This window comes from Pelobates fuscus, chromosome 8, assembly GCF_036172605.1.
Source record: "Pelobates fuscus isolate aPelFus1 chromosome 8, aPelFus1.pri, whole genome shotgun sequence".
NCBI classification, from domain to species: domain Eukaryota; kingdom Metazoa; phylum Chordata; class Amphibia; order Anura; family Pelobatidae; genus Pelobates; species Pelobates fuscus.
The window spans coordinates 162,985,257-163,129,435 of record NC_086324.1 but is presented as its reverse complement, the minus strand read 5'-3'; the positions used below and the strand labels follow the sequence as shown (position 1 = coordinate 163,129,435).

Sequence of the window (144,179 nt, the reverse complement as noted above, 5' to 3'; positions counted from 1 at the left end):
CGGGAAGCAGGTTGTGGGTACCCGTATCAGATTCGGGATCTGGAATTGAAGAGAAAACTTGGGCATGTATTTTGTTCAAGACATTTGCAAGTTCAGTTACATAGTCTACTAAAACATCAGTTTGAAGCTGCAACTGTTGTGGGTAATAACAACCTAGTCTGGGTGCAGTCCCAAATAGAATCTCATATGGGGATAATGAGTGCTTCCCTCTAGGTGTGTGCCTAACGCTGAATAAAGCTATTGACAGGCTTTCTGGCCAGGGCATCTTTGTTTCCTGTGACATTTTTAGCATTCTGGCTTTTAGGGTGCCATTCATGCGTTCCACTTTGCCACTACTTTGTGGGTGGTAAGGGGTGTGAAAGGCTAGGGTCACCCCCAGAGCAGTCCAAATTTCTTTAGTCACTGTTGCTGTAAAGGCTGGGCCCTGGTCACTTTCAATGACTTCTGGAAGTCCAAATCTACATACAATATCTGTAAGTAGGCGTCTTGCAGTTGTTTTTGCAGTGATATTGGCCACTGGGTAGGCTTCTGGCCAGCCTGAGAACATGTCCACTATTACTATCATGAGGCCCACTCTTGGGCATTTGTATGTGATCAATCTGAATTCTCTGGAATGGGTACATGGGCTTAGCCAGGTGTTTCAAGGGCACCTTGGTTGGTTTTCCTGGGTTGCATTTTGCACAAATGACACAGGCCCTACAGAAGCTGTTGATCAATGTTGTGATTCCAGGTGCTTCATAATACTTTTGTATGAGGGCGGCCATTAAGTCCTTTGACAGGTGTGCAGGTCCATGTGCCCATTGTACAACTGCTGGATATAAATTCTTAGGAAGGCAGAATCTAAAGTTGTTGTAATATACTCCATCCTTTAGAACTGCTCCTTTCTTCTTCCATTTCTGTATTTCTTCGGGGGTAGTTGTAGCTTGCTGTTCCCGTAAGATTCTTAAGTCAGTAGGAAGAGTCTGCAAGGTAAAAATAGGAATTTCTTCGTGTCCGGACACTTCTTCATCCACTTCCTGCAATTTTCTTGCTGCTTGCTTAGCAGCCTGATCAGCCAAATGGTTGCCCCTTGCTTCATCTGTATCCAACTTCCCATGTGCCTTCACTTTCAAGATGGCCACTTCTTCAGGGAGTAGGAGGGCATCCATTAGTTCCTTGATTGCAGAGCTGTGTTTGACTGGCGTACCGGCAGTGGTAAGAAATCCTCTTGTTTTCCAAATTAGGCCGAAGTCATGTGCCACACCCAGAGCGTATCTTGAATCTGTGTAGATGTTGGCACGTTTTCCTTCGGAGATTTTGCATGCTGAAGTCAGGGCTTGCAATTCAGCTTCTTGTGCAGACATTGCTGGTGGTAAAGATAATGATTTGATAACTTCATCTGTTGTGGTTACGGCATATCCTGTGTGGTATTTTCCTTCTTCATCAGCATACCTTGAACCGTCCACAAACAGAGTGAAATCAGGATTTGTTAATGGATTCTCATGTACAGTTGGTAGGTGTATTGTCTCCATTTTCATCTGTTCAAAACAGTCATGGGGTGTCTCTGGGTCATAATCATTCACTATGACTAGATCTTGAAATTCATTCTCCAGAAAGTGGCGTGGCCATGCTTCAAGATGGTCAGTTGTTGGGTATTTGACAATGCCATTTTCCTGTAGCTGTGATTCATCCATGGTGGCCCATAATTTTGCCATGGGCCCAAGATCATTCCATGATTTTGTTTTCAACTTGGTGACAGGGACATGTGGAATGGCAGTATCCCAATGACGGTACAAGTATTTGAGTTCTGAAGGTAATTGAATCAAGGCCATGCTGTTGCCTTCAGAGTCACAGTAGAAGTCTTGGGCAGTGAGTTTCACCTCCACTAGGTGATAAAGCTCATCTTCGTAGCAAGGCTCAGGAGTGCTGTTTGGCTTATACCACATGGTACAGAAGGCATATCCTGGTCCCTCGCAGAGAGGAGCTTGTCCATCATGAAAGGATAAATCAGGATGCATTCTCTTGATTGTACCAGCAAGAAGGTAGATGTAGGTTTCATCCATGATAAACCCATAGTGGATACCCCCCTCAGGTAGTGGGAGAAGAGTGGACGGATTGAGAACTTGACATCTTTGTATGGTAATGTTGTCAGGTAACAGGAGATGACATTGGAGGCGTAGGTGTCTTGCAGGAGACACATGCTTGAGTTGTACTTGGTTGATGATGGCAGAAATATCATGAGGGGCCAAGACAACTAGAGGGTGGCCAAGGACCAGGTCTGCAGTTCTTTCAATGAGTTCTCTTGCTGCAAAAACGGCCCTAAGGCAAGAAGGGGTCCCTCTGGCCACGATATCCAGCTGGCAGGAGAAAAATCCAATAGGCCTTTGACGGCCTCTTAAGTCATTTGTTTGGGTAAGGACTCCTGTAGCACGGCCTTGTCTTTCAGAGACAAACAATTTGAAGGGTTTGGTATAGTCTGGTAGGCCTAGAGCAGGGGCAGATGCAATAGCACGTTTTAGAGTATTGAAATTATCCAGTGCTTCATTGGTCAGGCAGAATGGGTCTGACTTGAGTGCATCATAGAGTGGTTGCATGAGCAGAGAGGCTTCTGGGATCCATGCTCGGCAGTAGGAAATGAGGCCTAAGAAGGCATGTAGAGATTTTGAAGTCCTTGGAGGTGGAATATCCAGTACTGCTCTAACTCGGTCACGAGTGAGGTGTCTGGTGCCTTGAGAGAGACAATGTCCAAGGAAGATTACTGTAGGTTGACAGAATTGCAGCTTGAGAAGTGAAGCTTTGCATCCTTGTTCTGCCAAATAGCAAAGGAGACTAATTGAACATTCTTCAGTTATTGGTATGTCATCTCCACAGAGCAGTAAATCATCCACATACTGGAGCAGGACAACTTTTGGATGGTCTGCTTGCCATGGATCAAGGATAGAGCACATGGCCTTTGCAAATTGACTTGGAGAGTTTTGTGCCCCTTGGGGCATGACAGTCCATGTGTACTGTTGCATTTCATGTGTGAAAGCAAACAGGTATTGGCAAATTGGATCCAGTGGTACACTGAAGAAGGTATTGGCCAAATCAATGACTGTGAAGTATTTTGCAGAAGGTGGGACCCCAGAGAGCAGAGTGTGTGGGTTTGGCACAATAGGGGTGTCCAGGACTGTTGCTTCATTCACTGCACGGAGATCCTGAACCATTCTATACTTCTCTGGTTCACCTTTTGGAGTTTTCTTCTTCACAGGAAATAATGGGGTGTTGCATTTTGATTCACATTTCACAAGAGCACCCTTCTCCAAGAGTGCTTTGATTTGAATTGAATTAGCTGCAGCTTGAGCTGGTTTTAAAGGATATTGTGGTTTTCTTGGTAACTTTGCTCCTGGAATGAGCTTTACCACCACAGGTGGAACCTTTAGGTGACCTATGTCCTCTGGGCCTGAAGACCATAATTTTGCAGGTATCTTTGTCTTTAGTGCATCTGGAAAATTGGACCTCTGTTCCTTTGCTTCCCCACGGGGTTCTTCTAAATGCAGCATCAGAGGCAGGGAGCACAAGGCTGAGGTGTCTGATTCAGATAGAGGAGTAGACAGTTCTACTTGTCCATCTGGAGTGAAGATGATAGATGCCTGCAGGCGTGAGAGGACATCAGCGCCTAACAGGTTAATTGGGCATGTGGAGGATACCACAAAACGAGCAAGCAAGCTAGGGTAGTTGCCAACTCGTAATGGGGTTGTTAAAGGACTGTGTCTTGGTTGGCCATCCACTCCAACACAAGAGACATCAATATTTGACAGAAAAGATGGGTCTGGCAGGTCTTGTTCTCGTAGAACACTTCGGGCTGCACCTGTGTCAACAAGAAATGTGGTAGGTTGTCCTTCAATGGGTAGAGTCACAGTGGCAAGTGGCCCCCCCTTATCCCCTGAAGACACTGCCATGACAGGGGTTAATGACACAGGCTTGCCAATTTCCTAATCATCAGGTTCCTCAACTATTGGAACTGTTTTTGAGGCCTTGGGGCTAGGGGCAGGCTTGGACACCTTTTTTGGTTCAGGGCAGTCATTTTTGAAATGTCCTTTGGCTTTGCAATTGAAGCAATATCCATCCTCGGGTTTGGTGCCTTTAGGGACAGGTCCGGTGCGGGACACCATGAGAGGAGCTGAATTGGGCCTTCTAGGAGTCTGGGCAGATTCCAGACCCCTAGCAACTAAGAGTAAGGTATCCAGAGGGACTACCTTATATTCAGGGCGTGCAGCAATGATTCCCTTGCGTATGGAGTCTTTAACACCTTGGACAAATGCACCAGACAGCATTTGAGAATGGATCTTGTCTGTGAGATCAAATCCTAAATCTGTAAACATTTGAAACAGTCTTGCATGAAACCTTTCCACTGATTCTCCTTTGTCTTGTACAATATCAGTAAGGCCAGCAGCCTGATCTGCAAGTTTGTCCTTAGCCCATTCTTTGAGTTGGTTACAAAAAGTTACTCCGGGGGGGTAATCAATGTCACTTATAAGCAGATCTGTACTGAGGTGGCGGGCCATGCTGGGCCAGTATGCATCCCCGGCTTTAATAGCACAAATGCTCAGTAAATCACGCCATGCTGCAGAATAAGTCTTTTGAATCTGAACTATTCCTCGGTAAAAAGGCATAGGCTGTTTTTCTGGGTCAGGGAGTGATTTCATCAGGGCACTAGCCTGAGTAGGATTAAAAGCTACATATTTAGGAGGGGCACGATCCCCCCGGCTGTCCGAAAGGATCATCGAGGGAACGGCGGGGCGGGGGCCCGTGGCATCCTGTGAGCCCTGGGATCCCTCCTCAGACTCATCTTCATCTGTGACCTGGACCCCTCTGATTAATGCGGCCATTTGAGGTGTCAGAACCGGGGGAAATGAGGGAATCCCAGAAGCTGGAATGGCCAGTGGATTATGAGCTTGGGGTGAGTAATCACCGGGAAGTACCGGCATTAGGGGTGCTAGATGACTGGGGGCCGCCATATTGGAGGCGTGAAAGGAAGCTGCGTTAGGGTTAAGGGAAGAAGTGGCGGCCATGTTGGATGTGGGCACATCCGGGGCAGACTGTGCCGGACTGGGCATGACCGGGGTCTGGGGAGTGGCTTGGGAAAGGAAGTAGGCTTGGTTTGGATAGGGCAGGGCCAAGGGGTAAGGGAAGGGGTAGGGCCAAGACAACTGGGTAGGGTTTTGGGCGGAACCTGGGGAGGGTGGGTTAGTTGGGCAGGGATTAGGGGAGGAGGTGGGACATTCGAGATACGGATATGAAACTGAAGGGGTGGGAACCTGGGCTGTGGGAGGAGTGGGAAGGAGAGAGAGCGGAGAGGGATTAGCAGAAGCAGGTGTAGTAGGAGGAGTTGGAGCGGGTGTAGTAGGATTGACAGTAGCAAGAGGGGAGGGGTTAGTTAACTGGGTGGATGCAGAGGGGAGGGTAGGATTATTGACGGAGAGAGAGCGTAGAGAAGGAATGGCGGATGAAATGTTAGGATTAGGCAGAGAAGGTAGTGCAGGGATGGATGAGGATGATGGGAATGTTAGGGATGATGATGGGGAAAATAATGATCCATCAGAATTCAGGACCGGACAAACAGGGGAAATGACTGGATGGGTGTTGGGAGGATTGGGAGTGGGGAACATGGTCAGCTGGCTGTCACTTATTGCTGACTGAACCTTGGGGATGGACATCCCCTGGGCGCCATTTTGGGGCGCTGGCTGAGGGAATGCCCCAGCAACACAATTATTATGATACACAAACAATTTTACACCTTTGTGATCTATTTCTTCCTCAACCCAACCTTCCTGCTGAATAGCCTTCGCTAATCTGTACCATGCTTCAGCAGTACGCAATAAATCATTATCTGTAAGCTTGCCTTTCTTCTCTGTCAGTAATCTACGCCAGCTTTCTGGCTGCAATCTACCACATGAAGGCACAACAATTTTACACACCTTAGCAATCTTTTCAACCCCTTTAACCATTTCCTCACTGTTACAGGAACACTAGTTCGAATTATGTGCCTTTCAATTACTTGGGAACAGCATTGCAATAGTTGATCCGGCACTTCAAATAACGCCGAAGTGCCGGAACCGTCGAAATCCCTGAGGTAGTCGAAGCGGCCGCCATTACAGTCGAACACGTGGCGGCGGCCATTTTAAGGCAGTCGAATGCGGTCATCGGTAACCAGTGTCTCCTCCGACACTTCGACACGAGCCGAAGTACGTTCGAATATTCAAACCCCGGCTTCGGATGGAACTTTACCGATTTTCCGGCCGAACATAAACCGACCACACAGCCTGACTCTGTGGAACTGGTTCTGGACTTGCAAACAGGCGTGCGGTCGGTCCAACAAGGACTTTTTAATATCTTTTGAACTACTGGACGGATTCACACGAAATTTGAGTATGTTGTTCCCCACTGTATGTTGTTCACAAAAATACAAGTTTTATTAATGTGCTAGGTAAAATAAGAAAGTTATAAAAATGTATAAAAATGTATAAGTTTTAGCTTGGAGATAATTGAGTAGATACAGTAGGAAACTCAATTATCTCCCAAGCAGAGGGGAGGGCATCAGGGGGCTGTACTATGCTGTTATTGGTTATTTTATACCTCCCCCTGGGAGGGGTCTGTGTGTACCTGACTGTAATAAAAAGCAGGCTGGGTGTTCCAGACCTCAGTTCTTACTTGACCCTCAAATCGCTGCTTTGACTCGTTTTGGTGGCAGCGGTGGGATGATTCTGGATATCCTAGGAGAGGCACGGAACGGATGGAGAGCACCTACACGAAATTGAAACGTACAACCCTGAAAGATTTACTGGAAAACAGAGGAGGGCACACCAGCAACCGGCCAAAGAGGGAACTAATCGCAGAATTGACAAAACTGGATCAAAGCTCCACAATGGCGGAAACCCCAATCACGGATGATGATGCAAAGGCAAGGATTGTTCGGGGAAGGCTTCCCTTATACGGGCCAAACCCCTCTATAGAACTGATACAGCAATTGATGGTGGAGGCAGACGCAGATTTACAAAAGACCCGGGCCTACAACATTGAAATGGCCAATGCACAACGCAATGCTGAAACCCCGCAGGTAATCGTTCCTGTTGAAAATGCTGGGAAGCCTAAAATACCCTTTGCGGCATTCCGATCCTTCCTCGAGAGCGAGACAGAGATTGATGAGTACTTGGCGGACTTCGAAAGGCAATGCGCCCTGCACCAGATTCCCACCAGAGAGTGGCCCACGATCCTGTCCGGGAAACTATCCGGGCGAGCCCTGCAAGCTTTTCGTACCTTGGGTGCTGAGGAAGTGACACAGTATGAACGAGTTAAAGAGACTCTGCTAAGACGATACGCGGTAACTCCAGACACGTATCGCCGGCAGTTTCGGGACACGAAAAAGAAGCCTAACGATACACATATGGAATGGGCGCACCGAATGCGGAGAGCGGCAAATCACTGGATGAGCGGGAGTAAAGCGGTGACTGGTGAGGAAATTTTACAATTATTCCTCTTAGAACATTTTTATGATGGCCTGGAACAAACGGGGAAGGAGTGGCTGCGAGACAGGCGACCTCCCACCCTAGAAGAAGCGGCCAAATTAGCTGATGAACACTATGATTCACGTCTTCACGAGTCAACAAAATACCGGACTCCAGCACGGGTTGAGCCCAGAGAGGTTTACCGTGCACCTCCTCGTACGGAGTTCCGAGCCCCGGTACCCGCCGGGCCCCCCAGACACTCAGGGTCACCTAATAACAATTTTGATCGTTCCAGACCCACTTGCCACCGATGCAAGCAACCAGGGCATTTCATGGCTAACTGCCCTCTTAGCCCGCACCAGACGCCCAGGAATTACAATTACCCCTCTGGGCCATACCGTCCGGCCCGAGCCCTCTGTGTTAACCAGGAGGTCCCTATGGAGGAATATTTGGGGCCGCTTCACGAGGCAGACCCTGTATATGCGGCTTCGGATAACCGCCAGCACCATCGGCAGAAGGTATGGCTCGAAGGGCGATCTACCGAGGGGTTGAGAGACACAGGGGCTACCATAACACTGGTACAGAGTCATTTGGTGCCAGAACATAGGCGGTCAGGGCAGACCGTAGCCGTCAGAGTGGCGGGGGGGGGATGTGTACAAAGTTCCGACCGCTAAAGTACATCTTGATTGGGGAGCGGGGAAAGGGGCTGTGAACGTGGGTATAATGGACCATTTACCTGCTGAAGTACTACTGGGCAACGATTTGGGCCCCATGACTTCTGCCTATGCTCCAGCATATAACAACGAAGCGAACCCAGTGACTACCCGAGCACAAGCCCGGACGGACCGAGAGCCCTCACCAGTGCGGGAGACCCAGGTAAGACCAACCCAGACTTCTCTTGACCTGTTAGGCCCCATACCCTGGGACACCCCAGTTACTTTCGAGACCGAGTCTAGGACTGACCCGACGTTACAAAAATACCGGGAACGAGCAGAGACCGGGGGGAGCGGGGCAGATAACGAAACTTTTCTGTGGGAAAAAGGGAAACTATACCGCTTGACAGAGAAAAAGGGACAACGTAGGCGACAGCTGGTAGTACCCCACAAATACCGTCGGGAAATCCTCAAAATAGGACACGACATCCCCTTGGCAGGTCACTTAGCTATAACACGTACGCTACACCGCATTACCCACACATTCTTTTGGCCAGGAGTACACGCTGATGTTAAGAATTACTGTAATACTTGCGATGTATGTCAACGAGTAGGAAGGCGAGGCGATCACCCTAAAGCCCATCTAGTCAATATGCCCATTGTAGAGGAACCCTTCAGCAGGGTTGCTATTGACCTAGTAGGGCCACTGGCCACCCCTAGTCCCTCCGGTAAGCGCTACATCCTTACCGTAGTAGACTACGCTACCAGGTACCCCGAGGCAGTCGCCCTATCCAACATCCAAGCGGATACGGTGGCGAATGCACTAGTACAAGTGTTCTCCCGGGTAGGATTTCCAAAAGAAATTCTGTCTGACCGAGGCACCCAATTCACAGCAGAATTGACCCAACAACTCTCACAGGTTTGCAAAATTAAATCCCTCCTGAGCTCCCCCTATCACCCCCAAACGAACGGACTTTGTGAGAGGTTCAACGGAACCCTCAAACAAATGCTCAAAACGTTCACGCAGGAGTACCGAGATTGGGAACGTTTCCTGCCGCATCTCCTATTTGCGTATCGGGAGGTGCCCCAGGAAACGACAGGGTTCTCTCCCTTTGAGTTGCTCTACGGACGAAAGGTACGGGGCCCCCTAAACCTGATCCGGGAGCACTGGGAGGGAGAGACGGAAACGGACGGTGTCCCCATTGTGCCATACGTATTGGAACTCAGAGACCGCATGGAGCAGCTAGCCAAATCAGTGCAGGCTAACCTCCAGTCGGCCCAGAGAAGACAGAAGGTATGGTACGATAGGGGAGCCCGAAGGAGAATCTTTACCATAGGACAAAAGGTGTTAGTACTTAAGCCGGTGAAGACAGACAAATTACAAGCGTCATGGCAGGGCCCATACCAGATCGTAGAAAAAAGGGGCGACACCACTTATGTTATAGCCAGTTGTCACGACAACAACCTTAGGAAGACATTCCACGTAAACATGCTCAAAAAGTACTTGGAGCGACCCGAGAACGTGACCGCCGTATGTTGTCCTCCCCAGGAAGACCCCGACAGTCTACCCATTCCTGACCTACTAGAAAAGAGTCCACCCACAGGGGTAGTAACCCAGGTCCAGATAGGAGACCGACTTAGCCCCACTGAAAGGGAGCAGCTCAATACCCTCCTCCAGTCCAAGCACCTCACTTTCTCTCAGAAACCGGGGTACACCACCTTAACTACCCACCAGGTCGATACCCCCGGACAAACACCCTTACGCCAACCCCCGTATCGCATCCCCGAGGCAGTTAGAACCGGAATGAAGAAAGAGATAGATGAGATGCTCCAACTCAGGGTGATTGAGCCCTCCGATAGTCCCTGGGCCTCCCCGGTTGTCCTGGTACCCAAGAAAGATGGGACAACCCGGTTCTGAGTAGACTATCGGAGACTCAATGAAAAAACAGTGACAGACGCATACCCTATGCCCAGGGTAGACGAGCTACTCGATCGTATAGCTAGGGGAAATTACCTGACCACTATCGACCTCTGTAAGGGGTACTGGCAGATTCCCCTGGCCCCGGAGGCTATCCCCAAGTCGGCGTTCGTCACCCCATTCGGCTTATACCAGTTTAAGGTAATGCCGTTTGGGATGAAGAACGCCCTAGCTACCTTCCAGCGCTTGGTGGATAGACTCCTGGATGGCTTCCAGAGTTTTGCCTGTGCATACCTGGACGACATAGCGATTCACAGTGAGTCCTGGGAGGATCACTTAGCTCATGTAGGGATGGTTCTAGATCAGATCCGGGCGGCTGGCCTGACTCTGAAACCAGAAAAATGTCACTTTGGGATGGCCGAGGTACAGTACCTGGGTCATCGGGTGGGGTGCGGAAAACAGCGACCAGAGCCAGCCAAGATAGAAGCTGTTGCCAACTGGCCCACCCCCATCACTAAAACTCAGGTTTTAGCCTTTCTGGGCACGGCATGGTACTACAGACGATTTGTACCCGACTACAGCACACTTGCCAAACCCCTGACTGACTTGACCAAGAAAAACTTACCTCGACAGGTCCTGTGGTCTCCCCACTGTGAAACGGCTTTCCAGGCCCTCAAAAATGCTTTGGTTAATGCTCCTGTCTTGGCGGCCCCAGCCCTTAATAAACGTTTTATCGTCCATACAGACGCTTCCATGTTCGGGTTGGGAGCCGTCCTTAGCCAAGTAGGTGAAGATGGAGGGGAGCATCCAGTGGCCTACATCAGCCGGAAGCTCCTGCCCCGTGAAGTCAGTTATGCAGCGGTCGAAAAGGAGTGTTTGGCCTTGGTATGGGCATTAAAGAAATTGACTCCCTATTTATATGGACAAGAGTTCACTCTGGTCACCGACCATAACCCGTTGGTGTGGCTAAACCGGGTCTCTGGAGATAACGGCAGGTTATTACGTTGGAGCTTATCATTGCAACCCTTCAATTTCACCATTTCCTACCGACCCGGGAAACAGAATGGCAATGCGGACGGGTTGTCCAGACAAACGGACCTAAGCCCAGCATAACCCGCGGTCTGGACAGCCTTAGTCTGCCCCGAAAAGGGGTCAGACGGTGTCTGCCAGAGTGTTCCACAAAAAGGGAGCACTGTTACAGGAACACTAGTTCGAATTATGTGCCTTTCAATTACTTGGGAACAGCATTGCAATAGTTGATCCGGCACTTCAAATAACGCCGAAGTGCCGGAACCGTCGAAATCCCTGAGGTAGTCGAAGCGGCCGCCATTACAGTCGAACACGTGGCGGCGGCCATTTTAAGGCAGTCGAATGCGGTCATCGGTAACCAGTGTCTCCTCCGACACTTCGACACGAGCCGAAGTACGTTCGAATATTCAAACCCCGGCTTCGGATGGAACTTTACCGATTTTCCGGCCGAACATAAACCGACCACACAGCCTGACTCTGTGGAACTGGTTCTGGACTTGCAAACAGGCGTGCGGTCGGTCCAACAAGGACTTTTTAATATCTTTTGAACTACTGGACGGATTCACACGAAATTTGAGTATGTTGTTCCCCACTGTATGTTGTTCACAAAAATACAAGTTTTATTAATGTGCTAGGTAAACTAAGAAAGTTATAAAAATGTATAAAAATGTATAAGTTTTAGCTTGGAGATAATTGAGTAGATACAGTAGGAAACTCAATTATCTCCCAAGCAGAGGGGAGGGCATCAGGGGGCTGTACTATGCTGTTATTGGTTTTTTTATACCTCCCCCTGGGAGGGGTCTGTGTGTACCTGACTGTAATAAAAAGCAGGCTGGGTGTTCCAGACCTCAGTTCTTACTTGACCCTCAAATCGCTGCTTTGACTCGTTTTGTGGGCAGAAAGGTATCCTAGCTATGCTATAGCTAGTGGGATGATTCTACACTTACAGGACTCATATGGAATACTATGGAAATCGGCTCTCCCCCTCTTCAGCAACTAGGAATCCAGACGTCCAAACGGTCCAGCTCTCAGCAAGCCTAAGGGTAACCGTAACACTCACCCTCTCTATCTTCAACGAGATCGCACGCTAACCAGCCCTTACCGGGCTTACTCAATCCCTGTCCCATATCCCCCTATAAAAGGCGTCCCAGATATAGGGAAAGGAAAATGAAACAGAACGTCTACAATGCTCGACTGCCACTCAGGAAGGGTGGGTCCCTCCCAAGTGCGTCTTCCCAAAACGCAGACTAGTCACTAATCCCGCCTAGGAGCGAGGTGAGAAGTGTGTGACCAATCACTTCTCTCACAAGAGAAATAGGAGTGGATAGTGTAAATAATACAGGAAGTAGAGTAAAAGTAAAAGTAAAGTGAAATTTAGAGACAGACACAGGAGTTTGAATGACTCCCAATTAAACAAAAAAACAACAATTCAATTGAAATACAGTGCATGCATCACAGTTCAAATAAAATCAACAGTAATCCCTTTCCTTTACTCATGTGACCAAAGTCACCTCCCTCAACCTCGTAGTGTCCCCGCTCGGAGAATGACTTCCTCAAGTCTCACTACCAGCGGCCAAGGATAACAGCTAACACCGGTCCGAAATCCATATGCCTCCCTCGTTACAGCAGTCCACTAAGTGTGGCCACCACTATCCTCACCCTCGTAGCGCCCCTATGAACCCACTCATAAGTCTCACTACCCCGTGGTGATGGAGACAGCAATGCCTGCCCGAATCCACGCACCACAAATAAAAATTGGAATGCCACCAGCCTCAGCGCTCGAAGCTGGAGGGTACCACCTCTCTGCAAGCAGAGCTATGTGCACAATGAGGCTAGCTAGGCTATCAAAGTGACACCATGGGGAATCCCCAGGAAGCAATGAGTCTACACCCCCTCCACAGATTCCCCCAACCTCTTTTTCCTTACTGCTGCAGCTACCCAGCACCTAAAAGAGGTAAACAGGCAAAGAAGACCCCCAGGAAAACTTCCACAGGTCCACCCCCCTTTTTCCCTACAGCCACAGCCACGTGGCTCCTAAAAGGGGTAAACAGGCAACAGAGGACCCCCAGGCAAACACCACAGGTCCACCCCCCTTTATCCCAAAAGGGGCACACAGACAAACACTCCACCCGGGCACTTAAGCTAAACAAGCCAGTACAAACACTCCCAGGCAACAGACTAAATGCAGGTAAACAGGTGGGTAACAACAAGACACCGGGCAAGATATTACCTGTCTTTGATGTCCTCCCGGTAGCAGTCACAGACACGTGGACGGGTCAATCAAAGGGGCTGGAACATACCGGATAAACTCTGCAGTAGTCTCTACCGTGTACAGGGAGGTGATCAATCTCCTTTCCTTCCCCCCGGATTCCTCCGTCCAACAGCGTCTTCCTTAGGACGGCTTACCGGCCAGAGGCCATAGCCCGGTGCCCCACGTTCTGGGCGCCAAATTGATGTAGATTAATTTAGAAATAAACAAATATGTTTAAAAATCTATCTGTTCCTGTCCAAATCTGAGATGATTAAATTGCGTATACGCAGAAGTAAATTCACACTGACACACGGAGTTCAGGTTAAAATAACTTCGAGAGGGGGGCGGAGCCAAGCAGCCATGCTGAGCGGTCGCACAGGAGAAGAGCTCCGTGCAAAACTGCTCATATCCAGCCAGAATTGGGGCAAAACCCTGTAAAACGACGTTTGAAAGACATCGAGTATGTAGCCCTAGACTGCAGGATACAAAACATAGCTTCCTGACCGCGACCGGCGGCTCCCAACCGGGGATTGAACTGAGGCCTACCTGAGGCCTACTCAGCTACAGCGGGGGAGGCGGCCAATCCCTACGCTGTCTGCAGCCCACTAATCGGGAGGTCTCCCCAGTTCACTCTCCCCCCCCCCCCCCTGCCGGTGAGGGATATCCCGGTAACCGAAGCCTGCAACAAATAGCAAAGCGACAACAGTGCCTGTCCCACACTGCCAGCACAGCACTGACTGCCATGGAAGTCACCACGTGTAACCCGCTGCCGCCCCTTGAAGAAAGGCTGGATCGCCTATTTGCCGCCTTTTGGGCAAAAATATATCACCAGGGAAGCACCAACGAGGAGAACGCACCAGCAGTGACCCAAAGAGAGGACGTGCTGAGACCTGCGGCTCCCGACCGGGGCTCTGGTGAAGCTAAGAGGGAGGGAAGGAGGAAGCGGACGACCCGACGCAAACATGTCAACCACAGACCTAGACCAGTGGTGAGTCGTCCTGCCCCCGCTCAGAGCCTACCCCTTTGCAGCCCTGCATCCCTCAAGAAGGTCAACACTCCCCGGGCGGGGAAAACACACAAGAGACTCAAAGCGGAACCCCACCGACCGCCCACTGCGCCCCTGAGAGCTCATGCCCAAGAGACCGAACTGCCACACAAAACGACGCCCAAAGCGGACCCCAGTCAGGCGCTTTCTCCGGCCATTACTCCCTTGCAAGCAGGGAATTGGCTGAAACCGCCCCACCAGCGATGCACTGGCCCTCAACCATGAGGCACAGGCAGGTCGGAGGACTAGCACATAAGTTTCACAAATTTACATGTTGGGACTCTTACTTATCATTTATCGCATACTTAATATAAGCTAATTTGTTTCACAGTCAAGCTTAGCACTAACCACTAGCACTAACTACAACCATACTTGTATTACTCAAGTAGAAAAGCCTGTAACCTATCTAGCTGTGAATCTAGTATAATGTAATTTATGCCTACACTCATTAGGCGTGTGTTTAGACTACCTGCTCCCATTTCATCTTACTTAGCTTGATGCATTGGCCTAGCACATTCCGCGTTCTTTGACTCATGTGTTCCCTTACATTGTTAGCTTGCTATTTACTCATGTATCGCCAGATATCTGTCTATCCTAACTTAGCGAGTTTAAATCGATGCCTTAACTAACATTTCAACTACTAAAGCGATTACAGCAACGAGCCAACCGGAGTGTACCTACGTGTTTAGATTTATCTACCTTTCATGACCGGTCTAGCAACAACAAGCGCAGATGGGTTTTTCATTTGTTTTACTTTTGTTTAATTCATTTAAATCCTGATGATTCAATTGCTTAGTGTAAAATACCTTTATAACTGTTACTTTATGCGCTATTAATCTACTGCAAAGCTTGTTTAATTTAAAACATAAAATGAGGCTGTTATTCGAAGGAGATGTACTATTGTGTTAAAACGATCCCATCCTGTACAAACACTGTTTATCCCCTACTCTTTATTCTGTACCCTATTTAACTCCTGCCTCAATAAAAGAAAGATTGACAAAAAATAAATAAAAAATAACTTCGAGAAAATTTAATGGCATCTGAAGAAAAGCGGGCTCGCAGACCCTTATAAGAGCGAAATTACATCATCATTGATTATCGAGATATCAGTAAATAAACATCATTAATTGGATTAAATGTTAAGTGGCTATGTCAATGTCCACCCATCAATATTATTAATTGGCTCTAGAACTAAGTGGTTAGCTAGGTGTCCTCCCACCGGGAGGTGGTATTGTTCTGGACACGGGTGTGGACAGATGGCTCAAGCGCCATCTTACCCAGCACGAGGCTTACTCGGTGGGAAGGGGGGCTTGCGCGTCATTTTGGGTAGTTAGTGATGTCAGACTCGTGGTCAGGTGCAGGGTTCTTTTTATGAATAGAACATTTCATTAGGCCAGCTTCTCATGGCCTTGGCTATACTTTGTTGCATGTTACAGGAGATTCAATAATTCCGGGGTTAGTCATGTCTTTATAGAAAATACAGTCTCTATTCATTACACTAAATGCTGTTAGGAAATTCTGTCATGTAATGTAGTTTAAAATGGAGGATCTGCCTAGGGCAGCACAAAACCAGGATACACCACTGATTCTTATGTAAAGTCGCAATTCAAGTACTGGGGGTGTCTACTGTCTGACTTGGAATGGATGGAATGTTGGAATTGTACATGGTGAACTAGTGCCTTGGGCTTTAGGGACAGTGTCAGGTGTCTGAGCTATCACATAAAACAAAGTGAAAACACATATAATGCAGTGTATAAAACATACAAAATATACCACCCTGTAGATATAGGGTGCTGTAAAAAGCAAAATAGATTATATTGGGCATTATGTCTGAATAGATGGATATTTGGAAGGTGATTAGGTTAGGAAATAGAAACTCACATTTTCCTGAGCTTTACAATACTCTGAGGATCTGAGGAATCCTGTTCTTCTTGTTGGTTGGAGATCCCATGCAGTTCTACTTGAACCGTCATTGTAAGGTTTAAAGCTCACATTTTGAAATTGTTCACAACAGTGAAGACCATATTAGTGACTGTTACTGGAATTGGAGGACAGAGCTCCTTCTTTTATCAACCTTTCTAACCTCAGGTTTGTCCAGTCACCGTAAATCTGGTGGTGGTAGCATGATCTACTGGCAGGTTTCGGGGCTCCCCTTTTTATGTTGGAATCGTTCTTATTTATTATACATATAAATATAATGGTCATGAAGGAGAACTCTCACTGGACCTTTCAACCAAGTTAAAATGTTTATTGTTACTGTATTCACAATAAACATTTGAACTTGGTTGAAAAGTCCAGTGGGAGCTCTCCTTCATAATCATTGTTTACCTGAGGCTGGAGATTGCTCCTTGGCAAGTACTTCTGACAGGCTGGGGCAAGACCTTGGATTGTGTGTATATATACACCAAAATATATATCATAACAACTTCTTCAGAATTAAACAAAAAATACAATGGGGAACCAGAGCTTTCCCACATCTATCTGAATGCAGGGGTGCACAAAAGGTAGATACTGAGCTGAACAAACAGTCCCATGATGCTGACAATGTAAAGGGTGTCAAGGCATCATGGCAGTTGTAGTTCCACAATAGCTGGGGATCTGGCCCTCCTGATATTAATCTTTAACAGGACAAGCCCTGCTTCTCACTAGCGCTTTCTTTTTTTCTTCAATATATAATCTTTTATTATTTTTTTCCATAGTATTTTTCTTTTTTACAAACAAAAAATTAAAACAAAAAAAGAAAACAGGCATATACTTATAGAATATACATATCAGAGCACTTATTTTTGAACATATGTTAGTTACATATCATCATACATAGCATATACCATAAATAGCATGTATTCATATTGTAATATATCATATATTGCATAGTTCTTCATTTCACATTATCGACTAAATTGGAAAGTTTCTGTATAGCTGCTATATTGTACCACATAGGGCTCTACCTTTAATCCTTTTCCCTAATGTAATTTTAAAGGGGTATTAAAATCATCGCTCCTATTCGTTTGTATTTAGAGGGGAAAAGGCCTTTCTGCGGTTTTATACAATCTTTTATATATTCTCCATTCCTGTGTATTCTCCATGCTCCGAACACATATCCAAATGTCCTAATATACATCTTACTTAACAGCCCATAAAAAAAAGGGGGGGAGTGATTTTAACAAGAAAAAAGTTAATATGAATGGTATGGATTTGTATGGATTGGTGCCATAGTACTCTAAAAGTTACATTTTGAACCGTAATACTTCTTCCTATACTGTAACCATTTACACTATTTTGTTTATGTTTATCTTCCTTACCCTCTGATCTGTAGGCAAGTTTTTCATATTGACATACCTTATCCACTCTTTCTAATACATCTGTTATATCTGGGGGGATCGTTATTTTCCATTTGTAAGCAATGCTAGTTTTAGCAGCTAAAGGCAGCTGCACAATTGTTGTTTTACTTGGTATTGTATGCCAGTCCTGATAGATGTGTAATAGGTAAAATTCTATGCGCATAAGTGTGGATGTTCCCATTAAAATATTCATAATCTGTTTGACTGCCTTCCAAAACGGTTTTAAAACGGAACATTCCCAACAGAAATGTGAAAGGGTTCCTTTATTACATACAGTTGCAAGAAAAAGTATGTGAACCCTTTGGAATGATATGGATTTCTGCACAAATTGGTCATAAAATGTGATCTGATCATCATCTAAGTCACAACAATAGACAATCACAGTCTGCTCAAACTAATAACAACACACAAAGAATTAATGTTTTTATTGAACACACCATGTAAACATTCACAGTGCAGGTGGAAAAAGTATGTGAACCCTTGGATTTAATAACTGGTTGAACCTCCTTTTGGCAGCAATAACTTCAACCAAACATTTCCTGTAGTTGCAGATCAGACGTGCACAATGGTCAGGAGTAATTCTTGACCATTCCTCTTTACAGAACTGTTTCAGTTCAGCAATATTCTTGGGATGTCTGGTGTGAATTGCTTTCTTGAGGTCATGCCACAGCATCTCAATCGGGTTGAGGTCAGGACTCTGACTGGGCCACTTCAGAAGGCGTATTTTCTTCTGTTTAAGCCATTCTGTTGTTGATTTACTTCTATGCTTTGGGTCATTGTCCAGTTGCAACACCCATCTTCTGTTGAGCTTCAGCTGGTAGACAGATGGCCTTAAGTTCTCCTGCAAAATGTCTTGATAAACTTGGGAATTCATTTTTCCTTCGATGAAAGCAATCCGTCCAGGCCCTGACGCAGCAAAGCAGCCCCGAACCATGATGCCCCCACCACCATACTTCACAGGTGGGATGAGGTTTTGATGTTGGATTGCTGTGCCTCTTTTTCGCCACGCATAGTGTTGTGTGTTTCTTCCAAACAACTCAACTTTGGTTTAATCTGTCCACAGAATATTTTGTCAGTACTGCTGTGGAACATCCAGGTGCTCTTATGCAAACTGTAAACGTGCAGCAATGTTTTGTTTGGACAGCAGTGGCTTCCTCTGTGGTATCCTCCCATGAAATCCATTCCTTTTTTTTTTTTTTTGTCAATCTTTCTTTTATTAAGGCATGTGCAATGGGGTACAGAACAAAGAGAAGGGAAATGCAATAGTGGTATACAGGTTAGGGTTCGTACAGCGTTAATTACATTTCCTGCTAAACAATGCCTAATTTTTATTTTTATGTGTTGGTTAACGATAACATCTCGTTTAGTCGAGTATTATAGATTAACTGTCGGTCATATTGGCAGACTATGTAGGTAAGGTTAAGAAAAATGGTTTGATTGCTATCGCCTTACTGTCTAGTAATACCATGACACGATATAAGTAATTCAACATAGTAAAGCTGGTACTGCGCTTGTTAATAACATGGTTAAAACACGTAGAAAGAAATCACCTAGGGTCTGGTATAGCAATTGGTGAAAGGTTGCAGTATGTTAGGCTTCCTGTGGGGCCTGTCGAGTATTATGCAACTATAGATTAAATATAAGTAAATAAACTAAGAGGCTATGACTTCGCTTATGGTAATTTAAGGTACAATATATAGTCCACGTTGGGTGAGCTTAAAGCGAGCATGCTACCGGGATGTCTCAGACATAGTATTAATTGTGAGTAAGCTGTTATGCATTACGTGTGGTGTGGAGAAGATTCAGCTAGGCTGAAGTGGGATTTATAGTATGGTTAACGTCGACAAGTAAGCGAAACATAAAATAATATCAGCAGACTCAAGTTGGGTGCATGCTGGTCAGCAATAGTGAGTGTTTCAGTCGATTAGGTACAGTAGCTGAAAGGTAATATATGTGTTGGATGTCGTCGTTTTAACTTTAACCTCGGGCCCTAAGTGCAGTCTTACTGTTCAGACATAGGTAGTACATGTCGTGACACACGTTATACAGGCACTTTTTTAGTATGGTACAACAGTGTAGATTTACGTTTAACTTTCAATATTTTAGCCTAATGCACATGCCATAGAGATATAGGTAGAGGAGGGACAAAGGAGGAAACACCTGGCTCGTGCAGAAAACGTACTTAAGAGAATGAACTATGATGGGAAAGCTCAGGTAACAAAGAAAGCTCGCCTATTCCTCATTCCCCTCTCTATAACCAGTGCGTCGTCAGTAGCTAATGTGAGTTATGGTTAAGGCTATACTTGAGTGGCAAAACATGCAAACGTTTAAACATTTAAGACGTGAAATGCGTGGAGAGACTTAGAGGGTTATGTGTCCGCAAGCCAGTCTCAATCAGCCCATGCCCGTTCGGGGTAGGCAGACCTCAAGGGTACGTAGGCAGAGTAGGTCAAGGCATCGCCATGGGCTCAGTCTGTGTGGGCAGGCGGGTTCACCTGCGCCTCTGTGCTTGGATTCGGTTCCGTCGGTGGACTGTGGGGTGGACCTCTGTACATTGGTCCGGCCGGCAGTTGTGGCTGTATGGGACCTCTGTGGGCCGCGTTGGGTTCTGAATCTTGGGTCCGGTGAGGTGAGTGTACGTGGGACTCGTGTGGCACTCCTGTCCTTGCTTGTGTGGGAACGGGTGATTTTACCTGCCCGTCCATTAGTCGTGTCCCGCTTTTCTGGTTGATTGTAGTTACCCCGCAGGGTGGTTGCTCTTGGGGCCCTCGGTAGTGCGTCATAATGGCGGCGCCTGGTTGCTGGGCGCATCCATAGGGCCACTGCTTTCATTGCTTGGTAGTATGTCGCTCCACGGTTGTGGAGTACTGCACAGAAGTTTTTATATAGCCGGTCTAACGCCTCCATGGGCTGTGTCGGTCGCTTGGGGTATGTGCCTCTTGTTTGGGGACTGTGTTGGGCCGCCATCTTGGCTGTGCCTCTTCTGTTTTGTGTCTCTGTAGGCTGCGTGGCCCGGAGGTCCGACTGCGGTTTTACACCGATTGAGTCACTTACTAGTGTGTCGTGGACTTGTTTGGCAGTTTGTTGCTTGATGCTCATTCTGGATGCGCTTATGTCCGCCATCTTGGGTGCCCCAGCTCCCACCTTGCGTGATGGAGTGGCAGGCATACTCATGTGGTGTCGAGTATGGGGCTCCCCGCCCTGCGGGGACCGGGATCTCCCCCACCGGTCCATAGGGGGGGGGTAAGCACTCGTAGTCGCTTGCGGCTGTTTGCCTTTGGCGGGAAAGCGGCCGTCTTTCCCTGCCTCCTCTCGAGCTAGGCCCCACTCTGCCGTTGCGGTGCTCGGTCATCCCGGGCATCGGGTTTGGTATCGGTGTGTTCCGGTAGGCTTCCTCCGTGTCATGGGCAGGCCCGTCGCTACCTGACAGGCAAACCAAGTAACTGCTTGGGGCCCCGAGCTGGCCCAGGGCCCCAAGCAGAGCCGGCAGGGCCGCCATCAGGGCATGCGGTCCTGGGGGGCCCGGACTGCTCAGGTCGTCCGGGCCCCACATTCAGTGGGTACATACAGGGTCGCAGGGGGCCCTGCGACCCCAGTATGTACCCACTGGGCCAGCCTCTTCTCCTGGGGGGCCCAGCAGCCGGTCACCTCAGGGCCCCCCAGAGGCTGGCCCTGCTGACACCCGGCGGGCGCGCGAGGGAGCACTCTCTCTGGCTGAGTGCTTCCTCTTCAGCTCCCTCGCGCACCGTACTGATGCCGGAGCTTGAAGATGATGTCATCTTCCGGCTCCGGCATCAGTACGCGGCGCGCGAGGGAGCTGAAGAGGAAGCACTCAGCCAGAGAGAGTGCTCCCTCGTGCACCCGCCGGGTGTCAGGGACAGAGAGAAAATTTAAGTTAGTGGGGGTGGGGGGTGGGGGGTGGGGGGGAGGGAGGGAGAACATTTAAGTGAGTGGGGGTGGGGGGGTGGGGGGGAGGGAGAAAATTTAAGTGAGTGGCGGTGGGGGGCAGGGAGGGAGGGAGGGAGGGAGAAAATTTAAGTGAGTGGGGGTGGGGGGGAGGGAAGGAGAAAATTTAAGTGAGTGGGGGAGGGGGGAGGGAGAAAATTTAAGTGAGTGGGGGTGGGGGGGAGGGAGGGAGAAAATTTGAGTGAGTGGGTGGGGAGGGAGGGAGAAAATTTGAGTGAGTGGGGGGGAGAGGGAGGACATTTGAGTGGGAGGGGGGGAGAGGGAGGAAATTTGAGTGGGGGGGAGAGGGCGGAAACTTGAGTGGGTCGGGGAGAGGGAGGGAGGAAATTTGAGAAGTGGGGGGGAGAGGGAGGGAGGAAATTTGAGGGAGTGGGGGGGAGAGAGAGGGAGGAAATTTGGGGGGAGAGGAAGGGAGGAAATTTGAAGGGGGGAGAGGAAGGAAATTTGGGGGGGAGGAAGGGAGGGAATTTGAAGGGGGAGAGGAAGGAAATTTGGGGGGGAGAGGAAGGGAGGAAATTTGAAGGGGGGAGAGGAAGGAAATTTGAGGGAGGGGAGAGGAAGGGAGGAAATTTGAGGGAGAGGAAGGGAGGACATTTGAGGGAGGGGGAGAGGGAGAGGGAGGGGGGAGAGGAAGGGGAGAAATTTGAGGGGGGAGAGGAAGGGGGGAAATTTGAGGGGGGAGAGGAAGGAAATTGGAGGGGGGAAGGAAGGAAATGAGAGGGAGGGGGAGAAGAAGGAAATTGGAGGGGGAGAAGGCAATGAGAGGGAGGGGGAGAAGAAGGAAATTGGAGAGGGGGGGAGAAGAAGGAAATTGACGGGGGTAGGGGGAGAGATTGACATCCATCACACACACACACAATGCACCCCTTGCACACAGAAAAACACACAATGCATTACACACAGACACACATACACAAGCAATGCATCCCTTACACACAGCAACACACAATGCACCCCTTACACACACTCAGTGCATCCCTTACAGCAGTGTTTCCCAACCCAGTCCTCAAGGCACACCTACCAGTCCAGGATTTAGGGGTGACCCAGTTGTGTCTAAGGTGTTTTTTTCTTTTTTTTCTAAAAACACCTTAGACAAAACTGGGTAATCCTTAAATCCTGGACTGGTAGGTGTGCCTTGAGGACTGGGTTGGGAAACACTGCCTTACAGACACACACACTGCATCCCATACATACACAAACTCACCTTGCAGCCCTTACACATACAAACACAGATTCACACAATGCATTCCTTACACACATCAGGACATCCCCCCCCCCCCCCACACACACACACCCCTGTGAACAAACTCATTGGTGGAACATGAAGGTGGACCCTGGGACCCAGACCTTGAGCTGTGTAAATGGCCCTCAAAAAATTGAGCTGCTTCCCGTTGTCCCAGAACATTGATTTTTGTGACCACAGTTACAAACCGCCTCCAGAGAGCCTGTTCTACACCAGACCAGTGGAGCCAGACGGCAGCTGAAGCCCATCATCATCCTCATCTGGTTGTAAGTAGGCAATCTAGTATATTATTCGTGGCACTAATCTCACAATTTACCTCACATTAAAGGGACACTATAGTCCCCAGAACCACTGCAGCTTAATGTAGTGGTTCTGGTGTCTATAGCCTGTCCCTGCAGGCCTTTTATTGTAAACACGGCAGCACTGCAGCACTGTGTTAGTTAACATGGCAGATCATATGGGTGGGGCACTGTGATGTCACATGGGGGGCGGCAAACTTTACTTTTGCCTAGGGCGGCAAAAATCCTTGCACCGGCCCTGCAGACACTGCATCCCTGTGGGCGGACTCGGGGGGGGGGGGGAGGATCCGGGTGCAGGCGCCGGGGGGCCCAGACCTTGAGCGTGTATGTGGCGGGTGGGGTTGGAGTTTGGGGGGGCCTCCATGTCTGTTTTGCTTGGGGCCCCCAAATTCCTTCAAACGGCCCTGGTCATGGGCACACTGGTAGGAGGATTTGTGCCCTATAACTCGACAGGTGGGCATTAACAGCGCCCGTGTGGCAGGAGCTCCTGCTGCACACGTCTTGCCAGTTCGCTGGTTAGGCTCCGCCCCCGAAATCCATTCTTGTTTAGTGTTTTACGTATTGTAGATTCGCTAACAGGGATGTTAGCATTTGCCAGTGACTTTTGTAAGCCTTTAGCTTCTTCACCTCATTGAGCAGTCTGCGCTGTGCTCTTGCAGTCATCTTTACAGGACGGCCACTCCTAGGGAGAGTAGCAGCAGTGCTGAACTTTCTCCATTTATAGACAATTTGTCTTACCGTGGACTGATGAACAGCAAGGCTTTTGGAGATACTTTTATAACCCTTTCCAGCTTTATGCAAGTCAACAATTCTTAATCGTAGGTCTTCTGAGAGCTCTTTTGTGCGAGGCATCATTCACATCAGGCAATGCTTCTTGTGAAAAGCAAACCCAGAACTGGTGTGTGTTTTTTATAGGGCAGGGCAGCTGTAAGCAACACCTCCAATATCATCTCATTGATTGGACTCCAGTTGGCTGACATCGCACTCCAATTAGCTCTTGGAGATGTCATTAGTCTAGGGGTTCACATACTTTTTCCAGCTGCACTGTGAATGTTTACATGGTGTGTTCAATAAAAACATGGCAACATTTCATTCTCTGTGTGTTGTGGCATGACCTCAAGAATGCAATTCACACCAGACATCCCAAGAATATTGTTGAACTGAAACAGTTCTATAAAGAGGAATGGTCAAGAATTACTCCTGACCATTGTGCACATCTGATCTGCAACTACAGGAAATGTTTGGTTGAAGTTATTGCTGCCAAAAGGAGGTTCAACCAGTTATTAAATCCAAGGGTTCACATACTTTTTCCACCTGCACTGTGAATGTTTACATGGTGTGTTCAATAAAAACATTAATTCTTTGTGTGTTGTTATTAGTTTAAGCAGACTGTGATTGCCTATTGTTGTGACTTAGATGATGATCAGATCACATTTTATGACCAATTTGTGCAGAAATCCATATCATTCCAAAGGGTTCACATACTTTTCATTGCAACTGCAGGTCAGGAACATGTGCATACATACTTCAATAGAGAATGCGCCTGTCATGGTTGAATATATTTATTACGTGTTATGTATTACATTTATATACGTGTGTGTGTGTATATATATATATATATATAAAAATGTCCAAACTCTGGCACTCAACCTCCAATATTCACAATCAGCAACTTAACCCGGGTGCTTCCCAGCAATAAATAGACGAAAAAGGAGACAAGAGCACTCACTTGGATTTCCAAAAAAATATATTTCAATAAATCACCTCCACATCAACGTTTCGACCCTTCAGGGTCTTTATCAAGATAATAATAGTGTTCAACAATACCAATATATACAAAGCTAATAAATAGGTAACTTACCCCATCTGTGTAAAATGATTTCTATCCGATTCCGTGTTGGGTGTCAGTGCGCATGTGCAAAAACGTGATCCGGTGCGTGATGACATAATCATAGTGCGCCCAATAAACCCAGCGTGCTGACGTGATAACTGCGCGTCCCGAAAAAGAGAGAGTGCATCGTAACCATAGCAACACCCACACCTCCGTGAAAACTCTACAAGGAGAACACTTAATTGTTAAAAATAGAGTGATAGGACATGATATAATCCGCTATACAAAGCGGACCAACAGGACAGGATAGTATTGAAACAGTAATACTAGATTAACATAGATAATGCATCTGATGGTTACCCCATATGTCATATGAAAAAATGTATAAAAAGACTATATCTAAAGATGTGAAGTGCTAACTAAAAAAATAAAAATAAATATAAACATGGTTCCTAACACAAACGTGTAAATCCTAAAGGTAAAGAACTAACAGTGCTCATAAAAAAGAAACCAATGAATGGTTATGAAAAACGTGATGAAACATAGTGATGTGCAACCCTAGTGTATTCATCTATCTAACCTGCCACCTAACCCTACAACAATGTCTAATCCAAATATATACACTGCTCATCTGACATATAATCTACATGTGGTGATACAACACTGAAAAGAGGGAGTTCCATCCTATCAAAAATGTTCTAATAAACCTGTACTATGGTAACAAATATATCAATAAACTAACATCAAAAGATTTTTAAATAAAAGAATCTTTTATGAAAAAAAATGTTAACTACCAAAAAAGTTTTTTAAGAGTCCTACTCTATCCCAAAAACGTATGGACAGCAGACAACAACAGAAAAAGATTTTTCCTTAATAAAAAAGAGGCTGTCCCTACATCCATATATGCAGGCCAAACATAGCAGTTATAAATTATTACTAAACCATAAGAATATATACATATATACAATTGTCGGGTGTCTAGAAATGAGTCGAATGACATATACTCATTGAGACCTTTGGGTTGAATAGTGTCCAGTTGTTTGATCCAAAACGTTTCTCTCCGTAATAACAGTTGAGAGCGGTCTCCACCTCTGGGTAAGACCGTAATTCTGTCTATCGCAATGAATTTCAGTGTAGGCAACCTGTGATTAAATTGTAAAAAATGTTTAGCCACAGGTTTTTCTGTCTTCCCATCTCTAAATGCCGTTGTAATAGCCGATCTATGACCTCTGATCCTGTCTCTGAGGGTTAGGTCAGTCTTTCCAACATAAAATAAACCGCATGGACAAGAAATTAAATACACGACATGATCTGTTAGACATGATATATAATGGGAAATCTTGTATCGTTTGCCGGAATGTGGATGTACAAAGGATGTACCCGTTAGCATATGCCCACACGTCACACATATATATATATATATATTTGTATATTTTATTTTTGTAATATTGTATCATTGCAAAGTTTTGTGGACCCAGTACATACTTGAAAACGAGAGAAATCTCAATGTATCCACCCTGGTAAAATATTTTATACATAAATACTTGAAATCTTTGACGGGACCATATACCAGCGCATAAACAGCTTGCTATCAATTTCCATATGGGACAAGCAATGAGACGAGTTTTTCGTGTAATGTATAGCTTGTAACCAGAGTGTTAGAGAGAACGTTCCCCCCCAAATCTCTTTCCCATAAGATCATATATTGTAGCTTCTCATCTCTATCAAGGTCATTGAGTGAAGTATAACCTAAGGAAGGGGTATTATCAGCTATTTTAGGATTCAAACAGTATTTACCAAAGCATGGAAGTCATGCCATATTAGGTATTATGATGTTATTCGATAAAATGACATTTTTATTTCTCATATAGGTGAAAACTTCTGTTGATGGCAGAGAGTAATGTATCTGTAATGTGGAGTAAGGTTTAATCCCCTCTTCATCACATAACATGCACTTTATTATTTATTATAAAGGTTAATGTAATATCTAATGGGGCGAGGGATAACCGCTTTAAATCTCCAATTAATTCTGGTACCCAAGAGGACCAACATTGAAGCATTATTCCTGATAAAGGAAGCGCCTGTTTGTATTTTTGTGGTATTGGTACATTTACCCAAATAAGTTCTTTTACAGTGTATGGTTTTATTTTAACGTTTTCCAAATATAACCATACTGGTGAAAAAGTGCTGCCATGCTTTGGGCTCGCCCTGCTTCTTCATGGAGGAAAGTGGAGAAATTCCATCAGAGACCTGGACAATGGACTCAGTGAACCACATTGCATGGAATCCCTTTACTAATTATTGCTGTAATGTCCACTAGGCGGCGCTGTAAGTAGTTGTAGGCAGGTCTGTGTATACAGGGGATTGCTGGTAGCTGGTGAGGGATTCACTCTGGAGATCTGGTGAGAAGACAGACACATGCAGTGATGTAAGTAAAGGGATTTAGCATGGTTTCTGAGATTGTATCTCAGCAGTAACACACACTATCATTACAGTAATGCTGTATCTATCACACACACACACAGTGATACATTATAACTATAGTAATGCTGTATCTATCACACACACACACACACACAGAGTGATACATTATAACTACAGTAATGCTGTACCTATCACACACACACAGTGATACATTATAACTACAGTAATGCTGTATCTATCACACACACAATGATACATTATAACTACAGTAATGCTGTATCTATCACACACAGTGATACATTATAACTACAGTAATGCTGTATCTATCACACACAGTGATACATTATAACTACAGTAATGCTGTATCTATCACACACAGTGATACATTATAACTACAGTAATGCTGTATCTATCACACACAGTTATACATTATAACTACAGTAATGCTGTATCTATCACACACACACAATGATACATTATAACTACAGTAATGCTGTATCTATCACACACACAGTGATACATTATAACTATAGTAATGCTGTATCTATCACACACACAGTGATACATTATAACTATAGTAATGCTGTATCTATCACACACACAGTGATACATTATAACTATAGTAATGCTGTATCTATCACACACACAGTGATACATTATAACTACAGTAATGCTGTATCTATCACACACACACACACACACACACAGAGTGATACATTATAACTATAGTAATGCTGTATCTATCACACACACAGTGATACATTATAACTACAGTAATGCTGTACCTATCACACACACACAGTGATACATTATAACTATAGTAATGCTGTATCTATCACACACACAGTTATACATTATAACTACAGTAATGCTGTATCTATCACACACACAGTGATACATTATAACTACAGTAATGCTGTATCTATCACACACACAGTGATACATTATAGCTACAGTAATGCTGTATCTATCACACACACAATGATACATTATAGCTACAGTAATGCTGTATGTATAACACACACACAGTGATACATTATAACTACAGTAATGCTGTATCTATCACACACACACACAATGATACATTATAACTACAGTAATGCTGTATCTATCACACACACAGTGATACATTATAACTACAGTAATGCTGTATCTATCGCACACACACAGTGATACATTATAACTACAGTAATGCTGTATCTATCACACACACAATGATACATTATAACTATAGTAATGCTGTATCTATCACACACACAGTGATACATTATAACTACAGTAATGCTGTATCTATCACACACACACAGTGATACATTATAACTATAGTAATGCTGTATCTATCACACACACACAGTGATACATTATAACTATAGTAATGCTGTATCTATCACACACACACAGTGATACATTATAACTACAGTAATGCTGTATCTATCACACACACAGTGATACATTATAACTACAGTAATGCTGTATCTATCACACACACAGTGATACATTATAACTACAGTAATGCTGTATCTATCACACACAGTAATACATTATAACTACAGTAATGCTGTATGTAACGGACCGTTTCAGCATATGAGGATAAAACCCAGTTTAGGCGATAATCCCCTTTTCCATAGTCCAGCAGCTACTATAAGCACCAACTTCCCAAACTCCCAAACTGCACGAATTCACCAACTCTCGAACAGCAGACACACGAACCCTGGAAGCAGCCGAACAGGAAAAGCAATACGAACAGCTTACACTCCTGGCTGTCGGCATACAGTCCCCTTTCCCCCCAAGAAAGAGACACACTCCAGCTTCAGGGTTAAACAGCAACAACAACTGATTTATTCACACACAGGCTTATATGAGATTCTCCCATGCAAGGGAGGGATTTACAATACACCAATCCAGTCTAAGGTACAACCCACACATCTCCTCCCCCTAACTTATCTGTTTACACAATTAACATGGACATAGTTTTACCCAAGTTTTGGATGTACCCTAAATACTTGGGGTACATCCACAAATCCAATATCTCCAGATAGCCCTAGTCTGGAGGAACAACATATGTTAAAATCAGCCCATTCGGATAAAGCGTTCGGGAGTTATGGGCAGGCAAAGTTTTGACCGACCGCAGGGGTAAAGTATCCGAAAACAGTTCCATGCATTTTGGCCCTGCGGTCGGTCACAAACAAGTGAATGAAACAGACGAATTACTGGTGTTATAGAGACTAAGGGGAATTCGTATGAATCCCCTAGTTCGTACGTTTCTTTCTACCGAACGGCGAGCTGTTCGTTAGTTTCCCCACGAAATCCTGGAAGTCTGGAGGTCTCAGCGGTGTTTGCCTTGTCGAGTGTCCGATTTCAGTTCCAGACACTCGACGGCAAAACACCGCTGTTCGGTAGTTAAAGATGGCCGCCGCCACGTGTTTGTTTCCCGAATGGCGGCCACCCAGAGGACAAAGAATACATTACATGGATTGCCAATTACCTGTTTGCAACATTGTTGCAAACGGTAATTGGAGGCACACTTATTCCTGGGTGGTCTGGTTGTTCGGTAGTTTCACTCAATATAATGAATGGAGTGATTCTACCGAACAATCAGATGAATGCTGCATACATATCACCCCGGTTAAACTTAACACATGAATACATATACAATATTACAGGCAGTACACTAGAATATGCTTCACAGTCTTAAAGGGACAGTAGTCCCAAAAGTCCCAATCTGTTCATAGATGATTTTAAAGGGCTGGTAGCAGCAATATAAATTATTACATGCCCAAATAGAGTTTTTATAGAGCAATATGTCCAGGGGCCGTAGTCGCAGGGCAGGAGGCTAGCAACCAGGCTTCTCCAGTTCACAGTGGCGAAGTTGGTTTCGCCACAATTCTCCCCTTTACCAATTAGACTAACAGGGTACCTGACCTCCTGCCGGTCGGTGCCCTGGTTAGTCCAGCAACCCACCCACAAAACAGAAGTAGTAGAGCAGCCCACCCATAATAAACAGTTACTACCTCTGGGTGAGGGAGAATCTTGTCCGGGTTCAGGTGCCTCACCACGGCTGTGAGGGGGACTGGTAGGCTGCCTTGGTGGGTTGCTGAGGGGGCAGAGACCAGCGGTACTCTGTCCTGTTGCCAGCACTACCACGGGAGTAGTCTGGTGGGAGCCTGGTTGCTGGAGACCGACTGCCTCCCCTTTAGATATATCGCTCTGTGGCTGGGGGACAGGACCGACCGTCCCCACCCCTGGTGCTGTAAGTGCAGAGACTACGGTCCCATCTGCACAGATGTGGGGCTTAACATCTCCCCTTGGTGGGTTAGGCTGCCGCTGGAGAGAGGGTGTAACAAGCTCCTCTCTCTGGACGGTAAACTGCTGCTGGGGAGAGGGGTTAGCAGGCTCCTCTCCCTGCCACTCTCTCTGCTGGTGGAAAGGGGGACCAGCTGTCTCCCCTTCATTCTCTTGTCCGGCTGCTGGGGTGGATGGACGACACCATCAGCTCCCTGGGGTACACACTGCCGCTGGGGAGGAAGGACGGCACCTTCTGCTCCCTGGGACACACACTGCTGCTGGGGAGGATGGACGACACCATCAGCTCCCTGGGGTACACACTGCCGCTGGGGAGGGAGGACGCTGCTCTCCTCTCCCTTCACTTCACACTGCCTTCTTGGCATATCACTTTGCTGCTGGGGGGCAGGAACAACTACCTCTGCCCTCTGTAACTCAGCCTGCCGCTGGGGAGGAAGGACTGCACCTTCGGCTCCCTGGGTTACACACTGCCGCCGGGGAGGATGGACGACACCATCAGCTCCCTGGGGTACACACTGCCGCTGGGGAGGAAGGACTGCACCTTCTGCTCCCTGGGTTACACACTGCCGCCGGGGAGGATGGACGACACCATCAGCTCCCTGGGGTACACACTGCCGCTGGGGAGGAAGGACTGCACCTTCTGCTCCCTGGGGCACACACTGCCGCTGGGGAGGATGGACGACACCATCAGCTCCCTGGGGTACACCCTGCCGCTGGGGAGGAAGGACTGCACCTTCTGCTCCCTGGGACACACCTTTGAGTCCCCGAAACGCACTCTGCCGCCGGATAGGGCGACCGATACCCTTGGCTGGATCTGCCATGAATCGCAGGTACTCGTCTGCCTGGCTCCTTACGAACTGTACGTATTTCTCCTCTGGGTTGGGACCAAAGTACGCCAGCCGCATGGCAACCTCTCTGTCAAACTCCTCCTGAGCGTAGCTGGGTGCCATGCTTGCTCTGCTGCAGTTGGTTCCTTGTAGATAGGGGCGCTGTACGGGTACTGGCGTTGCCCTCACTTTGTAATCCAGGAATGGTGTTGTCTGTAGCTGTCCCTCTGGTTGTAGGAACGATCCCACCGCTGCCACCAATTGTAACGGACCGTTTCAGCATATGAGGATAAAACCCAGTTTAGGCGATAATCCCCTTTTCCATAGTCCAGCAGCTACTATAAGCACCAACTTCCCGAACTCCCAAACTGCACGAATTCACCAACTCTCGAACAGCAGACACACGAACCCTGGAAGCAGCCGAACAGGAAAAGCAATACGAACAGCTTACACTCCTGGCAGTCGGCATACAGTCCCCTTTCCCCCCAAGAAAGAGACACACTCCAGCTTCAGGGTTAAACAGCAACAACAACTGATTTATTCACACACAGGCTTATATGAGATTCTCCCATACAAGGGAGGGATTTACAATACACCAATCCAGTCTAAGGTACAACCCACACATCTCCTCCCCCTAACTTATCTGTTAACACAATTAACATGGACATAGTTTTACCCAAGTTTTGGATGTACCCTAAATACTTGGGGTACATCCACAAATCCAATATCTCCAGATAGCCCTAGTCTGGAGGAACAACATATGTTAAAATCAGCCCATTCGGATAAAGCGTTCGGGAGTTATGGGCAGGCAAAGTTTTGACCGACCGCAGGGGTAAAGTATCCGAAAACAGTTCCATGCATTTTGGCCCTGCGGTCAGTCACAAACAAGTGAATGAAACAGACGAATTACTGGTGTTATAGAGACTAAGGGGAATTCGTATGGATCCCCTAGTTCGTACGTTTCTTTCTACCGAACGGCGGGCTGTTCGGTAGTTTCCCCACGAAATCCTGGAAGTCTGGAGGTCTCAGCGGTGTTTGCCTTGTCGAGTGTCCGATTTCAGTTCCAGACACTCGACGGCAAAACACCGCTGTTCGGTAGTTAAAGATGGCCGCCGCCACGTGTTTGTTTCCCGAATGGCGGCCACCCAGAGGACAAAGAATACATTACATGGATTGCCAATTACCTGTTTGCAACATTGTTGCAAACGGTAATTGGAGGCACACTTATTCCTGGGTGGTCTGGTTGTTCGGTAGTTTCACTCAATATAATGAATGGAGTGATTCTACCGAACAATCAGATGAATGCTGCATACATATCACCCCGGTTAAACTTAACACATGAATACAAATAAAATATTACAGGCAGTACACTAGAATGTGCTTCACAGTCTTAAAGGGACAGTAGTCCCAAAAGTCCCAATCTGTTCATAGATGATTTTAAAGGGCCGGTAGCAGCAATATAAATTATTACATGCCCAAATAGAGTTTTTATAGAGCAATATGTCCAGGGGCCGTAGTCGCAGGGCAGGAGGCTGGGAACCAGGCTTCTCCAGTTCACAGTGGCGAAGTTGGTTTCGCCACACTGTATCTATCACACACACAGCGATACATTATAACTATAGTAATGCTGTATCTATCACAAACACAGTGATACATTATAACTATAGTAATGCTGTATCTATCACACACAGTGACACATTATAACTACAGTAATGCTGTATCTATCACACACACACAGTGATACATTATAACTACAGTAATGCTGTATCTACCACACACAGTGATACATTATAACTACAGTAATGCTGTATCTATCACACACACACAGTGATACATTATAACTATAGTAATGCTGTATCTATCACAAACACAGTGATACATTATAACTACAGTAATGCTGTATCTATCACACACACAGTGATTCATTATAACTATAGTAATGCTGTATCTATCACACACACACAATTATACATTATAACTACAGTAATGCTGTATCTATCACACACACAATGATACATTATAACTATAGTAATGCTGTATCTATCACAAACACAGTGATACATTATAACTATAGTAATGCTGTATCTATCACACACACAGTGATTCATTATAACTATAGTAATGCTGTATCTATCACACACACACAATGATACATTATAACTACAGTAATGCTGTATCTATCACACACACGATGATACATTATAACTATAGTAATGCTGTATCTATCACATACACACAATGATACATTATAACTACAGTAATGCTGTATCTATCACACACACAGTGATACATTATAACTATAGTAATGCTGTATCTGTCACACACAGTGATACATTATAACTATAGTAATGCTGTATCTATCACACACACACAATGATACATTATAACTACAGTAATGCTGTATCTATCACACACACAATGATACATTCTAACTATAGTAATGCTGTATCTATCACACACAGTGATACATTATAACTATAGCAATGCTGTATCTGTCACACACAGTGATACATTATAACTATAGAAATGCTGTATCTATCACACACACCCAATGATACATTATAACTACAGTAATGCTGTATCTATCACACACACAATGATACATTATAACTATAGTAATGCTGTATCTATCACACACACACAATGATACATTATAACTATAGTAATGCTGTATCTATCACACACACACAATGATACATTATAACTACAGTAATGCTGTATCGATCACACACACAGTGATACATTATAACTATAGTAATGCTGTATCTGTCACACACAGTGATACATTATAACTATAGTAATGCTGTATCTATCACACACACACAATGATACATTATAACTACAGTAATGCTGTATCTATCACACACACAATGATACATTATAACTATAGTAATGCTGTATCTATTACACACACACAATGATACATTATAACTACAGTAATGCTGTATCTATCACACACACAATGATACATTATAACTACAGTAATGCTGTATCTATCACACACACAGTGATACATTATAACTATAGTAATGCTGTATCTGTCACACACAGTGATACATTATAACTATAGTAATGCTGTATCTATCACACACAGTGATACATTATAACTACAGTTATGCTGTATCTATCACACACACACAATGATACATTATAACTACAGTAATGCTGTATCTATCACACACACAATGATACATTATAACTACAGTAATGCTTTATCTATCACACACACAATGATACATTATAACTACAGTAATGCTGTATCTATCACACACACACAATGATACATTATAACTACAGTAATGCTGTATCTATCACACACACAATGATACATTATAACTACAGTAATGCTGTATCTATCACACACACAATGATACATTATAGCTACAGTAATGCTGTATCTATCACACACACACACAATGATACATTATAACTATAGTAATGCTGTATATATCACACACACACAATGATACATTATAACTACAGTAATGCTGTATCTATCACACACACACAATGATACATTATAACTACAGTAATGCTGTATCTATCACACACACAATGATACATTATAACTACAGTAATGCTGTATCTATCACACACACAGTGATACATTATAACTACAGTAATGCTGTATCTATCACACACACAATGATACATTATAACTATAGTAATGCTGTATCTATCACACACACACAATGATACATTATAACTATAGTAATGCTGTATCTATCACACACACACAATGGTACATTATAACTACAGTAATGCTGTATCTATCACACACATAGTGATACATTATAACTACAGTAATGCTGTATCTATCGCACACACACAGTGATACATTATAACTATAGTAATGCTGTATCTGTCACACACAGTGATACATTATAACTATAGAAATGCTGTGTAACGGAATGCAGTGTAACAGCATACGATATCCGTTGGTACATCTAGGAAATCCACAGTCAGAGTAGAAAGCAAGGCAATGTTCCCAATCCTCCCAATAACCGGACGAAACACAGTTTGGGAGTCAACTAACTCGGTTTATTCACAGGCAGCATATTTATACAGTTCCCCATGCAAGGGGTTTCCAGACAGTAATTCCAGGGGATTTCTCCCAACATGCACTGTGACTTTCCCAACAGGCCTTGCTGCACGAGAAAGATACTCCCACTAAAATGGACGCTTAAGTGGATTATCTCCTCATGCAGCAAAACCGACAATTGACATTAAAATACACAATTCACACAATATTCGGTACTTTATAATAATTGAGCGTTCGGTAGATAGCTGGGGTCGGAGCGCACACTTTGGGAGAATACCGCTCTGATCCCAGCTGAATTGACCGAACGCCGCACATAATACAGTAAAACATTAAAGAGGGTTTAAAAGTACCGAATAAGTACGGGACATATAATGTACCGAACGCGGGACTCCCGAACGCCCTGGAAGTCCAGCGGTGTTCAAATCATTGAGTAGCCGTTTTCCATTCCAGGCTCTCGACGACCGAACACCGCTGCAGAGACAAGGGATCCAAGATGGCCGACCGCCGCATGGTCGGTCGTCGAACGACGGCCACCTAGGAGAGCCCTTAATTACCGATTGCAACAATGTTGCAATCGGTTAATTGGTGCCACACGACCTGTGAATGTGTGGTCTACCTGGGGAGTCCACATTCGTACGGCGAACGGCCAGGATAGCCGTGTTTCGTCGTATGAATGCTTTGTATGCTGGCAGCATACGGCTGCCAGCATGCGAACGGCCATAGAGCAATACACATACATTTAACGTTATACATTATATTTTCAGCCTACGGACAACCGGTACTGTATGTAGTTCAGAAGTGGCTAGTTTTGCCACAATGCTCCCCCAGAACCAAGCCGGCATACACAGTCTGATCCCAACGGATCGGCTTGGGGATGTCCGGGAGAGTACTCACAGATCACTTCTCGAGTTCAGTCTGTCTGGATAACCCGTCAGCGTTACCGTTTTGTTTTCCTGGCCGGTAATGGATAGTAAAGTCAAAGGGCTGCAGCGCCAAGCTCCAGCGCAGCAGCCTGGCATTGTCTCCAGACACACGGTTTAGCCACACTAACGGGTTGTGATCTGTGAGTAAGGAAAAAGGTTGTCCGTACAAATATGGCTGTAACTTTTTAAGGGCCCACACCACGGCCAGGCATTCTTTCTCGATGGCGGCGTAGCTCACTTCACGAGGCAGCAACTTGCGGCTTAAATAGGCTACGGGGTGTTCTCCGCCATCGGCTCCCACTTGGCTCAGTACTGCCCCCAATCCAAACATTGAAGCGTCTGTGTGAACAAGAAATCTTTTAGTTGGATCAGGAGCAGTTAACACAGGAGCATTAGTGAGAGCAGTCTTGAGTTGTTGGAATGCCTGCTCACACTCTGGGGCCCAGACAACCAGTCGGGGAAGGTTCTTCTTCGTCAGGTCGGTTAGGGGTTTGGCCAGGGTGCTATAGTCAGGGACAAACTTTCTGTAATAGCCGGCTGTTCCTAAGAACGCCAACACCTGGGTCTTAGTCCTGGGGGTAGGCCACTTGGCTACGGCCTCAATCTTGGCTGGCTCGGGCCTCTGCTGCCCACACCCTACCCGGTGGCCCAGATACTGCACCTCGGCCATACCTATGTGGCACTTGCTAGGTTTTAGCGTTAACCCGGCCTCCCCAATGCGATCTAGTATCGCCCCTATGTGGTGTAGGTGGTCTTCCCAGGTCTGGCTAAAAACGGCTATATCGTCTAGATAGGCACAGGCATACTCCTGAAAACCGTCCAGTAGTCGATCTACCATCCGCTGAAAGGTAGCCGGAGCGTTTTTCATCCCGAAAGGCATGACCTTGAACTGGTACAGGCCAAACGGGGTGACAAACGCCGACTTGGGGATGGCGTCATCGGCTAGAGGGATCTGCCAGTACCCCTTACACAAATCAATGGTAGTGAGATACTGGCCCCGTGCCATCTTATCCAACAGCTCGTCTATCCGGGGCATCGGGTAGGCATCAGACACCGTTTTGTCATTTAGCCTCCGGTAGTCAACACAGAATCGGGTGGTGCCATCCTTTTTAGGTACCAGGACTACCGGCGATGCCCAGGGGCTATCGGAGGGTTCGATAACCCCTAGCTTCAACATTTCGTCTAGTTCGGCTTTCATATGGGTACGGACAGATTCCGGAACCCTATATGGAGCCTGGCGCATAGGTAGCTGCCCCGGGGTCTCCACTCGGTGGGTGGCTAGCGGAGTGTACCCAGGTAAATTGGAGAAGGTAGTCCCCTTTGCTACAATCAGCGCCTGTACCTGGGCACGCTCCTGGGGGCTTAGCCGCTCCCCCAGCTGAACTCCCCGGGAGGGCTCTATCTGTTCCTCGGGTTCTAGTAGGTCGGGTAAGGGTAGATTTTCCTGATCCTCTACGGAGGAGGCACATATTGCCGTCACATCCTCTATCCTCTCATGGTAGGGCTTGAGCATGTTCACGTGGAGCATGCGTCTCTTCCCTACCCCTGAGCAGGGGCCGATCACATAGGTAGTGTCGCATCGTTGCTCCACTACCTGGTATGGGCCTTGCCAGATGGCCTGCAGCTTATCTGTGCGGACGGGCTTTAAGATCAAAACCTTCTGTCCCACCTGAAAGCTGCGGTCCCTGGCTCCTCTATCGTACCAGCGGCGTTGGCGTTGCTGGGCCGCCTGGAGGTTGGTGTGTACAGCTTGAGTCAGCGCCTCCAGACGGTCCCTGAACTCCAGGACGTATGACACGATAGGGGTTTCGTTAGGGGTACTCTCTCCCTCCCAGTGTTCCCTAATCAAGTTTAAGGGTCCTCGCACCCTCCTCCCAAACAGTAGCTCAAACGGGGAGAATCCTGTCGACTCCTGGGGGACCTCTCTATAGGCAAAGAGTAGGTGAGGTAGAAACCTCTCCCAGTCTTTGTGGGTCTCCCCGAACGTCCGAAGCATCTGCTTCAGCGTCCCGTTGAACCTCTCACATAGCCCGTTGGACTGGGGGTGGTAGGCGGAATTAACTATTGGCTTAATGCCACACACCTTCCACATATGTTGGGTAACTTCGGCCGTAAACTGGGTACCTCGATCCGAGATTATCTCTTGGGGAAACCCTACTCGGGAAAATACCTTCATTAATGCTTCTGCTACGGTCTCCGCGTGGATATTAGAGAGGGCCACGGCTTCGGGGTATCGGGTGGCGTAGTCCACTATAGTTAGGATATATCTTTTGCCAGAGGGACTGGGTTTTGGCAGGGGACCTACGATATCCACTGCTACTCGGCTGAAGGGTTCTGCTATGATGGGCAGGGGGCATAACCTGGCTTTGTGGCGATCCCCTCGTTTACCTACACGTTGGCAGACGTCGCAGGAGGTGCAATATTGGCGCACATCCTGAGAGATCCCGGGCCAGAAGAAGGCATGGGTCAAACGGTATCGGGTACGGGTCATCCCTAGGTGTCCTGACAAGGGGATGTCCTGAGAAATTCGCAGCAGCTCCTGTCTATACTTCTGGGGTACCACTAGCTGTTTATTAGTTAAGGTGACAGACCCCTCCACATCTTTTGCCGTGACACGGTATAGCAACTCTCTTTCCCAGATGAACCGCTCCCCCTCTAACCCTGCTTGGTCGGTTTGTGCCCGGTCCCTATATACTTGGAGAGTGGGATCGGTCTGGACTTCAGTCGCAAAGGTAGTCGGGGTATCCCAGGACATGGGGGTCAGTTGGGGAACCTGGTCTCTTACCTGAGCCTCAGAGTGCATCGGTGTAGCCGTGGTGCGAGCCTGTTGCTGGGTGGTTACGGGAAGGGCTTCCTGGTACGGAGCCTGGGGAATAAAAGCGGAAGTCATTTGGCCCAAGTCATTCCCCAGTACAACATCGGCAGGTAAATTCTGCATCAGCCCCACTTCTACGGTCCCCTCTCCCACACCCCAATCCAAATGAACTTTGGCAGTAGGTAACCGGTATACTGCTCCCCCGGCCACCCGTACTGCCACGGAGCCGCCAGTGTGGGTTGCGCCTGTTACCAAATGGGGTGCAACCAAAGTTAAAGTGGCTCCCGAATCCCGGAGCCCTTGCACCTCCTTCCCCTCCAGGGTCACTAGCTGCCGATGATGTTGTCGGTTGTCGGTGGCTCGGACTGACATTACCTCGTGCAGCACCCCAAGAGGCTCCTCAATTTGAGCGCTCAGCAATTCTTGGGTGGCGGGTGCTACCTGGTAATGGTGCGCAGCAGCCCTGGGTGCCAAATTTTGTCGCACCTGGTTCCAAGCTTGTCGGCTCCGGTTTTGGGTGCACTCACGAGAAATGTGCCCCCACTGCTTGCAGGTGTGACACTGAATGTTAGCCCGGCCGTTGTATCGGGAGGGGGTTGGTGGAGTATTCAGTGCCGGCCTGTGTAGGGGTGCGGTGGGGCCGGTAGGGATAAAATTATTGGGTGGCCCGGTAATCCGAGGGAGAGTCTTATTTTGGGCACCGTGATGCCTCCTGGCATCAAAATGCTGATCCGCCAATTTAGCGGCTTCGGGTAGGGTGAGTGGTTATCGGTCTCTCACCCATTCTTGTGCTTCTGGGGACAAACCATTAAAAAACTGTTCCAGCAGCATTAACTGCCTCAACTCCTCCATGTTAGTAGCGTTGCTGGCCTGTATCCAGCCTAGTGATGCTTGGTCCAGCTTGTGCGCCCATTCTGCATGAGAATCTTTCTCAGGCTTGCGCAGGCCCCGGAATTTCCGCCGGTATGCCTCTGGGGTAATAGCATACCTCTCTAAGATCGCCCTCTTTACTTTAGGGTAATCCTTACTGTCCTCTCGGGGTACAGCACGGTAGGCTTCAGCCGCCCTACCCGATAATTTGCCTGCCAGCAGCGGCACCCATGTTGCGGGTTCCAAATCGTGCAAATCGCACAGCCGCTCAAAGTCCTGCAAATACCCATCGATTTCGTCCTTTTCTTCACAAAACGCTTTAAATGCGTGATGTGGGACTTTGGGTTTTACCTGTCCGTATGTGGAGGCCGTAACAGACTCTGCCCTAGGCGGGGTCGCTGGTGTGCTGGTCGCCATCAGATAATCCTGTACATCCGATACCATCACGGTCAGTATTTCCAGCGGTACTGGTTGCGGTAAGAACTCCAACCTGGTTCGTAGCTCTTTTTGGAATGGGGTCTCTTCCTTGGCTGGTGGGGGTGTAGCGCTGCGGGCTCTGTCTTCCTCCATCAGTTCAGCGATCAGCACAGCCTTAGATTTGTTGCTGGCTATCTTACCCCTGGCTTCCAGTAGCTCTTTTAGAGTTTGTCGTTTTAGTATGGTATAATCAATCTCCATACGAATTGCCCTTGCTTTCCTTGTTCGGTAGTTCCAGTTTACACGAACGCTGCTTTTTCGGCTGTAAGGTTCGGATCCCGTCGCTTGCCACCAATTGTAACGGAATGCAGTGTAACAGCATACGATATCCGTTGGTACATCTAGGAAATCCACAGTCAGAGTAGAAAGCAAGGCAATGTTCCCAATCCTCCCAATAACCGGACGAAACACAGTTTGGGAGTCAACTAACTCGGTTTATTCACAGGCAGAATATTTATACAGTTCCCCATGCAAGGGGTTTCCAGACAGTAATTCCAGGGGATTTCTCCCAACATGCACTGTGACTTTCCCAACAGGCCTTGCTGCACGAGAAAGATACTCCCACTAAAATGGACGCTTAAGTGGATTATCTCCTCGTGCAGCAAAACCGACAATTGACATTAAAATACACAATTCACACAATATTCGGTACTTTATAATAATTGAGCGTTCGGTAGATAGCTGGGGTCGGAGCGCACACTTTGGGAGAATACCGCTCTGATCCCAGCTGAATTGACCGAACGCCGCACATAATACAGTAAAACATTAAAGAGGGTTTAAAAGTACCGAATAAGTACGGGACATATAATGTACCGAACGCTGGACTCCCGAACGCCCTGGAAGTCCAGCGGTGTTCAAATCATTGAGTAGCCGTTTTCCATTCCAGGCTCTCGACGACCGAACACCGCTGCAGAGACAAGGGATCCAAGATGGCCGACCGCCACATGGTCGGTAGTCGAACGACGGCCACCTAGGAGAGCCCTTAATTACCGATTGCAACAATGTTGCAATCGGTTAATTGGTGCCACACGACCTGTGAATGTGTGGTCTACCTGGGGAGTCCACATTCGTACGGCGAACGGCCAGGATAGCCGTGTTTCGTCGTATGAATGCTTTGTATGCTGGCAGCATACGGCTGCCAGCATGCGAACGGCCATAGAGCAATACACATACATTTAACGTTATACATTATATTTTCAGCCTACGGACAACCGGTACTGTATGTAGTTCAGAAGTGGCTAGTTTTGCCACATGCTGTATCTATCACACACACACAATGATACATTATAACTACAGTAATGCTGTATCTATCACACACACAATGATACATTATAACTATAGTAATGCTGTATCTATCACACACACACACACACACAATGATACATTATAACTATAGTAATGCTGTATCTATCACACACACACAATGATACATTATAACTACAGTAATGCTGTATCTATCACACACACAGTGATACATTATAACTATAGTAATGCTGTATCTGTCACACACAGTGATACATTATAACTATAGTAATGCTGTATCTATCACACACACACAATGATACATTATAACTACAGTAATGCTGTATCTATCACACACACAATGATACATTATAACTATAGTAATGCTGTATCTATCACACACACACAATGATACATTATAACTACAGTAATGCTGTATCTATCACACACACAATGATACATTATAACTACAGTAATGCTGTATCTATCACACACACACAATGATACATTATAACTACAGTAATGCTGTATCTATCACACACACAATGATACATTTTAACTACAGTAATGCTGTATCTATCACACACACAATGATACATTATAGCTACAGTAATGCTGTATCTATCACACACACACAATGATACATTATAACTACAGTAATGCTGTATCTATCACACACACACAATGATACATTATAACTACAGTAATGCTGTATCTATCACACACACACAATGAAACATTATAACTACAGTAATGCTGTATCTATCACACACACAATGATACATTATAACTACAGTAATGCTGTATCTATCACACACACAGTGATACATTATAACTACAGTAATGCTGTATCTATCACACACACAATGATACATTATAACTATAGTAATGCTGTATCTATCACACACACACAATGATACATTATAACTATAGTAATGCTGTATCTATCACACACACACAATGATACATTATAACTACAGTAATGCTGTATCTATCACACACATAGTGATACATTATAACTACAGTAATGCTGTATCTATCGCACACACACAGTGATACATTATAACTACAGTAATGCTGTATCTATCACACACACAGTGATACATTATAACTACAGTAATGCTGTATATGTCACACACACAATGATACATTATAACTACAGAAATGCTGTATCTATGACACACACAATGATACATTATAACTATAGTAATGCTGTATCTATCACACACACACAGTGATACATTATAACTATAGTAATGCTGTATCTATCACACACACAATGATACATTATAACTATAGTAATGCTGTATCTATCACACACACAATGATACATAATAACTATAGTAATGCTGTATCTATCACACACACACAATGATACATTATAACTATAGTAATGCTGTATCTATCACACACACACACACACAATGATACATTATAACTACAGTAATGCTGTATCTATCACACACATAGTGATACATTATAACTACAGTAATGCTGTATCTATCGCACACACAGTGATACATTATAACTACAGTAATGCTGTATCTATCGCACACACAGTGATACATTATAACTACAGTAATGCTGTATCTATCACACACAATGATACATTATAACTACAGTAATGCTGTATCTATCACACACACACAATGATACATTATAACTATAGTAATGCTTTATCTATCACACACACACAATGATACATTATAACTACAGTAATGCTGTATCTATCACACACACACAATGATACATTATAGCTACAGTAATGCTGTATCTATCACACACACAGTGATACATTATAACTACAGTAATACTGTATCTATCACACACACAGTGATACATTATAACTACAGTAATGCTGTATCTATCACACACACAGTGATACATTATAACTACAGTAATGCTGTATCTATCACACACACAGTGATACATTATAACTACAGTAATGCTGTATCTATCACACACACACAGTGATACATTATAACTACAGTAATGCTGTATCTATCACACACACACAGTGATACATTATAACTACAGTAATGCTGTATCTATCACACACACAATGATACATTATAACTACAGTAATGCTGTATCTATCACACACAGTGATACATTATAACTATAGTAATGCTGTATCTATCACACACACAGTGATACATTATAACTACAGTAATGCTGTATCTATCACACACACAGTGATACATTATAACTACAGTAATGCTGTATCTATCACACACACAGTGATACATTATAACTACAGTAATGCTGTATCTATCACACACACAGTGATACATTATAACTACAGTAATGCTGTATCTATCACACACACACAGTGATACATTATAACTACAGTAATGCTGTATCTATCACACACACAGTGATACATTATAACTACAGTAATGCTGTATCTATCACACACAGTGATACATTATAACTACAGTAATGCTGTATCTATCACACACAGTAATACATTATAACTACAGTAATGCTGTATCTATCACACACACAGTGATACATTATAACTATAGTAATGCTGTATCTATCACAAACACAGTGATACATTATAACTATAGTAATGCTGTATCTATCACACACACAGTGATACATTATAACTATGGTAATGCTGTATCTATCACAAACACAGTGATACATTATAACTACAGTAATGCTGTATCACACACACAGTGATACATTATAACTACAGTAATGCTGTATCTATCACACACACACAGTGATACATTATAACTACAGTAATGCTGTATCTATCACACACACAGTGATACATTAAAACTATAGTAATGCTGTATCTATCACACACACAGTGATACATTATAACTATAGTAATGCTGTATCTATCACACACACAATGATACATTATAACTACAGTAATGCTGTATCTATCACACACACAGTGATACATTATAACTACAGTAATGCTGTATCTATCACACACAGTTATACATTATAACTACAGTTGTAACGGACCGTTTCAGCATAAAAGGGGAAAAATCCGTTTAGGCGATAATCCCCTTTTCTGGATACAGGCACAGCTACTGCAGAACACCAAACTCCCGATCTGGATACGAAATAACACTCCGAACTGGAACAGCTGAACAAGAAAAGCATACAATCCGCTTACACTCTTGGCAGTCAGCTTACAATCCAATTCCCCCCAAGAACGAGACGACACTTCATTTTGAGGGTTAAGCAGGAACTCTCGACTGGGACACCCAGCCTGGCTTTTATTACAACCAAGTACATACAGGACACTCCCAGGGGGAGGATGAATTTAAACAATCACAGGGATGTACCTCCCACACATTTCCTCCCCTCAGATTAACACTTAACACAATTATACTGTACACCTTTTTCCCCAATTCCTGGATGTACCCCAAATACATATGCTACACCTCCAAAACAGGTATCCCCTGATAGCCCTTATTCAGGGGGACAACATATGCAAGAATCAGCCCATTCGGATAAATGGTTCAGGAGTTATGGGACTTTAAAGTATTGACCGACCGCATGGGTAAAGTATCCGAAATCAGTTCCATGCATTTTGGCCCTGCGGTCGGTCACAAACAAGGGAATGAAAACAGACGAATTGCCTGTGTTATAGAGCCTGGAGAGGGTTTGAATGAATTCCCTTGTTTGTGGGGTTCTTTCTACCGAACGGGGGTCATTCGGTAGTTTCCATACGAATTTCTGGAAGTATGGAGGTCTCAGCGGTGTTTGCCTAGTCAAGTGTCCGATTTCAGTTCCAGACACTCGACGGCAAAACACCGCTGTTCGGTATTTAAAGATGGCCGCCGCCACGTGTTTGTTTCCCGAATGGCGGCCACCCAGAGGACAAAGACCACACTGCACTGATTGCCAATTACCCGTTTGCAACATTGTTGCAAACGGTAATTGGAGGCACACTCAGTCCTGGGTGGTCTGGTTGTTCGGTAGTTTCCTCCATACAATGAATGGAGTGATTCTACCGAACAATCAGACGAATACTGCATATATATATAACCCAGGTTAACTGCATACATAAATACATACATGACATTAAAGTATTAAAGGCAGGATTACTGTAATACGCTCCACAGTCTTAAAGGTACAGTATCCCAAAAGTCACCATAGATCCACGGATGGCCCTTAAAGGCCCAGTAGCAGTAATATACATTATTACCTGCCCAAATATGGTCTTTAAAGTGCAATATGTCCAGGGGCCATAGTCAGCGGGCAGGAGGCTAGCAGCCAGGCTTCTCCAGCCCACAGTGGCGAAGTTGGTTTCGCCACAACAGTAATGCTGTATCTATCACACACACAGTGATACATTATAACTATAGTAATGCTGTATCTATCACAAACACAGTGATACATTATAACTATAGTAATGCTGTATCTATCACACACACAGTGATACATTATAACTATAGTAATGCTTATCTATCACAAACACAGTGATACATTATAACTACAGTAATGCTGTATCACACACACAGTGATACATTATAACTACAGTAATGCTGTATCTATCACACACACACAGTGATACATTATAACTACAGCAATGCTGTATATATCACACACACAGTGATACATTATAACTATAGTAATGCTGTATCTATCACACACACAGTGATACATTATAACTATAGTAATGCTGTATCTATCACACACACAATGATACATTATAACTACAGTAATGCTGTATCTATCACACACACAGTGATACATTATAACTACAGTAATGCTGTATCTATCACACACAGTTATACATTATAACTACAGTAATGCTGTATCTATCACACACACAGTGATACATTATAACTACAGTAATGCTGTATCTATCACACACACAGTGATACATTATAACTACAGTAATGCTGTATCTATCACACACACACAATGATACATTATAGCTACAGTAATGCTGTATCTATCACACACAGTGATACATTATAACTATAGTAATGCTGTATCTATCACACACACAGTGATACATTATAACTACAGTAATGCTTTATCTATCACACACACAATGATACATTATAACTACAGTAATGCTGTATCTATCACACACACAGTGATACATTATAACTACAGTAATGCTGTATCTATCACACACACAATGATACATTATAACTACAGTAATGCTGTATCTATCACACACACAATGATACATTATAACTACAGTAATGCTGTATCTATCACACACACAGTGATACATTATAACTATAGTAATGCTGTATCTATCACACACACACACAATGATACATTATAACTACAGTAATGCTGTATCTATCACACACAGTGATACATTATAACTACAGTAATGCTGTATCTATCACACACACAATGATACATTATAACTATAGTAATGCTGTATCTATCACACACACAATGATACATTATAACTACAGTAATGCTGTATCTATCACACACAGTGATACATTATACCTACAGTAATGCTGTATCTATCACACACAGTGATACATTATAACTACAGTAATGCTGTATCTATCACACACACAATGATACATTATAACTATAGTAATGCTGTATCTATCACACACACAATGATACATTATAACTACAGTAATGCTGTATCTACCACACACAGTGATACATTATACCTACAGTAATGCTGTATCTATCACACACAGTGATACATTATAACTACAGTAATGCTGTATCTATCACACACACAATGATACATTATAACTATAGTAATGCTGTATCTCACACACACACACAATGATACATTATAACTACAGTAATGTTGTATCTATCACACACACACAGTGATACATTATAACTATAGTAATGCTGTATCTATCACACACACAATGATACATTATAACCACAGTAATGCTGTATCTATCACACACACAGTGATACATTATAACTACAGTAATGCTGTATCTATCACACACAGTGACACATTATAACTACAGTAATGCTGTATCTATCACACACACACAGTGATACATTATAACTACAGTAATGCTGTATCTACCACACACAGTGATACATTATAACTACAGTAATGCTGTATCTATCACACACACACAGTGATACATTAGAACTATAGTAATGCTGTATCTATCACACACAGTGATACATTATAACTACAGTAATGCTGTATCTATCACACACACAGTGATACATTATAACTACAGTAATGCTGTATCTATCACACACACAGTGATACATTATAACTATAGTAATGCTGTATCTATCACAAACACAGTGATACATTATAACTATAGTGATGCTGTATCTATCACACACACAGTGATACATTATAACTATAGTAATGCTGTATCTATCACAAACACAGTGATACATTATAACTACAGTAATGCTGTATCTATCACACAAACAGTGATACATTATAACTATAGTAATGCTGTCTCTATCACACACACAGTGATACATTATAACTACAGTAATGCTGTATCTATCACACACACAGTGATACATTATAACTACAGTAGTGCTGTATCTATTACACACACACAGTGATACATTATAACTACAGTAATGCTGTATCTATCACACACACAGAGATACATTATAACTACAGTAATGCTGTATCTATCACACACACAGAGATACATTATAACTACAGTAATGCGGTATCTATCACACACACACAGTGATACATTATAACTACAGTAATGCTGTATCTATCACACACACAGTGATACATTATAACTACAGTAATGCTGTATCTATCACACACACAGAGATACATTATAACTACAGTAATGCGGTATCTATCACACACACACACAATGATACATTATAACTAAAGTAATGCTGTATCTATCACACACAGTGATACATTATAACTATAGTAATGCTGTATCTATCACACACACAGTGATACATTATAACTACAGTAATGCTGTATCTATCACACACACAGTGATACATTATAACTACAGTAATGCTGTATCTATTACACACACAGTGATACATTATAACTACAGTAATGCTGTATCTATCACACACACAGTGATACATTATAACTACAGTAATGCTGTATCTATCACACACACAGAGATACATTATAACTACAGTAATGCGGTATCTATCACACACACACACAGTGATACATTATAACTACAGTAATGCTGTATCTATCACACACACAGTGATACATTATAACTACAGTAATGCTGTATCTATCACACACACAGAGATACATTATAACTACAGTAATGCGGTATCTATCACACACACACACAATGATACATTATAACTAAAGTAATGCTGTATCTATCACACACAGTGATACATTATAACTATAGTAATGCTGTATCTATCACACACACAGTGATACATTATAACTACAGTAATGCTGTATCTATCACACACACAGTGATACATTATAACTACAGTAATGCTGTATCTATTACACACACAGTGATACATTATAACTACAGTAATGCTGTATCTATCACACACACACACAATGATACATTATAACTAAAGTAATGCTGTATCTATCACACACAGTGATACATTATAACTACAGTAATGCTGTATCTATCACACACACAGTGATACATTATAACTACAGTAATGCTGTATCTATCACACACACAGTGATACATTATAACTACAGTAATGCTGTATCTATCACACACACACACAATGATACATTATAACTAAAGTAATGCTGTATCTATCACACACAGTGATACATTATAACTATAGTAATGCTGTATCTATCACACACACAGTGATACATTATAACTACAGTAATGCGGTATCTATCACACACACACACAGTGATACATTATAACTACAGTAATGCGGTATCTATCACACACACAGAGATACATTATAACTACAGTAATGCGGTATCTATCACACACACACACAGTGATACATTATAACTACAGTAATGCTGTATCTATCACACACAGTGATACATTATAACTACAGTAATGCTGTATCTATCACACACAGTGATACATTACAACTACAGTAATGCTGTATCTATCACACACACAGAGATACATTATAACTACAGTAATGCTGTATCTATCACACACACAGAGATACATTATAACTACAGTAATGCGGTATCTATCACACACACACACAATGATACATTATAACTAAAGTAATGCTGTATCTATCACACACAGTGATACATTATAACTATAGTAATGCTGTATCTATCACACACACAGTGATACATTATAACTACAGTAATGCTGTATCTATCACACACACAGTGATACATTATAACTACAGTAATGCTGTATCTATTACACACACAGTGATACATTATAACTACAGTAATGCTGTATCTATCACACACACAGTGATACATTATAACTACAGTAATGCTGTATCTATCACACACACAGAGATACAATATAACTACAGTAATGCGGTATCTATCACACACACACACAGTGATACATTATAACTACAGTAATGCTGTATCTATCACACACACAGTGATACATTATAACTACAGTAATGCTGTATCTATCACACACACAGAGATACATTATAACTACAGTAATGCGGTATCTATCACACACACACACAATGATACATTATAACTAAAGTAATGCTGTATCTATCACACACAGTGATACATTATAACTATAGTAATGCTGTATCTATCACACACACAGTGATACATTATAACTACAGTAATGCTGTATCTATCACACACACAGTGATACATTATAACTACAGTAATGCTGTATCTATTACACACACAGTGATACATTATAACTACAGTAATGCTGTATCTATCACACACACAGTGATACATTATAACTACAGTAATGCTGTATCTATCACACACACACACAATGATACATTATAACTAAAGTAATGCTGTATCTATCACACACAGTGATACATTATAACTATAGTAATGCTGTATCTATCACACACACAGAGATACATTATAACTACAGTAATGCGGTATCTATCACACACACACACAATGATACATTATAACTAAAGTAATGCTGTATCTATCACACACAGTGATACATTATAACTATAGTAATGCTGTATCTATCACACACACAGTGATACATTATAACTACAGTAATGCTGTATCTATCACACACACAGAGATACATTATAACTACAGTAATGCGGTATCTATCACACACACACACAGTGATACATTATAACTACAGTAATGCTGTATCTATCACACACACAGTGATACATTATAACTACAGTAATGCTGTATCTATCACACACACAGAGATACATTATAACTACAGTAATGCGGTATCTATCACACACACACACAATGATACATTATAACTAAAGTAATGCTGTATCTATCACACACAGTGATACATTATAACTATAGTAATGCTGTATCTATCACACACACAGTGATACATTATAACTACAGTAATGCTGTATCTATCACACACACAGTGATACATTATAACTACAGTAATGCTGTATCTATTACACACACAGTGATACATTATAACTACAGTAATGCTGTATCTATCACACACACACACAATGATACATTATAACTAAAGTAATGCTGTATCTATCACACACAGTGATACATTATAACTACAGTAATGCTGTATCTATCACACACACAGTGATACATTATAACTACAGTAATGCTGTATCTATCACACACACAGTGATACATTATAACTACAGTAATGCTGTATCTATCACACACACACACAATGATACATTATAACTAAAGTAATGCTGTATCTATCACACACAGTGATACATTATAACTATAGTAATGCTGTATCTATCACACACACAGTGATACATTATAACTACAGTAATGCGGTATCTATCACACACACACACAGTGATACATTATAACTACAGTAATGCGGTATCTATCACACACACAGAGATACATTATAACTACAGTAATGCGGTATCTATCACACACACACACAGTGATACATTATAACTACAGTAATGCTGTATCTATCACACACAGTGATACATTATAACTACAGTAATGCTGTATCTATCACACACAGTGATACATTACAACTACAGTAATGCTGTATCTATCACACACACAGAGATACATTATAACTACAGTAATGCTGTATCTATCACACACACAGAGATACATTATAACTACAGTAATGCGGTATCTATCACACACACACACAATGATACATTATAACTAAAGTAATGCTGTATCTATCACACACAGTGATACATTATAACTATAGTAATGCTGTATCTATCACACACACAGTGATACATTATAACTACAGTAATGCTGTATCTATCACACACACAGTGATACATTATAACTACAGTAATGCTGTATCTATTACACACACAGTGATACATTATAACTACAGTAATGCTGTATCTATCACACACACAGTGATACATTATAACTACAGTAATGCTGTATCTATCACACACACAGAGATACATTATAACTACAGTAATGCGGTATCTATCACACACACACACAGTGATACATTATAACTACAGTAATGCTGTATCTATCACACACACAGTGATACATTATAACTACAGTAATGCTGTATCTATCACACACACAGAGATACATTATAACTACAGTAATGCGGTATCTATCACACACACACACAATGATACATTATAACTAAAGTAATGCTGTATCTATCACACACAGTGATACATTATAACTATAGTAATGCTGTATCTATCACACACACAGTGATACATTATAACTACAGTAATGCTGTATCTATCACACACACAGTGATACATTATAACTACAGTAATGCTGTATCTATTACACACACAGTGATACATTATAACTACAGTAATGCTGTATCTATCACACACACAGTGATACATTATAACTACAGTAATGCTGTATCTATCACACACACACACACACAATGATACATTATAACTAAAGTAATGCTGTATCTATCACACACAGTGATACATTATAACTATAGTAATGCTGTATCTATCACACACACAGTGATACATTATAACTACAGTAATGCTGTATCTATCACACACACAATGATACATTATAACTACAGTAATGCTGTATCTATCACACACAGTGATACATTATACCTACAGTAATGCTGTATCTATCACACACAGTGATACATTATAACTACAGTAATGCTGTATCTATCACACACACAATGATACATTATAACTATAGTAATGCTGTATCTCACACACACAATGATACATTATAACTATAGTAATGCTGTATCTATCACACACACAATGATACATTATAACCACAGTAATGCTGTATCTATCACACACACAGTGATACATTATAACTACAGTAATGCTGTATCTATCACACACAGTGACACATTATAACTACAGTAATGCTGTATCTATCACACACACACAGTGATACATTATAACTACAGTAATGCTGTATCTACCACACACAGTGATACATTATAACTACAGTAATGCTGTATCTATCACACACACACAGTGATACATTAGAACTATAGTAATGCTGTATCTATCACACACAGTGATACATTATAACTACAGTAATGCTGTATCTATCACACACACAGTGATACATTATAACTACAGTAATGCTGTATCTATCACACACACAGTGATACATTATAACTATAGTAATGCTGTATCTATCACAAACACAGTGATACATTATAACTATAGTGATGCTGTATCTATCACACACACAGTGATACATTATAACTATAGTAATGCTGTATCTATCACAAACACAGTGATACATTATAACTACAGTAATGCTGTATCTATCACACAAACAGTGATACATTATAACTATAGTAATGCTGTATCTATCACACACACAGTGATACATTATAACTACAGTAATGCTGTATCTATCACACACACAGTGATACATTATAACTACAGTAGTGCTGTATCTATTACACACACAGTGATACATTATAACTACAGTAATGCTGTATGATCTATCACACACACAGAGATACATTATAGCTACAGTAATGCTGTATCTATCACACACACAGAGATACATTATAACTACAGTAATGCGGTATCTATCACACACACACAGTGATACATTATAACTACAGTAATGCTGTATCTATCACACACACAGTGATACATTATAACTACAGTAATGCTGTATCTATCACACACACAGAGATACATTATAACTACAGTAATGCGGTATCTATCACACACACACACAATGATACATTATAACTAAAGTAATGCTGTATCTATCACACACAGTGATACATTATAACTATAGTAATGCTGTATCTATCACACACACAGTGATACATTATAACTACAGTAATGCTGTATCTATCACACACACAGTGATACATTATAACTACAGTAATGCTGTATCTATTACACACACAGTGATACATTATAACTACAGTAATGCTGTATCTATCACACACACAGTGATACATTATAACTACAGTAATGCTGTATCTATCACACACACAGAGATACATTATAACTACAGTAATGCGGTATCTATCACACACACACACAGTGATACATTATAACTACAGTAATGCTGTATCTATCACACACACAGTGATACATTATAACTACAGTAATGCTGTATCTATCACACACACAGAGATACATTATAACTACAGTAATGCGGTATCTATCACACACACACACAATGATACATTATAACTAAAGTAATGCTGTATCTATCACACACAGTGATACATTATAACTATAGTAATGCTGTATCTATCACACACACAGTGATACATTATAACTACAGTAATGCTGTATCTATCACACACACAGTGATACATTATAACTACAGTAATGCTGTATCTATTACACACACAGTGATACATTATAACTACAGTAATGCTGTATCTATCACACACACACACAATGATACATTATAACTAAAGTAATGCTGTATCTATCACACACAGTGATACATTATAACTACAGTAATGCTGTATCTATCACACACACAGTGATACATTATAACTACAGTAATGCTGTATCTATCACACACACAGTGATACATTATAACTACAGTAATGCTGTATCTATCACACACACACACAATGATACATTATAACTAAAGTAATGCTGTATCTATCACACACAGTGATACATTATAACTATAGTAATGCTGTATCTATCACACACACAGTGATACATTATAACTACAGTAATGCGGTATCTATCACACACACACACAGTGATACATTATAACTACAGTAATGCGGTATCTATCACACACACAGAGATACATTATAACTACAGTAATGCGGTATCTATCACACACACACACAGTGATACATTATAACTACAGTAATGCTGTATCTATCACACACAGTGATACATTATAACTACAGTAATGCTGTATCTATCACACACAGTGATACATTACAACTACAGTAATGCTGTATCTATCACACACACAGTGATACATTATAACTACAGTAATGCTGTATCTATCACACACACAGAGATACATTATAACTACAGTAATGCTGTATCTATCACACACACAGAGATACATTGTAACTACAGTAATGCGGTATCTATCACACACACACACAATGATACATTATAACTAAAGTAATGCTGTATCTATCACACACAGTGATACATTATAACTATAGTAATGCTGTATCTATCACACACACAGTGATACATTATAACTACAGTAATGCTGTATCTATCACACACACAGTGATACATTATAACTACAGTAATGCTGTATCTATTACACACACAGTGATACATTATAACTACAGTAATGCTGTATCTATCACACACACAGTGATACATTATAACTACAGTAATGCTGTATCTATCACACACACAGAGATACATTATAACTACAGTAATGCGGTATCTATCACACACACACACAGTGATACATTATAACTACAGTAATGCTGTATCTATCACACACACAGTGATACATTATAACTACAGTAATGCTGTATCTATCACACACACAGAGATACATTATAACTACAGTAATGCGGTATCTATCACACACACACACAATGATACATTATAACTAAAGTAATGCTGTATCTATCACACACAGTGATACATTATAACTATAGTAATGCTGTATCTATCACACACACAGTGATACATTATAACTACAGTAATGCTGTATCTATCACACACACAGTGATACATTATAACTACAGTAATGCTGTATCTATTACACACACAGTGATACATTATAACTACAGTAATGCTGTATCTATCACACACACAGTGATACATTATAACTACAGTAATGCTGTATCTATCACACACACACACAATGATACATTATAACTAAAGTAATGCTGTATCTATCACACACAGTGATACATTATAACTATAGTAATGCTGTATCTATCACACACACAGTGATACATTATAACTACAGTAATGCGGTATCTATCACACACACACACAGTGATACATTATAACTACAGTAATGCGGTATCTATCACACACACAGAGATACATTATAACTACAGTAATGCGGTATCTATCACACACACACACAGTGATACATTATAACTACAGTAATGCTGTATCTATCACACACAGTGATACATTATAACTACAGTAATGCTGTATCTATCACACACAGTGATACATTATAACTACAGTAATGCTGTATCTATCACACACACAGAGATACATTATAACTACAGTAATGCTGTATCTATCACACACACAGAGATACATTATAACTACAGTAATGCGGTATCTATCACACACACACACAATGATACATTATAACTAAAGTAATGCTGTATCTATCACACACAGTGATACATTATAACTATAGTAATGCTGTATCTATCACACACACAATGATCCATTATAACTACAGTAATGCTGTATCTACCACACACTCATTCTTACTTTGTATCTGTTTGTGCAGTATAATTGTAGTTTATCCACCTGTATAATTTTTATATTGATGAATGAAAGTAATTACTATTTAATAGCTACGGTGTGCCTGAAATCTAGCTATATACAGAGACTTTCTTTTTGGGCATTATATGACACATAGTGATTGAATTCATGACTGCGTGTTTGCAATACATTTGTTGATTAGTGTATAGTGGAATCATTGTGTAAGACTGTGATATAGCCATTTCAAGGGACACTTTTGTCACCAAAGCGTAATGAAGCGTTTTTTGTGTATAGATAGTTTTTCTGAAGTCTCACTGTTCAATTCTCTCCCATTTAAGGGTTAAACCACTTTTGTTTCTGCTTATGCAAGCTCAACCACAACTCCCCTAACTGTGATTGACACAGCATCCATGAAAACAAAATGGTTTCACTTTCAGATAGATAGTATCTTAGGTTAAAAGGTTTTATCTCCTGCTCTTTAAATTGAACTTTTATCACACACAGGAGACTCTGACAGGGTCTAGCAATCTATTACCAGAGCAGGAGATAAGACATTTAAAATTAAACAGAATTTACAATAAAGGAAGTGTAAACATTAGATGACTCTTTACAGGAAGTGTTCAGGAAGGCTGTGCAAGTCATATGCAGGGAGGTGTGACTAGGGCTGCATAAACAAAGTGATTTAACTCCTAAATGGCAGAGAATTGAGCAGTAAGACTGCAGGAACATGATCTATACACTAAAATTGCTTCATTAAACTAAAGTTAATTTGGTGACTGTAACAGAGCTCCCTGTACCCCTAGCTGGGTACCTCCGCCAAGGACCGCTTCCTAGCTGGAACAGGAGACAAACCGCAGCATTTCTGCCCACAGTCGCCGGGGACGACACTCAGTACTGGGAGTTCTAGTCCTTACAAGGACTTTCCCAGTTGAATCCTCCACGCTGGAACAAGCTGGAACAGTGATTAGTCCTTTCCCCTCCCAGTAACCAGACGGCACATAGTTCTGGGAGTACAAGCTGGAATTAATTTAATGGCAGCCACAACTGGCCTTATATGCATGTTCCCAATCAAGGGATACTCCCCCCTGGAACTGAGAGTAAACCACAGTAGGAAAAAAAAAACACCATTACATTGGCTCTCAGATCCAGTACACTCCCATACATTATCAGATAATCCCTCCTCTGTGCCTGGGAGATAATTGGATCAGGAACTGTACACATCTAATCCAATTATCTCCAAGCACAGAAAAAAATATACCTTTTCCCAAACACTCCAAAAGTACCCTAAAATACATAAACACCCCACAAATGGGGTGTTTATGTTTCCTTTGATAGCCCTGATCTGGGTGACCAATATATCTAAAAATCACCCAGATCAGTTCAGGGGTTCAGGAATTTGGTTGACCGACCACACGCATGGTTCCATGCCCAAAACAGTTCCAGAGAATCAGGGCTTTCGGTCAGTCTAGTTTGGTAGTTTAAAAACGAACAAACTACCGAATATAGGCAATAGTCTTATCCTTGAGCCTTTTCCCCTTGTTCGTGGGAATGTATCCATCGAACAGTGTCCAGCGGTGTTCAGCAGTTTCTGTGTCGCTTTTTAGTTCCATGAGATTCATGCCCAAACACAACTGCCTGCTTTCATGCGAACAAGATGGTCGTCCATAGGAATTGCAGCCACCCATACGAACACTTAGAAAACTGAGGTGGAAATTGTTACAAAGTAGCAATTAGGCTTAACAAGCTCCAGGGTGGTCTCCGGTTCGTGCGGCTGTTCGGTTCCCGAACCATATAGTCCAAATACGTGAACGGAGACTTATATATAGAGTCCATAGTCTGTGGGCAGGAGGCTGGCAAGCAGGCTCCTCCAGGAACTCGTGGCAAACTCACTTGAAAAGGGGAGTTTGTCACAGTGACTATAGTGTCCCTTTAAGTTATGTCACCCTCGCCTTAGTGCAGATGTGATAAAGCTTAGACTCAGGAGCGGGACCTGGCAGCCAACTTAGTATGTCACACATGGCTGAGACTCCTCAGATTTAGCTTGCAATACAGGTGATATACCTGTAAAGTTACCCTCTCTTTAACTTGATAAAACTCTAACTACTAGAGGAATACCTGCTGTGTACCTGGCTCAGGTTTTGACAGTTCATGCAAGTGCTGACCGTGCCGGACTGTCTTGAGGCCTACGAGGCATACTGAAAGCGGAAGACGCGGCGGATCCTTAGCCGAATTGTGATTACAGTCTCACTTGGACACCTCCCCCTTTTGGACCGGCGTGGGTTATCTTAGTCCCCACTGATGTGCTCCTTGACCCACTCACACAGACTTTTTTCAACTATACGCATGCTAGAAGTCTGAGGCCTACTCAACAAGATGGCCGACATCGTGTGGAGTGCTCGACACATACATACCTGATGATACCTGCGCGAGTGGATCTGCTAATGCTTGAGTTTGAACACCCGTGCGCCAGGCTCTGGGATAAAATAAGCAACAGAGCTGTAAAATACCCTACCTGAGGGTCTGAGCATAACAGCCCGGAACACGGTGCATGGCGGCGGGAGTCTGGCAGAGGGTCCACAAGCGCTTTCAAGCACAACGCAGGCAGTAAAGTGGAGAAAAGAGGGTGTGGCAAATCTAGCCACTTCTGGACTATATGCAGTATAGGTTGTCCGTAGGCTGACTGTATGATGTGTTCCGTTAAATGTGTATGTATTGTGCTATGGCCGTTCGCACGCTGGCAGCCGTACGCTGCCAGCGTACCAGCATTCCTACGACGAAAACACGGCTATCCTGGCCATTCGCCGTACGAATACGGGCTCCCCAGGTCGACCACCCACTCCCAAGTCGGGTGGTACCAAGTAGCCGATTGCAACCTTGTTGCAATCGGTAATTAAGGGCTCTCCTAGGTGGCCGTCGATCCACTACCGACCATGCGGCGGTCGGCCATCTTGGATCCTTTGTCTCTGCAGCGGTGTTCGGTCGTCGAGAGCCTGGACTTGAAAACGGCTACTCGATGATCCGAGCCCCGCTGGGTTTCCAGAGCGTTCGGGAGTTCCGCGTTCGGTACATTATATGTCCCGTACTTATTCGGTACTTTTAAACCAACTTTCATGTTTAAATGTATTATGTGCGGCGTTCGGTCAATTCAGCTGGGATCAGCGCGGTATTCTCACAAAGTGTGCGCTCCGACCCCAGCTATCTACCGAACGTTCGATTATTCCAAAGTACCGAATATTATGTGAATTATGGATTTTAGAGTCAATTGTCGGTTTTGCTACACGAGGGGATAATCCACTTAATCGTCCATTTTAGTGGGAGTATCCCTCTCGTGTCGCAATGCCTGTTGGGAAAGTCACAATGCATGTTGGGAGAAATCCCCTGGATGATCTGTGTGGAAACCCCTTGCATGGGGAACTGTATAAATACGCTGCTTGTGAATAAACCGAGTTAGTTGACTCCCAAACTGTGTTTCGTCCGGTTATTGGGAGGATTGGGAATATTGCCTTGCTTCCTACTCTGACTGTGGATTTCCTGAAGATACCAACGGATGTCGTGGACGGTTATACCACATACCGTTACAATTGGTGGCAAGCGACGGAACCTTACAGCCGAAAAAGCAGCGTTCGTGTAAACTGGAACTACCGAACAAGGAAAGCAAGGGCAATTCGTATGGAGATTGACTACACCATACTGAAACGACAGACTTTAAAAGAGCTACTGGAAGCCAGGGGCAAGATAGCCAGCAACAAATCTAAGGCTGTGCTGATCGCTGAACTAATGGAGGGAGACAGAGCCCGCAGCGCTACACCTCCACCAGCCAAGGAAGAGACCCCATTCCAAAAAGAGCTACGAACCAGGTTGGAGTTTCTGCCGCAACCAGTATCGTTGGAAATGCTGACCGTGATGATATCGGATGTACAGGACTATCTGCTGGCAACCAATCCACCAGCAACCCCACCTAGGGCAGAGTCTGTTACTGCCTCCACCTATGGACAAATAAAGCCCAAAGTCCCACATCACGCCTTTAAAGCGTTTTGTGAAGAAAAGGACGAAATCGATGGGTACTTACAGGATTTTGAGCGGCTGTGCGATTTGCACGATCTGGAACCCGCAGTATGGGTACCGCTGCTGGCCGGTAAATTATCGGGTAGGGCAGCTGAAGCCTACCGTGCTGTACCTCGAGAGGACAGCAAAGATTACCCTAAAGTAAAGAGGGCGATCTTGGAGAGGTATGCTATTACCCCAGAAGCATACCGGCGCAAGTTCAGGGGCTTGCGCAAACCGGAGAAAGATTCTCACGCAGAGTGGGCACACAAGCTGGATCAAGCATCGCAAGGATGGATACAGGCCAGCAACGCCACTAATATGGAGGAGTTACGACAGCTTATGCTACTGGAGCAGTTTTTTAATGGCTTGTCCCCAGACGCACAAGAATGGGTGAGAGACCGTAAACCCCTCACCCTACCCGAAGCCGCTAGATTGGCGGATCAGCATTTTGATGCCCGGAGGCATCACGGATCACAGAATAAGGCCCTCCCTCGGATTACCGGGCCACCCCATAATTTTACTCCTACCGGCCCCACCGTACCCCTGCACAGGCCAGCACTGAATACTCCACCACCCCCCTCCCGATACAACGGCCGGGCTAACATTCAGTGTCACACCTGCAAGCAGTGGGGACACATTTCTCGGGAGTGCACCCAAAACCGGAGCCGGCAGGCTTGGAATCAGGTGCGACAAAATTTGGCACCAAGGGCTGCTGCACACCATTACCAGGTAGCCCCCGTCACCCAAGAATTGCTGAGCGCTCAAGTTGAGGAGCCGCTAGGGGTGCTCCACGAAGTAATGTCGGTCCGAGCCACCGACAACCGACAACATCATCGGCAGCTAGTAACCCTAGAGGGCAAGGAGGTACAAGGGCTCAGGGATTCGGGAGCCACTTTGACTTTGGTTGCACCACATTTGGTCCCGGGAGCAACCCACACTGGCGGGTCAGTGGCAGTACGGGTGGCCGGGGGAGCAGTATACCGGCTACCGACTGCCAAAGTACACTTGGATTGGGGTGTGGGAGAGGGGACTGTGGAAGTAGGGCTTATGCAAAATTTACCTGCAGATGTTGTGCTGGGGAATGACTTAGGCCAAATGACTTCCGCTTTTATTCCCCAGACTCACTATCAGGAGGCACACCCCGTAACCACCCGGCAACAGGCTCGCACCACGGCTACACCGATACACTCTGAGGCTCAGGTAAGAGACCATGCTCCCCAACCGACCCCCATGTCCTGGGATACCCCGACTGCCTTTGCGACCGAAGTCCAGACCGATCCCACCCTCCAAGTATATAGGGACCGGGCACAAACAGACCAAACCGGGCTAGAGGGGGAGCGGTACATCTGGGAGAAGGAGTTGTTATACCGTGTCACGACTAAAGATGTGGGGGGGTCTGTCACCCTGACTAACAAGCAGCTAGTGGTACCGCAAAAGTATAGACAGGAGCTGCTTAGAATTGCTCATGACATTCCCTTGTCAGGACACCTAGGGATGACCCGTACCCGGTACCGCTTAACGCATGCCTTCTTCTGGCCCGGCATCTCGCAGGATGTGCGCCAGTATTGCACCTCTTGCGACGTATGTCAGAGAGTCGGTAAACGAGGGGATCGCCACAAGGCCAAGCTATGTCCCCTACCCATTATCGCAGAGCCCTTCAGCCGCGTAGCGGTAGATATCGTAGGGCCCCTGCCAAAACCCAGTCCCTCTGGCAAAAGGTACATTCTGACCGTAGTGGATTACGCCACCAGGTACCCCGAAGCTGTGGCCCTCACTAATATACATGCCGAGACCGTAGCGGAGGCATTAATGAAAGTGTTTTCCCGGGTAGGGTTTCCCCAAGAGATAATCTCGGACCGAGGTACCCAGTTTACGGCCGAAGTTACTCAACATATGTGGAAGGTATGTGGCATTAAGCCAATAGTTAATTCCGCCTACCACCCCCAGTCCAATGGGTTATGTGAGAGGTTCAACGGGACCCTGAAGCAGATGCTTCGAACGTTCGGGGAGACCCACAAAGACTGGGAGAGGTTTCTACCTCACCTACTCTTTGCTTATAGAGAGGTTCCCCAGGAGTCGACCGGATTCTCCCCGTTTGAATTACTATTTGGGAGGAGGGTGCGGGGACCCTTGAACTTAATTAGGGAACATTGGGAGGGAGAGAGTACTACCAACGAGACCCCTATCATATCATACGTCCTGGAATTCAGGGACCGTCTGGAGGCGCTCACTCAGGCTGTACACACCAACCTCCAGACGGCCCAGCAACGACAGCGACGCTGGTACGATAGAGGAGCCCGAGACCGCAGCTTTCAGGTGGGACAGAAGGTTTTAATTTTAAAACCTGTCCGCACAGACAAGCTGCAGGCCATCTGGCAAGGCCCATACCAGGTAGTGGAGCAGCGATGCGACACTACCTATGTGATCGGCCCCTGCTCAGGGGTAGGGAAGAGACGCATGCTCCACGTGAACCTGCTCAAACCCTACCATGAGAGGATCGAGGATGTGACGGCCATCTGCGCCTCCTCCTTAGAGGATCAGGAGAACCTACCCTTACCTGACCTACTAGAACCCGAGGCACCGATAGAGCCCTCCCAGGGAGTTCAGCTGGGGGAGCGGCTAAGCGCCCATGAGCGTGCCCAGGTACAAGCGCTGATCGAAGCCAAAGGGGCTACCTTCTCCAATTTACCTGGTTACACTCCGCTAGCCACTCACCGAGTAGACACCCTGGGACAGCTACCTATGAGACAGGCTCCATATAGGGTTCCGGAATCCGTCCGTACCCATATGAAAGCCGAGCTAGATGAGATGTTACAGCTAGGGGTTATCGAACCCTCCGATAGCCCCTGGGCATCGCCGGTAGTCCTAGTACCGAAAAAGGATGGCACCACTCGGTTCTGTGTCGACTACCGGAGGCTAAATGACAAAACGGTGTCTGATGCCTACCCGATGCCCCGGATAGACGAGCTGTTAGATAAGATGGCACGGGGCCAGTATCTCACTACCATTGATTTGTGTAAGGGATACTGGCAAATTCCACTAGCCGATGACGCCGTCCCCAAGTCGGCGTTTGTCACTCCGTTTGGCCTGTACCATTTCAAGGTCATGCCCTTCGGAATGAAAAACGCTCCGGCTACCTTTCAGCGGATGGTAGATCGGCTACTGGACGGGTTCCAAGAGTATGCCTGTGCCTATCTAGATGACATAGCCATCTTTAGCCAGACCTGGGAGGACCACCTACACCACATAGGGGCGATCCTAGATCGTATTGGGGAGGCTGGGTTAACGTTAAAGCCTAGCAAGTGCCACATAGGTATGGCTGAGGTGCAGTACCTGGGACACCGAGTAGGGTGTGGGCAGCAGAGACCCGAGCCAGCCAAGATTGAGGCAGTAGCAAAGTGGCCTACCCCCAGGACTAAGACTCAGGTGCTGGCGTTTTTAGGGACGGCCGGCTACTACCGGAAGTTTGTTCCAGACTATAGCACCCTGGCCAAACCCCTGACGGACTTGACTAAAAAGAACCTTCCCCGACAGGTTGTCTGGGCCCCAGAGTGTGAGCAGGCATTCCAGCAACTCAAAACGGCTCTAACTAATGCCCCTGTTTTGACTGCTCCTGATCCAACTAAAAGATTTCTTGTTCACACAGACGCTTCAATGTTTGGATTGGGAGCAGTACTGAGCCAAGTGGGAGCCGATGGCGGAGAACACCCCGTAGCTTACCTAAGCCGCAAGTTACTACCGCGTGAAGTGAGCTACGCTGCCATCGAGAAAGAATGCCTGGCCGTGGTGTGGGCCCTCAAAAAGTTACAGCCATATTTGTACGGACAACCTTTTTCCTTACTCACAGATCACAACCCGTTAGTGTGGCTGAACCGTGTATCTGGGGACAATGCCCGGCTGCTGCGCTGGAGTTTGGCGCTGCAGCCCTTTGACTTTACCATTCACTATCGGCCCGGAAAACAAAACGGTAACGCTGACGGGTTATCCAGACAGACTGAACTCGAAAAGTGATCTGTGAGTACTCTCCCGGACATCCCCAAGCCGATCCGTTGGGATCAGACTGTGTATGCCGGCTTGGTTCTGGGGGAGCATTGTGGCAAATCTAGCCACTTCTGGACTATATGCAGTATAGGTTGTCCGTAGGCTGACTGTATGATGTGTTCCGTTAAATGTGTATGTATTGTGCTATGGCCGTTCGCACGCTGGCAGCCGTACGCTGCCAGCGTACCAGCATTCCTACGACGAAAACACGGCTATCCTGGCCATTCGCCGTACGAATACGGGCTCCCCAGGTCGACCACCCACTCCCAAGTCGGGTGGTACCAAGTAGCCGATTGCAACCTTGTTGCAATCGGTAATTAAGGGCTCTCCTAGGTGGCCGTCGATCCACTACCGACCATGCGGCGGTCGGCCATCTTGGATCCTTTGTCTCTGCAGCGGTGTTCGGTCGTCGAGAGCCTGGACTTGAAAACGGCTACTCGATGATCCGAGCCCCGCTGGGTTTCCAGAGCGTTCGGGAGTTCCGCGTTCGGTACATTATATGTCCCGTACTTATTCGGTACTTTTAAACCAACTTTCATGTTTAAATGTATTATGTTCGGCGTTTGGTCAATTCAGCTGGGATCAGCGCGGTATTCTCACAAAGTGTGCGCTCCGACCCCAGCTATCTACCGAACGTTCGATTATTCCAAAGTACCGAATATTATGTGAATTATGGATTTTAGAGTCAATTGTCGGTTTTGCTACACGAGGGGATAATCCACTTAATCGTCCATTTTAGTGGGAGTATCCCTCTCGTGTCGCAATGCCTGTTGGGAAAGTCACAATGCATGTTGGGAGAAATCCCCTGGATGATCTGTGTGGAAACCCCTTGCATGGGGAACTGTATAAATACGCTGCTTGTGAATAAACCGAGTTAGTTGACTCCCAAACTGTGTTTCGTCCGGTTATTGGGAGGATTGGGAATATTGCCTTGCTTCCTACTCTGACTGTGGATTTCCTGAAGATACCAACGGATGTCGTGGACGGTTATACCACATACCGTTACAGAGGGGATGAAGCCTACACAGCGTTGCACTCAAACTACCAGCAGATCCCGCCGTTGTACCCACACTTGGCGCTCCAGAGGGGGCTATGTCTACTAGCGCATTCTGCACCTTCCGACGGTTCTGTTTAGCAGGGCCTAATGCAGGCAACAGGCGCCAGAAACTCGATCCCTAACAGCAAAACTCATGGAGGCGCAATGCAGAACCGCATCCGCGTTCGGAGCCCCTCCACTGCCAGATGAACTTCTGCTCCTGTGGGGTAAAGGCCTCCCATTCACAGGCATTGGCTGAAGTGGTTTGGGATAACACAGCAGATCGCTCATAGCTATGTGTCTTATTTCAGTTTATTTTCTGTTGTATATTTAATTATGCACTTGGCTATGCATATCTAGGGCTGTCCCTTATTTAAACACGCTTATCTAACGTGCTTTACTTGGGCCTCAGTCATAGTTTACTCTAATTTCCCATGGGTATCTTTTTCATGTTAATAACTACAGTTCTATGATAGAGTGTATATAATTCTCTCTCTGACCACTCACGTAGAATTGTGTTCATCATGTCTTTAATTATTTTCTCTAACAAACGCAGTGTTCCTTATGACGTGTTACTCTGATGAAAAACTTTACCACACATGTTTAAGCTCAACTGTTCTATAATGTCATTTTTTTTTTAAATGTGCAGTTCCTTAACAAGTTTCAAAATGTAGGACAGTATAATGCTTTTTGTGACAATACAAGCTCGTTTGTAATTATTTGCACAATAAAAATAAAGAATTAAAATATTAATAATTATAAAGTTGAGATTTAGCATCGGATTGTTCAAAGGGGAGATCCCAGCTGCATCATGGGAGTTGTAGTTTTTACAACAGGGTCACTTTTGGCTACTCCTTATTTAGTACAATGATTTTATCCCTGGCACTGTGTGACTGATTCGATGATTGTATCCCTGGCACTGTGTGACTGACTCAGTGATTGTATTCCTGGTACTGTGTGACTGACTCAGTGATTGTATTCCTGGCACTGTGTGACTGACTCAATGATTGTATTCCTGGCACTGTGTGACTGACTCAATGATTGTATTCCTGGCACTGTGTGACTGACTCAGTGATTGTATTCCTGGCACTGTGTGACTGATTCAATGATTGTATTCCTGGCACTGTGTGACTGACTCAGTGATTGTATTCCTGGCACTGTGTGACTGATTCAATGATTGTATTCCTGGCACTGTGTAACTGACTCAGTGATTGTATCCCTGTCACTGTGTGACTGACTCAATGATTGTATCCCTGACACTGTGTGACTGACTCAGTGATTGTATTCCTGGCACTGTGTGACTGACTCAATGATTGTATTCCTGGCACTGTGTGACTGACTCAGTGATTGTATTCCTGGCACTGTGTGACTGACTCAATGATTGTATTCCTGGCACTGTGTGACTGACTCAGTGATTGTATTCCTGGCACTGTGTGACTGACTCAATGATTGTATCCCTGACACTGTGTGACTGACTCAGTGATTGTATTCCTGGCACTGTGTGACTGACTCAGTGATTGTATTCTTGGCACTGTGTGACTGACTCAATGATTGTATCCCTGGCACTGTGTGACTGATTCAATGATTGTATCCCTGGCACTGTGTGACCTACTCAATGATTGTATTCCTGGCACTGTGTGACTGACTCTATGATTGTATTCCTGGCACTGTGTGACTGACTCAATGATTGTATTCCTGGCACTGTGTGACTGACTCAGTGATTGTATTCCTGGCACTGTGTGAGTGACTCAATGATTGTATTCCTGGCACTGTGTGACTGACTCAGTGATTGTATTCCTGGCACTGTGTGGCTGACTCAGTGATTGTATTCCTGGCACTGTGTGGCTGACTCAATGATTGTATTCCTGGCACTGTGTGACTGACTCAATGATTGTATTCCTGGCACTGTGTGATTGACTTAATGATTGTATTCCTGGCACTGTGTGACTGATTCAATGATTGTATTCCCGGCACTGTGTGACTGACTCAGTGATTGTATTCCTGGCACTGTGTGACTGATTCAATTATTGTATTCCTGGCACTGTGTGACTGATTCAATGATTGTATCCCTGACACTGTGTGACTGACTCAATTATTGTATTCCTGGCACTGTGTGACTGACTCAACTATTGTATTCCTGGCACTGTGTGACTGACTCAGTGATTGTATTCCTGGCACTGTGTGACTGACTCAGTGATTGTATTCCTGGCACTGTGTGACTGACTCAGTGATTGTATTCCTGGCACTTTGTGACTGACTCAGTGATTGTATCTCTGGCACTGTGTGACTGACTCAATGATTGTATTCCTGGCACTGTGTGACTGACTCAGTGATTGTATTCCTGGCACTCTGTGACTGACTCAATGATTGTATTCCTGGCACTGTGTGACTGACTCAATGATTGTATTCCTGGCACTGTGTGACTGACTCAGTGATTGTATTCCTGGTACTGTGTGACTGACTCAGTGATTGTATTCCTGGCACTGTGTGACTGATTCAATGATTGTATTCCTGGCACTGTGTGACTGACTCAGTGATTGTATTCCTGGTACTGTGTGACTGACTCAGTGATTGTATTCCTGGCACTGTGTGACTGATTCAATGATTGTATTCCTGGCACTGTGTGACTGACTCAGTGATTGTATTCCTGGCACTGTGTGACTGACTCAGTGATTGTATTCCTGGCACTGTGTGACTGACTCAGTGATTGCATTCCTGGCACTGTGTGACTGACTCAATGATTGTATTCCTGGCACTGTGTGACTGACTCAATTATTGTATTCCTGGCACTGTGTGACTGACTCAATTATTGTATTCCTGGCACTGTGTGACTGACTCAGTGATTGTATTCCTGGCTCAGTGCGACTGACTCAATGATTGTATTCCTGGCACTGTGTGACTGACTCAATGATTGTATTCCTCGCACTGTGTGACTGACTCAGTGATTGCATTCCTGGCACGGTGAGACTGACTCAGTGATTGTATTCCTGGCACTGTGTGACTGACTCAATGATTGTATTCCTGGCACTGTGTGACTGACTCAGTGATTGTATTCCTGGCTCAGTGCGACTGACTCAATGATTGTATTCCTGGCACTGTGTGACTGACTCAATGATTGTATTCCTGGCACTGTGTGACTGACTCAGTGATTGCATTCCTGGCACGGTGAGACTGACTCAGTGATTGTATTCCTGGTACTGTGTGACTGACTCAATGATTGTATTCCTGGCACTGTGTGACTGACTCAATGATTGTATTCCTGGCACTGTGTGACTGACTCAGTAATTGTATTCCTGGCACTGTGTGACTGACTCAATGATTGCATTCCTGGCACTGTGTGACTGACTCAGTGATTGCATTCCTGGCACTGTGACAATGAAACCATTATGTGTTCATGGAACTGATTTGCTGTAATATAACATAATTTATGTATCTTTGCAGACACACATACACAGAGAAGGAACAATGGCAGTCGCAGCTGAAAGGGGTAGGTATGTTTTTGTATTTCTAGCTTTTTGGTATTTATTTATTTTTATCATCACGTGGTAGAAACAGTTATGGGCTTTCATTTAAATGTCTCCGGAAGCTTGTGACCCAGCATTCTTTTGGGAGTTAAAGCGGCACTGTCTCCGTCTGGGCAGTTTGCCAAATTTGCAGAGACCCCGACGGTGATAGTTCATTCGTAGCTCAAGGTGGAAGTTACTTACCTACACCTGACCATCATGGGCACGGTCATTATGATCTCGTGGGTTCTCTTTAGCTTCTGGTGCTTCAGCACCAGGAAACAAAGCCACTGCTGTACAGCATTGAGGTCTATGGAGAATCCCGGTAGATCCTCCATAGATAGAGACAATTCCCTGTTAGGATTGACACTTAGACTGCAGCCTAAAGCCAAGAAAATCAGGCGGAGGAGAATTACCAAGACAATGTTCTACCTAATTTGTCTGGCTTTTGGAATTTCAGTGAAATTCCAACTCAATCAAAATGAGTATTTCATAAAGTTTCTCACTTTACAAAATACGTAATAACTTTTTGCTGGTGGTGTGTTACAGTGCCGATTTAAATCTTTCATTAGAACGGACAGTCTAACTCAATATCTGCTAGAGAATTATACAAATGACATTAGATTACAGACAATTCAATCAGAGTTCTCTGACAGGTAAAGCTTGAGCCCTACCTGATTGGTTACCTGCAATGCTCAAGATTTACATGTCAGAACACTCACATGTATTTATCACTTTGGTATGCAGGGAGGAATGGGGCTGTAGTATGTGTAGTGAGGCATACAGGGCTAACTTGGGAGCAGGGAGTATTGGGGTTGGGGTGGGTGCAGGAAGAGTTAGAGCCAGGAGCACTCTGCAGGAGAGGAGAAGAGAGGGCAGGAAGTTTTGTCACTTCCCATTCACAGACTCCACCTCTTCCCTTCACACAGAGCTCCGCACAGGAAGAGCATGGAGGAGACCTGGGAAGAACAGCAGTACTGCTGCCAGGTCTCACTCAGAAGGTAGGGGAGCTCACTTAAAATGTGACAGGTTGCAGGGTTTCCACAACCTATGGGTGAATGGCGCCACAACTTCTGGCTGGGATCTCTGATGCCCTCAGCCAGAGTATTGCAGTTTAGCTGGGCCCCTGATTGCCTCGGTCCATCTGTTGAAAGAGCATTGTAAATATATAATATCCAATAAATATGATAAACGGAATTTAAAAATACATGGTCGAAACTAAACAAGTAAAGTGAACAAATATTAGTATTCAGTTCCACCACAATATTGTGTTCATCCACAGCAAAGCACTATCACTTTAATTGTTTAGTTTTGACACTGCATTTTTAAAATTACGTTTATTACATTTATTGCATTAAATATATTCACAATGCTCTTACAACAGATTAATATCATATACGTTTGCTTATTTAGCACTAGCACTATTTAATTTGACCAGGAATATGAATCAGTGTCCAAAGAACAAGCAAACTCACAGTTTGGTCCTCTGAAGCAGACAGACCATGCTGGGAGAGAGCACAGAAAAACGGAAAAAGGAAATTATAAATGAGAAAAATAATATAATCCTAACTTTATTATATCAAGAGTAAAAATGGGGGAAAAACCAAAAGGTATGACAGTTATAGCTCTAGGGAAGAATGAACTTAAAAAAAACAGTGAACTAGTAATCTAATACATAATCCAATTCTACTCCTGGGCAGAGAAAGGTCCAGGTCAGGGGCTGCAGATGGACACGCCGTATACCAAGCTATTGGGAATAAGACATAGACCTACAAAAGGCACATAGTTATAACCTCTCCAACGTCAAAAGGTCTAAAACAAAATACCTTAATGTAATGTCTATACTTAGTTCTGTCCCTTGTTACCTGGGCACCGCACACAGCTAGTGCCTACCTGAACCAACAAACCCTATATAGAAAAAACTAATAAACTGTAAAGTGTTCATAGTGCTACCCAAGTGTAAGAGTAAAAGTGCATAATAAAGCAAAAGTTTGGTACTAGGAGTAGAATTGGTTTATGTACAAGGTATCTAGTTCACTGTTCTAACTCTTGATATAATAAAGTTAGGACTATATTATTTTTGTCATTTATAATTTTCTTTTCCATTTTTTTCTGTGCTCTCTCCCAGCGTGGTCCGTCTGCTTCAGAGGACCAAAGAGGGAATTTTATTGTTCTTTGTGCTAAGTTGTTGAGGGTTACCCCCATTGGAGAGTACAGTCTAGGCGACCGCCCTCTATATAGTAGGTTAGGTGACGTGGTACCCCTCTTCCTTTGATGAAGTGGGGGTAGCCGCTTCTCCACCCACTCTGGACCTACGACCAGGCTCCAGCTTCCAGTAGGTGAACCTCTCCTAGTGCCGAGAGCGTAGCAGGAACAGCTGTTACAAGAGCTTAGTGATTATACTCAGGGGAGTATAGTGATTATAGCAATCCCCAGAGTGTAGTTCTCCAATCCCCTAAACATGAGCCAAGACTTCATGAAGGTGCAAGATGATCTGATCTTTAATGGTTCAGGTTGGCTTTTATACAATTCTTCAGGCCAGAGGAACACCCCCTGGACCTGATAGGGCACAGGAACACAAAGGACACAAACCAATCAGAACAAACATACAGTCTGTGACACGCCCATGTACAGCACACACACAATCCCTCCCCTCTGCTTGGGAGATAATTGAATAAAGTCCTGTAAGTAACTCAATTATCTCCAGGCAGAAAAAACACATTTTAACAAAGTTCAGAAAGTACCTCAAAACATAACATACGCCATACATCCCCGGATAGCCCTGATCTGGGTGAACAACATATCCAAAAGATCCGAGCAGGGGTTAAAAAGTTTCATGGAAGTCTCTTCTTGACCGGCTGCAAGCATGGCTTCATGCCCAAAACAGTTCCAGGGAATTAGGGCCAGCGGTCGGTCTCTCTTTGTGGAGTACAAAAGTACTTACATTACATGAATGGAGCCTTTTAAAGTGTATTGGGCAAGGTATATTAGAGGGCCCATAGTCACAGGGTAGGAAGAAAGCAAACAGGCCCCTCCAAAAACTCGTGGAAAACTCACAGAAAAGGGGGAGTTTGTCACACAACACAAAAAAGGTTTAAAGATAAACACAGGGTCAGTAACAAACCACAGTCGATACCAGAATATACTCAAGGAATCAAGAAACGTAATAAAGGGTACTGGGAACAGAAACCAAAATAGGGCACTGCAGATAGCTCCAGGAAAGTTTAAAAATCTTTATGTTACGGGGGGGCGGGGCCGGACCGCCGAGCAGAGCGGTCGCAGGGACCATCGGCTCCTGCAAATGATGCATGGAAATAAAGAGTCTGACCACTCATACCACCCAAACCTGCAACCACCGATGGGTAAGGGCTGCCCGAACCGGGGAGAGGCTGGCTCCAAGAGTTTCAGTCCCCCGGAGGGGAGATCTCTGTTGCACCAGGCGGGACCTTTCCTGGCGGTGAGTGGAGTTGACGGCCGCCGCTCCACTATCCCGCCCGACGGAGCCCGAAAACCTCCTCTGTGCGGACCCAGCCCCGGTCCCCCCCCTTCTGGGCCGGGGGGGTGATCCCGGCCCTCACGCCACGGTCAAAGCTGGAACTTGCCTGACCGCTGCGAAGGCCCAAAGCCTGAAGCCAAGATGGCGACGGCCACGAGTAACAGCATCAACTCACAGTGCCAGCAACAGCCCGCCGCACCGCACATCCTCATAAATGAGCACCAACAGAGGCAGGGGGATGACAGGGCAGCACCTCGAAGACCGCTGCCAGTGCCGTCCCATGGGGGATCCACCTTTCCTACTGCCCACCTGTGGGTTGCTGGATAACTCCTAAACGGCAATGAAGCCTTACCTAAAATGGCGGCTGCCACACGCATGGCCGACAGCAGGGAGCAAGAGGTTTATGCCACTGAGCCACTGGGCTCAACAAGGTCCCAGCAGCCTTTTAAAGAAACCTGACATGCCTGAGTCTGACTGCTACAACTTCATGGGAACAAGCCCAGCACTTACCAACCGGGATCCCTCAAGCAACATCAGCTGCGGCCCTGCGAAGACCGAGACGCCTACTACAGGGCATGACCCATCTTAAACTCCTCATCCTGAATTCGGTAATGAAACCGCAAATGGCACCGCAGCCTCTACCAAGCCTCCTGCCCTGCATCATCTGGAAACCCCTCGGGTAAATGATGGGACTATTCTGCTTGTTGATGGAAACACCGAAACAGGACTGTGCTATAATTATGGAGGGCATCGGTTGCCTCCTGCAAACCTGCTGTCGCACACATCCAAGCCTATAGGAGCAATGCTTTAGTTCAGTTTCTGTTATTTTATTTTGTTGATAAGCCATAAGCACCTATTAGTCTCCTGTTGTTGTGGGCACTTTAAGTCCCCCGGATGGGTGATACTTCTTCTAGCATGTCTGAAAGCACGGTCAAAACCACAAGTACAATTGATAGGCATTCAGAGCGTTAAACTACCATTATCTGCTTGTCTTCTCTCAGTTAGTAATTAATTGCACTGTACTCTCCTAGCATGTTACACTATACCTTAAGCACCAACAGAGCATGTTAACTACATCATCTCCCACTATGTCTATGAATATGTATAGCTAAGTACCTCTCTTTTAATCGCTAATTTAGAACCTTAACGACAGCGCTGCTTTTATGGTTTGCTCTATGTCTCTAAGCTACCCGAATCTTAAAGATAGCGTAACAAGCAACCATTTCATCACTGCATAAACATACAAGTGAGATGTAACACTATCAAGTCAGTAATTAGAACTCTCTTATAAGTACATTCTCTGCACAAGCCATGTTTTTCTACTTTGTCTCTCCTCTAACTATTTCTCCATGACATGTGCATTATGCCAACATTTTGCAACTAAACGTAAACCTAAACTACTGTAATATTATAAAAATGTGCCAGTGTACCGAATGCCATGACATGTACTACCAATGTTTGTTTATTCTACTGGATGTCGCTGTTGTGGCGCATACCGGCTATTTGTTTAATCTGTGCACGCCCAAAATAAAGAATTAAAAAAAAAAAAAAAAAAAAACTTTATGTTACATTTGATTGGTTCATGTCATGCCTGGAACCCCAAAACATGTGTGAATGGGGGCATCAGAATGACATAGACCAATAGGAGCTGGAAGTGACGTTTGGCTCCCAGTTCCCCTCTAAGAACGTGGTCATGACGCAAGCAGTGTTCTTTACTATACTATTCAGGTCAACCAACCAATCATGATAGCTGGCGCGTGGCCTACTTGGCGACAGGAGTGTTCAAGACGCACGTGGCTCGCTTGAATGCAGATGTAATTGAGCCATGTGCGGCTCGAGCGGAGGACCCCGGCCAGCATGAGGACCAGGTAAGTAATGTTAGACCACCACCAGGCACACCGACTAAGTTGAGAGACTCACCAGCAGGCCAACCCTAAGATGGAGGCACTAGAGAAGCCTCAGTGGAGCAACAGAGCATCTCACAGGGTGGCCCGCCCCCGCAGCCCTTACATCTGAGTTTGGAGCTGACATCACCTGATACCTCTGATGGATTGGCACTGGTTACCCAGTGAGATATCCAGAACCTATTAAAAGAGATCTGAAGTTGCTGAGAGATGACATGGATGTGATCAAAGCAGAAGTTCACGCATTCACAGACCGGGTGCGAGCATCAGAGGAGGACATTATTGATTTTTGGATATGTCTACCATGAGGAACTCAATACAAAGTGTTCAAACCACATATCTCCTGTCTGCATTAGATGACAGAACAAGGCACAACAACTTCAAAATTAGATGCATATCAGACACAGTCTTCATGGAGGAGTTACCACATTACGTGAGGAGGAGCCCAGTGGCTTCTTTCATGCCCCCAGCTCAAACCAAAAGGCTCTCTCTATCACTCTAGATTGGATATTCCAGTCAGTCAGGGCGCCAATCTCTGCAGCGAGAAACGTAATCCGATACTCACTCTCACAAGATAAGAGATCTCTCTAGACAGAACTACAAGGAAAGATGCCTTTTTAATTTGAAGGCTCCTGCCTCACTATCTAGGTACACTGTGCAGTGGCAATGATCTCTCAATTTTGTTACAAGCCAACTGCAATCAGCCGGAGTGGAATATAGGTGGATGACAATGGAACTGTGCATAGAATAATAGCAACTGTGGAAGCACCTGCCCAGCTGACGGCCTTAAGGCCTGTCTGTGTCCAACATGGAATCTGGCATTCTGCAAAGCACTCACACCTCGGGTTCCGACTACCATAATCCGCTACATTCCTCCAATGCTCCAATGTGCAAATCATTACAGAAAGGAAAAAGGAGTTAAGGCATGTGAAAGACATCAGAAATGCAATTGAGACATGAACTCCTGATAAAACTAAAATTTTTTAAGTCGGAAAATCATGCTTGACTAACATGAGCTATCTCATTGAAATCACTTGTAACTGTTTTCAATATGATGACATGTTGAGCGTTAATTGTCTTACTTCTTTTTTTTTTTTTAATTCTTTATTTTTCTCGACTCACATAGGGTAACAATATTTGTTCATGAAGCATACATTTTGATGAAAGAAAAGAAAAAAGTTACCTGGGGGGGGCGGAGCCAGCACCCGTGCTAACTGGCCGCATTCTTAGACAGCTCCGTGCGGCACACTCTATTAACCCGCCCGGAGCCAAAATCCCCGCACCCACCGGACCTCTAAACCGGCTCACAGCTTACCGACAATATGGGGAAGAAGAGCAAGAAGCTGAGAGCGGATCCGAGCACGGGATCCGGAGATATAGGGGCTTTTCTCCGAGCTGCGTCGCGGCCTGCAGATTCCAAGATGGCGCCCGAGATCTATACCTCACAATCCTCGGACGAGGATAGCTACTTTGCAGAGCCTGCACCGCTGACCCGCGCGCCACAACTGCCACAGAGACCTGTGGACATGGGGGACGCTGCTCCAGCCACAAAGGCTGATATCAAAGCTTTGGTGAAGGACATTCAGGCCATGTTCCAAGCGGACATGGCGCTGGTAAGGGCAGACGTAGCCACACTCACTAATAAAGTGGCAAACGTGGAGGTGGGCCTGGGGGACACTAAGCTAGCGCAAAGTGCCACGGACGCGGCGCTGAGCTTACTCCGCAAGCAGTCTGCGGACCAACAAGCCCAACTGGCTGGAATGGAGGACCGGTACAAAGCGAGAAACCTGCGGGTCCGTGGAGTGCCAGAGACACTCACCAGCACGGAATTGCCGCACTTTTGCCGACGGCTTATTGCCACATTGCTTACACCACGACAAGCAAAGTCGATCACAATAGATTCCTGTTTCAGACTCACCAGGGCGGCCTCAACACCACACGAAGGAGCCGGTGACGTACTGATTAAATTTGTACGGGACTCTGATAGGGGCAAGATAATGGGGGCTATGAGGGGCTCCCCCACGGTGGAGTTTGAAGGGGTACAACTGGCATTCTATAAAGACTTCTCCAGGCACACCATGATGTGGAGGAAGTCCTTCCGCCCAGTCACCCAGCTACTCCGAGACCAAGCTATCCCCTACAAATGGGGCCCTCACCGACTACAGGCAGAGAAGGAGGGCGCAACATACAAGCTATCCCACGCATCTGATATACCTTCCTTCCTGCAGGCACTCGGCCTTCCAGCGTTAACATCACAGCAACAGAACCGTCCAACATGGACTGTGGCGGAGATTACCCCTTTCGTGCCGAGAAGAGAGGCTCAGAAAACCACAGCCCTACCAACTTGAAGCAGCAGCACGGCTGGGCCCACACACCCTCTACCTGTTGCACATAACAAGAGACATACCTGACCCGTTCCACGTGTGTAATTCCCAATGCTGTTGCTGTTGGTTTATGTTTTTATTCTCTCTTTTCTTTCACCATACATTGTTGTGTTTTTTATCGTTTCTTTGTTATCTTTTTTGGCTCCGTAAGCCTTTGAATAATAATACGTATTAAGCCACTGTCACCCCCCCATTACACCCAGAGTGCGTAACACAGCTTGAAACACACCGCACATTACCTGCTGCACTCTCCGCTAGCAACCTAGTCAACCACACCCAGCTACGACACGCACACCTATTTGAGCTCATCTAACTAAGGTCCCACGCTCAACACACTCACATTTTGAGGTGCCTTAATTCCTACTACAAGACGTACCCCGACACTAAGCACGCAGGCACTTAACGCTAAACAACGCTTTTAATACACTTTACTTAAATAAAAAAAAAAAAAAGAGGCCGACAACCTTCGGAGATAAGGTATAGTGAACTGTGATACCCCATCTTGTATGACTTTTTATTGTCTCCCATTTCTATTCTGTACCCGTAAATTTTATACCTCAATAAAAGAAAGATTGACCAAAAAAAATAAAAAAAAAAATAAAAAAGTTACCTGCGCTCTCTCCTTAATCCCTATGTATATTTAGACAAATGGAGGTCATTTAGTTGCTCCAATGGCCATTGGAGGGAATGCCCGCCTGCCAACGTCAAGGCAGACACCCCTAAGCGGGTCTTAACACTGACCCTTCAGCCTGCTTCCATGAGCTTCTGGCAAAGATATCTCTAATGAGACAGAGAGGGGCATTTTTCAATGGAAGCAGGCTGAAGGGTCAGTGTTAGGACCCGCTTAGGGGGGTCTGCCTTGACGTTGGCAGGCGGGCATTCCCTCCAATGGCCATTGGAGCAACTAAAGGACCTCCATTTGTCTAAATATACATAGGGATTAAGGAGAGAGCGCAGGTAACTTTTTTCCTTTTCTTTGGTTTTTACTATATATTGGGGCTGATGTGTATTGTAGTCCTTGCTGCCGGCCCAGCAGTAATGGGAGTGAGCGCAGGACTTCTCTTTTTGTATTTGTATATACATTTTGATGAGGTATCTTTTAAACAGACCTTTGAGGCATTAGAGTATACATTATAGGAAAATTGCGACCGTATTTGTGTTGCCTGATAGAGTGTCGGTGAGTAGAGGTATTTTTTATTTTTGTAGCGGAAGCCTGACGGGGTGACGTGTGAGAGGGGTTGCCACCGGGTTGCATATCCTGTAAGCGGTATTGGTGGTCGGTATACCCGTGGCTTGGGTGCATGTCCCTTCCCTCTGTGGATGATTGTGTGGTCTGTGCGTCCATGTGAGTTGGGAAAGGGGGTTAGGGGGGAGGATTTGTCCATTATGTAATCTGTGAGTAGGTGCCTGGACGGTATGAAATGTGAGGTCTGCCGTACGTGTGCATGTGGTTTGATTGGGTCTTATGTGAGTATCCCGGTTTAAGCGGGTTTGTCGGGGTGTCCTCTCCAGCTATGAGTATGTGCTGTAGTTGGTGACAAGAGTTGCATACAGCGATATTAGAATTAAGATAAAAGTATAACAAGTATAACAATAAAACATATCAACGAGGTTTCATCAATCATGTTGGAGTGTTAGTCCAACTTAAAGTCCTAGGGTCAGCAGGTCTGGTGTGGTTAATCCACTTGGTCTTACTTCTTTTTTAAATTTGTTTTTAAAGAGCTATATTCCAGCTTTCAACAGCATGTTTTACCATATGTGCACACATGTACTTACTGTTCCATTTCTCTGTATGTCATATATTCTTATCGCTCAACAAATAATGAGATTGACCAAAAAAAACACAACAGTTACACACCAAATATAATGGTCATATCTCAGGGTTTCAGCTACCTCAGCCTTACCTTTTCTTATTCTGCAACTACTTCAAAAGTGAGTCACCTTTACCGAATCCTACACTACTGGACATTGCTCGGAGCAATAAATAATTTACCCAATATCTTCCAAAAGCATTTCTTTCATGTGTTTATGACATGGCCAACTAAGAAGTTACAGCAGTGGCTCGCCATGATAATACTGACGTTACTTGGGTACGTTACCCACAATGCTCACCCAATCAAAATCTGGGTAAGCATAATGAGAAATGTACGTGGATTGCTCGGGGATGGGGGGAAAGGGGGTTCCACAATTGGATGTCTTCTGCCAGCATGTTGTGTGAGCTGGTGTCAGCCACAAAATTTGTACGGGATTTACATTAGCCACCTGAAATTCCTGTTCAAGGCTGACTAATGACAAGGTCGAAGGTGAAGTTACACCTGCAGCACCAGAGCGGTTAGACTCGTTATGTGCAGCGTTTCATAGCGAAATGCTGAACAAACAGACCCCTGGCACCAAGTGGTCATGGTATTTGGAATTACAGAATCCAGAGCCCTTTAAATGGTGTACATTTTTGGCCATGCATGTATTAACATATGTTTCTTCTTGTTTCTTCAGCATATTACCGTTTTCTTGTTCTTTTCTTCAACTGCCTGCTCACGTTTGGCTCTTATTTCTGTTTTGATATCCCGAGTGTGCTTCAGGATCAATTTCAGGGGGTGAGTGTCTAGTGAGTCAACAAGACAGCACTGACCGCTTAATATTGTGTAAACAAAATGTTTACTTATACATATCATTAATGTGAATCTTCGGTTGTGGCCAAATCTAGAAAGATATGTTTATACAAAAATGAACACTCGTGAAATATGGAGGTAGAATAGATAATATCTATTGTGTATGATAGGAACAGGCTATAGACTAACTGTCCAAGGACCATCCATTAAACATCTAAAGGGACACTATAGTCACCAGAACAACTACAACTCAGACATCCCAACTTGCAAAACCTCATTTCAGGGAGGTAGCTGCCCCAGCCTGCCCCCATGTGCACTCCCACATACCGCCCCCATGCAGGCCTCCACACACAGTCAGAAACACACAACCTATTACAACTATTTACACACAGACACATATACACAACTTGACACACAGATACATGCACTGTAACATACACACACACAGATACCCACACTGGCACATACACACAAATACGCAAACACTCTGTAACACACACTGGCACATACACACACACAAACATCCAAACACAGATGCCCATACTGGCACATACACACAAATATGCACAATGGCACAGACACACAGATACACACAGGCACATACACAGATGCCCACACTGACACATACACACAAATACACTTTGGCACATACACACAAATACACACACTGGCATATACACACGGATACACACTGACACATACACACAAATACCCACACTGGCACATATACACATACACACAGATACCCACACTGGTACATACACACAGATACACACTGACACACAGATACCCACACTAGCACATACACACAGATACGCGCTGACACACAGATACCCATACTGGCACATACACACAGATACCCACACTGACACATACACACAGATACACACTGACAGACAAATACATACATTGGCACATACACACTGACACAAAGATACACACTGATACATGAATAGAGAGATAGGTGGAATATCAGTACTTGTAATTATAGTATGTGGCTGCTGAAACTTCCCAAAAACCTGAGTCTCTTCTTTTCTGGTGGTACGATGGATGTAAATAGTAGGATCAGGGAGCAGCGCCTATGAAGGAATTCCCACGCTCAGAGCGATATGGAGGACTGAAGGAAAAAGACACGGATATAGTGTAGTATGTTGAGAACTTAAGTGATAGTAAATGAAGGGAAAGGAATTGCACTTACAATTTTCTGGAGCCTATAATCAGCTCCAGATATGTGCAGCTGGACGGTACAATCCCTGCCTATGGATATGTAGATGGTCCTTGGATGTCCTCAAAAGGGGGTTTCCAGTGGTAGTAGGGTATATCTCCCTTCCATTGGTAGTAGGCCGGTATTCAAAAAGTTGGTGATATATAAAAAAAGAGGATAGAAACACAAAATAGTGCTCTCTGGATAATACAAAACAAAATGGTAAAAGATGGAGGTATACTCACAAGTAAAGAGCAAATAGGATATTGCTCAATATATGTAGGCGCAGGTGGTATGATCCCCACCAAGGATATCACTCCTCGAGTCCTCCAGTGGGGGTGTTGGAGAGAGTTGAAAGGAATTATATTATTTAAAAAAATAAAATAAAATAGAATAAAAGGATAGGCTTGGAGGCTCCAATAGCTTAAATGGGCTATCTTTATTGGAGACAAAAAAACAGCTTTAAAAAACACTAACACGCTTCTCCTGCAAAAAGGCTTTATCAAAGTGTTTATTAAACACACACAATCTGACACACATTGAATGTCAGATTGTGTGTGTAATTTTCGGGAATTACACATGGTGTGTGGGTATCAGGGAGCCATATTAAATATGCGGGAGTCTCCCGGACCTAACGGGAAACTTGGGAAGTCTGATAACTTGACCGTGAGGATGATTTTTTTTTTTTTTTTTTTTAATTCTTTATTTTTGTTGTGCATGTAATAACAGTAATCCTACTCAGCCACAATAGCTGTCGCAGGCAAAATGATAACAGGTATAATGAGCTTGTTATGGCTTTTGAATAGACAGCACACATTTTTTGTTATAATGGTATGAGGGTCAAACAGTGGAGAAACGCGGAGAGGAAGGAGAGGAACACTGGTGGCATAACAGGTTCAGCAAAAGAAAACATAGATTGGTAGCTAAGGGGAGCTGGGTTAATAGTATACCCCTCCTGCACTAAAATACACTGCCATCAGCCTATCCCTTTAACAGGTATTTCACAGTCCCACATAGCTTGATTTTGCAGGCTCGCTGCTGAAGGTGGAATTGCTGGGTTCTGTGGCTGTAGCTGCCTTCCTTCTTCCTCTCTTGTTATCCGCTTCTCTGTCCTTGTGGGCATGGAGGGACGCAGCTTCAGTGCCTGCTGGTGAAGTGTCTCACTCTTTTTGCGCCAGTGCACCCTCCGTCGTCTTATGCACCTTGGGCCCCTGGCGGGAACTGCCTTACATGCCGGGATGCGGCTCGGGTACCGTGTGGAAGGGACAACCTTTGCTTCAGGTATGTTCCGTCTGCTCTCCAGCTTTCTCCAGAACGCATTGAAGAGAGCATCTAAGCGTTGGTGGATAGTGCTTGCCTCTCTTTCCGGCACTGGAGTACTCGTGGTAGCCGCCATTTTAATTGTACCTCCGGTGTCCTCACTGGGGTTTGCGACCCTGCCTCAGCTCTTCCAAGGATCTGAGAGGTTAGCAGGATGGGGACCGGGATCACCCCCACCGGTCCAGAGGGGGGAGGGGGGCAGCAGAGCGTCGATCGGAGAACTGGGGGAGCGGCGGTCTCAGCCCAGCTCAAGCCTTCCTAGGCCACAGACCTCAATCGGGTTACTTTGGTACCGAGTGGGAACTTGAGGGATATCCCCGTGTTCACCGTCAGCTGGTGAGTGTTTTAAAGCGTGAATTAGGGCTGTAGCTAGTTTCGGAATCGCTGTTGGCACCGATATTCCGGTTCTGGCGCGGGAGCTCAGACGAGGTGCGTCTGATCCGATCGGCGGTCAGGCCCCGCCCCCCTGAGGATGACTTTTGCCCGAATGCTTCATAACACCACGACAATGCAGTTAAATAAAATGAAAGGAAGAGAGGGCTGGGTCCGTCCGCGCAGTTCGTGTTTCAATACACTCTGACAGGATTGCACTTGCACTTCTGCTTTTTATACTGTTCCACTTTCCCGCTCTTTTTATGCTTGCGACCTTCAACCAATCCCAGGCCAGCTCCAGTTCCTAGCAATAGCTGTGTCTAACTGACCAACTGCCACAAAATTTACAGATTTTACTATTAACATGACGTAAAGTCATGATTTTATTAATGACACGGAGGCTCCTATTATGCTGCACTCTTTCTTTATTTACCTCAGCAGCAAAGAAAAATAACTGTGGCAAACCTAGCCACTTCTGAGCTATATGCAGTATAGGTTGTCCGTAGGCTGAATGTATAATGTGTTCCGTTAAATGTATATGTGTTGTGCTATGGCCGTTCGCATGCTGACAGCCGTACGCTGCCAGCATACAAGCATTCGTACGACGAAACACGGCTATCCTGGCCGTTCGCCGTACGAATACGGGCTCCCCAGGTCGACCACACATTCACAAGTCGTGTGGTACCAATTAACCGATTGCAACATTGTTGCAATCAGTAATTAAGGGCTCTCCTAGGTGGCCGTCGTTCGACTACCGACCATGCCGCGGTCGGCCATCTTGGATCCTTTGTCTCTGCAGCGGTGTTCGGTCGTCGAGAGCCTGGAACTGAAAACGGCTACTCAATGATCCGAACACCGCTGGACTTCCAGAGCGTTCGGGAGTTCCGCGTTCGGTACATTATGTGTCCCGTACTTATTCGGTACTTTTAGACCAACTTCCATGTTTAAATGTATTATGTGCGGCGTTCGGTCAATTCAGCTGGGATCAGAGCGGTATTCTCACAAAGTGTGCGCTCCGACCCCAGCTATCTACCGAACGTTCAGTTATTCCAAAGTACCGAATATTGTGTGAATTATGTATTTTAAAGTCAATTGTCGGTTCTGCTGCACGAGAGGATAATCCACTTAATCGTCCATTTTAGTGGGAGTATCCTTCCCGTGCAGCAATGCCTGTTGGGAAAGTCACAATGCATGTTGGGAGAAATCCCCTGGATTATCTGTGTGGAAACCCCTTGCATGGGGAACTGCTTAAATATGCTGCTTGTGAATAAACTGAGTTAGTTGACTCCCAAACTGTGTTTCGTCCGGTTATTGGGAGGATTGGGGATATTGCCTTGCTTTCTACTCTGACTGTGGATTTCCTGAGGATACCAACGGATATCGTGCATTATTATACTGCATTCCGTTACAATTGGTGGCAAGCGACGGGATCCGAACCTTACAGCCGAAAAGCAGCGTTCGTGTAAACTGGAACTACCGAACAAGGAAAGCAAGGGCAATTCGTATGGAGATTGACTATACCATACTGAAATGACAGACTTTAAAAGAGCTACTGGAAGCCAGGGGCAAGATAGCCAGCAACAAATCTAAGGCTGTGCTGATCGCTGAACTGATGGAGGGAGACAGAGCCCGCAGCGCTACACCTCCACCAGCCATGGAAGAGACCCCATTCCAGAAAGAGCTACGAACCAGGTTGGCGTTTCTGCCGCAACCAGTACCGTTGGAAATATTGACCGTGATGGTATCGGATGTACAGGATTATCTGATGGCGACCTGCACTCCTGAGACACCGCCTAGGGCAGAATCTATTACTGCCTCCACCTATGGACAGGTAAAGCCCAAAGTCCCACATCACGCATTTAAAGCGTTTTGTGAAGAAAAGGACGAAATTGATGGGTACTTACAGGATTTTGAGCGGCTGTGCGATTTGCACGATTTGGAACCCGCAGTATGGGTGCCGCTGCTGGCAGGCAAATTATCGGGTAGGGCAGCTGAAGCCTACCGTGCTGTACCTCGAGAGGACAGCAAAGATTACCCTAAAGTAAAGAGGGCGATCTTGGAGAGGTATGCTATTACCCCAGAGGCATACCGGCGCAAGTTCAGGGGCTTGCGCAAACCTGAGAAAGATTCTCACGCAGAGTGGGCGCACAAGCTGGATCAAGCATCACTAGGCTGGATACAGGCCAGCAACGCTACTAATATGGAGGAGTTGCGACAGCTTATGCTACTGGAACAGTTTTTTAATGGTTTGTCCCCAGAAGCACAAGAATGGGTGAGAGACCGTAAACCACTCACCCTACCCGAAGCCGCTAGGTTGGCGGATCAGCATTTTGATGCCAGGAGGCATCACGGATCACAGAATAAGACTCTCCCTCGGATTACAGGGCCACCCAATAATTTTACTCCTACCGGCCCCACCGTACCCCTGCACAGGCCAGCACTGAATACTCCACCACCCCCCTCCCGATACAACGGCCGGGCTAACATTCAGTGTCACACCTGCAAGCAGTGGGGACACATTTCTCGGGAGTGCACCCAAAACCGGAGCCGGCAAGCTTGGAATCAGTTGCGACAAAATTTGGCACCAAGGGCTGCTGCGCACCATTACCAGGTAGCACCCGCCACCCAAGAATTGCTGAGCGCTCAAATTGAGGAGCCTCTAGGGGTGCTCCACGAAGTAATGTCGGTCCGAGCCACCGACAACCGACAACATCATCGGCAGCTAGTAACCCTAGAGGGGAAGGAGGTACAAGGGCTCCGGGATTCGGGAGCCACTTTAACTTTGGTTGCACCACATTTGGTACCAGGCGCAACCCACACTGGCGGCTCAGTGGCAGTACGGGTGGCCGGGGGAGCAGTATACCGGCTACCTACTGCCAAAGTACACTTGGATTGGGGTGTGGGAGAGGGGACTGTGGAAGTGGGGCTTATGCAGAATTTACCTGCAGATGTTGTGCTGGGGAATGACTTAGGCCAAATGACTTCCGCTTTTATTCCCCAGGCTCCCTACCAGGAGGCACACCCCGTAACCACCCGGCAACAGGCTCGCACCACGGCTACACCGATACACTCTGAGGCTCAGGTAAGAGACCATGTCCCCCAACCGACCCCCATGCCCTGGGATACCCCGACTACCTTTGTGACCGAAGTCCAGACCGATCCCACCCTCCAAGTATATAGGGACCGGGCACAAACAGACAAAGCAGGGCTAGAGGGGGAGCGGTACATCTGGGAGAAAGAGTTGTTATACCGTGTCACGACAAAAGATGTGGGGGGGTCTGTCACCCTGACTAACAAACAGCTAGTGGTACCGCAAAAGTATAGGCAGGAGCTGCTTAGAATTGCTCATGATATCCCCTTGTCAGGACACCTAGGGATGACCCGTACCCGATACCGCTTAACGCATGCCTTCTTCTGGCCCGGGATCTCTCAGGATGTGCGCCAGTATTGCACCTCTTGCGACGTCTGCCAGCGAGTAGGTAAACAAGGGGATCGCCACAAGGCCAAGCTATGTCCCCTACCCATTATCGCAGAACCCTTCAGCAGAGTAGCGGTGGATATCGTAGGGCCCCTGCCAAAACCCAGTCCCTCTGGCAAAAGATACATTTTAACTGTAGTGGATTACGCCACCAGGTACCCCGAAGCTGTGGCCCTCACTAATATCCATGCTGAGACCGTAGCGGAAGCGTTAATGAAAGTGTTTTCCCGGGTAGGGTTTCCCCAAGAGATAATCTCGGACCGAGGTACCCAATTTACGGCCGAAGTTACCCAACATATGTGGAAGGTATGTGGCATTAAGCCAATAGTTAATTCCGCCTACCACCCCCAGTCCAATGGGCTATGTGAGAGGTTCAACGGGACGCTGAAGCAGATGCTTCGGACGTTCGGGGAGACCCACAAAGACTGGGAGAGGTTTCTGCCTCACCTACTCTTTGCTTATAGAGAGGTTCCCCAGGAGTCGACAGGATTCTCCCCGTTTGAGTTACTATTTGGGAGAAGGGTGCGGGGACCCTTGAACTTGATTAGGGAACATTGGGAGGGAGAGAGTACTACCAACGAAACCCCTATCATATCCTACGTACTGGAGTTCAGGGACCGTCTGGAGGCGCTCACTCAGGCTGTACACACCAACCTCCAGGCGGCCCAGCAACGACAGCGACGCTGGTACGATAGAGGAGCCCGAGACCGCAGCTTTCAGCTGGGACAGAAGGTTTTAATTTTAAAACCCGTCCGCACAGACAAGCTGCAGGCCATCTGGCAAGGCCCATACCAGGTAGTGGAGCAGCGATGCGACACTACCTATGTGATCGGCCCCTGCTCAGGGGTAGGGAAGAGACGCATGCTCCACGTGAACATGCTCAAACCCTACCATGAGAGGATCGAGGATGTGACGGCAATATGTGCCTCCTCCTTAGAGGATCAGGAGAACTTACCCTTACCTGACCTACTAGAACCCGAGGCACCGATAGAGCCCTCCCAGGGAGTTCAGCTGGGGGAGCGGCTCAGCCCCCAGGAGCGTGCCCAGGTACAAGCGCTGATTGAAGCAAAAGGAGCTACCTTCTCCAATTTACCTGGTTACACTCCGCTAGCCACCCACCGAGTAGACACCCTGGGACAGCTACCTATGAGGCAGGCTCCATATAGGGTTCCGGAATCAGTCCGTACCCATATGAAAGCCGAGCTAGATGAAATGTTACAGCTAGGGGTTATCGAACCCTCCGATAGCCCCTGGGCATCGCCGGTAGTCCTGGTACCTAAAAAGGATGGCACCACCAGGTTCTGTGTCGACTACCGGAGGCTAAATGACAAAACGGTGTCTGATGCCTACCCGATGCCCCGGATAGACGAGCTGTTAGATAAGATGGCACGGGGCCAGTATCTCACTACCATTGACTCGTGTAAGGGGTACTGGCAAATTCCGCTAGCCGATGACGCCATCCCCAAGTCGGCGTTTGTCACTCCGTTTGGCCTGTACCAGTTCAAGGTCATGCCTTTCGGAATGAAAAACGCTCCGGCTACCTTTCAGCGGATGGTAGATCGGCTACTGGACGGGTTCCAGGAGTATGCCTGTGCCTATCTAGATGACATAGCCATCTTTAGCCAGACCTGGGAAGACCACCTACACCATATAGGGGCGATCCTAGATCGTATTGGGGAGGCTGGGTTAACGTTAAAGCCTAGCAAGTGCCACATAGGTATGGCTGAGGTGCAGTATCTGGGACACCGAGTAGGGTGTGGGCAGCAGAGACCCGAGCCAGCCAAGATTGAGGCCGTAGCAAAGTGGCCTACCCCCAGGACTAAGACTCAGGTGCTGGCATTTTTAGGGACGGCTGGCTACTACCGGAAGTTTGTTCCAGACTATAGCACCCTGGCCAAACCCCTAACGGACTTGACTAAAAAGAACCTACCCCGACAGGTTGTCTGGGCCCCAGAGTGTGAGCAGGCATTCCAGCAACTCAAAACGGCTCTAACTAATGCTCCTGTGTTAACTGCTCCTGATCCAACTAAAAGATTTCTTGTTCACACAGACGCTTCAATGTTTGGATTGGGGGCAGTACTGAGCCAAGTGGGAGCCGATGGCGGAGAACACCCCGTAGCCTACTTAAGCCGCAAGTTGCTGCCGCGTGAAGTGAGCTACGCTGCCATTGAGAAAGAATGCCTGGCCGTGGTGTGGGCCCTCAAAAAGTTACAGCCATATTTGTACGGACAACCTTTTTCCTTACTCACAGATCACAACCCGTTAGTGTGGCTAAACCGTGTATCTGGAGACAATGCCCGGCTGCTGCGCTGGAGTTTGGCGCTGCAGCCCTTTGACTTTACCATTCATTATCGGCCCGGAAAACAAAACGGTAACGCTGACGGGTTATCCAGACAGACTGAACTCGAGAAGTGATCTGTGAGTACTCTCCCGGACATCCCCAAGCCGATCCGTTGGGATCAGACTGTGTATGCCGGCTTGGTTCTGGGGGAGCATTGTGGCAAACCTAGCCACTTCTGAGCTATATGCAGTATAGGTTGTCCGTAGGCTGAATGTATAATGTGTTCCGTTAAATGTATATGTGTTGTGCTATGGCCGTTCGCATGCTGACAGCCGTACGCTGCCAGCATACAAGCATTCGTACGACGAAACACGGCTATCCTGGCCGTTCGCCGTACGAATACGGGCTCCCCAGGTCGACCACACATTCACAAGTCGTGTGGTACCAATTAACCGATTGCAACATTGTTGCAATCGGTAATTAAGGGCTCTCCTAGGTGGCCGTCGTTCGACTACCGACCATGCGGCGGTCGGCCATCTTGGATCCTTTGTCTCTGCAGCGGCGTTCGGTCGTCGAGAGCCTGGAACTGAAAACGGCTACTCAATGATCCGAACACCGCTGGACTTCCAGAGCGTTCGGGAGTTCCGCGTTCGGTACATTATGTGTCCCGTACTTATTCGGTACTTTTAGACCAACTTCCATGTTTAAATGTATTATGTGCGGCGTTCGGTCAATTCAGCTGGGATCAGAGCGGTATTCTCACAAAGTGTGCGCTCCGACCCCAGCTATCTACCGAACGTTCGGTTATTCCAAAGTACCGAATATTGTGTGAATTATGTATTTTAAAGTCAATTGTCGGTTTTGCTGCACGAGGGGATAATCCACTTAATCGTCCATTTTAGTGGGAGTATCCTTCCCGTGCAGCAATGCCTGTTGGGAAAGTCACAATGCATGTTGGGAGAAATCCCCTGGATTATCTGTGTGGAAACCCCTTGCATGGGGAACTGCTTAAATATGCTGCTTGTGAATAAACTGAGTTAGTTGACTCCCAAACTGTGTTTCGTCCGGTTATTGGGAGGATTGGGGATATTGCCTTGCTTTCTACTCTGACTGTGGATTTCCTGAGGATACCAACGGATATCGTGCATTATTATACTGCATTCCGTTACAATAACATTAAATCAGTATTAAAGAAACCAGTAAATAACATGAGGTATATCTTCCTAGCAACAGGAGCAGCCAATCAGCATCCTCTTTGTAGCATAATAGGCAGTGTCCAGTATACAAACTTCCTCTTTCTTGCGATCCCGAACAAGGACAACAAATCCAAATAAAAAGTGGGCTCCAATTAGAGGGTATACGAGCCTTAAACTGGATCTCGAAGTCAAGCTGGAAGATAAAGGAGAATATGGTAATATCCAAGTATAAAACCGGATTTATGCATAAATTTGCATTACATGGAATATCATATATATATAAATAACATGAAATTCAGTTTAGTCAAACCTTAAGCTCTTCACTGTCATTAACAAGGATAAAACCCAGTAATCAAAAAAGACTTACCGTGGGGGGCGGGGCCGGACCACCATGCTGAGTGGAAGCATGGAGACAGAGCTCCTGAAAAAAGCTAAAGTTTATGGCTCTATCGATCGGCAAAACGACTATTAATAGCCAGAAACCTGTACCCCAGTTCGTGAGGCAACCCTGGTCCCGAGGTGAGGCTTGCCACGCGGTTCTAGTTCCTCGGTGGGGCGATCCCAGCCGACCGTGATGGAGACCGCCCGGGCGGTGAGTGGGGTGGACGGCCGCCGCCCAGCTATCCTGCCCACCAGTGGTATAGCTGAAACGCAAGGCTAGGTGGGTCTGGCCCTGTTCCCCCCCCCCTATGGACCGGCGGGGGTGATCCCGGTCCCCACCCTGTGACCCAGACAAGTACCGCAACACCAGCGAGAACTCGCTCATAAAATGGCGGAGACCACGCGGCACCCCCGAAGTGAGGGCCGTCGGATGCACCCTCCTCTCTTGCTCCCACACAGGCGGAACAATGACCGCACCAACAAGGGCACCAACGAAGAAACACCTACCTCGCACAAGCCAGCGCAACTTTGAACCCGCAGGAGGAACACAACACAAGGCCCCTTACCAACCTGACACACTGCCCAGTTCCCCGCGGGGAGCTTGAATCGGAGGATTGACCCACCCACAGGCCACCCACCCACAGGCCCAAGACTGGAGCTCGGCTGGAATATCAGTGGCCCAGGAACGGAACTGCGACCCTCCTTTCAGGTCACCCAATGGGACTATAAGCACAGAGGCAGCCATTAAGCATTTTGCCACACCACAACATACTGCACTGCACACTAAGGGGTCATTTTGTATGCTGTCGTAAACTCTTACCTGCCTGTCACTGGGTAAACATGGGGTGGTTATTGTAAGCGTATTGTAAGCGTATTTTAAGCGTCTTTTATGAATAGTCTAAGCAATTTTAAGCATATTGAGCAATGAAACACAATCGTTACTGTTGACGCTGCTTTTCTGTTATAAGCCTATGCACCAATCAAACACTAAAAGCTTGTTTACTTTAATGTACACCAAGTAACCCACATACATTACTATAAGCTTGTGTATACCCACCTATGTAATTCTAATGCCTATCCAAGCATGTATGTACATCCTAACTACACGTGTTTGTACCTTTCATGTCATTAACAAAAAAAAAAAATGTGCCGTTTACACTGCCACATATCTGTAACAATATGAAAATGCCTGCAGTTGCTGTCGTGGCTCTGCATGAACACTGTTATCTGATACACAAACCAAAATAAAGAATTAAAAAAAAAAAAAAAAGACTTACCGTGAAGTCAACTTACCCAGAGAAGACCAAACCTCCAGGGATGGGAGGGAGGGATAATACTCGCCTCCATGTCATTAATAAAATAATGACTTTACGTCATGTTAATAGTAAAATCTCTAAATTTTATTAAGACACGGAGGCTCCTATAATGCTAGTTCAAAGCTGTGAAATTATGTCTCCAGTGAAGTGTTGAATAGGTCTAAAGTAGAAATCATGGAATGTAGACTCCGAAGACCAGCTGCTGTCATAATATCCTCCAAGTTACAACCAATCGAGGAAGCCTTAGAAGCCATTGCCCATCGAACCGAATGAGGCACAGACACATAGGTATCAATACCTGCTAGAGACATAACGTATTTGACCCACCAGGCTAGAAGAGTGGGTCAAATACGAAGAGTTCCTGTTTCAAAGGATTCCGTAACGTAGAGGAACGATGTTCACACACCCATTCGTATGCAACAGGGCAAAGGAGAGATCTATTAGGGAAAACTGGGTAAAACTGATTTTGTCAAAGAGGACACCTTCTGGAGTAAAGGAATGAGCAACCACCTCAAGAGCTCGTACGTCAGAAAAACCTCCTGCAAGAAAAAAATTCAAGACAATAGAGACATCCCACAAAACACAGTATCGTGGTAAGGGTGGATGAGCAAACCATATTCCTCAGAGAAGTCAATATATGACAGGATGTCAACCGACAGGCGTCCAATTGAAACTTTGATGGCCAGCAGAAATGGACGATCGGTATTGTCCACAGTGCGATAGGCTTTACCTTCATCATAGAAGTCAGAAAAATGGAGGACAGACATAAAAGGAGCCGATATGGGATTTAAATTTAATTTCATGCGCCAACTATGCCATCTGCTCCAAGCAGATTTATAAGCCTGTCTAGTGTTGGGTGCACCCTTGATAAGTTGGGGAGTTGATTGCGAAACTCCCTTGACCGACCAAGGTTCCCTGAAATAGACTACACTATGAGATGCAAGAGACCTTGGAGAACAAGGGGATGAGGTACACGTCTGGATCCTGAAGAAGGCACTTGAGAGATGGAAGGTTGATAACCCTCTTCGTAAGAGGAGAGAACTATGGTTGGGACGGCGATAGAGGAGCCACGATCACCAGGTGTCGGACTGGTGATATAGATGGAAAGGCAACAGGGAATCAGTGCAAAGGGCAAAAAATCGTAATTCCTTGGAGAAAACATTCATAGCCAGTGTTATCGGATCTGGTCTCCAACTGAAAAAACGGGAAAGTTGAGCATTCAAACGAGAAGCGAAAAGATCTATTTGCAATAGACCACATAGGTTCCAGATGTCTTGGAAGACCATGGAATCCAAGTACCAGTCGCTGGAATCTCTGAGTTGGCATGAATACCAGTTCGCCGTAGTGTTGGAGAGACCTTGAATATATTCTGCCGTGACTGAAATGCTGTGTCTCAGGCAAAATTGCCAGCAATCACGAGGCATGTAGGTCAGAATTGTGTATTTTGTGCCTCCAAGTGATTGATGTAGCGGACACTACATCATATTAAAATGAAAAATCTATCAAAAACGAGCACATCATCTAAACAAAGGTACATAAATCACCCGTGATCTTCCCACACACTAAAAGAGAGGAAAAAAGGAAGAAGAAAAATAAATAGGAAAGAGATAGTGAACCATAAGAGAAACCTATGTTCTACTTAGTACAGTACACAATTTGTATCAATAATCTCATTTGGTAAAAGGAATTGCAGTTTATAGACTGTTCACCGGGGGTCACTACCAGGGGTGGGGAACCTTCGGCTCTCCAGATGTTTTGGCCTACACCTCCCATGATGCTTTGCCAGCATTATGTGTGTAAGAGCATTATGGGGGATGTAGTCCACAACATCTGGAGAGCCGAAGGTTGCCTATCCCTGCGCGGCCTAGTTAGTTGAAACCCATGAACTATCACTATCCAAAACAAAGGGTTATAAAACCACAAACTTGTAACCATATATTATTATTATTATTTTATTATTTATATAGCGCCAGCAAATTCCGTAGCACTGTATCAGCCATCTACACTTCCTCCTTACTTTACTTTTCCAAATTATTTCCCAAACTCTTCTTATGGCAGTTTTATACATTTCTTTCTTCACCCGTACATCTATTACAAACACATCTGAAAACCTGATAAACAATGAAAGCTGCTGGAATATTTAACTAAAAAGGATTTACTGGATAAAATGAATGTAATATGTATTTTCTAGATTACTTTTGTTTTCCTAATTATGTAAAAAAAATAAAAATACAAAAATAAATTAATTTAAGGTCAAAATAGCCAAATTGGAGTCAAGTCAGCTATGCTACCTGTCTGGCAACTTTGGCCAAACATTTTCAATTTACTTTCAATTCGTACTTTAATAAATTAGCTTGTTTGTGTGCATCATACCCCTAACTACCTCTTAACATAAGAAAGAGATTTGCCTGGTTTTAAGAAAGGACAAAACAATATTTATTTATATAGACCAGCAAAAAGATTAGAATATATATTTTTAATTATTTCAGTTTTGTCAGTGAAGACTGATTTGATCTTTATTATGTCTGTAGAACATAACCTGTCAAAATGGGACATCCACTAACCACAGTGGGGGCTGCGTGGAGGGTCTGGGGATGAGCCCTGAAGAGTATAATTTACTCTTTGCCATCTACGCGTGGACGTAAGTACTGATGAATACGCTGAGTAGTTAACAACCAATGGATGAACTAAACTATACCCCTCTTAGTTATTTACTAAAGTTTGAATTTCAGGAGTTCAAAAGGAAATTTCAATCTAAGGTCAAAATAGCCAAAGTGGAGCAGTCAAACCTTCCCCAAGACAACGATGGCAATTTGGCTGCTCTGGTCTAAAATGTTAAATTCACTTTGAATTCCAAGCAATACACTTCAGTAAAAAAACATGCAATTTCTACCATCACTTGTTAAAATAGTTGTTTTGTAAGGGCAGAAATGTACATGATTTTTTCCATTCCCTCATTTGCATTTTTATTATTGGGGTAGTGCTAGTTACCATATTTACTTTCATGCATTTGTTTTCCTGTTTGTGGTTAAATGAGGTTATAGGGATTTGGAGCCTAAGGTTAATGATGTATTTATTTGTCTAATTTGTTGAAATGAATGATGGCTAGATGACTCTTTTTAATTTCATTAATCAGTGATGCCCTTCTGGGGATAGCGGCCGGCTTCCTCATCGATAAACTCGGAAATCTATGTAAGTTAAGTGATGATGATTGAAATAAACAGGTTTTTTAAAATGTATTTATTTAGAACCCTTCTTTCTTTCCACATTCATAAAAATGTGCCCACACCACTCATTGTGAACATTTGGTACCTCGCTCAGTAATGTGTAATGTCCACTGATGGTCTGTAGATTCCAGCCATTTAACTTACATTTTTGTTGTATTATTAAGAGTCTCTTACTACAGGATACACATAGTACAAATGGAAGGAAACATAAGTGCCTAAAATATACTTTCAGCAATTGTATATTCGGTGTTTAATGCTATTCTTGTTTTTCTCTTTTTTTAGTTGGACTGTTCCTTTTTTCACTTTTGACTGTTCTGGGCTCGGCGTTATTTGCACTTGGTTCCCATTTTAAAGGAACACCATACCTGCTACCTCTAATGCTAACCGGGCGGCTGTTGTTGGGTTCTGGAAATGGTTCATTGATAAGTAGGTCATCTGACTTGGGCAAAAATAATGGGGGTTTAGTTACAGTATATGATCATACATTGCATAAACCTGCCACAATGCCAATGTACTCCATTCTTGGCAGGTCCTACTCTAGCAGCCTAATGTTTGCTCTTATGATATAAACCCACTTGGGGAAAAATTCCATCTGGGGCTCTCTGCAGTGCAATGCTTAGTTGGACCCTGGAATGAGGCACATGTGACAGGAAGGGGTGCAAAACCCGGGAGTTGGCCTGGACTCCCAAGTATGTTTACTTATAAAACCAATAGGGCTGCACTTGCCTGAACATACATATGTTATAAGGGTGCTACTGGGGCCAATTACCCAAGTGGGATAAGTGCAGCCCTCTTGATTTCCTCGTCACGTGGGCTGCAAGAGCTATGTTGCAGTTAGCCCCATTAAAAAAATATTATATGTGTTTTTTAACTCCCATTGCTGTGTTGATTTGTTCACATTTTTTCCATCTCTCCTCTGTAGTTGTTCAGAACAGAGTTACAGCATTTTGGTTCAAAGGCAAAGAACTGGCTTTGGCGTTTGGTCTGACTCTCTCATTCTCGCGACTTGGCAGTGTATTCAATTTCTTCTTCACTCAACAGTTTGAGAGTCACTATGGCATCCTGTGGACTCTCTGGGGAGGTAAGGTGTAATGGAACGCTGGTCTCTCACAGACTATTTCCGCTGGTAGTCCAGGTGTGACTCAGGAACAAGCAATAATCCCAGGCACAGTACCCACAGTGAGAGAATAATCCAGCAGCATAACAAGCACAAACAGCAGTAAAATCCAATAGTATCCCATCACCTTTCCCAATAACTGGATGACACACAGTATCAGGAGCAGAACTCAACATTTATTCCACAACCCCTGCTTTTATGCCTCTCTCCCACTGCAAGGAAGACACCCACAATACTTAGTACAGTCACCAATCAGATACATGTTACCTCCCACACATCTCCTCCCCTCTGCCTGTGATACAATTATCTCAAACACAATAAACTAACTTAATTATCACAGGCAGAAAATATACAGTTTTTACACACATCATGCTGTAACTTTACAAATATACATCAAATCTTCCTAAAACATAGGAATCAGCATACTTGAAATATAAACATACTCAAAAATTAGGTCAATCGGTTCAGGGGTTAAAAAGTTAGGTGGAGGTCCCTTTAGGACCACTGAAGCATGGCTTTCCAGCCCAAACCAGTTCCAACTAGTCTGGCAGTGTGCCTGGGACAACGCGATAATGGAGAACAATGGGACAGGAAACGGGGGAGGGGTACACGTTCCTATACACAATCTATACACAGTCTAAAAGAAGTCCATACACCATGCTTAAAGGGCCAGTAGCCGCATAATAAAAATCCCTTATGCCAAAATATGTTCTTAAAAGGCAATACATCCCAGGGGCCGTAGTCACAGGGCAAGAGGCGGGCAAGCAGCCCCCTCCAAAAACTCATGGCAAACTCCTTTAAAGGGGCGAGTTTGCTACATAAGGCTCCAAGGTGTATAGTCATCCAGAAAGACTCTCTCATGTATGTCGGAAGCCTGAGAAAAATTAATCCCTAAATCTGCAATAAAATCTTCAACAGAAACTAGTGATAACCATGTCAGCAATCTATTTTCAAAATGTATTATCATACCCTCCTAGGCACACTGACCTTTCTTGAGTCAAACAGATTATTCTCAGATTATTATCAAGTCAAACCAGCAAAGTGTAAAAGGTGTTCGTGCCCCATGATTGATGATTGAAGAACAGATTAATTGGTTGCAATTGGAGTATCAAAGTACAAAAAAATATAAAATGAGAAAATTATAACTTCTACGGCATACGCTCATTAAAGTTTGTTGTAGTGATTGTGAAGGTAATAGAGCATGAGTAGTTTGCCTTTGAAGACTTAATGACTGTGTCATTTTATTGTGAATTTACTATTGATCAATGATTGGACAATTAATGTGTTTAATTTCATGCCACCTGCTATCTTGGAACAGCTTGAGACTGTAGGCTTGGACCTCTTGTATGAAATATGTCCATGACCTTACTGGATTTCTATTCTTGTTTTAGGAACCATCCTTTGTGTATTGAGCTTTCTGGGAGCAATCACAGTTAGTATACTGGATAAAGTCGGCATGAAGCAATTGGGATTGGATGGAGCCATGCAGGAAGAATCCAAGAAAGTGGTAAGTTGGTTAGACTACACTGGAAATAACCCTGGTTTCACAATGTTATTATATATCAGGCTATTACGACTACATACAGTCAAACTTTTAAATTCTTCTAGCATTATGGGTGTGACAGTCCACTCGTTAAGGGACCCGAGCCTTACTGCCAAGACTCACCTTTTGCCTTCAAAGAATCCCATTCAGCGCAGTAACCCACTGGTGTATCCTGGTTTTGTGCTGCCCTAGGCAGGACAAAACTCAGGTGCCCCCCTCCCCCTGCGCCATCCCCTTTCCCCCCGCGCCATTCCCACCCAACCATTCCCCCCGCCACACCTTCTAAATACACACACACACATTCACTGACAGATACGCATACACTAGCTAACAGAAACACACACTCACTAACAGACACACACACTCACAGGCAAACACACTCTCACTAACAGACACACACACTCACAGGCAAACACACTCACACTAACAGACACACACCAAGTCAGACACACACACACACTCACTAGCAGACACACACACACACACTCACTAACAGACACACACACTCACACTCACACTAACAGGCAAACACACACACAGTCAAAGACACACACACACACACAGTCAAACACACACACACACTAACAGACACACACACACTCACACGAACAGGAAAACACACACACTAACAGACACACTAACACTAACAGGCAAACACACACACACTAACAGACACACACACACTAACAGACACACACACACTCACTCACTAACAGACACACCCACTAACAGACACACACACACACTCACTCACATTAACACATTTTTTTTTATTTAACCTCCCCCCCAGCCTCCTTACTTTTGGGAATGCTGGGGGGGGTTCTCTTTCTCCCTGGTGGTCCAGTGGCTGCTGGGCGGTCGGGCAGCACTGGCGGGCGGCTGGCGAGGGAGCACTTCCTCTGAGCTGTCTGCTCAGCTCCCTCGCGCACCGCAGAGTGAGGCTGGGAGCCGGAATATGACGTCATATTCCGGCTCCCAGCCTCACTCTGCGGCGCGCGAGGGAGCTGAACAGACAGCTCGGGAGGAGCTCTACCTCGCCAGCCACCCGCCAGTGCCGCCCGCCCGCCCAGCAGCCTGCCTTGTCAGTTAGCCGCAAGGCTAACAAGGCATTTGCCCTGGGCATTTGGGGGGCGGCGTTTTTTGCCGCCCAAGGCAAATGCCGCCCAAGGCAAATGCCTTGTTTGCCTCGCGGCTAAAATGTCCCTGCAGTAACCAGTGATGTTAGCTCAGCAGAGTAGAGTAGTGTCTAGCAGTGCTATAGCCTTTCCCGCCATACATTTTCCAAGACTTAATGCTGGAAGAAGAACTGATTTTATTGACAAAAACACAGTCATTTATACATGGACCTCTAGCATGGGGTCCTTTTCATCTCCAACTGTCTCTGCCCTGGTTCCTCTTTGTCTGGGAGATAATTGAGTTGTCTCTCGCTAAACTAATTATCTCCCGAATACAGAGAACACAACACAAAATACCCCCAAAAACATATCAAAATCAACAGGAATCCCAACATATCATATATCTCCGGATAGCTCTTACCCAAGCGCCCACGTTGGCAAAAAAAAGGATTTGTATGTAAGTTCCGCTATAGTTTTTGTGCCTCTCTGGACTCCTTATGTGTCTCTGTGGAGAGGCGCTATTGGTGGTTTGTTGTGGAGGGGCATGCGGTGAGAGCCAGGGGTTTGGGATAATTTCCCTGGGAAGAAAACAGTGATCATGTCATTATAGGGAGTGAGGTGCTGGGTTGTTCCTGGCATGGATATGTGTGACTGGGTGCAAAATGCCAGCCGATTCTTAAGAAATAGCAATAAGCAGTTTATGTTACCATATCTATATTCATATATTCATTACCCATGTGCACCAAAATGTGTATTTGTGGAGCCGTGGCCCGACAGTTAAGTTGGCCAGACGTGTCTCTAGAGAGATCTTGCACAACTGAGCTCAACTTCGGTTTTTATTGCCCAAAATCGACATAACTGCAAACCTGCATGACGGTACCTGCTGAATCGTGTGTGAGCCCATGGATACCTGTTCCACATCACCCTGTGGCGATATACCACATTCTTAGCATTAAGCCTAGAGAGGCAGGCGGACGATCTCCCGACATGATGTCCGCACTAAATGACAACCCTCTTGTTGTCCCGCTACCAAACCAGCTCTGGGTCGGAGACCCTCCTGGAGGTACGCTCACCTTGCCGCCCGTATCCTCCCCGAGCACTGAGGCGTTGCAGAGTTAGTGCCCTTGCGGCACGGAGACGGGGGCCACGTCGGCGTGGGATGCTGACTTCACATAGAGCTTCGGCACAGGGAGAAGCAAACTCCGAATCGAGTAGACACCCGGTTGCTCATCTGCCTGCCACCTGGCTGATATTGCGGGACTGTGTGTGGACAAGTGGTGACAGAATGATTGGCCTGGAGATTGAGTGTCTACTGAGGCCTACTTGTGGCATTGGCTAAACCCTACATGGCAGGGACCCTATTAAAAATATGCCCACTTTCCTGGTATACACTGCAGGTTCTCCCAGTTTTGACAAGTGCCCAGTGGCATCACTACTCAGTGTATCTACTTATAGCCTAACCTGTACCATTAAGCCTATGTTTTTATTTTCTGTGCATACTAAGCCTGTCTTATATGTTGATATCTATTCATGCATGTTTAGCTTGATTACCCTAATATAACTAAAATTGTGCTGATTTACTTGTATGCCACGACAATGATTGTTTTTCACCAGCTTACTCCTGTCATTATGGCACTGTAAGATTTTCTGTTAAATAATCATCAGACTCTCTGTTCTTTAACTAGTTTGTACAGAGCTTAGATTGATATTGTGAGTCCACCATCCCTTATGATATTATGACTTAATTCCTAACTGCTGTTTTTCTGTCACTGTAGCGAATGCAGGATGTGCGACACTTACCATTACGCTATTGGCTGCTGGTCTTTACTATCACGTTCTTTTACAATAGCGTATATCCATTTGTGGCAGATGCCAGGTAAATACTTTTAATATTTCCTATTACAATTTTTTATATAGTGCTCATCATACTCTGATTTTATTTCCAATATTAAATTGGGGATGTAAAGCAGTATATACACTGCGTGCAGAATTATTAGGCAAATTAGTATTTTGACCACATCATCCTCTTTATGCATGTTGTCTTACTCCAAGCTGTATAGGCTCGAAAGCCTACTACCAATTAAGCATATTAGGTGATGTGCATCTCTGTAATGAGAAGGGGTGTGGTCTAATGACATCAACACCCTATATCAGGTGTGCATAATTATTAGGCAACCTCCTTTCCTTTGGCAAAATGGGTCAAAAGAAGGACTTGACAGGCTCAGAAAAGTAAAAAATAGTGAGATATCTTGCAGAGGGATGCAGCACTCTTAAAATTGCAAAGCTTCTGAAGCGTGATCATCGAACAATCAAGCGTTTCATTCAAAATAGTCAACAGGGTTGCAAGAAGCGTGTGGAGAAACCAAGGCGCAAAATAACTGCCCATGAACTGAGAAAAGTCAAGCGTGCAGCTGCCAAGATGCCACTTGCCACCAGTTTGGCCATATTTCAGAGCTGCAACATCACTGGAGTGCCCAAAAGCACAAGGTGTGCAATACTCAGAGACATGGCCAAGGTAAGAAAGGCTGAAAGACGACCACCACTGAACAAGACACACAAGCTGAAACATCAAGACTGGGCCAAGAAATATCTCAAGACTGATTTTTCTAAGGTTTTATGGACTGATGAAATGAGAGTGAGTCTTGATGGGCCAGATGGATGGATTGGTAAAGGGCAGAGAGCTCCAGTCCGACTCAGACGCCAGCAAGGTGGAGGTGGAGTACTGGTTTGGGCTGGTATCATCAAAGATGAGCTTGTGGGGCCTTTTCGGGTTGAGGATGGAGTCAAGCTCAACTCCCAGTTTCTGGAAGACACCTTCTTCAAGCAGTGGTACAGGAAGAAGTCTGCATCCTTCAAGAAAAACATGATTTTCATGCAGGACAATGCTCCATCACACGCGTCCAAGTACTCCACAGCGTGGCTGGCAAGAAAGGGTATAAAAGAAGAAAATCTAATGACATGGCCTCCTTGTTCACCTGATCTGAACCCCATTGAGAACCTGTGGTCCATCATCAAATGTGAGATTTACAAGGAGGGAAAACAGTACACCGCTCTGAATAGTGTCTGGGAGGCTGTGGTTGCTGCTGCACGCAAAGTTGATGGTGAACAGATCAAAACACTGACAGAATCCATGGATGGCAGGCTTTTGAGTGTCCTTGCAAAGAAAGGTGGCTATATTGGTCACTGATTTGTTTTTGTTATGTTTTTGAATGTCAGAAATGTATATTTGTGAATGTTGAGATGTTATATTGGTTTCACTGGTAAAAATAAATAATTGAAATGGGTATATATTTGTTTTTTGTTAAGTTGCCTAATAATTATGCACAGTAATAGTCACCTGCACACACAGATATCCCCCTAAAATAGCTATAACTAAAAACAAACTAAAAACTACTTCCAAAAATATTCAGCTTTGATATTAATGAGTTTTTTGGGTTCATTGAGAACATGGTTGTTGTTCAATAATAAAATGAATCCTCAAAAATACAACTTGCCTAATAATTCTGCACTCCCTGTACTTTGCAAACAAAATAACAGTAAAAAGTGATTCGTATATAGCGGTAAGGTTTTAAGTGGGGATCAGAGGTTTTTGATGAGAGTTATGGTTAAAAAGTAGATTTATAGAGGGTTGTGGTTATGCTCAAAGTTAGACATGTGCAATTCGTTTCAGTCCGAATATGAATTCGAACGAATTTCGGACATTCGGGTACTTCCGAATGTCCGAATTGCCAAAGTGCCGAATTGCCGAGGTCCCGAAGTTCCGAAATTACCGAATTTCCGAAGTTCCGAAGTGCCGAAGTGTCAAAGTGCCGAAGTTCCGAAGCACAGTATTGCCTAAGTACTAATATACTTACCCAGTGAAAGAAGAAAAATGTTACATTGTAAACAATTTTAAATAAAAAGTATACAAACATAGCCAGGATTCAGCTGTAAGCATTTGCAATACTTACAACAATCAAGTAACATACATTCATATAAAATGTAAGTTACTTGGCCAGTCAATGTAATGACAGGAATGAATAAGTAGATAACTCCCTAATTCCCACGGTAGGAGCTATCTACTAAAAGGCTGAAAGACCTAAATTGGTCTTTCAGACAAATTTACTAATACTAAGTAAAGATTACTTAGTATTAGTAAATTATGCCCCTACTCGCTATACTGCGAGTAGGGGCATGCCTATTAAACAGTGAGCAGCCTGAGCGGCGGGTGGGGGCCCTAATGTAAAATAATGGGGGGGGACCTATTGTCCTCCCCCCAAGCCCCCACCCCTGAGCGGTGGGTGGGGGCCCTAAATTATAATAAGGGGGAGACCTAATGTCCTCCCCCCTGGCCCCCACCCCTGAGCGGTGGGTGGGTGCCCTACAGTAAAATAAGGGGGGGGACCTAATGTCCTCCCCCCTGGCCCCCACCCCTGAGCGGCGGGTGGGGGCCCTAAATTGGAATAAGGGGGCGGGGGAACCTAATGTCCTCCCCCCTGGCCCCCACCCCTGAGCGTCAGGTGGGGGACCTAAATTGGAATAAAGGGGGGGGACCTAATGTCCTCCCTCCTGGCCCCCACCCCTGAGCAGCGGGTGGGGTCCCTAATTTGGAATAAGTAGGGGGGGACCTAGTGTCCTCCCCCCTGGCCCCCACCCCTCAGCGGCGGGTGGGGGCCCTAAAAACAATGTGTGTGTGTCCCAGGTGACTAGGGGTCCCCAAACCCCTAGTCACCTCTCCCCCCAATAAAAATTATTCCCCTACCTACCCCCTCACCCTAAATATAATGAGGGGGGGGGACCTTTAACTAAGTACCTGTAAAAAAAACCAAAAACTTACCATTCAATGTTTTCTTTCTTCTAAAATCTTCTTTTTTCAGCCCCAAAAAAGGCCAAATAAAAAAACATAATAACCGATGCAATTATAAAAAAAATAATCCTTCTTCACCCATGGAGGGCTCTGCACAGACTGAGTTCTGCAGGGCAGGGGAAGGCTTATAAAGCCTTGCCCCGCCCTGCAATTAGGCTCAGAGCAATCTGATTGGTGGGTTTAAGCCATCCAATCAGAGTGCTCTGACAGGTAAATGAAGAGACTGACAGGTAAGTCTCTACATTTACCTGTCACAGCACTCTGATTGGTTGGTTTGAAATCCACCAATCAGAGTGCTTTGTGTCATTTTACACAGCGTGGGAAAGTTCTTTGGAATTTTACTAATCCAGTTACTTAATCCACCAATCCAGTTACTTAATCCACCAATCAGAGAGTTATGAGTCAAATTACACAGCGAAATAACTTTCCCACGCTGCGTAAAATGACACAGAGCACTCTGATTGGTGGATTTCAAACCAACCAATCAGAGTGCTGTGACAGGTAAATGTAGAGACTTACCTGTCAGTCTCTTCATTTACCTGTCAGAGCACTCTGATTGGATGGCTTAAACCCACCAATCAGAGTGCTCTGAGCCTAATTGCAGGGCGGGGCAAGGCTTTATAAGCCTTCCCCCGCCCTGCAGAGCTCAGTCTGCGTGGAGCCCTCGCCGGGTGAAGAAGGATTATTTTTTTTGCGCTCGTTTTTTTTTGTTTTTTTTTATATAATTGCGTCGGTTATTATGTTTTTTTATTTGGCCTTTTTGGGGGCTGAAAAAAATAAGATTTTAGATGAAAGAAAACATTGAATGGTAAGTTTTCATTTTTTTATGGGTACTTAGTAAAGGTCCCCCCCTCATTAGTTTTTAGGGTGAGGGGGGTAGGTAGGGGGATAATTTTTATTGGAGGGAGGGGGTGACTAGTGGTTTGGGGACCCCTAGTCACCTGGGGTAAGGGGGCACATTTTTTAGGGCCCCCACCCACCGCTCAGGGGGGGGGCCCCGGGGGAGGACATTAGGTCCCCCCCCTTATTAGTATTTAGGGCCTTCACTAGCTCACTGTTTACTAGACATGCCCCTACTCGCAGTATAGCGAGTAGGGGCAAAATTTACTAATACTAAGTAATTTTTACTTAGTATTAGTAAATTTGGCTGAAAGACCAATTTAGGTCTTTCAGCCTTTTAGTAGATAACTCCCTAATACCGTGGGAATTAGGGAGTTATCTACCAAGCGGCTGCAAGAGAAGTCCCGAGGTGCCGAAGTCACAAAATTCCGAAATGCCGAAGTTCCGAAATGTCGAAGTGCCGAAGTTCCAAAGTGCCGAAGTTCCAAAGTGCCGAAGTTGCCGAATTTCCGAAGTGTCGAAGTGCCGAATTGCCGAAGTCCCGAATTGCGAAAATCCCAAATTTCGGAATACCGAACCGAAAATTTGCCCCATGCACATGCCTACTCAGAGTGTCGAATTAAAATCTTTGTTTTTCAAAATAACTAGACTTCACCAAAAGTCTTAATTTTTTTAATATAATCTTTTTTTTCTATTATTATGTATTTTTTTTATATTTTGATACAAATCACATATACAAGAAGACAAAACAAACATTATTATCAGATCATTTTCATACGTCATTAAACTGTCAATCTAAGAGATTATTAATTTATAATCTTGCAATAACAACATATATGTCATACATTCTAGATGTACAAAAATTCAGTATCGGATGCTCCGAGGGAGAATAGAGGGAGGTGAGAGAAAGGAGGGGGATTGAGACGTACTTCTTTCTCTCCTCTTCTCTATCCGCTGCCTCCACTGCAAAGTATACAAATAAATATATAACTAGACTGGTGGGGAAGTAATGTCAGATCCTATAGAATATTTCTAAGAGGGGTTCCAAATTTTTTCGTAAATTTTCAACTTATTTATTTTCTTAAAAGTATATTTTTCTATTATTAGTTGATAATTAATTTGTGTGTTTATTTCCCCTCATCTTGGTACTGAATCCATTCTCCAATATCGTGCCAAGCACACTTTAGCGGCCATCATAATATTAATCATTAAAAACCTCTCGGATATTAATTTTGATGGTAACTTAAAGGGACACTCCAGTGCCAGTAAAATCAATCGTTGCTGAAGGGGTTAGATGTCACTCGGCGCTGGTTTAGGGTCCGCCCACGCTCCTCCCCGCCGACGTCATCCAGCGGGGGAGACCGATTGCGCGGCCGTCGTCGGGGGAGACCTAATGCGCATGCGTGCATTAGACCTCTCCATAGGAAAGCATTGAAAATGCTTTCAATGCTTTCCTATAGGGATTTTAGCGATGCTGGAGGTCCTCACATAGCGTGTGGACGTCCAGCGACGCTAGAGCACAGAAAACCTGTGCTATAAACCAGGAAGTGCCCTCTAGTGGGCACTTCCTGGTTTATAGCTGCAGCGGGTGGGGGCTGCCTTTAGCTCCGCCCCCGCTGCCGATTTGGCTCTGCCCCCACGTCTGATTTGGCTCCGCCCCATTTCTCCCCAAAGTTCTCCTGCTCTCGGCCCCTGCGTATGAGCTGTGTCAGATGCCCGGCTCCCCTACTGCCATGGTGCCCTGTGCAGCCACACAGCTTTTAGAACCCCAAGGCTGGCCCTGGTGGCACCCCACTACCTAGTGGCACCCAGGGCGGACCGTTCCACCCACCCCCTCTTACTACATCACTGGCTACCTGTATATTCAAAACGTCTTTTATAATTCTAGTCATTATTTGTTTTGTTTCTCTAAGAAGCTTACAGCTCCACCATATATGATTTTTTTTTCCTATTTCTAAGTTACATCTTCAACAGAATTTATTATTAGTGGAATTATATTTCTATGAAATTTGTGAGTTTATTTTTGAGTTTTCAAGAATTTTTCATTTTTGTGGGATACAGAAAAGAAAAAGGGTTGCAACGTAGTACAGATTTGACATTGTCCCTTTTACATTCATTCTTTCTGTTTTCATGCATATTGCTTTCTTTACTCGGGGTCAAGATAAACAGGGTGGGTGGAAGGAGTGGGGGAATCTTCCCTGGTTAGTGTATACTGTGTAACCACCAGTCTCCCTGTGCTTAGTATCTTTGTTTTGGGCGCTAGTCTTTGTTTTTATTGTGTTAAGCTCGTTTATGTTTAACGCCGGGTTCGTGGGCTCTTTGAGATAGTGGGATCACGCTCTGTACTTTGCATTATGTTGTCTCGGTCCTCGAGGGATGCGGTGTTACCTCCGGGATCAGGGGTATAGAACTTGGAGTCGGTGTGGGAATTGTGGGTGCTGGGGAAGGGGTGTTCGCCCCCTTTCCCTGGTGGCGGTTGCCGTTCTGTCCTTAGGTCGTTTTGTGGTGTTTGGATGAACTCTAAGAGTTCTCTAAGTTCGGGTCAGATGTTTTCTTTGTGTTTGTTATGTTTGCGTGTTTATGTGGGTGGTCTCGGTAAGTTGGGGTATATGGTTGTGTGATGTGGGTGGGTGTGAGAGAGGGGTGGGATGTGGAGGGGAGGGGGATTGTCTGTTTCGCCCCCCCGTCCATCCGTCCGTCCCCGCCATTCAAGTTTCCCTACAATGACAACCAGGGGTCCCAGATCTTATGAAAGGATCTGGTATTTTCGTGTATTAGTGCAGACAATTTGTCCATTTCCATAGCCTCCTTAATCTTTCTCTGGGCCTCCAGGGCTGCCCCAATGGGTAACTATTGTTCTACGCGTTGCTAAGGCCACCTTTGCTACTAGCTTGTTTTGTGCTCGGGTCAGGTTTTCGTGGGGCTTGGACAGCAGCCAAATCCATGGGTCTAGGGGTACGTCAATTTGTAGTGCTCTCGAGGTGGTAGTGGCCATTTCTTTCCATATTTGGGTTATATGCCGACATTCCCACCACATATGGACGTATGTTCCTTTCTCGCCACACTCTTTCCAGCATCTGTCAGAGTCCGTTCGTTTCATTTGTTTGTTTTTTTTGTTTTTGTTTTATATTTAAAATGTTATTGTTTTTTCAAGAGTAAACATCATCATAGTATGGGGGTACAGAAGTAAAAGAAAGGGGGTATGCGTGCATAAACATTTGCATCAAGGGTGACAACTGGCATCACATGTATAGGTACAGGTACATATATGTATAGGTACATTTCTGGATAGATAAAAAAAATAGTTTTTTTATAAATTGATACATATCAATAGAAAATAAAGTTTTGCGAGAGTTATACATTTGCTATTAAGGCTTTGGAAACTGATACGAGTACTAAGGCTGAGACTCGAACTGGTACTGAGACTGGGTGTTTACTTTAACCCGGACCTGTCGTGGGTTTTGGGGTGGTATTCCTGGTCATTGTTATGGTTGCTGTGTTAAGTAGTAGTGTTGTCCGCTCCCGCCCTCATGTATCGTGGGTCTGTCTTAGCTAAGCCAGAGGTGGCCCTTCATGGTGGTAGTTATGGACTAGTGTGCGTGTGAGTAGCGGGCGGTTGATTTGGGGCTTCCTAAGTGGTCTGTGTAGTAAGTCCGTTCTGACCACCTCAGGTGGTTGTGTGAGAAGGACGTGCCATACTGCCTGTCTTCGGTGCAGTCAGCCCATCCGGGAAAACATCCCTGTAGGGAAGGGTTTGAACTACAGGCAATCATGCTGAGTTCTCGGCCATGAATCTCACCCATGGTTTCCATGTTTCCCTGAAGAGTGTATAGTTGTGGGAAATGGATGCGTGGATCTCTTCCATAGTTCTGATTGAGTCTACTTTGGCTACCCATTCCCTGATCGTGGGGACCTCAGTGTGTTTCCACTTTACTGGGATGAGCAAGTTGGCCGCAGTAAGGAGATGTGTCAGGAGGGTTCTTTGTGTCTTGGGGATTAAGGTGGGTATGATCAGGAACAACAGAGTGTGAGGGGTATGAGGCAGTTGTGTACCTGTTACAGTGTTGATCATCGTCACAATGTTGGTCCAGTATCGTTGCGTGAGCGGGCAGTGCCACCAGATGTGGGCGAGGGACGCTTTCGGTTGGGAGCATTTCCAGCACACATCTGGTGTATTCGGGAAAATATTATGGATTTTGTCAGGAGAGTAGTGCCATCTGGATATTCTCTTATATCCACTTTCTTGGATTTTGGTGCATGTGGATGTCGCGTGAATTTGTGAAAGGGCAGTCCGCCATTGGGGCATCGTGATTTGTATGTTGAGGTCTGTTAGCCAGGAGTCTGTGAAGGGTGGTAGCTGGGTCCTATGTTCGGCCAGCAGAAGTTTGTAAAAGGTCGATAGCTGTTTGGTTTTGGGGTTGTTGGTCAGGCAGTGTGTCTCAAAATCGGATAGGGTGCGGGAGCCCCCGAGCAAGGTTGTGTTGGCCATTAAGAAGTGCTCGTTTAATTTGTTTGAGTCTCAGGGGGGTGAGGTACCACCGGAGCAGGGTTTTATACGCCTGCTCCTTGTGGTTAACACATATGGTCACTGTCGCTATTGCTTCCCATATGTCCGCTCAGTCCGATGGGTCCCCTGGGGGTCCCAGGTCCCTTTCCCAGGCCTTTACATAGGAGAAGGCTTCAGAGGGGGTTTTAAGTGTCATGAATGATGTTGTATAGGTTGGATATCTGGCCCTTGTGTATTGGGTTGCTCAGGCAGCACCTTTCGAATGCTGTTGGCTTCATCACCGCCGCTGCGGCTATGCTGTGCATTGACAGGAAGCTTCGGAGCTGGAGGTATCAGAAGTGATCAAACGTGTTATACGGTGTGTCGTTCGGTAGGTCTGGGAAGGGAATGAGGCGGTTATTACTGTACAAATGACAGATCCTAGTGAGTTTGTTGTCCTCATAACGGGTAAAGTGTTGGGGTGTCATTCCCGGGGTAAATTGAGGGTTTCTCAGTATGGGCATTAGGGGCGAGGGCGTGTTTATGAGGTTGTATTTGTCGGTCACTCTGTTCCAAATGTGAATGGCTGTCGTGAGGGCTGGTGTCGTGTTTGGCGACTGTGGTCTATGTGGTTTTGGTATCCACAGGTAAAGTGTTGGCAGGTCACGTCCAAATAGGTCATGCTCCAGGTCCACCCACCATTTTACCCCTGGAGGGGCATGCATAGTTTGAATTTGTGCAATTTGGGATGCTTGATGGTAATCCCAGAAGTTCGGCAAGTTTAATCCCCCTTTTTTGTGTGGGATGTACAGGGTAATTCGTTTTCTTCTACTATGACTTTTGCTATGACTTATAACAGGAGTTACAATAGTAATGACAATGTGTTAACATATAAGTTCAAGATGGGCTGCACTTTTTTTTTTTAAAGAAAAATAAGCTTATTTACAGTGAGACAATACATGTGCTGTGAGGTAATAAGGACATGTAGTAACTGTAGTTTTGCTTAATTATAGTTAGGTTTAGTTACTGTATAGTCTAGTCTATCGATGACACAAGTAATGCACATATACATACAGGTAAGTAAGTTTAGCTAGTTAAGTCGGTTGAGCAGCAACAGTAACTGTGGGTCAACTTAGTAGGTAGGTTTGGTCAGTTATGTCAGTACCGCTGCTGCAGCATTTAAAGTGGTTTCACATTGTATACAGACTAGGTCGGTTCTGTCTTTTAAGCAGTTTCAACTTCAATAATAAATCTACCGTATAAACAGGCTTGGTCTGATATGTCATTAGAGCATCATTGAAGCATTACTATTATTTAAAGACTATACAGTGCATTATGGTAATGGTTTTATCTGTCAGGATATTTAATCTACCAGTAGCTACAATTACATGAATATGCGGAATAATAAGCTGGAACCATGTTAGAAAGTCCCCTGGGGTCCCCCAGGTTCAGGTCCTTCTCTGGACAGGTCGGCAGTGTGATGGTCTTTTTCCGGTATCGTGTCGTGATTTAACGTGCCGTGTCAGGTCTCCCGGTCGTTGAGCCAGGGGTGTAGTATGCTTTGGGCGATTCATCCAATACCTTGTTGGGGCTGTGCAGCGACCCGCCACGTGTGCCCGTCCGGTGGGGTTTCAATGCGATGAGTCTCCGGGCGTGATGGGTGTCTTTGAGGTGAGTCATTTATTTGAGACATGGATGACCCTAGTATGGAAGGTGTTCTGGGCATGATGGGGCTTGGTGTCAGCGGTGTTCTCCGTTTCGCTGCCCTCCGCCGCTTCTCCGCCATTTTGGGCCACGCCCGGGCTGTTCTTTGTTGCTGTGGGTCTTGCGGTGGACTTTGGGGTGCACAGCTTGATGCAGGTTTCTGCAGAGTTCCCTGCCACAGCCTGCGTTCCATTTTGAGCCAGAAGTATGAAATGATTTGTTCAATGCTGGTCAGTGAGCCCTGATGTGTTGGCAGCCTGCAGGCCACGTGGTCTCCGCCATCTTTAGGGGGTCTCTCGGCCCTCTGCCTGATTTCCCCTTCGTTTCTGCCCTGACTGGGAGGACTCCAAGGGGTGGACCGGGATCACCCCCACCGGTCCCAGGGGGGGTTGCGGGGTACCCGCCCGTAGCAGTCGGTCCTTGGGCCGCTCCAGGCTGGGAGCTCGGCCGCCGCTCCCGTCCATCGCGCCCTAGGCCACATGCCCCTGCGGGTGTTGCCTGCTATCTTTTGTCCACTCACGGGCCGCATCACCGGTTTACCGTGTGGACTGAGTGTCAGTAAGTCGCTTGGGGTCGTTTATTGTTGTTTGAGGGTGCCTTGTCATCTGTTTTGCATAGATCTGGAGGGAGCTTCAGTTAGGCACGTCTTCCCTCCATGATAGTCAGGCCCCGCCCCCGGGAAATACAGTTTTTACCAAATATTAATAACTTCCAAAATAAATATGCCACAAACATAAAAATCACATATTCGAACTCAGCACACTTTAATTATAAACATAGTCAAAATTCTGCCAATTCCATCCAGGGGTTAAAAAGTTAAGGAAAGTCCTACTGGACCAAATGAAGCATGGCTTTTCTGCCCAAAACCAGTTTCACAGAGTCTTCTATGCTGGAGATAATTGGGAAGTAATCCAATCATCTCCAAGGACAGAGGCAAAACTCCATTAGCCACATCGTGGCAACATATAATAAAATACAATATGCCCAAATACTGTATTTAAAGGGCTAAATCTCCCAGGGGCCATAGTCAGCAGGCAGGAGGCGGGCAAACAGGCTTCTCCAATGCCCAGTGGTGAAGTTGGTTTCGCCACATTTCTCCCCTTTCCCAAAAAGACTAAAAAGGTATCTGGTCTCCTGTCGGTCAGTGCCTTGGTTAGTCCAGCAACCCACCCACAAAACATAGTCAGTAGTGCAGCCCACCCACAATAAAAAGTTACTGCACCTGGGGAAGTGGGTAGCTTTTCCATTTCCAGGGGCTCCACTACGGGTCTGGGGGGTACTAGCCCTCCGGATCGGTGGGTTGCTGAGTGGGCAGAGACCAGCGGTACTCTGCCCTGGTGCCAGCGCTACCACAGGAGTAGCCTGGTTGGAGCCCAGCTGAGGAGAAGGGATAGTAGGCGCCTCCCTCTGGACCTGGTGTTGCTGTTGGAGGGGAAGACAGGCTGTCTCCCCTTTTAGTATAGGACACTGCCTCTGGGGAGAGGGGTTAACAGGCTCCCCTCACTGACACTCTCTCTGCTGTTGAAGAGGGAGACCGACTGTCTCCCCTTTCCATAAGTTGTCCTGTCACTGGGGTGAGAGACCAACTGTCTCTGCTCCCTGTAGGACACTCTGCCGCTGGGGAGGGAGGACGCTGCTCTCCACTCCCATTAGCTTGGGCGCAGAGACCACGGTCCCATCTGCGCTGGTGGGGGGCTTAGTGTCTCCCCTTGGTGGGCTACGCTGCCGCTGGGGAGAGGGGGTAACAAACTCCTCTCCCTTACACACTTCAGCCGGTGGGGAGAGGGGGTAACAGGCTCCTCTCCCTGACACTCTCTCTGCTGTTGAAGAGGGAGACCGACTGTCTCCCCTTTCCATAAGTTGTCCTGTCGCTGGGGTGAGAGACCAACTGTCTCTGCTCCCTGTAGGACACTCTGCCGCTGGGGAGGGAGGACGCTGCTCTCCACTCCCAGTAGCTTGGGCGCAGAGACCACGGTCCCATCTGCACTGGTGGGGGGCTTAGTGTCTCCCCTTGATGGGCTACGCTGCCGCTGGGGAGAGGGGGTAACAAACTCCTCTCCCTTACACACTTCCCGCCACTGGGGACAGGGGGTAACAGGCTCCTCTCCCTGACACTCTCTCAGCTGGTAGAGAGGGGGACCGACTGTCTCCCCTTCCAATAGTGCCCTCTGCCGCTTGGGAGTGAAACCAGTTGTATCTCCTCCCTCTAATGTACTCTGCCGCTGGGGATCTGGGCCAACTGCCCAGCATCCCTGTAGGGCCGGTAGAGAGACCGCAGTCCCATCTCCACCTGCCATCTGTGGGTCTTCCCAGGACCAGTCTATGAGGTCCCTCAACATTTGAGAGTAGGGACCACCTGCTTCTGCACCCGGTAACTCCGGCTGCTGCTGGGGATCTGGGATGACCGCTCAGCATCCCTGTAGCTCAACCTGCCGCTGGGGAGGGAGGACGCGGTGTAAGAAATGATGAATTAGAATCAAATTAGAAGGTAAATCAAGTTTAAGAAATAGAATGTAGATCTGTATGATTGACCTTTGGACCTTTAATATCAAAAGGAGATGTTACAAGTGCCATGTAAACCAGGAGGAACAAGGTGGGGTAAATTCCAGGACAAACAGTCTTAGATCTAAACAGTTAATGTAGATGGGACAGTTGGGTTATCAACTCCAAAATCAAAGGCCTTTTGTCTTACTGTTAACAAAGCATACCTTAGAACAGGATATTAAACCAGTTTGTTCATCCTGAGTTTTGTGTTATCAATAGGGTGTTAATGAGTTTTCCCCAACTTATATTTAAATAACAAATAGCTGTTTACTTCTATTGTGAACCACCTACATCAAACAAGAAATAAGGAATTTATTGTTTAGCTTTTGATCCTCCCAAACCCATCACATGCCCCCAAGATAATTTAGGTAGATGGAGGGAAGATATGGGTAAATGGAAGGAACAACTTCAAAGAGAAAAAGCTGTATAAATGTAGGCCCAAAATGGCTAGAAGGAGGGCAGTTCTGGTAGGAGCTTTCAATGAGTGACTACCAAGCAGAGGTCCAGAGGAGAGTTCAATATACAGATCTACACTCTGTTGGTAACTATATTTGACTGGGATACTTGGTTGTTTTCTGTGATAGTTGTGGTACTGTATTGTTTTATATCATTGTGTGTTGTTTGGTTTAACCTCACTATATTTGCTGTGTATTAGATTATAGAGCAGGTTGAATTATTGCATATACTGTATATGTGCTGTGTATTATACTTTAGAGCACATTTGTCTTTGTTTTGTAGCTTGTATATGAACTGTTTATTATTCTGATGCAAGTTAATAACCAATATATATTGTGGTTGCTTTAATTGATTATTTGAGATATTTTATTTATGGAAAATGTTGTGATTATTCCATTCTTCTGTGATACACTGTTACTTGAATGTTTTGAATGTTATTAATTATTGAGGTTTCTATGTTTAATACTCTTTTATTAAACCTGATGTATTACCAGTGAATTTATTTCTTTTATTACACTTGTTCGTGTGTTTTATTTGTTGCACCTTCCTCAAAGAACAGGGACCCTGTGTGGAAGGGTAAACTGTAATTTCTTACAGCGGCTCTCCTCTCCCTGCAAGGTACACTGCCGCTGGGGAGGGGAGACGATACTCTCCACTCCCTGCACTTCACACTGCCGCTGGGGATCTGGCCCGACTGCCCAGCATCCCTGTAGGGCCGGTAGAGAGACCGCCGTCCCATCTCCACCTGCCATCTGTGGGTCTTCCCAGGACCAGTCTAGAAGGTCTGGTTCTGCTTGTTGGGTAGGTTGGGGCTGCATGAAGCTGAGCAGGTGTTGGTAGTCCTGCTTCAGCTCCCACTCCCTTGTTACCAGGTGGGTCATGTCTTTGCTCACCTCGCATTCGTCAGCCTAGACATACATGCCCATCCGGTAGTCGTAGATGTCCCAAAACCTAGACCCCTCCGTGCTGCCAAGATCAATGTCGTCCTCCAAGGCATCCCATAATAAACCCGGGCCATCATAATCATCCCCCTCCGGTAAGTCATGCTCGGCCGTCCAGGGGGTAAGTCGAACGGTATGCCACCAGAGGGCCTGGTATGCGTTGTCTAGTCAGATCTCTTGCCATACCAGGGTCTCTTCTGTAACCCACTCATCCAGGGGCTGCTCTCCCAATAGATACATCCGCATCGCCACACGCTTCAGTAGCCGCTGCTCATCACTGGGGAGACTCTCACCTCGCCGCCACTGGGCATCTTCCAGGGCATCATACCAGAGTTCCTTTCTGTCTGCATCCCTGTAGTCCGCGGCCGCCTCCTCTTCCTCATCATGGAACGCTGTCCAAAAACTAGCCAATTCCATCCTGCTGTAGCCAGGGGCGCTGTACGGATACTAGCGTTGCCCTCAATTTGTAACTCCAAACGTTACCAGTGTCTCTGAGCTTCTTCTCCTCGCACTAGGACGCCATCCCACCGCTTGCCACCAATGTAACGGATCGACGGGCACCCCGACTGGGTACCTCCGTTGATGGATGCTCCTAGCGCTTCCTGAGGACTCCAAGCACTGCAGCAGATACCACGACCACCGAACCGGAGAAGCATACGAATGCTCTCAAGCATATGAATGCTGTAAAGCATACAATCAGCTTACACTACTGGCAATCAGCATACAATCCAATTCCCCCAATAACAAGACGACACTTTGTTTGAGGTCAAGCAGAACTGACTGTACTGGCACATACAGCCTCTTTTATCCCCAATCCTCAAACTTAGTATCTCCAAGGTAGTCAAAGTAGTATCTTATTATCTCCAAGTACAGGGGCAAAACTCCATTAGCCACATGGTGGCAACATATAATAAAATACAATATGCCCAAATACTGTATTTAAAGGGCTAAATCTCCCAGGGGCCATAGTCAGCAGGAAGGAGGCGAGTAAACAGGCTTCTCCAATGCCCAGTGGCGAAGTTGGTTTCGCCACACCGTTTGTGTTGCATTTTCTTTTTAAGTCTGTTGGCCAAGAGGGAGTCTGCTTTATTAGATTTCTCGTAAAACATCTGCCTTGTCCACAGCAGTGTTTTTTTCGAGTCTTTGGCCATGAATTCATGGATGGCTTGTTTGTGTACCTGTATCTGTTGTTGTAGGTCAGGGGTGGGGTTTTGTTTGTGAGTGTGTTCCGTCGTGCGGAGTTCGGTGAGGTGGTGGTTTAGTCGGGAAAGTTTCTCTTTTTTTTTTTTTTTTATTCTTTATTTTTGTTGTGCTTTGTAAGGTGCACAACTTGTCATAAGACATGTCATCCATAGTGTAACATTGGTCATTGCATTGTAACAGAACATATCATTTATACAGCACGTTTTATAATGTGTATGATAATCTCACTTGTACAGTACAGAAAGGGTAGTCAGCCGTATTCAAAGGGTGTTAAAACCTACAGACTTCTGGGTTAATAGGGGGGGGGGAGGGGGATTGCTTGGGGTACCTATGATATACTGCCGTAGTCATAACTGTATTCTCGTCCTCAGTCTGCCGTCATTGGTAATGAATTGTACTAATTTTAAAATCAAAATCAGAACTAATATGAAAAGTGGGAGCTGCTGGTCGTATTAAGCATGGTGGGTAGGTTAGTGGGGGGGTATACAACTCTGCAGAACTCGTGTAGCTACTACTAACGGAGCCAATTTAGATTAAAATCTTAAAAGCATAGATAAAAAATAAAAATGTAACAACCATAAAACCATAAAACCAACAAACAAGATTTAGTGTCCATGCTAACACCTAGAGAAAAGGTGAGCTCGCAAGAAGCTTGTGTGGTGAGATGGACGAGCTGTTGCGTTAGTCCTCTTCATGGTGGCGGGTCACGGGATCCCCCTGCGGCCTCTCTTGGGACAAACAGAGTAATGTGGTCTACTGACCAGGAGGGTTGTTGCGACAAGGGAAAGGTGCTCACGGGCAGTCCCAGGTCCCGTAGGAAACGGTGGGATTCAGTTAGGTGAGTGAGTGAGTGTGTCTTGCCCCCTCTTTCTACCGTCAGCTTGTGTATTCCCCATTTATATGGTACTTTGTTTTCCTGGAGGTGCTGAGTGAGTTGGCGTAGTGACCGTCGCCAGGTGATGGTGTGGCAGGATATGTCCCTATAAAATGTCAGCTGGTGCCCCTCAAAGGTAGTGCTGTATCTTTGGTTGCTGTTAGAATAGCACCTCTGTCTGAGTCCCGGACCAGCTTTACAAGAATATCTCGTGATGACTCTGGAGGAGCTCTGGGGGCCTTAGGTAGGCGGAAGAAGTGATCCATAACAACTTGTTTCGCATGCTTTGGGGGAGCAGTGTAGCAAGGAGTCTCCGGATGAAATGTGGCAGTTCACCAGCAGTTATGGTCTCAGGGACTCCCCTAATTCTCACGTTTCTTGCTTTCATCCTGTCCTCCATATTGGCCAAGCGGTTGAGCACGTCCTCATTGCTCTTCCGCAGTGAGCCTAGGGCACCATCTGTGGCTGTTTGGTCCACTTTCGTCGTGTCCATGTCATCCTCCAATCTGATAATCCTGTCAGTGAAGGTGGCCACTTCTTCCCTCACCCCAGCCACATCTGCTTGGAACATGGCCCTTATCTCATGCAAAAGGGCTTTAATGTCTGCTTTAGTCGAGGGGGCAGTATCTCCCTCTTTTGGGGGCTGGTGGGTGGTAGTAAGTACCTCTGGGAAGGTGGATAGTTCCTCTGGTAAGCTCTCTGCATCAGATGAGTCGGAGGTGGAGGCCGGCGCCGGCGCCATCTTTGCTGGTGCAGGCCTGGTCGGCTGCTGCAGGAACGTGCCGATATCTCGGGTTCCTGGGCTCCTATCTGCCTGAAGTTTTTTGGAGCGTCTCCCCATTGTGTGAGGTGCAGGTAAATCCTGTCTCCGGGCACCGGTTGTGTTTCTGACGGCCGATTACAGCCTTTGGCAGGGCTATTGGTCCGGAGCTCTCACAGTGTGCGTTCGGCTTGATCGGCAGTTGGCTCCGCCCCCGAAAGTTTCTCTTTTTTGTGGGCTGTGTGAAATAAGGTTGCCTCTGATGACTGCCTTATGCGCTGCCCAGAGCGTACCTACCGAGGGCACCGAGCCTTTATTGGTTTTAAAGAAGTCCTGTATGGCTTCTTTGATTGTGTTTTTGATGTGTGGGACATGGAGTAATGTTGGGTTTAGGCGCCAAGCCCATTGCCTGTTCGTATTTGGGAGCATTATGGTTATAGTGATGTCTGCGTGGTCCGACCACGTGATTTGTCCTATCTCCGTCCTGTCCGTGTGTTGCAGTAGGGATGGGGAGGTCAGGAACATGTCAATGCGTGAGTAGGACTTGTATGGGTGGGAGAAGAATGTAAAGTCCGTTGTCAGTGGGTGTTGTGTTCTCCACATGTCCACTAGATTCGTGTTCATCAGGAAAGTGTGGAATAGTTGTTACGTTCTGCGTCTGTCATTGGATGGGGATGGCACCGCATTGAATTTCCCCCACCACCACCTTGTGGTGGGAGGGGAATAGGCCCAGATCTAAGAACTCGGTGCCTCTTGTTCGGGTTGTTCAGGCCCTTGCAATTTATCGAGACACATGTTAGTGTGGCGGTTGGCATTGTGTCGCGGTTACTGTTTCGTGTGGCGTGCGAAATCTTCTTCTTGTAAGAGATTTTGCAGATCCCTTTTTGTGAGAGGGGAGTCTGCTGTTTCCGGATGCCTGCTGTTTGCTGTTTCTGCTCCGGAGCCCTCCATGTCGGAGCGGCAAGATGGCGGTTTTGGCGTGCTTTGCGGGCGGAATATCGATGCCACCAAAGGGGTTTTCTCCTTCTTTCTCTTCCCTCCGCCCATGGGGGAGGGGGTGCCTGGGTCTGTGGAGGCTGGTTTGCCCTTTTTTGCGGGTGTTTAGTGGCCGTGGTAGCTGATGGTGGCGGATTGCAATCACGGGGGAGAGAGAGCCGTCGGACTACACGTCCATCTTCTATCACGGTCAGGCTCCGCCCCCTACGTTTATCTTTTAAATTATATAAAGTTTTATTTATTCTAGAGACTAGTTTGTTATTATTATCTATAAGTATTAAGTTATCTTGATTTTGATCTTTACTGATATGTTTTGATCTCAAAAAGTTCACTAATCTTAAATATGTAAAGAACTCACCTGCTGGTTAGTTAAATTTGTTCTGTAGCTTACTAAAGGGGGACATTTTCCCACATTCCAAAAGATATCCCATATATAAAATTCCCGATTCTTTCTACTTATCCACTTTTATATCTTCAATATAAATTTCAGAGGGGGGGCGGGGCCTGGCCGCCGGCGGGATCAGACGCGTTCTGTCTGAGCTCCTGCTCCGGGACTGGAAAAACGGCGAAAACCGCTAGAAATAGCTCACCCAGCACACCGAAACGACAACCAAACTGACCCTCATCTGCAGAGGTACACGGGGACACCCGCCAAGACCACCAGCACCGTCCCGACAAGGGCCTGGGGCACAAGGGAGCTTGAGCCGGGACGAGACGGCCGCTCTCCCGGGTCTCCGGCCGGTGCCTGGCCTCCCCCCCCCCTATGGACCGGGGGGGTTATCCCAGTCTGCATGGGCAACGGGAGGTGCGGCAAGCGGGCAAGCAAATGAATACCCTGCCGCAGATCATGGGGCATTCCTCATTAAGATGGCCGCCGCACGCCAGCCATGTGCACGACCTACCCGCAAACAGAGTGAGGGGGAAGCCTTCCAACACTACAGCCGGCCCCAGTGATATGTCGGCTGACCATCACCTAAGGTACAATCACAGTTGACGAGCATAGAAAGAGGGGGTGGAAGTGGAAGGGATATCCGGTGTAGCGCTCTAATAGTAGTGGATATACAGAAATAATAGAAAGAAATCCTAACTGTACCTTAATAGATCATATATTTTTATGAGTAGTATCACTCTATTCAGGGTAACCTTAAACAAAAAATACAAATATACAGAACATAGTGCAACCTGTATACAAAGTGTAAATACAAAAAGGGAGTGCGTAGATAACTAACTCACACTTTCAAGAGCTATCACACTAGCTCAGGTATATGCGCCTTAGGGTCCGTAGAGGCGACCCTCACCCTCCTTTCAGTCCAAGTTTTCTGCAGGTGCAATGTCCTAGGTAATGGGTATAGGAGGGAACATATAGCGTAGTACAGTCTATGTATATAGGAGGTATAGTACGAGGTAATGTAGATATACTCACAAACCCGGAGCCAATATATCGGCTCGTTTCATAAGGTGTATGTGGTTAAGGACCACATTCCTTCTTTGTAAAGCAGGTAGAAATAAAAGCCATAAGTATGAAAAATATATATATGTAATTTATTATAAAAAAATTATATAACATGTAACTTTAAAATAGTATGTAGATAAAATAACACTAGTGGCTTATAGTCCAAAAAGCAATTCTGTCTGCTCACTGTTCATCCAGGACGCGTTTCACCAAATTGGCTTCCTCAGCTGGAAAAAATGTTCAGAAGATATTGTGGACTCCTTCCTGCTTATATACCTTTATTCATTGTGGGCTTCAGGCTTGTATTTCGCGGGCAATTTCCATGGGAACGGAGATGCCCTGCGTTTCAAGCCTCCTCTTCGTTTAGTTACTTCCGGGTATGATCACTTCCGGTTTCGGCTCCATTAGCATCATGCGTTCCACAGTTCGTTCCACCGTGCGTTCCACCGTGCGTTCCACTTATATGGCCGTGTTTAGAACTGTCCTTTGCCATATTAGTGGATATTGTCCTCGGAAAATTTATAAAATTGCATCAGAGAGAGTGGCAATTCATCCAATGTAAATACATTAGTTTATATATCCCTTGTGAGCCATATGTATATGTATATATATTTATCACATGCATGGCTATTTATTTGTGTAGTTAAAGAGACAGGAAATGATCTAAGAGTATCAAAATTCTATAAATTGAGCTATTTAAAAACCCTAGTGATAATCACATTAGGTTAGAACTTCCAGGGAATTTATAAAATCAAAAGCATATAATATGAAGTATAGGTGGGAGCAGCCCTATATGGAAAAAACTCCAAGGGCAATGGATGAACCCCAGAACTATTTGGTTTCGAATTGGAGATATACTAGAGGTTTGACGAGATATAAATATATATATATATATATACATATAAAAAACTTATAATATCACAAAAAAAGGTGGCTTAGTAAGACCAATAAATACCATACACAACATGCTTACTGAAAAAGGGAAATACTAAATAATAAAATAAAAAAAGGCATATAAAAAAATTCACATGTAATGAAGGGCTAGAATATCCGATTAAAGAATTTATAACATGCCATTCGAAAAACCTGATCTACCTCATGCAATGCCCATGTGGGCTAAAATATATAGGTAAAACCACAAGAGCTCTACACATAAGAATAGAAGAACACGGTCGAAATATAAGTAAAGGCTTCGAAAAACACAGCGTGTCATCACACTATAAAACTCATCATAATTGTGAGATAAAAGGTACAATCTTTCTGGGAATAAACAAAATATCTAAAGATTGGAGAGGAGGAAATTTCAATTTAAAACTCAGCAAAATAGAAATGGAATGGATTTTTAAATTAAATAGTCTCATTCCGTACGGTCTTAATTCAGATTTTGAAATGTGCCATTTTTTAACTGATTGATTTTATCTACTCCTTTTAGTATTTCCCTTTTTCAGTAAGCATGTTGTGTATGGTATTTATTGGTCTTACTAAGCCACCTTTTTTTGTGATATTATAAGTTTTTTATATGTATATATATATATATATTTATATCTCGTCAAACCTCTAGTATATCTCCAATTCGAAACCAAATAGTTCTGGGGTTCATCCATTGCCCTTGGAGTTTTTTCCATATAGGGCTGCTCCCACCTATACTTCATATTATATGCTTTTGATTTTATAAATTCCCTGGAAGTTCTAACCTAATGTGATTATCACTAGGGTTTTTAAATAGCTCAATTTATAGAATTTTGATAATCTTAGATCATTACCTGTCCCTTTAACTACACAAATAAATAGCCATGCATGTGATAAATATATATACATATACATATGGCTCACAAGGGATATATAAACTAATGTATTTACATTGGATGAATTGCCACTCTCTCTGATGCAATTTTATAAATTTTCCGAGGACAATATCCACTAATATGGCAAAGGACAGTTCTAAACACGGCCATATAAGTGGAACGCACGGTGGAACGCACTGTGGAACGCACTGTGGAACGCATGATGCTAATGGAGCCGAAACCGGAAGTGATCATACCCGGAAGTAACTAAACGAAGAGGAGGCTTGAAACGCAGGGCATCTCCGTTCCCATGGAAATTGCCCGCGAAATACAAGCCTGAAGCCCACAATGAATAAAGGTATATAAGCAGGAAGGAGTCCACAATATCTTCTGAACATTTTTTCCAGCTGAGGAAGCCAATTTGGTGAAACGCGTCCTGGATGAACAGTGAGCAGACAGAATTGCTTTTTGGACTATAAGCCACTAGTGTTATTTTATCTACATACTATTTTAAAGTTACATGTTATATAATTTTTTTATAATAAATTACATATATATATTTTTCATACTTATGGCTTTTATTTCTACCTGCTTTACAAAGAAGGAATGTGGTCCTTAACCACATACACCTTATGAAACGAGCCGATATATTGGCTCCAGGTTTGTGAGTATATCTACATTACCTCGTACTATACCTCCTATATACATAGACTGTACTACGCTATATGTTCCCTCCTATACCCATTACCTAGGACATTGCACCTGGAGAAAACTTGGACTGAAAGGAGGGTGAGGGTCGCCTCTACGGACCCTAAGGCGCATATACCTGAGCTAGTGTGATAGCTCTTGAAAGTGTGAGTTAGTTATCTACGCACTCCCTTTTTGTATTTACACTTTGTATACAGGTTGCACTATGTTCTGTATATTTGTATTTTTTGTTTAAGGTTACCCTGAATAGAGTGATACTACTCATAAAAATATATGATCTATTAAGGTACAGTTAGGATTTCTTTCTATTATTTCTGTATATCCACTACTATTAGAGCGCTACACCGGATATCCCTTCCACTTCCACTATCTTTGATAGAAAGATAAGCACGGTGGCATAGCAGCTCACAACAATATATAACTTTGGAAGTATCCAGATCACTGACCTATATACATAAGCGCTTGTACTTCCTATTCTATAGAAAGAGGGGGCATTAAATGAGCAAGACCCTACAGGCTAACCCCTATCACACTCAGCCACAACGACCACCGAACCCCTGATGCCGCTGGGCCAGCAAACACTGACCTGGGGGGCCGAACAAGTTTACCACTCACCCAGCACACTGCGAGAAATAGCCCTACTTAAAAGTCTGGACCAGAGGCACAGCAGCTACTGCCGCACAGCACCAAGACACCGTCTTTTCCCGCCAGAATGCTGACAAATGGGGTCACCATGGCATGGAGACAGACCACCTACTTACCTCCCACCCAGCCTGCAATAAACTGACCCACGAACCGACGAACACACGCTAGTGACACCAAGCTCACCACGATGGCTGACCCAGACCCTCAGAGGACCAAGAGGGAAAAATGTATTGGAATGCAGCTGCAGCCTCAGAAAAATCGCGCACAAAAGCATACTGTTTTTATCATTCTTGTTTGCAATTGTTTAGCTTTGTGTATTAGCCTGCAGGGCTATAAGCCTTACCAATAAGCAATATGATTAGCGACGTAGGCGACCTTCCTATATATCTATCTCACTGCAGCCTTGTATGAGAGTCATGTCAGAATAAAAATGTAGATTTCCCTCCTATACTTAGGTGACAGTATACCACATACCTAGCGTGTACCCTCCATCTTGACAATTTAGATGTCATACACCACTCTTGACAAGTATACTTTGTGCCACAGTACACATAGCCTCGCTACACCTAACATGCACGCCTCGGTTTGTTCGGTTTGTTAGCACTGTTATGCTTAGGGATACCCATTGTATTTTAATTTTGATTCACATCAGACACACTCTACTAGTCTATCTCACTCATTCTACTTTAACCCACTGTTACTGCACGCTGTAAGTTTGCATGCCCAATACCTCTAACAAACCACTTCTAAGCAACTACATGAATGTTCCTGCTGCCCCTCTGGGACCAGTCACTTGTTGATACGCGACATGCATGGCCTTGCTGCCTTTCACGGCCCTGGACACAGTCCCTGTCCTATAGGCCTGATTTAAATGCCTGATTTACATGCCACATTTAAAAGCCTGATTTACAAGCCTGATTTATAAGCCTGTTTTCTCTAAGCCTGATTTCTAAGCCTGTTTTCTAAGCCTGATTTATATGACTGTCTTCTAAGCCTGTTTTATAAGTTTTTCATGCATATTGAATAACAAAAAAAAAAGTGCATTGTCTATTTACCCCTACTGTAACTAATGTCTTGAAACCTGCATATGGAATGCCGTTGGGGTACCATATGTATGCCTGTGACTAATATACGCACTACAAAAATAAAGAATAAAAAAAAAAAATATATATATATATAAATTTCAGAGACTTCTATTGGAGTCAGATATGTAAAAGAATTTTTTTATTTGTGAATTTATTTTTGTTTTAGTATGCTTATAGACTTATGAATGTCCGTAACAATTTTGTTATTGACATTAATTTTTTTAAATTTCTCTGGCTCTATCCAATATATTAATGGTAATTCTAAATTTCTACAGCTGGATGATTCGGACCTGTACCAGAATGGAGGGGAACTTGTGAACCACGCAAAAAAATGTGCAAATAAGTTAGCATCCGCCATCTCCATTATGTTTGGGAAAGATAAGCCTCCCTCCTCTTGTTTTCTCCACATATTTTTGACTGATATTCTTGATTTTTTATTATCACAAACAAACTTTATAAAAAGCTTATGAAATTTGAGTAGCTCTTTTTTGGGGACTCTAAATGGAATAGATCTCAATAGATATTCTATCTTTGGCATAAGATACGATCAAATTATATTTATTCTCCCTATCCAGGAAACATATAGATTACTCAGTTTTTGTGTGGTTATTTTCAGTTCTAACCATAGTGGATTATAATTAATATCAACTATCTGATCTAAATTGAAGGTTATGTTAATACCTAAATAACGTATCTCTTTCTTATTCCAAATAAAATTATATTTTGATTTTAGATCCTCTACTTGTCTAAATTCAAAATTAGCTGTTAAAATCTGAGTTTACCAACATTAAGTTTATTATTTCAGTAAATTCCATATTTCTTTGCTATTTCTAGTACTGCTTCTATGGAATGATACAGGTGAAAAACCAATAAGTGTCTCCTAACTTTATATAGAGTAACAATCTAAATAGATATTGTCACAGTTGCGGATAAGCCTTAAAACGTAACTTTTAATAAGTATACTAAAAGTGAATAGACAGATAAATGAAATAAATGGTAAAAGCAAAAGCACAAAGCTAAATATTAGTCCTGTATAGGTAATCTTACTACAGCTGGCACAGAACCCTCTATTTGCAAATGTAGCAGAGAGAGTTGAGTGAGAGAAAGATACTCGTGAATCTAGATTTACCTATTACCACATAAGTATGCAGTAAGGGTAAAAAGGGGGAGCGCAGAGCACATCTATTTCCTAGACTCTCCTGCAGACAAGAGTCTAATTGATGTGTCAAGAATTCCTCTTTTGTAAAAAAAATCTAGTATCTAATTACTAAGCAGCACACCTATAAAGCTTGAAGAGATAGGACAGTAATTGCCAAATAAGGTGCCGGTGGCACAGGAGGATTCTGATGGAAGTAGTCCGCTAGGATTAGTGTATAACGGTCAGTTATAATATGAAGAATGTAGCACATCCTAGCGCTGGCTTGTTCATAAAGATCTAAGTGCCTTCGACGTCACCCCTTATAAAATGCCTACACTACCACTAGATCCCCCCGATAGCAAGCTAGAATAGTGAGTAGAGAACAGGACTAGAATAGGATGCCTAAACAGAAAGAGTGTTTTCTGTCAAAATCACGGCTGTGTTAGTGTAACACAAAGGTATAGCCGACTAGGCGTCCTGAGCCCCTGACACGCGCGTTTCGCCTGGGTTGCTCATTAGAGGAGAACTGAAGACAGGTAAGTATCTGTATTTATATGTAAAGGTTGTACATGATTTGTCTGGGTGCGTGTTTGAGTAGCCAATGAGGAGAAGGGGGAGGGCGTTATTCCCTTGCTACTTATTTTAACCCTAAAGATACTTAACTGTGGAGATGTGACAATGTATAACAAATCATTGTGATAAAAAGTGTGAATTATATGTTCTACCACTACTCTGTCTTGCATTTACACTCAGGCTCTGCTTTTTCTTTTTCAGTAATTAATGCTTCTATGGAATGATCAGGATTTCTAAGTGTTAAGATTATATCGTCCGCATACAACAGAATTTTACTTTCTATATCTACAGTTGAAATACCTTTCTATAATTTCTGATTGACGTGTATATTCTGCTAACGGTTCTATGGAAAGAGTGTATAATAATGGAGATAGCGGACACCCTTGACGCGTGCCATTTTGTATTTCAAACCAGTCTGAATTTGCACCATAACCCATAACTTTTGCAGAAGGGTTTGAATATAAACTTATAATTGGTTTGCCAAAGAGACCTGTGATTCCAAAAGACTCTAATATAATATAATCAGCAGCATCACCTGATGAATTTGAGTCTATAACGAACTTTACCATTGTGTTCTCCTTTAGTAAGTTCATCCAGGATAAATACGAAGGCTATGACCAGAAGATAGCAGCCTATATCGCTGGGGCAGTTTATGACATCGCTTTGGTTCTTTTAGTGGCCGCTGGAATGTTAATTGTGAGTAAAGTTAAAAAAAACTCAAATAGCTGCTCTGACTATCCCAGTGTTCTTCATGTTGTAAACTAATATACGATTTTGCTTGAACGTTGAACTTGACGTACGTGAGAGCATGGGGAAGTTCCAGTTATTGTTTGACTCTATGGACTATAAAGACCAAACTGAGAATAGTGAAATTCAGAGAGAAACTATTGCAAGCAGAATCCATCCTGCTTAAATTGTACGCAAACTAGAGGTAGGAAGTGTATACAGATCTCTGCTTAAAGGGGAAAAACTATTATAACAGCAGACCTTTTCAGTGATTTGAAGTGGTCATGATGCCTGGAGTCTGTATGTGCAGCGTTTTGACAACGTTCCGGGCAGGCTAATGTAAATTCTGTGCATAATTGCCATCTGTCACCAGCACACACATCATGCCAATGGTGGCATCCCTTCACCCGTTTCCATGCCTTCCCTCACACTTGTCTTTGGTTGGATTAATCCTTTAGTCTCTTTGTAGAATTTAGATTACGATAACTAGGGAATATCTACTTCTATAATATCTCAATTTTTTTCCCTAGGACTTCGTAGGAATGAGAGGGGTGCTGGCTTTCCTTTGCGCTATTTTGACACTTCCAGTCTTTGCTCTTTTAGCTTTTACATTTGTTCCACCACTGGTATCCACTTTGTGGCTTGGAGTTACATATTCCTTTTTTGCGGTAAAGTATATAGATATTTCTGTAGTCCTGTTCTCTGTGGATGTATACTTGAACATGTATTCAGAAGCCTTTGCATTTATTCTGTTTTACAGGCAAGTGTGTGGTCTTCAATACCCCTTGTGGTCCCACAAGCTACCCTGGGAATGGCCATGGGGTTTACCAACTTCGTGCATATGCTTGGAATTGGTCTGTGTAACCTGGGTGTAGGCAAAATCCTTGGTACTAAATCCAGGTGATTCTAAAATTCATCTATAATGTATAATGCATGTATAATGTATACCCTATAGTTTTCCTTTTCACTCCACACATTTAATCTTGTGGATTTTTTCTATTCAGTGAAGCAAAGATTCCACTGTGGCGTTGGCAGAAGGTGATGATATTAATGCTGGCAAATACCATAGCGTGTATAGCAACCTCTGTCGCCCTGAATATGGTGGACAAGAAACAGGTAATTGGGGAGGGTAACATGGCCTGGGCTGTGCCTGCTGGGACCTAAACAAAGAATGTTCGATGCAGTCAGATTCTGTTACTGTTGCAAACAAGAGTGATCAACTGTAAGTAAATATTGAGAAATGGAAAATCAATCCCCTCCCCCCCAAAATAATCATATAGCGTGTAAAAGAGAAAGAGATCAGCCCTGTCTAGCATCACAAGGATTTGATACTAACCTGAAAATTAAGTTTGTCTTTTTTTATAATTATACACTTAGCGTATAATCTGTTCAATCCATTTAGGAGGAAAGTAAAGCTGGTGGCTGGCGTAATGTTTAGTTAACCCTTAAAGGAGACGGTGCTGTGATCTATTTTCTTTATTGCTTAGTCTGGGTTGCATGTGAATGTCTTATCTCAGTAGTTTTAAAAGAAACTGTTTGCCTTCTCCTTGACCACAGGGTGGAACACTAAACAAGTTGACAAAACGGGCAGATGCCAAGGATGAATCAGATTGCATCCCAATCCTAAACATGAAGAATGGCAAATATCAGGGCTAGCGGCTACGATCCTTTGACAGACTGGGTAACTGCACAGCAAGTTTGTTTCAGGTGCTGGAGTCAAACTCTCTACCAGTTGGTCATGCGTTGCAGCCGGGAAATGCACCCTTCTGAGACAGATTGACACTAATCATGATGGGATGCAAATTGTGTTACCAACACACCTCGCAATATTCACTCTGAATTGATTACTTTGGTTTTACATGTTACAGTATTTATCGTTTTCTTTTTTTAACGTCACTTACGTAACAGCTGCTCAAACAGTGTGTTAGACTGGAAATCACAACAGGGTCTGGAAACGCTGCTATGGACTTATGCACTAACATGTTTGTGTTTTTCTTTGTCTCTGTAATGAGCTGCTGGGAATACTCAAAGAAGTCACCATTCAGATGAATTATCAATAAGCATTCAAAGGTTTAATGCGTAGTACATCGTATTTATAAAACACAGTTTGTCTAGGGGTCTATACATCAACAGAAACATTAACCAATCCTGGAAGTCTCCCCCCTTCTTTGTGCAGTCCTCACATAAATATTACGTGCGCACTCCCCCGCACCCAGAAAGTCTGTTCCATAGGGACCATAATAGGGTCAGGTTAACGTTTAAGGGGTTAATCCAACCAAAAACAGTGTTTTATTAAAAGGGTACCCAAACCGGTCCAGTTTCTACTGTCTGTTTATTTTTATTTTCTAGATATTTTCCAATTTTAGTTACATTACACTTGTATCTGTGATGAAGAATCAAGGTGAAATTTATACATTAGTTCCAGGTCTTGGTGCACACCAGGAAGTTAATACAAATTAATGAGAAAGATTAAATTCAGCTGAAATTGATCATTATACAACAGATATTAATGGCCATCCAGGTGATTGGAGTCAAGAAAGAATCTACACACCCCCTGGACGACCAATGAATAGGAAAGAGTAGGTATTTAAAGTGGGTCTTGGTAGGGTACGGCTGCTGGTTTTATTTTATTATTTATAATCTTTGATTTGTTCCCTGCGGAAGTCCCTTGCAAGGGAAGAAACACGTAGATCCTGTTTGTATATATATTTTATGCAAAATGAAGGTGATTTTCTACTATCCACCCTTCTTGAGTTCCTGTGACCCTTGCTGTATGCCATTGCTACTCCTGGGAAGTAGAGAGATGGTCTGTAGTTGCCTTCCACAATTCATGGGAGGCTGTTTACAATTTTCCGTCTTGTGAGTTTGCACTCTTTAACCCCTTAAGGACACATGACATGTGTGACATGTCATGATTCCCTTTTATTCCAGAAGTTTGGTCCTTAAGGGGTTAAAGGGACACTATAGTCGCCTGAACAACTTTAGCTTAATGAAGCAGTTTTGGTGTATATAACATGCCCCTGCAGTCTCACTGCTCACTCCTCTGCCATTTAGGAGTTAAATCCTTTTGTTTATGAACCCTAGTCACACCTCCCTGCATGTGACTTGCACAGCCTTCCTAAACACTTCCTGTAAAGAGAGCCCTATTTAGGCTTTCTTTATTGCAAGTTCTGTTTAATTAAGATTTTCTTATCCCCTGCTATGTTAATAGCTTGCTAGACCCTGCAAGAGCCTCCTGTATGTGATTTAAGTTCAATTTAGAGATTGAGATACAATTATTTAAGGTAAATTACATCTGTTTGAAAGTGAAACAATTTTTTTTTCATGCAGGCTCTGTCAATCATAGCCAGGGGAGGTGTGGCTAGGGCTGCATAAACAGAAACAAAGTGATTTAACTCCTAAATGACAGTGAATTGAGCAGTGAAATTGCAGGGGAATGATCTATACACTAAAACTGCTTTATTTAGCTAAAGTAATTTAGGTGACTATAGTGTTCCTTTAAAGCGCACAATACTATTTGGAACTGTATAACACTAAATTGTGTCTAATTCTCAGATAGATGGAGCCGATTCCCCAGAGCTTTTATGATATACATACATTGCTTTAGAAAGTTGTGTACTGGGTACTTCTTGGGGAGGCTGTTTTTATAAATACCCACGCCAGTTAATTAAGTATTATTTCTTGGTGGAGGGATATATTTGTACACGTGTGCTTTTTCTGTGCACTGACATAAGCAACCCAGTAACGCCAAGCCTCAACAGCAAGCCCGTAGCCAACCTCATGCTGATGAGTTGCATTAAAGGGACACTAAGTGACACCAAAACAACTACAGCTTATTGAATTTGTTCTGGTGAGTAGGATCATTACCTTCAGGCTTTTTGCTGTAAACACAGTGTTTTCAGAGAAAATGCAGTGTTTACATTACAGCCTAGTGATAACTTCACTGGCCACTCCTCAGATGGCTGTTAGTGATCCCTCCTGGGTCATGGCTGCCTAAAATGCATCCAAACATTCAGTGTCTCCTCCCTCTGCATGCAGACACTGAACTGTCCTCATAGAAATTCATTGATTCAATTCATCTCTATGAGGAGATGCTGATTGGCCAGGGCTGTGTTTGAATCATGCTGGCTCTGCCCCTGATTTGCCTCTTTGCCAGTCTCAGCCAATCCTATGGGGAAGCACTGTGATTGGATCAGGCTACCACTTCTGTTGATGTCAGCAGGCAGCTTGTTTTTCTGAGGCAAACAGCATGCAGATTTACAGCTTCAAGCTTGGATACAGTAAGATTTAGCTATATTTATGAAGGCATGAGGGGCCCAGGGGGGCTAGATGGTGGTTTTAACACTATAGGGTCAGGAAAACATGTTTGTGTTCCTGACCCTATAGTGATCCTTTAACAACGAAAGAGCTTCCCAAGAGTGGTTCACTGGGTTTGCATCTCTTACAGAGGTGTGTTTCAAAGCTGGTGTATATAGCAAACATAAACTCCAAGGAATCCATGTTTAAAATGGAGTAACAAGGGAAAACATTTGATTCTTTGGTGCACTCATTTGCATATGTCCACCCACAATCCCTTGTAGTAGCAACATCACTGAAAATTTGGAATTTCGGTGGGAAAAGCAAGTCTTGTGTCTTGACTGGTGTGCAGATCTGTGTTTAAAAATGTATTGAGTATGCACTGACTTCAGGTGGAAGGGGGTTTCACTTTTTCCCCCACCATAAACATGATATTTAATATTTCGTTTTCCCCTACAATTCCGAAGATGAACCCTTCCCAATGTAATTCTGTTTTTTAAGACATGGGGAAAGGCCTGCCAATCAGGATATATTTAAATAGCATTTTGTAAATAGTCTCTAAATGAATTTAGTCATTTTCACATGTTCTATTGCTTTGGATTTGTTATTGTGAACAGGGTAAGGTTGTAAATTCCAATCAAAACTCGAATCGGTGGTGAATGAAGTAATAATTTGTCAATAGCTACTCTCAGATTTTAATTGTACGTGAACCTGTGTGTGGCTTTAAAACACCAATTGGGAATCATTGTAAATGTTTCAGAATATCAAGAGAACTTTAGGACCAAACATTATTCCTCCTCCTCTTGGCAAAGCTTGGTCAGTATATTGAGAATGGTAAAGATGCCAGAGCTGTAACCACAAAACTCAGAATCATTCAAAACACTAAGCTCAACAAGGAGATATATAATTGTTACCATGGAAGCAAGGTGCCCAACCACCACCAACTGGGGGACCTCTGGGACAAACCACTCAACTGTGCGACAAAAAAACAGGGCCAGCTTCTGCAACCTCTGTGTATCATAAGTACTGCGGTTCAGTGGTTATAGTACTTAAAATTGCACCTAAAAAAAGTGATGGTGTGTGAATAGGCTAAAAATACATTAAATGTTGGCATACGTAGCAATGGTAATATATCAGAAAATAATCTGCTGTTAAACAAAATTACCATACTCCTCTACACCCCCTGGAATTCTACATTACATTCCCTCCATCTACATTACACTAATGGAGGAGCATGTTCGCCCATTTGCTAAAAGTGAATGTCAGAAACTTAAAATCTGAGGAACACGTCTGGGGTGGGTCTGGTGGTGGTAGCATACCTATTTATACACCAAGAAAAGGATGAGCACGAATATACTAACTAAATATACTAATTTACTTATAAATCCTTTATTAGACACACCAAAAAAGATACATGAACAAACATACAATAAATAAAGCGACCAAAAAAACCCACATGTAAAATATAATTACCACCAGTAAACAAGCCTAATGGGAGTCACCAATCCCGCCAATGTTTCGGCAACACTCCTGCTGCCTTTATCAAGGCATGTTCGTTTATGTATCTTTTTTGGTGTATCTAATAAAGATTTTATGAGTAAATTATACTTTTTAGTATATTAGTGTGCATCCTTATCTTGTTGTACATATATGTTTTGGGGGGCATTTTAAGAGGAGTTCCTTATGAGGTTTTGCACCTTAGGATATAAATAGGTATTTAATTTTTTTCCTCTGTACGACTATGACATGGTAGTGATGTAGATTAATTTAGAAATAAACAAATATGTTTAAAAATCTATCTGTTCCTGTGCAAATCTGAGATGATTAAATTGCGTATACGCAGAAGTAAATTCACACTGACACACGGAGTTCAGGTTAAAATAACTTCGAGAAAATTTAATGGCATCTGAAGAAAAGCGGGCTTGCAGACCCTTATAAGAGCGAAATTACATCATCATTGATTATCGAGATATCAGTAAATAAACATCATTAATTGGATTAAATGTTAAGTGGCTATGTCCACCCATCAATATTATTAATTGGCTCTAGAACTAAGTGGTTAGCTAGGTGTCCTCCCACCGGGAGGTGGTATTGTTCTGGACACGGGTGTGGACAGATGGCTCAAGCGCCATCTTACCCAGCACGAGGCTTACTCGGTGGGAAGGGGGGCTTGAGCGTCATTTTGGGTAGTTAGTGATGTCAGACTCGTGGTCAGGTGCAGGGTTCTTTTTATGAATAGAACATTTCATTAGGCCAGCTTCTCATGGCCTTGGCTATACTTTGTTGCATGTTACAGGAGATTCAATAATTCCGGGGTTAGTCATGTCTTTATAGAAAATACAGTCTCTATTCATTACACTAAATGCTGTTAGGAAATTCTGTCATGTAATGTAGTTTAAAATGGAGGATCTGTCAGGTAATGTGGGTTAAAATGGAGTTAGTGCAAAAATTCAACACAGGTTCAATACAGGTTTTTAATAATTCTACATCAGTCCCCCCTATGAAATGTTAGATTCTAAAAAGATAAACTTTATTTGTTAATACCAGAAGACGTGTTAGCCCAAAGGCACAGAAACCCCGTGGCCGCTAGCTAGGTGTTAATGCAAAGTGCAATTCTGTCCCTTAATCTGACCCTAGTAGGCTAACTCATCCGTCAGCATGGCTCTCGAACGCTTCACTCCCATGGGTGGCCCATGGTGGCTTGTCCACCACTTCTCCACATGGAGACTTTACCCATTACAGACGGATGCTGTCCCTAAGCTGGTCCCTTCCTAGAACTCTTGCACTTTATCAACAAAAGGGATAGTTTGCAGCGGTATACAGGGTGAGTTGAGATCTTGAAAATCTTGGTCATCAACTGCCAGATGTGCAAAAGTTGGTGTTGCTTGGTCTACAGTCTTCTGTAGGAATTTTCTCAGACAAGGGAGGACACAACAAACGAGAAGAGCAAAGATAAAAAGAGAAATTAGTATTGCCATACCAATATGCATTAAAGCTTTTTGCCATCCTGTCATCCAACCAAACCATCTTTCCCAGGGATCTTTTATCCCAGAATTCCTTTTTAACTCTTCAGAGAGCTCATTTAATTTTTCTATGGCTAAGGTGACTTTACCATTAGGGCCTGTGTTTTCTGGGATGTAAGTACAACATGTCATGGTGTCGGGCAAAATTTTACATACACCCCCTTTTTCAGCTAGAATCATGTCTAAGGCCATTCTATTCTGGAAGGACATTTGGGATGTAACTTGCAGCTGTTCGGCTAATCTCTGGAGGGCATCCCTGGTCGTTGTTGGTTGTAATAAATGTAATTTATCCAATTCAAATTCTTGTTTGCAGTAACTATGGTAAAAAGTGATTCAAATCCTGCAGCAACTTCATCTCTTGCTTTAAATTCATTGGGCACCCCCCTAGGCACCCCAATGGCATCAATGTAAATGTGAGGGTCAAAACTGCCTTTTACTGGGGCTTCACGCTTAACCTTGGTTGGTGTGTGTTTGGACTCATGTGTGTCAGGGTGTGTGTCAGAGATAATATGTATAGGCATGATAGCTTTAGCCAGAGTACACTCCCCCCACCATTCCTTGTCCATCCTGGATCTTAGCTGTAAATCCCCACACAACCAGTAAATATCCCCCAATGACCTAGTATGGAATTGCAGCAGGTTCATGGAGACAGTTCTGTAGGTGGCACAATACCCTTTGGAGAAGTTACCCAAGAATTTACCAATTCCATCATAATTAGCATAACAAGTGTAGTTACCTTTATAAACTGTAACACCATCTGGGGGTTTGACATCCTTGGCTAAGAGAGGATATTCCACTGTCCATGCTTTGCAGAGGGACCTATTGAAATTGTAGTGGTAGGCAAAAAGACTCAAAACACATTCTTCTATATCTACTGGTAAGGTTAAAGGTACGGTGCCGAGGTGAGGCCGGGCACCACCACACACATAGCATGCGGTTCTGTTATGTTTGTTGGCATTATATTTCATCCATTCCAACCGTAGATTAACATCATTAAAACCTGTTTCAGCGGCCATGGTATCTTCAAAGGTGGGGTTTGCAATGGCCATCATGTCTTTAAAGGACTGGATGTGTGGTTTTAATGGATTTGAGACCATATGGGTGGCCCCTTGCCACTCTGGAGAGTGGCACATATCTTTAAGGTAGAAGTGCCCTAACTTGTTATAGGAACCTTTCTTCCAATACATTCCCATTACATACTGATCTGCATCTGTTGGACTGGGATGCTCAATATTTAGGATTAATTTCATGGGTGTGCCTCCTCCAGGCTTCCTTAGGGTCATTCTTTGGAGGAGGGATCTACCATGATCATCTACTTTAGATAAGGCACTTTTTGGTTTGTAACCCCAGGCAGGCCCGGCATTCCATCCCGCCGCCCCCCAATGGTTACAATTGTGCCCCCATTGTTTGTCAACTACACAAACATAGGGGTCCTTTGAATGAGGAATATCTCTATAGATATTTTGAATCTGTGATGTAGGGAATGGGCATTCTACAATGTCACAATAATCAAAAGTATAAGTAGCCACACGGGTACATGAAGAATTGTACCAGAAGGTATACTTGGTGATGGCTACTTGCTGGGTCTTAGTTAGGCTAACTAAGGAGAGGATGTACCAGAGGTACATGGTTGTGCGGTATCTGCTTCCTCTGGGGCAGGAGCTTTCTTGCAATGGGAAGCGTGGATCCAATGTGGCCTGCCGGACAATTTGACGGAGGTTGCAGTGATCAGGAGAACTTGGAATGGCCCGTCAAATCTTGGTTCCAGGGTATGTTTCCGCACAAATTTCTTGACCAGAACCCAATCTCCAGGAAGCAGGTTGTGGGTACCCGTATCAGATTCGGGATCTGGAATTGAAGAGAAAACTTGGGCATGTATTTTGTTCAAGACATTTGCAAGTTCAGTTACATAGTCTACTAAAACATCAGTTTGAAGCTGCAACTGTTGTGGGTAATAACAACCTAGTCTGGGTGCAGTCCCAAATAGAATCTCATATGGGGATAATGAGTGCTTCCCTCTAGGTGTGTGCCTAACGCTGAATAAAGCTATTGACAGGCTTTCTGGCCAGGGCATCTTTGTTTCCTGTGACATTTTTAGCATTCTGGCTTTTAGGGTGCCATTCATGCGTTCCACTTTGCCACTACTTTGTGGGTGGTAAGGGGTGTGAAAGGCTAGGGTCACCCCCAGAGCAGTCCAAATTTCTTTAGTCACTGTTGCTGTAAAGGCTGGGCCCTGGTCACTTTCAATGACTTCTGGAAGTCCAAATCTACATACAATATCTGTAAGTAGGCGTCTTGCAGTTGTTTTTGCAGTGATATTGGCCACTGGGTAGGCTTCTGGCCAGCCTGAGAACATGTCCACTATTACTATCATGAGGCCCACTCTTGGGCATTTGTATGTGATCAATCTGAATTCTCTGGAATGGGTACATGGGCTTAGCCAGGTGTTTCAAGGGCACCTTGGTTGGTTTTCCTGGGTTGCATTTTGCACAAATGACACAGGCCCTACAGAAGCTGTTGATCAATGTTGTGATTCCAGGTGCTTCATAATACTTTTGTATGAGGGCGGCCATTAAGTCCTTTGACAGGTGTGCAGGTCCATGTGCCCATTGTACAACTGCTGGATATAAATTCTTAGGAAGGCAGAATCTAAAGTTGTTGTAATATACTCCATCCTTTAGAACTGCTCCTTTCTTCTTCCATTTCTGTATTTCTTCGGGGGTAGTTGTAGCTTGCTGTTCCCGTAAGATTCTTAAGTCAGTAGGAAGAGTCTGCAAGGTAAAAATAGGAATTTCTTCGTGTCCGGACACTTCTTCATCCACTTCCTGCAATTTTCTTGCTGCTTGCTTAGCAGCCTGATCAGCCAAATGGTTGCCCCTTGCTTCATCTGTATCCAACTTCCCATGTGCCTTCACTTTCAAGATGGCCACTTCTTCAGGGAGTAGGAGGGCATCCATTAGTTCCTTGATTGCAGAGCTGTGTTTGACTGGCGTACCGGCAGTGGTAAGAAATCCTCTTGTTTTCCAAATTAGGCCGAAGTCATGTGCCACACCCAGAGCGTATCTTGAATCTGTGTAGATGTTGGCACGTTTTCCTTCGGAGATTTTGCATGCTGAAGTCAGGGCTTGCAATTCAGCTTCTTGTGCAGACATTGCTGGTGGTAAAGATAATGATTTGATAACTTCATCTGTTGTGGTTACGGCATATCCTGTGTGGTATTTTCCTTCTTCATCAGCATACCTTGAACCGTCCACAAACAGAGTGAAATCAGGATTTGTTAATGGATTCTCATGTACAGTTGGTAGGTGTATTGTCTCCATTTTCATCTGTTCAAAACAGTCATGGGGTGTCTCTGGGTCATAATCATTCACTATGACTAGATCTTGAAATTCATTCTCCAGAAAGTGGCGTGGCCATGCTTCAAGATGGTCAGTTGTTGGGTATTTGACAATGCCATTTTCCTGTAGCTGTGATTCATCCATGGTGGCCCATAATTTTGCCATGGGCCCAAGATCATTCCATGATTTTGTTTTCAACTTGGTGACAGGGACATGTGGAATGGCAATATCCCAATGACGGTACAAGTATTTGAGTTCTGAAGGTAATTGAATCAAGGCCATGCTGTTGCCTTCAGAGTCACAGTAGAAGTCTTGGGCAGTGAGTTTCACCTCCACTAGGTGATAAAGCTCATCTTCGTAGCAAGGCTCAGGAGTGCTGTTTGGCTTATACCACATGGTACAGAAGGCATATCCTGGTCCCTCGCAGAGAGGAGCTTGTCCATCATGAAAGGATAAATCAGGATGCATTCTCTTGATTGTACCAGCAAGAAGGTAGATGTAGGTTTCATCCATGATAAACCCATAGTGGATACCCCCCTCAGGTAGTGGGAGAAGAGTGGACGGATTGAGAACTTGACATCTTTGTATGGTAATGTTGTCAGGTAACAGGAGATGACATTGGAGGCGTAGGTGTCTTGCAGGAGACACATGCTTGAGTTGTACTTGGTTGATGATGGCAGAAATATCATGAGGGGCCAAGACAACTAGAGGGTGGCCAAGGACCAGGTCTGCAGTTCTTTCAATGAGTTCTCTTGCTGCAAAAACGGCCCTAAGGCAAGAAGGGGTCCCTCTGGCCACGATATCCAGCTGGCAGGAGAAAAATCCAATAGGCCTTTGACGGCCTCTTAAGTCATTTGTTTGGGTAAGGACTCCTGTAGCATGGCCTTGTCTTTCAGAGACAAACAATTTGAAGGGTTTGGTATAGTCTGGTAGGCCTAGAGCAGGGGCAGATGCAATAGCACGTTTTAGAGTATTGAAATTATCCAGTGCTTCATTGGTCAGGCAGAATGGGTCTGACTTGAGTGCATCATAGAGTGGTTGCATGAGCAGAGAGGCTTCTGGGATCCATGCTCGGCAGTAGGAAATGAGGCCTAAGAAGGCATGTAGAGATTTTGAAGTCCTTGGAGGTGGAATATCCAGTACTGCTCTAACTCGGTCACGACTGAGGTGTCTGGTGCCTTGAGATAGACAATGTCCAAGGAAGATTACTGTAGGTTGACAGAATTGCAGCTTGAGAAGTGAAGCTTTGCATCCTTGTTCTGCCAAATAGCAAAGGAGACTAATTGAACATTCTTCAGTTATTGGTATGTCATCTCCACAGAGCAGTAAATCATCCACATACTGGAGCAGGACAACTTTTGGATGGTCTGCTTGCCATGGATCAAGGATAGAGCACATGGCCTTTGCAAATTGACTTGGAGAGTTTTGTGCCCCTTGGGGCATGACAGTCCATGTGTACTGTTGCATTTCATGTGTGAAAGCAAACAGGTATTGGCAAATTGGATCCAGTGGTACACTGAAGAAGGTATTGGCCAAATCAATGACTGTGAAGTATTTTGCAGAAGGTGGGACCCCAGAGAGCAGAGTGTGTGGGTTTGGCACAATAGGGGTGTCCAGGACTGTTGCTTCATTCACTGCACGGAGATCCTGAACCATTCTATACTTCTCTGGTTCACCTTTTGGAGTTTTCTTCTTCACAGGAAATAATGGGGTGTTGCATTTTGATTCACATTTCACAAGAGCACCCTTCTCCAAGAGTGCTTTGATTTGAATTGAATTAGCTGCAGCTTGAGCTGGTTTTAAAGGATATTGTGGTTTTCTTGGTAACTTTGCTCCTGGAATGAGCTTTACCACCACAGGTGGAACCTTTAGGTGACCTATGTCCTCTGGGCCTGAGGACCATAATTTTGCAGGTATCTTTGTCTTTAGTGCATCTGGAAAATTGGACCTCTGTTCCTTTGCTTCCCCACGGGGTTCTTCTAAATGCAGCATCAGAGGCAGGGAGCACAAGGCTGAGGTGTCTGATTCAGATAGAGGAGTAGACAGTTCTACTTGTCCATCTGGAGTGAAGATGATAGATGCCTGCAGGCGTGAGAGGACATCAGCGCCTAACAGGTTAATTGGGCATGTGGAGGATACCACAAAACGAGCAAGCAAGCTAGGGTAGTTGCCAACTCGTAATGGGGTTGTTAAAGGACTGTGTCTTGGTTGGCCATCCACTCCAACACAAGAGACATCAATATTTGACAGAAAAGATGGGTCTGGCAGGTCTTGTTCTCGTAGAACACTTCGGGCTGCACCTGTGTCAACAAGAAATGTGGTAGGTTGTCCTTCAATGGGTAGAGTCACAGTGGCAAGTGGCCCCCCCTTATCCCCTGAAGACACTGCCATGACAGGGGTTAATGACACAGGCTTGCCAATTTCCTAATCATCAGGTTCCTCAACTATTGGAACTGTTTTTGAGGCCTTGGGGCTAGGGGCAGGCTTGGACACCTTTTTTGGTTCAGGGCAGTCATTTTTGAAATGTCCTTTGGCTTTGCAATTGAAGCAATATCCATCCTCGGGTTTGGTGCCTTTAGGGACAGGTCCGGTGCGGGACACCATGAGAGGAGCTGAATTGGGCCTTCTAGGAGTCTGGGCAGATTCCAGACCCCTAGCAACTAAGAGTAAGGTATCCAGAGGGACTACCTTATATTCAGGGTGTGCAGCAATGATTCCCTTGCGTATGGAGTCTTTAACACCTTGGACAAATGCACCAGACAGCATTTGAGAATGGATCTTGTCTGTGAGATCAAATCCTAAATCTGTAAACATTTGAAACAGTCTTGCATGAAACCTTTCCACTGATTCTCCTTTGTCTTGTACAATATCAGTAAGGCCAGCAGCCTGATCTGCAAGTTTGTCCTTAGCCCATTCTTTGAGTTGGTTACAAAAAGTTACTCCGGGGGGGGTAATCAATGTCACTTATAAGCAGATCTGTACTGAGGTGGCGGGCCATGCTGGGCCAGTATGCATCCCCGGCTTTAATAGCACAAATGCTCAGTAAATCACGCCATGCTGCAGAATAAGTCTTTTGAATCTGAACTATTCCTCGGTAAAAAGGCATAGGCTGTTTTTCTGGGTCAGGGAGTGATTTCATCAGGGCACTAGCCTGAGTAGGATTAAAAGCTACATATTTAGGAGGGGCACGATCCCCCCGGCTGTCCGAAAGGATCATCGAGGGAACGGCGGGGCAGGGGCCCGTGGCATCCTGTGAGCCCTGGGATCCCTCCTCAGACTCATCTTCATCTGTGACCTGGACCCCTCTGATTAATGCGGCCATTTGAGGTGTCAGAACCGGGGGAAATGAGGGAATCCCAGAAGCTGGAATGGCCAGTGGATTATGAGCTTGGGGTGAGTAATCACCGGGAAGTACCGGCATTAGGGGTGCTAGATGACTGGGGGCCGCCATATTGGAGGCGTGAAAGGAAGCTGCGTTAGGGTTAAGGAAAGAAGTGGCGGCCATGTTGGATGTGGGCACATCCGGGGCAGACTGTGCCGGACTGGGCATGACCGGGGTCTGGGGAGTGGCTTGGGAAAGGAAGTAGGCTTGGTTTGGATAGGGCAGGGCCAAGGGGTAAGGGAAGGGGTAGGGCCAAGACAACTGGGTAGGGTTTTGGGCGGAACCTGGGGAGGGTGGGTTAGTTGGGCAGGGATTAGGGGAGGAGGTGGGACATTCGAGATACGGATATGAAACTGAAGGGGTGGGAACCTGGGCTGTGGGAGGAGTGGGAAGGAGAGAGAGCGGAGAGGGATTAGCAGAAGCAGGTGTAGTAGGAGGAGTTGGAGCGGGTGTAGTAGGATTGACAGTAGCAAGAGGGGAGGGGTTAGTTAACTGGGTGGATGCAGAGGGGAGGGTAGGATTATTGACGGAGAGAGAGCGTAGAGAAGGAATGGCGGATGAAATGTTAGGATTAGGCAGAGAAGGTAGTGCAGGGATGGATGAGGATGATGGGAATGTTAGGGATGATGATGGGGAAAATAATGATCCATCAGAATTCAGGACCGGACAAACAGGGGAAATGACGGGATGGGTGTTGGGAGGATTGGGAGTGGGGAACATGGTCAGCTGGCTGTCACTTATTGCTGACTGAACCTTGGGGATGGACATCCCCTGGGCGCCATTTTGGGGCGCTGGCTGAGGGAATGCCCCAGCAACACAATTATTATGATACACAAACAATTTTACACCTTTGTGATCTATTTCTTCCTCAACCCAACCTTCCTGCTGAATAGCCTTCGCTAATCTGTACCATGCTTCAGCAGTACGCAATAAATCATTATCTGTAAGCTTGCCTTTCTTCTCTGTCAGTAATCTACGCCAGCTTTCTGGCTGCAATCTACCACATGAAGGCACAGCAATTTTACACACCTTAGCAATCTTTTCAACCCCTTTAACCATTTCCTCACTGTTACAGGAACACTAGTTCGAATTATGTGCCTTTCAATTACTTGGGAACAGCATTGCAATAGTTGATCCGGCCCTTCAAATAACGCCGAAGTGCCGGAACCGTCGAAATCCCTGAGGTAGTCGAACACGTGGCGGCGGCCATTTTAAGGCAGTCGAATGCGGTCATCGGTAACCAGTGTCTCCTCCGACACTTCGACACGAGCCGAAGTACGTTCGAATATTCAAACCCCGGCTTCGGATGGAACTTTACCGATTTTCCGGCCGAACATAAACCGACCACACAGCCTGACTCTGTGGAACTGGTTCTGGACTTGCAAACAGGCGTGCGGTCGGTCCAACAAGGACTTTTTAATATCTTTTGAACTACTGGACGGATTCACACGAAATTTGAGTATGTTGTTCCCCACTGTATGTTGTTCACAAAAATACAAGTTTTATTAATGTGCTAGGTAAAATAAGAAAGTTATAAAAATGTATAAAAATGTATAAGTTTTAGCTTGGAGATAATTGAGTAGATACAGTAGGAAACTCAATTATCTCCCAAGCAGAGGGGAGGGCATCAGGGGGCTGTACTATGCTGTTATTGGTTATTTTATACCTCCCCCTGGGAGGGGTCTGTGTGTACCTGACTGTAATAAAAAGCAGGCTGGGTGTTCCAGACCTCAGTTCTTACTTGACCCTCAAATCGCTGCTTTGACTCGTTTTGGTGGCAGCGGTGGGATGATTCTGGATATCCTAGGAGAGGCACGGAACGGATGGAGAGCACCTACACGAAATTGAAACGTACAACCCTGAAAGATTTACTGGAAAACAGAGGAGGGCACGCCAGCAACCGGCCAAAGAGGGAACTAATCGCAGAATTGACAAAACTGGATCAAAGCTCCACAATGGCGGAAACCCCAATCACGGATGATGATGCAAAGGCAAGGATTGTTCGGGGAAGGCTTCCCTTATACGGGCCAAACCCCTCTATAGAACTGATACAGCAATTGATGGTGGAGGCAGACGCAGATTTACAAAAGACCCGGGCCTACAACATTGAAATGGCCAAATCACAACGCAATGCTGAAACCCCGCAGGTAATCGTTCCTGTTGAAAATGCTGGGAAGCCTAAAATACCCTTTGCGGCATTCCGATCCTTCCTCGAGAGTGAGACAGAGATTGATGAGTACTTGGCGGACTTCGAAAGGCAATGCGCCCTGCACCAGATTCCCACCAGAGAGTGGCCCACGATCCTGTCCGGGAAACTATCCGGGCGAGCCCTGCAAGCTTTTCGTACCTTGGGTGCTGAGGAAGTGACACAGTATGAACGAGTTAAAGAGACTCTGCTAAGACGATACGCGGTAACTCCAGACACGTATCGCCGGCAGTTTCGGGACACGAAAAAGAAGCCTAACGATACACATATGGAATGGGCGCACCGAATGCGGAGAGCGGCAAATCACTGGATGAGCGGGAGTAAAGCGGTGACTGGTGAGGAAATTTTACAATTATTCCTCTTAGAACATTTTTATGATGGCCTGGAACAAACGGGGAAGGAGTGGCTGCGAGACAGGCGACCTCCCACCCTAGAAGAAGCGGCCAAATTAGCTGATGAACACTATGATTCACGTCTTCACGAGTCAACAAAATACCGGACTCCAGCACGGGTTGAGCCCAGAGAGGTTTACCGTGCACCTCCTCGTACGGAGTTCCGAGCCCCGGTACCCGCCGGGCCCCCCAGACACTCAGGGTCACCTAATAACAATTTTGATCGTTCCAGACCCACTTGCCACCGATGCAAGCAACCAGGGCATTTCATGGCTAACTGCCCTCTTAGCCCGCACCAGACGCCCAGGAATTACAATTACCCCTCTGGGCCATACCATCCGGCCCGAGCCCTCTGTGTTAACCAGGAGGTCCCTATGGAGGAATATTTGGGGCCGCTTCACGAGGCAGACCCTGTATATGCGGCTTCGGATAACCACCAGCACCATCGGCAGAAGGTATGGCTCGAAGGGCGATCTACCGAGGGGTTGAGAGACACAGGGGCTACCATAACACTGGTACAGAGTCATTTGGTGCCAGAACACAGGCGGTCAGGGCAGACCGTAGCCGTCAGAGTGGCGGGGGGGGATGTGTACAAAGTTCCGACCGCTAAAGTACATCTTGATTGGGGAGCGGGGAAAGGGGCTGTGAACGTGGGTATAATGGACCATTTACCTGCTGAAGTACTACTGGGCAACGATTTGGGCCCCATGACTTCTGCCTATGCTCCAGCATATAACAACGAAGCGAACCCAGTGACTACCCGAGCACAAGCCCGGACGGACCGAGAGCCCTCACCAGTGCGGGAGACCCAGGTAAGACCAACCCAGACTTCTCTTGACCTGTTAGGCCCCATACCCTGGGACACCCCAGTTACTTTCGAGACCGAGTCTAGGACTGACCCGACGTTACAAAAATACCGGGAACGAGCAGAGACCGGGGGGAGCGGGGCAGATAACGAAACTTTTCTGTGGGAAAAAGGGAAACTATACCGCTTGACAGAGAAAAAGGGACAACGTAGGCGACAGCTGGTAGTACCCCACAAATACCGTCGGGAAATCCTCAAAATAGGACACGACATCCCCTTGGCAGGTCACTTAGCTATAACACGTACGCTACACCGCATTACCCACACATTCTTTTGGCCAGGAGTACACGCTGATGTTAAGAATTACTGTAATACTTGCGATGTATGTCAACGAGTAGGAAGGCGAGGCGATCACCCTAAAGCCCATCTAGTCAATATGCCCATTGTAGAGGAACCCTTCAGCAGGGTTGCTATTGACCTAGTAGGGCCACTGGCCACCCCTAGTCCCTCCGGTAAGCGCTACATCCTTACCGTAGTAGACTACGCTACCAGGTACC

The 144,179-nt window shown here is 44.7% G+C and overlaps 1 protein-coding gene across 1 annotated transcript; it reads left to right on the top strand.

Moving 5' to 3' along the window:
- Positions 1–27,373: 27,373 nt before the first annotated feature.
- On the top strand, positions 27,374–128,130 carry LOC134571919 (major facilitator superfamily domain-containing protein 1-like). The gene is made up of 14 exons (XM_063430609.1): positions 27,374–27,444; positions 69,414–69,459; positions 79,753–79,853; positions 93,948–94,057; positions 94,553–94,608; positions 94,926–95,069; positions 95,566–95,724; positions 97,152–97,267; positions 100,194–100,294; positions 126,039–126,150; positions 126,711–126,848; positions 126,941–127,080; positions 127,185–127,296; positions 127,738–128,130. Exons 2-14 carry the CDS (start codon positions 69,438–69,440, stop codon positions 127,834–127,836), a joined length of 1,410 nt encoding a protein of 469 aa, XP_063286679.1. The 5' UTR covers positions 27,374–27,444; positions 69,414–69,437; the 3' UTR covers positions 127,837–128,130.
- The last annotated feature ends 16,049 nt before the right edge of the window (positions 128,131–144,179 follow it).

Excerpts from the sequence above, each read along its gene's own strand:
- LOC134571919 (XM_063430609.1), top strand. The coding sequence starts at position 69,438 with ATGGCAGTCGCAGCTGAAAGGG. Across the intron at positions 94,058-94,552 it reads TTTGCCATCTACGCGTGGAC|TGATGCCCTTCTGGGGATAG; the intron begins GTAAGTACTGAT and ends TTCATTAATCAG. Across the intron at positions 94,609-94,925 it reads CGATAAACTCGGAAATCTAT|TTGGACTGTTCCTTTTTTCA; the intron begins GTAAGTTAAGTG and ends CTCTTTTTTTAG.